Source organism: Ctenopharyngodon idella, chromosome 7 (genome assembly GCF_019924925.1).
Source record: "Ctenopharyngodon idella isolate HZGC_01 chromosome 7, HZGC01, whole genome shotgun sequence".
NCBI lineage: Eukaryota > Metazoa > Chordata > Actinopteri > Cypriniformes > Xenocyprididae > Ctenopharyngodon > Ctenopharyngodon idella.
The window spans coordinates 31,414,461-31,536,356 of record NC_067226.1 but is presented as its reverse complement, the minus strand read 5'-3'; the positions used below and the strand labels follow the sequence as shown (position 1 = coordinate 31,536,356).

Genomic DNA, 121,896 nt, shown 5'->3' with positions numbered 1-121,896 from the left:
TTTACTTAATATCCTAATGATTTTTGGTATAAAAGAAAAATTTATAATTTTGACCCAAACAATGTATTGTTGGCTATCGCTACAAATATACCCTTGCGACTTATGACTGGTTTTGTGATCCAGGGTTACAAATATTATTATTTTAACATTTTATATTACATGTTTGGTATTTATTTATACAATACGGATTAAACCAATGATGTCATATTATGACATTATTACATGAGTGTTTTCCTACCAGCAGAACACAGAGTCTTTTGTGAAACAAAATTACAGTGAGACTAAATTACAAGTGTTGCATCTTCCCAAAAGAGGCCTGACAATAAACTTGCTGTGTTTACTGTTTGAGACTAGGAATTGAAACATTCATTTTGAATATGATATGTTATTGTATGACTGTAATATAAATAAATACATAAATTACATTTTAAAATACATATTTATTTTTATTTGTATGGTTGTAATTTAAATAAATAAATAAATAAATTTTTTATATTAAATATTTATTTTTATTAATTGCAGACATATCCTATGTGACTATAATTGTAATAGAGAAGTAAATAAATATTTCACATGGCAAGAACATGTCTGTGTAGGCAGCTAAAGGTAATGAGACACAGCCAGCAGCAGTGTTTTTCTCCAGTCCCAAAAATCCTTTTGCGTGTGTGTGTGATCCAGTCCGGTTTTTCTCTCATACCTTCATCTAACGTAACGTTAGCCTACTATGCGTGTGAGTGCATGAGCGTGTGTGAGAGAGATCGAGCCTTGTTTACAGCGTCAATTCAACGGAGAGAGACTACAGGATCTACTACACATCCTTCACATCTCCTAAATGAACACGGGTCCGATCCTTCAGAAATCATCTGTGTCCTCCAAACTCCGCTTCTTGAAGGGAAAAATCAAGTCCTGAAATCTCAGACTGAAGATGGTGGGAGGCAGAGAGAGACCATTTTAAACCCTGGACGGATATTATTTGGCATCTTTCTGAGTTTCTCCACCGATTTTAGGCCTTTAAAAACGCTGGATGAGAAGTACAAGGCATCTTGCAGCTGATGAAGATCATACACACACTCGCCCAGACTGTTTTAGCCATAGGACCTAAGCGAGTTTCACTGAATAACTGCTAAAACCAGCCTGCGAGGAGACCTACAACGTGTTTTCCCCTTTTTTCCCACGACATGGAGCATGGAATTGCGGATTATCAAGCCGTCACGTGTTTTCCTCGGTTATTTTCACATATGTTTACGAGGAGAAGCTGTCAAAAATAATATTAAACACGTTTAAGGAGCCCGAGAATCAGTGCGCTTGAATCCCCCTCATGGTGAGGGCAGAGCGGACTGAATCTGCTGGATAATCTCGCTGGGGTGTCTGGAGGGTCATTTATCCCATCAAAACACCATGAAGATGGAAGAAATTGGTTTTGTTTGATTATTTCCAGCTCTTGTGTATCTATATTTTTGTTTTCACCCCCTCTCTAAGCTGGATAAACCAACTTTGATCATATTTTTGTACTGAGAAGACTTCAAGAGTCAAGCATCATCCACTTTGAAGGGTTGAGCTGCCTCCCCTATTTTGTAATATATAATTTTTTTTTTTTAAAACAAGTGTTTGCCTTGTTTTTGTACAGGAATGAGGTCTAGCAGACAGAGGCGATATTGGACCTTGTTTTGTGGTCTGGTGCTGGTCCTCTCCACACTCTGTCATGGAGAAAGTAAGTTATAGTAAATACATATGGATTAGAGCAACATATCATAACTGTTGCTTGTCTAAGAAAACCTTCACTTTCATTTTGCTTTCAAAGTGATTTCACATGTGTAATGATGTTTTTAAGCTTTCATTTGTGACGTATGGCTAGAAAACAGTTCCAAATTTTAGACCAACCTGTTACTTTTCACTTAATTGCATGTTTTCCCCCCCGCTTTAGTTGATTTAAATGATTCATAATTGAAAAGACATAGTAAAATGGGCATATTATGCATCACAGAAGTGTCACAGTGTTCTAAGTCAAAGAACACAACAAAGTCAACTTTGGTCATGCTACCACTGCAGTTATATCACTATATCTAATGTGCTAATATTGGAATCTAGTGTGGTCTAATTGTGTTTTACAAGTGCCATCATCTGCACATGTCGGTATAGATCTACTTTTAGCAGAAGTATGAAAGTCAGACTTGAGTTATCATGACCATTTTAGCAGCATGGGAGATTTTGGTGACCGTATCTGGTTTAAGCCATAAACCAACAGGTTCTTTAATAGACTAGAAGTTAGATGCAGTTGTTTTCCAGCTAACAAAAATATGTTCTGAATGTTCTCAGAATGCTCAAAACATTCCATTTTTTTTAAATGTTTTTGTTTATGTGAATGTTAGAGAAAACATTAAGGGAATTTTGTCTCTATTTCTTATTTTGCAAGTATAATGGGAACAGTCTAAAAAATGCTGGGTTAAAAACAAACCAAGTTGGGTTGAAAATGGACAAATCCAGCGATTGGGTTGTTTTGGCCCAGTGGTTGGGTTAAATGTTTGCCCAATGTGCTGGGCACTTTTATTTAACTCAACTATTGTTTAAAAATTACTATATGGTTGGCTTAAAATGAACCCAAAGTTGGAAATTAAAAATCAGACACATAATTACTAGAGGCAACAATAACAATCAAAAGGTGAACATTAATTAATAAGCAATTTAATTAATATTTATTGTTTAATTATTATTCATTAAACTTTTTAATAAATGTTCATGTATTAAACATGTTAATGTTAATTTCCAAAATACTTTGGGTTCATTTTAAGCAAGCAATACAGTAATTTTTAATCAATAGTTGAGTTAAATAAAACTACCCAGCCGATTGGGCAAACATTTAACCCAACCATTGGGTTTGTCCATCTTCAACCCAACTTGGGTTGTTTTTAACCCAGCATTTTTTTAGAGTAAACGTTACTTTTGAATGTGTTCCTAACCACCTAAGTAGTAACATTTCAAAAACAGTAGACTAACGTCCAACTAAAATGTTTCAGAGAAGGATGAATAAATAACATTTTTGTGCTAATGTTTTGATAACATTATTAACGACCAGATAAATTAACGCTACATGAAGAATGTTTGTTTATAACTCTGAGAGAGTCCCTGTTAGCCTTAACTTCCCTGTTAGTTCTTGAAACAATAATAATAATTCTGATTTCATATAAGCTATTCTCTGGAAATCAGATTCTAAAACTCAGTGCCTATTTTAAGTACTGAAGTTCTGTTTTTTATTGATTTAGTATTGTTTTGACCTTCTCATTGTCTCTTTGCAAGTGTTTGATCTTCCTTAACCGTTTTAATTTGGTTCATGTATAACTTGAGTAGTCTCGCAACTGTTTAATGTAGATTTGATAAATCACATATATTTCACCTCCTATTATCTGTTTCACTATGACACTGAGCGCCGCTGGCAAGATTGGCCACAGATTATCATTTGTTTTCTTTGGTGAACATAACTAACGGATAGTATTGATAAGTGTGGTTGGTTACTGTTCATGAGATTGCTATCAGGAAGGGGCTGGTCTCTGTTAGGTTAGGACACATTGAGACTCTGTGATGTGGTTGGCATTAAATTAAAGTGATTTTAGAAGAGAAAATACCATGACATGCTCGGTGCAAGGCGTGTTTGTTTACTTGTTAATGTTTGTCTCATGTTGTTGATGCCATGTGTGTAGGATTTGGAATATTAACCATTGCATGCAAACATGCTGGAAGAACTGAGTCATTTTTATTATTAGTTTGGACTTTGTTTTTCTAAGCAAAACTGTCTTGCGTTCTTTAGTGCTAAAACGGGGCCATACGTATGTGAAAAACATGCAAGATATTTCTGTCTCTTTAAAATCAATAAGTTCTTCTTACAGAAAAGCAATTTTTGCTTCCCTTAATGTTTGACCACCACAAAATTTCCATGTTTCCAAGTAAACTGCAAATAAGACCCCCTGATTCATCCGATTCATCAAGAGAGAGAGGAAAAAATCTGTGTTTTTAAAATAGAACATGTAAAAACACCCGCTCTAGCAAAACAGACCCGGTTCTGTTGATCGGAAGAGTGAGGAGTTTGTGAAGTCTGTGTAATTGGGTTTTACTGTTAACCCCAGCGGTTGCAGGGCAGCGAGGCAGAGGAGGTTCTCGGTGGAAATCCTAAGTATAACCTGTCTCTCTTGGCACAAGACTGTTAAAGATTCCCAGTGGGACATGAATGTGGCTCAGGTTAACTGGTTGACTTATCTCGAGATCAAACCATTGGCTTATTAGTTGATCTGCCTTTTTGGTTGGGTTAAAGCAGTTTTTGCGTCTGCTTGTCAGTTTGAAATTCATTTTGAATCAACATTTTAATAGTAGCAATTCTGTAATTTTATCAAACTGGATGGAATGTTGTAAAGTTCCAAACAAACAATAGAAGAATTCCACAGAATTCATCAAATAAGTTGCTGATAGTAACGTTTGTGTTGTTGTTTTGGTTCTAAAAATGATGTCACTTCTTGGAAGATAATGTCATGAAAGAACTTGCTTTTAGTCTTTTACAGAAGACTAAAAAGTGATATTGAGGAAAATGAAAATCTATGAATTTAAAACAATACCTCCAATATGCTTAGTTTAGAGAAAGATAAATATGACAAAACCAGTGTTGCCAAGTCTGCGGTTTTCCCACGGAATTGGGCTACTTTAACACTGTTGCCGCGGGTTGTTTTTCATGTATGCAGGTTGAAGCGACCCCAAATAACATGATATTTAGCCCCTGGAATGCGAATTTTACCATTGAAACCCCACCAAAAAGCGCGGATTTTACCCCCCAGAACACAATTTTCACGGGGGGACCCCCCTGAAACGCGATTGGGCTAGTTTTGAGTAGCAATTGGGTGGGTTTTATTGTGAACCTGGCAACCCTGCGAAGCACCTGTCGTGTAAGTGAATATTTAACATTCACCCCATGTTCAGTTTTTTGATTTTCTGATTTAGCTAATATGATTTATACTTTTAAAAGTTTAATCTTTCCCCCCAGTTTATTAAGACATATTTGATGGGAACATACAAAAGTAAACGGTAACACTTTACAATAAGATTAATTTGTTAACATTAGTTAATGTATTAACTAACATGAACAATGAGCAATACATTTGTTACAGTATTTATTAATCTTTAATGTTAGTTAATAAGAATCCAGCTGTTCATTGTTAGCTCATGTTAGTTCACAGTGCATTAACTAATGTTAACATATACAACATTTGATTTTAACGTATTCGTAGACTTTGAAATGAACGTAAACTGAGATTAATGAATGCTGTAGAAGTATTGTTCATTCTTAGTTCATGTTAACTAAAGTAGTTAAGTAGTGAAACCTTATTGTAAAGTGTTACCATGTAAACTATGCTATGCTTACAAACATTTGATGTCAAAATTGAAGCGATGAGCAGAGGAAACTATTAAAGTAAAGGACCTGCTGTTAGCAAAAATATGAGGCCGCCTTGCTTTTTGGTTTTGTGAACACATTCTGTTTTGTTGTAGAATCTGAAGTGTTAGGATTTACTAGCTTGGGTTAAAAGCTTTTTTTTTCTTGCTTCATTTCTAAACAATGACATCAGTTTGTGACCTGATTTCCAAATGCCTCCACTCTGCTACCTATGAGAGTTCGCTATGGTGGGCCGGAATTGGGTTATCAAATGTAAACATGAGATTTGGAGAGCCATCAAAGCAATAAAGATAGCACAGTTTACTCAGCAGTGTGAAAATGTTAGAGTCTGCGGACAGGCCGGGTGCTGTCTGTCTTCCAGGGCGGTAAAAGATGCTTGTTTTTGCCATGGTTTAATTCTGTTTTCTAGCATAATGGATATAATACAGCAATGCATACTTGTTAGAGTCAGAATTTAAGGATGACTATAAAAAGAAAGGACCTTCAAGAGGAAGAAGTGGGCCTTTTTACTCTGAGAATGTTATCTAAGATTTAAAGGGATATAATCTTTTAGGTAATGTTATCTCTTAAAGTTTCATTTAAGCTCTATAATTCAAGAGCTCTATAATTATCTTGTTGCATTTTCCAGGATTCATTTTTTAGCTCAGCTTAAATGTTTTAGCATCTTTCTTTGTGTTTAGCCTGTGGGCAAATCACGCCGTGGAAAATAAACAGCAATAATGGGTGGTAGTGAAAGCAGGGATTTCTTTCTCAGGATACCTGTCATAAAAACACAAAAATCTGCCATATGAAGGCTCGCTCATGGCTGTGTGTCAGTAGCAGAAGAAAACCCTCAGTTGGTTGAAGCTTCTCACACGTCTCGTTTCTTTGGCCTAAATCATTGGATTATTGGTAAAAAAAAAATAGGTAAATTCCCAAAATTTCATATCACAATCTTATAATAAACAATCATGATCCACGATCTGAATCACGATCTTCCCAATTTTGAAATGTACTATCGAGAATATCCAGACTGGAACAAGCCAGTGGACTTACTGTAACTTTTTGCACAATTTAAAACAGTATTACATTAAACAATAAGTTGTCAAAATAGTAACTAAACCCTGAGTTAAACTTTAAAACACTGTATGCATTATACATTGATTCTTATTAAAACTACTTAAGTTATTCAGTCAAAAGCAGTGAGTGATTTTGTCTTTGTCTTTTGTTTAACATTTAAAGGGTTAGTTCACTCAAAAATGAAAATTATCCCATGATAATGGGGATCAGTTTCTTTCGCAGTTTAATGGGCTTATAATAATTCTTTTTCAAATAAAATAAAGCATGTCCTGCAGTAGACTTCATTTTACGACAGTCACGTTACATGATTTGCCTGATTTGGGCTTTTAAGGAGGGGCGAAAGCACACCGCTTTAAAGGAAAGGAACGGCATGCGGCACAATGATCGTTTTATCTTGTTTATCACATTTTTATAATCGTTGCAAGCCAAAATTGAAACTAAAAGGTTTATCTCACAGCCCTACTGCAGTTGAATTGTTTTCCAAATGTTTCACCATGCATTAAAGACATGATAGACACATGATATAATTTGGCTAGTCAGCACAGCCATCTAGTGGGCAGTCATTGCTGTATTTTAACATTATTACGAGGATATAAACAATCACAATCTCTTGAAAAGTAGATTGTAAGCGTCTTCAAGATTGATCACGATATAAAATTCTCAGATTGCCCACTTCTACTTCAAAATATCTTCTTTTGTTTCACTGAAGATTGAAAGTCACGCAGGAAATTGACTATTGCACTGCAAATTATGTAACATTTTCATGAATCAAACTATTCATTCAAATATTCAAGGTCAGTTTTTGCTACCCGTGCATTGCTACCCGTGACTGTTGAATATTACAGTCTGCATTGATTATCATCTGAATATTTCTGTTTTCCTCTTTCCAGTCTGTGGTCCAGGCATTGACATTGGCAATGACATCAGTAACTTCAAGCGGCTGGAGAACTGTACAGTGGTTGAGGGATACCTGCAGATCCTCCTCATTGGAGGCAAAAACAATAACAACCAGGAGGTCTTCCGCACCCTCAGTTTCCCCAAACTGACCATGATTACGGATTACCTTCTCCTCTTCCGTGTATCCGGGCTGGACAGCCTCAGCACTCTCTTTCCTAATCTCGCCGTGATCCGGGGCCGTAACTTGTTCTACAACTACGCCCTGGTCATATTTGAGCTGACCAGCCTGAAGGACATCGGCCTCTACAACCTGCGGAACATCACGCGGGGTGCCATACGAATCGAGAAGAATCCCGAGCTCTGCTACTTGGATTCTGTGGACTGGTCTCTCATTATGGGTGCCGATTTGAACAATTACATTGCTGGAAATAAGCAGTCCAAGGAGTGTGGAGATGTTTGCCCGGGAATCATGGAGGACAACCCTCAGTGTATCAAGACGAACTTCAACGACAATGACAATTACAGATGCTGGACCTCCAACCATTGCCAGAAAGGTGAGTTACTGGGTGTCTTAGTCTTTACCTGTTTTGTTGGCTAATATTTTTTTTTTTTTTGCAATTGTTGAGATCTGATCCACTTTTTCAGACGGTGTAGTCAATATCTGATGTGTTGACTTTGGATGGTATAGTGATGAAATGTATTGTAGTTTGCGATATGATAAAAAAAGTGAGCAAAAATGAGTGAATTTTGTCCCTATCTAATTTTTTTTAGTTTAGTTTAAGTCGTATGTATGGCAAAAAAATCAGAAAAGTCTAAGCAAATCGAAAAAGGTTGTTAGAATTAGCTTTAAATGACTATGCTGTAAAACCAAATGTGTCATTGTTTGGGTAGCTAGCCTAGTTCTTCACGTTAACAATTTAACTTTCCTAGTGCAAATCTTTTTTTAAACTGTTGCTCGACTATGATAGTAGTCAACCTGGGGTATGTTTCCCATACAGCAACGTATCTCGCTGCTTAACTACTACCATAGATGCATCGATGGAGAAATTAACTAGCTAGTCACGACTGTTGATTTAACTTTATAGAACTATTTTCGCTAATTAATTGTTTCAAGATCAAATTAATGCCAGATTATAGCTGTAAATAACGAACATGACATTTGAGTACTACTTCACTATTTTTGTTGCCGTTGTTGCTGATTCCGATTTTTTTTTTGTTTTTTTTTTTTAAAGCAAATGAGCCGATTCCACAACCAGTTGCTGTTTTTTTCTCTCTCTCTTTAAGCAAATTTATTTGTTGTTTATTTGCTCTATGACAGGCCAAACTGGTCTTAAACAAAAAAATATCTGTAGCCATTTGAAATTAGAGGCACCACTGCATTTTAATTATGATCCAAACAAATATGCTACACACATGGAGTGTGAGCAGTTGCTTTTTTTATTTAAATTGGATTTAATTATAGGATTTAAAGTAAAAACAGAGTGGTCTGTCTTTAGATTTGTTGAAATTATGCTACATAAGACACAAAACAAAAACAGCAGACAGACTGAATGAAAATACAAATCCACTCTCTGACAGTAGGTGGTGCTTTTGGAACAGCAGTGATATAGCTTTTCTTTGGTTACCGCTGTACACAAACCAGCGCTGTACTTATAAATACTACTTTATATGTAGATACGAGGAAAAGAAAATGCCATCTAAATTTTTCTAAAGACAATCAGTTCCCTTCAGAGATACATTCATATAAACCCCCACCCCCAATTCAATATTTATATTTCTTTGAGCATCATGAACAGTGAGCTGTGTCTGGTACAGTATTTTCTCTGCTGGCGCGTCTGTGTTCTCCTTTTTGTGCCAGTCTTTAGCATGTTCCGTCTCTGGCCTGTGAACATCCTGTTTACAGACTTGGTAATATTTCACACAAATGACATTTTGGGAAATGATTGCAATGCAGTTTGTGTGTGTGCAAGTCCAGAACAGATCGCCCAAAATAAAACTAAAAAACGATTGCCAATCGTGTGTTTGGAGCAAAACCGGACGGTTCCGACCGGTGCATCTCCGGAAAAGAGGTCGCACCACAAGAATTATTTGCACTCACACAAATGCTCCCAAATATATTTAGAGGTTCAGGAGCATACGTGACCAAAATGATCACAATTTCGAGCCTTGACACTTGTTAACTTGCTTATTTTGCTCGAAAGCATGACCTGTTTAAGCACACGTCATACTAACCAGAAACTATGCTTCTAATCACAGATCGAGACTGTAGTTTCACACAGCTTTGCTATGCTGTTTGAATGTTCTTTGGAACTATGGTTTTGGGAAACGCCGATGTTGAACTAGGTTGGTAACAACAGAACTTGAGATCCTAGTTGGCTAACATTGCTTTTGGGAAACGCATCCCTGAAAGAGAAATTAAAAAGTGCCGTTTGTGCTAATGAACTTTATAGTGCCTCTTGTGGTAATGCTGAGAATGCAACTTTGAGATGCAGATGAATTCCTGCATTTCGCAATACCTTGATGTGTTGCATAGCTAGTGTTTATGTAAAGTATGTTTTTGTGCACCAATCAATCATAGAGTACATTCCTTTGACAGTTTTTGTCTGTCAGAGATATCCTTACGTTCTGTCATCACAAAGCTTGTCTGATTGTTATCAGTTAAGTAGAGCGGGCTCATCCAGCTTTCATGCTATGGGCTTCATATCTTGGCTGGTTTATGTATTACAGTGAAGAAGAAAGTGCAAGCTTGTTATAGGGCATATTTGTGTATGTTTGGTTCTTCCTTTACCTTACTTTAACAGTGAAAAACAATGAGTCTGGTCATTGCAGGGGGTTTCATATGTGCTAGACTTTGAAGATAATGGCCTCGTCTACAGGGAAGTTTGTATCCGGAAGCGTTCTTGAAATATCGAATTCCTGACAATGGTAGTGAACCGGGGGGAAAAAACAAGCAAATTCGTTGGAGAAATGTAACTTTTTTTTTCATCGAGATGAGAAAAACGAGGTGAAAGAAAGATCCAGAAAGCCAATATAAACGTGCAGAACGCATGCATGAAGAGGACTGGTTGTAGTCTTCCACTATTGTGGTGTTTTTGGACAGAAGGATGCTGCAGTGGCAGACAAAGCGCCTCTCTCTGAAGGCAAAATACTTTAGCAGTTCCTCCCTCTTTCCATATAATTACCTTGTTTTCCTTTAACACAGATGTTTCTTCAAGGGCTGGTAGTGGTTTCCAGTCAGTCTGCCTAGCCTTTTTTTCTTCCCAGCTCTTTAATTACCCAGTCAGGACTTGTTGTTCACCAGCCTTGTACTTTGCATTTCAGCTACATTTAGAGTAGATAGAGCTTATTGCAAATGTCTGCACACAGGAAAGAGCCCACATCAGATAGACTACTTAACAGTTCAAGTTGAGTTGAGATGCAAAATATTCAGCAGATATGGTACAGTTATCCACATGCTGCTGCGCAAAACTCTTTCGCTACGATGCTGGGGTGTTATGTGTGATGGCCAGGCATTATGCAGATGGTTTTTAGTGCATTGCTAAATTGTTGCTAGCGCGTTTTGGATAGTGGTTGTTGTTTACTGGCCATAACATAGGGACTGCTTTAAGTCTGTTTCTCGCACAATGACTTGAAGTATACTGTGAAAGTAAGTTACTTTGCAATTTTTACATAACATATTGTTTTTTTCTTCAGAAAAAGTATAAGACTTGTCAGAAAGAGATCCAGTAAAAGACGGCAATGCAAGGCTATGATTACTTAAAGGATTAGTTCACTTCAGAATTAAAATTTCCTTATAATTTACTTACCCCAATGTCATCCAAGATGTTTGTCTTTCTTTCTTCAGTCGAAAAGAAATTATGGTTTTTGAGGAAAACATTCCAGGATTTTCTTCATATAGTGGACTTCAGTGGATACCAACGGGTTGAAGGTCCAAATTGCAGTTTCAGTGCAGCTTCAAAGGGCTCTACACGATCCCAGACGAGGAATAAGGCAAAACGATTGGTCCTTTTCTTAAAAAAAAAAATAAATAAATTACTTTTTAACCATAAACGCTTGTCACACGTGACCTTTCCAACGTGACATACGTCATACGTATATACATTTTTTTTTTTTTTAATAGAAAATGACCGATCGTTTCACTAGATAAGACCCTTATTCCTCGTCTGGGATCGTGTAGAGCCCTTTGAAGCTGCACTGAAACTGCAATTTGGACTTTCAACCCGTTGATCCCCAGTGAAGTCCACTATATGGAGAAAAATCCTGAAAAATTTTCCTCAAAAACCATTTCTTTTTAACTGAAGAAAGAAAGAAGAACATCTTGGATGACATGGGAGTGAGTAAATTATCAGGAAATTTTAATTTTGATGTGGACTAATGCTTTAGCAGGAACTAGCAAACCCAAACATGACCTTTTCAGTACCTTGTTGGCTACAGTTTGATCATAACACTGACCTTGAAGCTGTAAATGTCACACGTATTGGGTATTTAGCGCAGTAAAAGATGCGTCAGTGCAATATGATGCCTTTTGATGGGGGTGTTTTCTTTTGCAGCACAAAATTTGCATCAGGCAAAAAGAGAAAAATTAAGCAAAAGTTGGGATGTTAAATTGAAATCTAAATTGGATCACACTGTGTTGTATGTTAGTGCATGTCATTTTCAGTGTTTGTGAAGAGCTTTGCTGTTGGCATCTTTGTTTAATTATTTTACAAGTTAGAAGTATCTTATGAGTCGTTTGTGGGAAATAAAATGTTCAGACTGGAACGGCAGCTCTGGAATGTGTCTTTTGCGTCCTTTGAAGATGCAAATAAGGAATTTCGGCCTTCTGGTTTGCCGTGATGTTCTTTGGGACGGCAGTAGAAGTGAGTTGGTTGTCTGCCGTGATGAAGTAGTGAGATTTTGGAGTGGTCTTTCACAGGTGACAGTTGAATGCTTTCTTTCATCTCTCTGCTGACCACCGTTGGGTGGAGACCAAGCGAAAATGTCACTGAAATGTCAAGCACTTTAGCCGAATAGATTACAATGTCTTATGACTCAGAACTGGAGATTTCTTCCTTGCTCTGAATACCACAAGGTATTAGGTAGTTTTTAATTTGCTGTGTAATTGGTTCTCCCTTTTTCTTTTTCATGCAAACATTCCAACCCATAAAGTGCTGACAAGAACAGCAATAAGCAAAAACAGGTTTGCTTATTAAATTGTTCCATAATCTGGCCTGTCTTCTTTGACATATCTTACATTTTCTTTTAAAATTCTGATGTACTGCCACAAAGTTAGGGTGGTTGCTAGGGAGTTGCTATGCAGTTGCAAAGGTGTTCTGGGATGTTGAGTTGAAGTTAATACATTTTTTTTGAGCCATTTTCATTATTTTCCAGCAAAACTGTTTTCATTAATACAGTATATAACTGTAGAATTTCAAGCGATTGTTTTAAGTACTAGAGCTGCACGACTCTGAATATATTGTGTATCAATCACAATTTTTTATATTTTATTTTTTTTGTTTTAAATAGAAATCACAATTCTGAACAGACAAGAGATAACTAAACAAAACATGTAATTTACTAGAGATTCTGACAAAATGTTAATTACTGCAGTATTTAAAATGTTTAATTTGAATGAATTTAAAAAAATGGGTTAAATGAATGATTCAATGACTCATAAATACTTCGTTTTTTGATTACTGAATGAATCAGCATTTATGAACAAATCTTTTGAATGAATGATTCAATGACATACATTAAGTCACTTGTTGCCACCTACTGGTGTAACAATGTAAATGATACAGTTGTCATTTGAAGCGTCAAGTTATTTTCAAACAGATTCACTCTATTATGATCATTACTGTAGACGTCAGAGTTTATATCCGAACTATAAACTTTTGTCGCAGTACTTCTGTGATAATCTGAATATTTGCAACACAGAAATAACGATATGTGTGGTTTCATAACTATACATGACAACTGCTCTCTCTGGGTCAGAACACAGATCTGAATGTTCGCTCAGATCGTACTTGTTAAAGGTTTAATAGAAATAGGCGTTGTCATTTAGGAATAAGATCGTGTGGGTGTGTGAATTAAGATCGCGATCTTTTAACAATTAATCGTGCAGCTCTATCTAAGGAATTATTTGCAGTAAATTAGCTATTTTAATAATATATATATATATATATATATATATATATATATATATATATATATATATATACTATATATCAAATTTGATATAAATTATGTAAAAATTAATGTAGAGTTGTTTTTGTGGTGGAATATATAAAATATGTATTTAGACATATCAGATGTGTTACTATAAATTATGTAAATTAAAATGTTTATATTATGTATGTTAAAATGTATAAAAACAGTTTTTCTGTTCAAATAAAGAAAATCGTTCATGTTCATAGCACAATTTTTGTGAGTATTGTGAAATTTTACAAAAATTGTTACACAACAGTTTAATACTGGTTAGTGTTTGAGATTACTACAAAACTCACTACAAAAACCTAAGTATTAGCAGCAGCAGTAATGCTGACCCTTGCCTTGGCAAGCACCACTTAAAAAAGTACATGTTTGTTATTGCTTTGTCAAATGGCCACTGTAAAGAACCGAAGGCGTAAACGTTTGTTTTGATTTTAAATGTAGACGTTTAACTACTACTACTACTACTACTACTGGCTGACTCAGTTGCGAGCACAGTCTCTGTTATCTAGCCGAAGAACGAGCCGCGGCGCCCTGCGGGAGGGAAAGCACTCATCACTTAATGAGCTGCCTCTGAGTGATCTCATCCGCTCCACACCACGGCCGGAAACATTCAGCCCCCAACAAACGCTTGGGGGACTCTCTCAAAACGGCCAACCGGAGAATGGGGGCCTTGTTTTAATTACCGTCCGTTTATCTTGCCACATATAAAGGCTGGGTTTCTGCCTGGCCAGGCAGCACAATAGTGTGACTTCCTCTTTGTGTTCTGCCTCTCCCACATACTTCATTAACCTCGGCGGACAGTATAACTCTTTCACCGGAGCATTGTGTCTCCGCCAGAGCGGCTCAATGCCGGAGTCACAGTCAAAGACACAGTCTGCCCTTCACAGTATCATGCTGAATGTCTTGGCCATCATCAAGGTTACATGTTTGTCAAACTTTATTGTGTGTTTAACAACAGTTTATTCTAGATAAGAATAGCATGTGCCAGTTGAGTGACGGTTGACTTCAGTAGAATAGCTGCATGCTAGTGTTCAGTTGACTTTTCTTGCCCCAGAATTAAAAGAATGTAAAATATTTTAGATAAATGTTATATATATATATATATATATATTAAAAAAAATATAATTAGGTCTGGGTTAATAATATTGATTTCTTGATTTTAATTGATTCTCATTTTGAAAAAACGATATTGATTCTTAAATCCCAAAAATCAATCGTTCACTCTATGCTGTTTTCTAGGGCCCTATGATTTCCACGATGCAGAAAACGCGGACGGAATCGCGGAATCCGCGGAGTCATAAAAACGGAATTTACTGTATAATACGGAATATCATGGAATTTGTCAAATTTCTGATGAATAAATACAAAGTAGGTCAGTACACTTTAGTCAGATCACAATATAGACTAGTGTCTGTGAATATTAAATTGCAAAAAGACTATTTCAATATGAATCCTGCATGTCTGTGAATGAATGGCGCAGATGTGCTGTTTCATTTACCACAAGCGCACACACACACACACACACACACACACACTGAAGCACGCGTGACGCTCGTGGTGTTTTCAGCCTCTGCCGCCTCACTGTATGAGGACATGAATGCATAAACTTCATCTCCAGAGCCGCTCTGAGAGTCACTTCATGAGCATTTTACCATTTCATTTGAGAAAAACTATCGTCATATCATAAACACAGAAACTCAAAGGTCTTCACGGCAACCTGTCAAAATAAAAGTTCAGTTTAACTTGAAGAAATAGTGACACAAAATATATTACTGTTGTACAGTAAAATTTAGCTATGTCTCAATGTAATAATACTCACACTAATAAAAACAATAATAATAAAAAAACTTTATTTTAAGAAATAATCACAATTTTTCGTTTTAATTTTAACAGTAAAATTCTGTTGTGCAGCAATTTGTTTGACAAAAAAGTTTAATGTCATATGATTAAAAGATAAATTAATGTTTTATGCCTTCATTTGATTGTCAAAAAAACACAATTTCTGAAAAAACAAAAACAAAACCTTTCATAGAAACGGTTAATTTTTTTTATATAACTTTTGTTTATTAATTCAATTAATTAGACATGCTTTTTGATGATTACAATTTAATTAAACTTCAATATTACATATTACTTATTATTTAATATTACTAAAATAATCAAACATTAAAATGGAATCCAGAAAACACAGAATTTGGTAAAAATAAAACAGAATTTGAGAAAAAAATAAACATATTTCATAGGGCCCTAAAATATAATTTTTGTTAAACTTTTAATAAATTGTTGTTAAATTGTATAAGTTTCATGATTTCAATTGATTGCTTTTCGATCACTAAAATTAAATTTATACATTTAAATGGAGTCTAAAAAAATGTAAATGCAGGAAAAAAACAGAATCCAGAAAAAATAAAAATGGAATTTGGGAAAAAATAAAACAGATTTCACTGGGCCCTAGTTTTCATTTGATGAATGAACAAAGCTTTATAGCGTGCCTCCAATAATCCATAGTAAGCTTTGTGCTTTATTACTTCTGATGTGAAACAAAGTTTCCGCTTTCAAATTTTGTCAATTTTACTACGAAATTCAAAAAATAAATAACGTTTTTGCGCTCTTCAGTGTGCCGCAACAGATCGCTGTAGCACCTCGGTCTAAGCAGAGTGGAGAATCATATCTAACATCATGTTAAAATGCAAACATAACTTGCATAGAATAGCCTTTATTATTTTATTTATTTATTTTTATTTTAATATTATTATTTTTTTTTTCCCCTTTTGATTTTGGGGTGAAATATGACCTAGACCCACCCGTGTAGCATTGTACAGGCTTCTATATTGAGTCCCGTTTGTGATGTAATTTATGTGATGATTATGATGTAAGTGCACACTTCATATAGGCCGACTCTCTTGGCTAGATTCTTGGAGCATTTGCGCAGGCATGCCGAAACATCCGTTATCAGGCTGTCTGCGTGTGGCGTCGCAGATGCAAACGGGAAGAGAGGAATCTGTCCCTTTAAGTGGGCATATAATTAGGCAGGAATTCCAGCTGGCTTAGTCACCGCTGTATGGGGAGGATAAAGGGGAAAACCATCGCTCTCAGCCGTTGCAGGGACCACTGGCTCGCTCTATCATTCTGCAAGAATGTGTGTGAAAATCGTGGGGGCAGGGGTGGGGTTGCTGTGGTGATAGCAGGGGTTGCTTTGCAAGGGCAGTCTGGGGTTGTGTGATTTTGGCACCGCTTGTTTAACCAGTAGGATTCCAGGCGTTTGCCCAAACACGTTAGGAATGATCTAACCTTTGGGCATAGGTGATGGCTTCAAGGAAGGCTTATCTTTCCTTTTGTCTGTTGCTAGCCTTTTGTTTAGGATAGCGGCTGGAAATGCTTAATAAAAGCCCATTGCTCAACTTTTGTGCTTTTGAAATGCTTTTAAAGACGACATGAAGCACACTTGCCGAAATGCAGCAGAATTCCAAGTTAAACAGAAAACCCAAGGACAGAACTTGATTTTTCTTTTTTTCTTTTTCCCTAAACCCAAGCAATTCAACTTTGGTGGTATCTCATCCCACACCATTTATGCTACAGACATGAATGATGCTGAGTATCGTAGAGACTATTTTTTGTTTTCGGCCGGTAAGAAACCACTTAGCAACCATCCAGAACTACCTAGCAACCAAACACAAGTTTTGGCATCTGAATTGAATGTGATGAGATAAAACAAATGTGTAAATGTTCACTACCGTTCAAAATTTTAGGATTGGTAAGATTTTTTTTTTAAATGTTTTTGAAGTCTCATATGCTTACTAATGATGTATTTATCTGATCAGAACAGTGATATTGTGAACTCTTATTACAATTTAAGGTAACTAGTATTTTCTATTTTAATATATATAGTAAAATGTAATTAATTCCTGTGATCAAAGCTGAATTTTCAGCATTATTACTCCAGTCTTCAGTGTCACATGATCCTTCAGGAATCATTCTAATATGCTGATTTGATGCTCAAGAAACATTTCTGATTATTATTATTATTATTATTATTATCAATGTTGAAAATGTTGCTGCTCAATATTTTTGTGGAAACCATGATTTCATTTTTCAGGATTCTTTGATGAATAGAAAGTTCAAAAGAACAGCATTTATTTGAAATAGAAATCTTCGTGTAACAAATATCTTTACTGTCACTTTTGATCAATTTAATGCATCTTTGCTGAACAAAACTATTAATTTCTTTTAAAAAAATTGTACTCTACACCAGACTTTTGATAGTTTATAAGGACAAGAAAAAAACATTTTCCTGTTGAGTTTGTCCTTAGAGGCTACAAAAAAACCAAACTTCCGTGTTGTTTTTAAGTTTAACGTTACAAGGCTTACTGGTTATGATAAGATGCAACCTTCTGATGTTTCTAGTGGCATTTGAATTTGTCTAAAATGAATGACCGCTTTGTTAAGAAAATTTCTGTGGATTAGATTAGCACATCCTCCCCACTATCTCTGTAGTTTGTTTTCAGACTTTTCATCCGGCTTGATGGTAGGACCAATCCAGTGAGACTCCTCCACCACATGAACAAGTGCAGGAAGAGGAGTAAACGGAGATCATTTGCATCAGTCTGTGTTCTTCCTCTTGTGCGACTGAAGCATATGAAGGGGAAATTAGGCCTTGCATGGAGAGAGTTTCCTGCAGATTTACAGGGGAGCGGTGATTCATCCCACACACTCAGTGTCTCATTCATAGAAACGCTAGCGTGACTTCCTTTTTTCATACGCTGGCTCGGTTGTAGATTACCCGCAGTCAGAGCATGATGCCAGCAACGGTGACAGTTTTTTTTTGTTTTTGTGTTTTTTGTCTCTGCCACATTTTGCGTCATTTTTTTTTTCCTCAAAACTACCCTGAAAGACACTGATTAGGTGAATCCTCCTCTCCTTGGGTGATTTTAGATGGAATGATGCTGCCGCTGATGTTGACGCGTGTCAAAATATTTGTGTTCTGTCAACTCGGTCCAACGTAGGGCTTATATTCTTGTCTTTAAGGGCTTCATCTTCACTTGTGACGCTGGTGTGTTTCCCTTCCCGTCCTGGAGCGGACGGTTGGATTTAATCCAGGGCCTCATTACGGTTGTCAGCGCTGTCCCTAATGGCCATAGGTAGCTGGGAGCGCCCTGTCGAGCTGTCTTCCTGTCTGTCTCTTCTGGAACGCCCGGCCTTGCTTGTCCGTTAGCTATAACGAATGATTTACAGTGTGTCACTCATTAAAGTTCACCAGATATTTCTGTACTGTAATTGTATGTAAGCCACTGAAAGAAACCAACTATGAATCTGAGTAACTTGTTTTTCACCATCTCTAATGGAGATTCATTAGACCATCTTAAAATAAAGTAATGAAGATTTGACAAACAGTAATTTTTACCACAGCTCTGGGGTTTTCTTAAGCACAACAAGTTGGAGTGTTTTTAAAAGACGGCTACAACATCAGTAGGGATTAGGGCTGCACAATTAATCGAAATTAAACCGAACGCGAGTTGGCAAAGGCTGCGTTTTTTTTATTTTTTTATTTTATTTTAATGCGCAGCTTGTCAGTGCAGCACGGCTCTGTGATCAGTAGTAACTGCTGCTCCATCTGAAAGCCAGAGGGCGCTCTTGCGCAGAAACTCCAAATATGCCCTGTAGAAGTACGATCCAGGAAATCACTATGGGCATCATACTATTGCTGTAGCTGAATAAACAGAAAATTGAAATGCTTTAAACATGATTAATAATCACAGGACTACGACAATATATGGTTTATCTTCTTTGGTTCATAATTCCTCAAGCCTTGTCCGGTATTTTCATGATGATAAAGTATATTTTTCAAGGCTTGAAATTGCGACCATTTTGGTCGCATATGCTCCTTTAATTTAATGTGTGCGTCCTCAAAATATATATGGGAGCATTTGTGCGAGTGCAAATAATCGTTGAGGTGCGACCTGTTTTAATTTCTCTACAAAATGTTCACTAATTACTATGTGCCTGCTGTGAGCTGATACAGTGACCGGTCCATCGTTCTATCACATAACCAATTAAACTTCATCTTTATGTTCTTAAGTTTAAAGCAGACTTTGGGCTGGTTAATTAGCCGTCAATCTCCCTTTCACTGTGCTCCGGTGTCACATGACCGAGAGCTAACTAGCGCGGAAAATGTAAAGAGCTGAAGAGAGAAGATGAAAATAACAGTTACAGCAGGGCTCCACATTAACACTTGAACGCTTAAAAAAAGTAGGGAGTCACCAAAACGCGAGAATGACTCTAATTTTGTTACATTTAGTGTAAGTGGTGGTCGAAATAATAATATATAATGTACTGACGGTAACAGGGTTGCGCAGCCTCTCGAGGAGAAATGGAAACAAATGAGCGCAGCACACAAACTTCCAGTCATGAGTATGAGATAACGCAGCTCTGTTTATCATATTAGATACATTTGAGAGTGTTGAAAATGATGTTATAACGTTACTCTGTGTGTTCACTTGGCAGCTGCTGTGAGACACTGTTGCACACTGCAGTAAGTAATCGATTTTAGAATATCATATTAATAAATGCTGGATGTGGTTTTTGGATATTTTACTGCAAAATTCTTACATATTGCACCTTTAAGATGGCACCTGCTGCCACCTACTGGCGGTTTAGTTTCATGTTTAAAAGTATTCAACATTTCTTATTTGTAAATTCATTTTTTAAACAATCTCATAACATTATTTAATGCAGTTGTAGTTTTTCAGTGTAAATTATTTAATTTAATTGGTAACAGCCCCAGAGTGTCTTATTATTCTAGAATTTATTGTTTAAATTTAGGAATTTCAAATGAAAGATGAAGTATACATTTAATAACATAAAAAAATCCCTTTGTAAAGGTAAAAAAAAAAAAAAAAAATGCACTCGGGGTAAATATCACAAATATGCAGGTTTAAATGTCAAAGCTGATAGAACACTGATCAGAATATTGCTTCAGAATAAATTATATTTACAAAACAAAAATCCATTTTTTTTTCCGGGCAAGTAAATGACAAGACTCGAGCCGTATATATATATATATAACACCAAACGTTCGTTTTGGCCTGATTTTGTTTGAAATGACGCCACACCAGTCCGTTTTTGTAGTATTTAGGGGCCTTAGGAATCTGCTCATAGAAAGTCATTTGTTTGGAATTTGGACTATGCTGCTGGTCATGCTTGTTTTGTTTTATATATATAATTATTCACTAGTAATAAAGCTAAAGGAGTCATTTGCTAGGAATGTATGTATTTAATTAACTAAAAAGAACTGGCTCATAAGAGTCAATTCTTTGGGATTTGGACTATGCCGTTCATACTGGTTTTAGTTTTCGTTATTTACAAACAAAGATTCGCATTAGCAGTCATTTGTTTGGGAATCAGGCTACACTGATCATGCTATATATATTGATTAATAAGGAACCAGCTCATAAGAGTCATTTGTTTGGAAATTGTACTATGGCAATCATGCTCTTTTTATTTTGTTATTTGTTCATTTATTCCCTAACAAACCTTCTCATGGAGTCATTTGTTTGACAATTGGGCTACATTGGTCGTGCTGTATGTTTTGATGCACTAAAGAACCAACCCATTAATCATTTGTTTTGGATTTGTACTTTGCCTATTGGAGCTCTCTTTATTTATCTGTTTGTTTTATTTATGAAGCTTCTTATAAGGAGTTATTTGTGGGGGAATTGGATTACACTGGTCATGCTGTATGTTTTTGATTCACTAAAAAAAAAAAAAAATATGTCTCATAAGAGTCAATTGTTCATGCAGAAAGTTGTTCTGTACTAATCGTTTTGGGATTTGAACCTCTAACTCCAAGTATGAGCAATACTAATAATGATAAACCATTAATTAACTATTCTTTCACCAAATATTATAGTTAATTAACATAATCATTGGTGTACATTTGGAGCATTATTATAGCATTCACTTGATGTTAAGTCAGGTTTTCATATATTATAAGGGCTCAAATGTGGCTGAAATTGGAAATATCAGTTATGCAAAATTAAGTGACAAATATAATTGCTATTCCATCACCATTTTCTTACTGCTTGACCACAGTCTCGGTTATGCATAGGCAAGCACAACCTGCCAATTAAGACATTATGACATTCCCCTTACTCGGGAAGTAGGTGAGAGGGTGGAGGGGCTGTTGTCAGCCAGGTAAGTGGCCTAATGCCTGAGCCGAGATAGTCCACAGGTGAAAGCGAGCACTCGCGGCACTAAGACGGATGTGTGAGCAGATATGGCTGCTGTCTTGCTCCAGTAATGTCAGAGATTAATAGAGGATAAGTATGAAGTGTTTTACGGCTTCATCATCAGATAATGTGGACTTAGTAAGGGTTATATATAGCTGAGTAGAACACACGGTGTACCTCAATGCCTATTAAAGACTGTTCCTTATGAAATGAACTGGCAAGGGCAAACAACACTTTGGAGCACATGTATTTATTTAATTAAATGACAGTCAATGGCTCTAAGCCATATTGCAATATGGATTTTAATTTAATATATTGTATATCCCTACTACTTTGTTGATCTTCTCCTTGCATTATTTTAGTACCTGAACATCAACCCTAAAGTCTAAATGTGCTGTATTAAGCTTAGCTAGTAGTAGGGCTGTCACGGTGAAAGAATTTCCCTTGCGGTGATTTTGAGTGGATCAATATCGCAATATGTGATATTGCTATATAAATAGGCCTACGTGTTATGATGTGGTCAGCAGGCGCAAAGACGAAGGAGATTCAAAAACAAAACAAGCTTTATTAATAATCCAAACGCTCTGAATGAACACGCAGGTGAATAACACAAACCACACAATGCATAAACGAGAACTGACAAAGAACAACTGAAACACAGGGCTATAAAAGCAGTAGAACAGAGGAATGTAAACTAGACACATGAAACTAATACGTCACTATAGAAACAAATGAGGACATAATCAGTAACTAATGAAACCGAAACTAAACAGGCCATTTATGGGAAATACCCTTAAACATTGAAATGATGCTACGACAAAGATATCGCTTTCCTCTTCAGACATGGAAAACTTATTTTTTTCCATGAATATATAACTTGACCTGAAGAAGGACAGACGCAGGTAATCAGTCAACCTTTTTCTCTCACTCTCTGTCTGTTTAGGCTTGTTTTGTGCAAATCTACAGAGCCTCTGCATAAATCACAGTGGTACACAAGAGTCTTAATTAAGTAGAAAGGAGCCAGTTGGTGTAAAAAAATTTTTTTTTTTTTTTTTAATTACGTTCTTAGCTGCTCTTATCATCATTAACTTGTTTTACACTGAATGTTAAATAAGTCAAGTCAAGTCAAGTCACCTTTATTTATATAGCGCTTTTAACAAATAAGAAGGGAATAGCCCTAGAAAAGGAAAAAAAAACAGTTATGGTGGTTGCTTGCAATCCTCTCCGGACTATTACAATATTGCAGTTATCGCGACAGCCCTAGCTAGTAGCATATTTAGTTTAGCTTGATGTCAGTTCAGGGTTGGTGGCCAGACAGGTCAGGGATTTTCAGAGAGGCCTAAAGATACCTCAGACATCGGTTCATTTGGATGACTCACACTACTATACTCAAAAGTAACTGGAGATGTGGAAGAACGTATCTTTTGCACCCATGGAGATGAGCAGCACCCTCGCTGACCTCCCGCTCAGTGTTGGTGTATATCCAGCTTAGAGTGTGTTTACACGTGTCTGTTTAATAGCTCACCACCACTCCGCTCACCCCAGCTAATGCGCTCACTCGACTGAGTTGTGGACACAGTTGATGGAAAGTTACCGAGTTCACTATTGTGCGCTAGTTGCCCTTTCATCCCTGCAACCTGTTTGAAAAGCTAGTCTTTTAACCTCTTGCCCTCAGGGCATCATTTAAACCAATGAAGACAAGAAGGTAATGTTTTATTCCACTCTTGAAGTGAACATGAAATCAACATCAAATGCTATTTACTTTTAACACACGTTCCTGGTGTTACTGAAGTCGATTCATCAGTACATGTTAATAAGTTCTGTATCAAAAATGACTTTTATAATGTTACAAAAGATTTCCATTTCAAATAAATGCTGTTCTTTTGAACTTTCTATTCATCAAAATATCCTGAAAAAGTATATATCACATTTTCCACAAAAATATTAAGCAGCACAACTGATTTCAATATTGACTATAATAGGAAATGTTTCTTGAGCTTCAAATCAGCATATTAGAATGACACTGAAGACTGGAGTAATGATGCTGAAAATTTAGCTGAAAAATAGCGTTGCATGATATATTTTTAGCATACTGCGCATCTGCGGTAGTCACATGGCAGAATGTGCGATGTAAAGTATTGGGATCGTAGTTGATCCATATGAACCTGGCTGCATGGTTCGGAATGCATGTGATTCTCAGATTAACTGCAAAGTTTAACCATCATAGGGTGAAAGTTTATCATTTGCACTTGTTTTAGGTCCTGTCAGTTTAAACATTCAAGTGGCTTTAAACCAAGAGAAGAGAGAAGTGCAAGAGAACTCAATTCAGAGCTCACACGCTGTTTTCTGTGCGCACACACACAGAGTAGCACGGACAGAAAGCGAACACTGAAATCTGTTCTCTTCCGCGTGTATTTTACATAGTCGAATCAGATTCAGATTGCCTATATTCGACTGATAGTTGCTTGAAAAACAGCAGTCCACTAGATAGCGCGCACAAACTCTTTCCGCGCTTAAGGCCGAAGGAGTAGCCTACTACTTTGCACGAGATGGAGCGGGACGCGGAAAATGAAGTAAGGCCTATACCCACGCCTTAAGACAACTTTTATTTTCTTTCACACATAGCACAGAGAAACAACTTTCTAATAAAGCGACCAAACTGCCTGTCAAGTGATAGATGAAACTGACAATGATTTTTATATTTTTTTAATCAAATGAAAGGCAATGTGGATGAACATTCACAGCCACGATGTACAGAACACCACTTAAAGATATAGAAGAAAATGAATAAAAACATTTTGGATCAATAAACCTTAAAATATATATATAAATAACTGCAGAAAGGCCACACTGCAGATAGGCATACATTTCACATGTCGGCAAATCAAATTAAATCGGCTAAATTGCCTGTGCGACCAAGCTTTAACTCTACAGCGCAACATAGATGCACCAAACTACAGTCAAATTAATTTACAGAATTGAATTAGAACAGAATATACCGTTCTAATAAATAAAAATAATTAAAAAAATGAAATAGTCATAATCAAGTTACAAGTGCAAAATGCCTAAGTGCAGGGGAACATGTATTCAAAACACAAGCCACAAACAGATAAATTAGATAACCCAGAGTGATCAATAAATAAATTAAAATTAAAGAAATTATTAAAATAACGAAAGTATAGCCAGAATTGTCAACTTAGTTTTTTTTTAACTGCAGTCTTTTTAGCTAAACATTCACAGCATCCAAAAATCAAATTAGAACCGGCTGAAATGTTTTGAAATCACTTGTACCCTACCTGATTGAGAGAAAAAAATCCAGTTTTCACACGATCTGCCCGTGTCCGTTTGAGTCTTTTCAAATAGCGCGCTAGTCATCTTGATAACGTTAGCCGGCAGAAGCGCGCCGCAGTGTTTGTTGTTGTTGAGCGGTAGGACATGAGCTGTTAGCACAACTTGTATCTTACATTTTTTGGATCATCTTTTACCATTTCAAAGTGCATCCAATTCTACACTTTAGATTTTCTTATCCTAGACATTGTTAAAGATTTAATCCCTGCCGCCAAGATGCTTCTCTGTTGGTCACGGATCATGGAAAGTGAAACTTATCTCTGTCACAGGGGTGGTTGGATTTATTCACGCACATTAAAAATATGTCTTAAAAGCTTCTTTCTTTTCATATTTTTATTTACAGCATTATCATAATAGGCTGTATATTAACCTATTGGGAGAGAACCGGTATGTCTATGTAAAATCAGATATTGAGCACCCCCATATCTCGTCTCATAACACCTCTGTGAAGATTCGACTGTGAGATTGGTAGTTGAATCAGGCTTGTCCTATCGAAGCATCGAATCATTGACTATTCAGGGTCACCCCTAGGACACATACATGCAAAATTGTCAGAATGCAGTCTTGACGAGTATCATTGTAAACACAGTTGCTTTACGCAAACGTAAACAATTGTAAAAGAAAATGGATGTGTATCATTATATTGGATCTGTGCATTCAGTCTTAAAGTGACAGCAGCCTAATATATCTGCTGCCGTCTATGTCATTAATGTTAATCAAACAACAAAACACAAAGAGAAAATCACTTTTGTAGATGTAACAAAGATTCATTATTATATTTAATTTATACAGTGAAGACTATGTAGTGTCAGTTTATGTTAAAACATAAAGCATGTTTATTTAATTTAAATTTTTTTCTATTATATTTTGACCATTTTGTATATTGTAATTTGTTTATTATTTTCTATGCATTTTCACTCCCCTACAAAATCACCTCAATCATTCTAAAATGATTAATTCTTTCCAAATAGAACTATTCAAGTCATCTGGTGAATTTTTTTTCATATCGCAGAAAAACAAAATATCGCGATGTCAGTTTTTCCGATGTTGTACTGTTCTAGCATAAAAGACTTCTTTCAAAAACATTTCAAAAAATCGTACCGACCTCAAACTTTTGAACAGTGATGAACGTTTTGAAATAGAATAGAATAGAATGAATTATTGCTTGACTTTCATGATTCTACGACATGTCATCATGAAATGCCACTATGGTCATTCTACGGGGACTAAACTAGAGTGCTTTTCTCAAGAGCACAATCAAGTCTTGCTTCTTGCTGGGATTGAACCTGCATCGTTGAATTCGGACCGTAATCTTCAGCGTTTACTAGCTCACAATAAAATCATTGCTTTTCTTTTGCCTTATGTTGTGATATTAGAACAGCATATTAGTCCATATAGGCCAGAGTCTACACTGTACATAATTAGTTGTTCATTTTAAGAAACACAGTGTTGTGTTGAACAAACATGAGCCACGTGCAGCTGTAGCTGAGTATATACGGCACATATGACCCTCCGTGCTCTCTCTTCCTCTAACTTCTTCCTCTCCAGCTCCCACAGCTGTTTCTGAGCAGGTGATGCAGGTGCTAAAGTTCCCAGGCTGCTCTCTGGAATGGAGAATTGCTGGTCGCTCTGACATGGCAAGATATCACGGAGGCTCGGCATAGCACCGCATACTGTGTGCAGCAATAAATCAGGACTTGCCACTGTTCTCGCTGTCCATTGTCTTGACCTTGCGAGAGACTAGATTTGTTTGCCCAAGGCGTTTGCATTTACATTTGCTTATTGAACACCGCAACCAGCGTCTGATTATTCATGTCTGGCCAAACAATCTTAGGCCTGTTGTTTATTGCTTGGCACCTGGTGTTCTTTATAGACATTTGGGATGGCCAGTAGGTGCTTGGATTGGTAAGTTAGTGAATATACAAAGAGAAAAGGTGAAAACGGGGACATTGTGTACTTTTTTGCACTTAAAGTCAACATGAAATTAAAATTGACTTTCTTATTACATTTTCTTTTTCTTGTTGCATTGATTTAATCAAAATGTAATAACTTATTCTGCCTCTAAACTGACTTTCATTTCAGTAGACATCACCAAACCTCTTATTTTTCAGCCCATTACCTTTTTTTTCTTGGTAAATATTGCTTGGGAAAAACATCATACTATGCAAGTCGAATGTTTACGAACGTGCTTTATGTTGACTTTAAAGTGTCTTAAGTGGTAGATTGTAAGTGTGAGGGTTAAATCTGTTTGGGGAGCTGGAAGTCTCCTCTTTCAGATGGTGAGGAGGTGGTATGTGAAACAGCCAGGACGGCATGATTAGCACTTGGCCGTTGAGTGACGAAACCGAACACAATGTTTTACTGGACTGCTCACCACAAAAGTAAACAAACTCGGGAACTTTAGGGTGGCCGTAACGCTGTGCCCACACCAGACAGATGACCGGTGAAATTTGCACGTAGATGTCCTCTTCCAGTAAACACATTTGAGTTTGCAGCTGTGGCTGGAGGAAAAAAAAAAGTTTGAGCAATGCAAACATCACAGAGCCAAGAGATGGTTCATCTTGTCACTGTTGTTGAACTTGCATGAAAATAAAAATTGAGCTATTAAAGATGGGAAAATTCTTTCCAATAGCTGAAGCACTGGGGAAAGAGGAGAACTGGTTCTGGTCTTTTTTTCGAACACATTCCTGGGAATCGCCAGAGATTCTGGTGTGGTATCAGTGGGTTTTTAGTACATCCAAGTAATTTCACAACAGAATATCTGAAACTTTCTATTACGCATCAGACCCCTGACTTTATGGCTCTGTTTAAAAGATATCTTCATATGGGCTTGTTTTATAAGCAGCTGAATCAGTGTTAAACAGCATTCACACCTGGAATGTGTCATTTAATTAGACGTTCTTTTCTTGAATCTGAATTTTTATTTGGATTGAGGTAGCATACAGGATGCAAAATTGCAACTTGAACTGCAAATTAAAAATAAATTGCAATACGAAGCAATTTTTGTGTAACTAATTTTGACTAGAACTACTAAATCTGACAAACTGAATGTTGGCTTGGCAAAAAAGGTTAAAATGCCTTGAAGTTTAAAGGTTTTATAGGTTTTATGGACAATTAGTTATATAGAGAGCGAGAGACTGAATGTTGGATGGATGGATGGATGGATGGCCGGATGGATGGATGGATGGTGGACGGACGGACGGACGGATGAACGAATGGATGGATGGACGGACGGATGGATAAATGGATGGATGGATGGATGGTCGGACGGATGGTCGGACGGATGGATGGATGGATGGTCGGATGGACGGACGGATGGATGGATGGACGGACGGATGGATGGATGGATGGATAGATGGACGGATGGATGGATGGATGGATAGATGTATGGATGGATGGATGTACGGTTGGATGGACGAATGTCTGATAGATGGTCATATGGATGGATGGATGAATGGACAGTCGGATGGTTGGTTGGTCGGATGGACGGAAGGAAGGATGGACGAATGGATGGATGGACGGTCGGTCGGTCAGTCGTTTGGTCGGATGGACGGACGGTCGGTCGTTTGGTCGGACGGACGGAAGGAAGGATGGACGGACGGATGGATGGACGGTCGGTCGGTCAGTCGGTCGGTCAGTCGTTTGGTCGGATGGACGGACGGAAGGAAGGATGGACGGATGGATGGATGGACGGTCGGTCGTTTGGTCGGACGGACGGAAGGAAGGAAGGATGGGCGGATGGATGGAAGGGCGGTCGTCGTTTGGTTGGACGGAAGGAAGGATAGACGGATGGATGGACGGACGGTCGGTTGTTTGGTCGGACGGATGGATGGATGGATGGATGGATGGATGGATGGATGGACGGACGGTCGTTTGGTTGGACGGATGGATGGATGGACGGACGGACGGTCGGTCAGTTTAATTGCGATTTAGATTGTGTCAACGCCACTTTAGTGCTTTTTCTATGCGACCATCTGATTTGTAGCTACAGTATAATGGCCTCTCTGCTTTTCATTTCCCTTTAATCAAAGCAATTACAGTAATTTCCAGTTCTCTACTGCTGTTATAATGCCTAGCACATTCAAAATGATCCACTATTTGTGTAATGTGTGACTTTGATAAAATGTGTTTTTAATGAAAACGAAGAATTTTCTTTGGCTCTTCACATTACACTGTCAGACTTCATATAATGGCAATCTGTTTAGTTTATTGTGAAAATGGCTGTGAATTCTCAAAGCTTTCGCCATATCGATTTTTCCTGATTGGACGTTAACAGAGGTATACTTATTGGATGGCCCATACGCCTTCTCCTTGGTTATCCATATCCACTTATTCCACTTTTATATCTGGCTTTGCTCTCACATGTTTGAGTGAAATGGTTTAGGGAGTGCTGGTGCTCTCACATCTCTCATTTACAGTGAATGTAAGAGGTCAGAGTGATCTCAGGACTTCAGGAATGCAGCATGTATAGTTGATGTCTTTTTTTTGTTTTCCCATATCCTCCCTTTTGAGATGGCGTGCATCATTGCATCTTAAATCAAAAAACAAAATGGCAGTATAATAAATAATGTATGGTAATAACTATTGTTTTAATGAGAACAATTTTAACAATAGAAAAGAAAAAAGAAAAAAATTGCGTAATCATTTGCATATTTTGAGTCACTGTATCACAGTAGGTAGCTTCAGATGGAAAAGTTTAAAATGCAGATTTTCCAATAACATACTGACTCATAAAAAACATTGACTAAGGAACTGCCATGCCCTCAATCCTTTTAGTAGGAGAAGTTTTGGATCAAGTTTATTATAAATAATGTTCCCGTATGTCATATCTCAAAACATAGAGTATTGGACGACAGCCCAAATCCTTTGTAAACAACATTTGTAGTGTATTTTGTTTGTGTTACGACAGTACAAAGTAATGTCTTTGTTTTGTGTGCATTCTGAACACAGTGTTCCCCACTGGGACCTCAATTGAGGAATTCCTAGAATTTGCTTGTGTTTGTGTAACTGGATCCATCAGGTGAGCGACAGATAATGGTGTTTAGTCAGTGAACCCATGTTGTATGTCCTTTATATTTAAAAAAAAAAAAATGCTTTGCAGAATCTTGTAGGAACATAAAGATATTAGTAAGTTTGTGGGGTTTTTTATTGATATATTGTGGCTCCGTTTTAACAGGCAAGAGTTTGTACTTGATGACCTTGCAGAGATGTTGTAATGGTCATTGGTTACGGTGTTTTTATGGCTATATGAGCCTATTAGCCTTGTGTTATAATCTCAGAAACTCGTACTGTGCCTCATGTTTTCCCTTAGAGGATTCTATACATAACTCCCACAGGAAGTACCTGACCATGGTACCCTGCTCTGGGCTGTTTTCCCGTGAGAATAATGGCCATTAAAAAGCGGCATGTTCTCTCAGTTTTTAGAGCCTCATATTTCTTTCCTGTCCAGCCATCTTGCACGTTTTGACCACTTTTGTGGTGCTAATCAAAAGTGAAGAGCATCTACTGTTGGATCCAACGATGTATGTTTGTTCCAATACATTGCAATGTGCCTTCCTCTCATTTTGAAGATAGTAAAGATGAACCCTTACCTCATATCCTGCACTGATGGTTTCTTCCTGTTCTCCTCCTGGATAATACCTTGCACAGCCCTTTAAGTGGGATTTATAGCTCTTGCCCATTCTGTAATTACCATCATGAAGCTCTCATGCTCTTTATTAAAACCCCTGTCTCAGGCTCGTGAAGCCTCAGGGAAACACTTAGGTTTAAGTGAGGATCCTTTTGAAGTACTTCAGGAGAACTGGGCTTATTTTCTGCTTTCTACTTACACCGGTGACTTACTGCTAACATCTGGGTTCGTATTGTGAGTCCTCAGGCTTTGATACCATCAACACGTCAAGGTGCTTTGGGTTGGCGCTGAATCTTAAAGATTTAGCCTGTATCGATGTAATTTTAATGATTGTGATTTTTACATTTATTTATTTTAAATAATTTTTCATTTGTGGTCGACTGAAATGGGTTTTCAATGGCCAATGCTCATATCTAGAGTGCAGGGAAGCCTGTTGCTGAAATTGTTGATATAAATAATTCAGCTTAATATATGAAATGTATTAATATGAAAAATTAAACGCAAAATTGCTTAAATTTAATGAAAGCCTATTTATTTTGTACTATTTTTTTTAAATTAATTTTAATTTTTTTAGTGATATACAATATATATCAGCACTAGGGGTGTAAGGACACATTGATCTAGATCGATATATCGATCTAATGTCTAACACCGTGTCCTAACCAGACGCGACGCGACGCGACAAGCGAGAAAAGGTATCTTTTCCATGTTAATCAGAGTTTTTGTCCTAACCAGCCGCTGTGTCTGCTTTGCTCTTGCCGAGAGAGCCAGCTCACACTCTCTTCTGATTGGCTGTGGTTTTTTGATTAATTTTATCGCTTCTCATTGTTGCATCGCGTCTAGTGTGGACAGTCAAATTGCTCGTGTCTGGTTAGGACACAGTGTAACGATATATGATGTGTCGATGCAATGCGTAAAAATTGAAACCTGTAGGCTATTTATACACTGTAAAAAAATCCCCGTAAAATTTACGGTAAAAAAACGGCAGCTGTGGTTGCCAGAACTTTACCGTAAAAAAATATGGTAGCAATGTTTTAGGTTTTATGGCACAGCACTGTCTATTTTACAGTTCAAAAGTGTATAATTTAAAGGTTTATATTGTAATAATTACGGTTCATAACTGTTTATTTTACACACTGAAAAAAAATCTGTTAAATTTACGGTAAAAAAAACGTATTTCATTAACTGATATAATGTTAATTTACCAACCTATTGAAGTGCTAATATCTGTTTTGTACTTTTGTAATACACTGACAAATACACTGACAACCATCAAAAACAGTGGTGATGAGAATCACATGATAAATCAAAGTTCATCACAAGCAGCTTTTCCACAAGCTGAGAAGGACAAAACTAATATACAGAAGGTGCAGTCATTCATACAAACACTAAACACCATCATGGTAACACACATGAAATTTTAAAAATCTAATAAACATTAATTTTACAACATTAGATGTAACATAAAAACCCTAATTTACATAACTGATTAGAAAAAACTAAGAAAAACTAAGAAGAAAAAGAATTATTTCAACGAAAATGCATCAAATGTGAAGTGTCACGCAGGGAATGTCAATTTAGGGTTTTTCACTGTAAATTATACAATGACTTCTTATTTTTCACTTCCAAAAACTGTAAATTTAATGGTATTTTACCGTAAAATTACATTAATGTACCGTTAGATCTATTACAAATATTCACCGTATATAGTACGGAAACTTTCTGTAAACCAATTAACTGTTTTTCAGTGTAGCATTTTTACAGTCTTTAACCATTAAAATCACGGTCATTTTTAAGGGGCACCTTTGTTTTAACACTCTTCACATTTTCACACAATGTCAGTCTATACATTATCGCCAACGCGTGCATTCTCGTTTAATCTACCTTTCAGAGCTTTTGAAAAAGATGGAAAAGTAGATGGAACTGTCACTGTCCGATCAGGCCAGTGCTGAATCTTCATGTAAGTTTATATAGCCGTGTTTAAAGCCTTTCAAAAAGCAGCGTGCACACATCTCAAACAACACACAAATAGGCCACTGAATTGAGTTGTCTTTTACTTGTTTTTGTGCTTCAGTAGATAAAGGTCTATGGTTTTGCATAAAAGGACTTCATCTTAATAGAGTTGATTGCTGTTTCTAAATCATGTTACTTTCTACTGGGTGTCTGTTAGATCACAACACTGGAGAATAGAGCGCTATGAATTGTTCTTCACACACACAGTAACTAAAATTTAAAACTGTTAAAAGAAAATGCTCAAACTGCTATATAGGGGCGCTGTGCATTGTGTGTTGTTTGAAGCGCATCATTCTGTACACAGGATAGGCATAAGTACCGGCCGATACATCAGTGCATCTCTAGTTTTAATGATTTTTATAGTTTATATTAGCCATAAGTAAATACAATAAACAAATAACATCTTGACAGATTCTATTGCAATGTTTTTGTTGCTGTAAAGGATGATTGATAAAGATACAACCACTAAAGAAGCATATACAAGTATAGCTTCCTAAATGAACCCTTGTCAAGCACCAAATGGGAGTAGAAATTGGCTTTGGTCGAGTAAATAAAACAAACTTTCTTGCAATGTAATACATGGTTTAAATTGGAATGTCAGAACGTCTGACCCTCACCAATTTCTTTATTTTATTGTTAAAAAAAGACCAGACAGTCGTATGATTCCGGCGTGTCTTTTTGTCCTTATAAAGATCGCAAAATCACATTCCTAACGCCTTACGACCTTCCTCTCCCTCTCTGTTCTTTGGATGCTCCTAATACAGACTTCTCTTTTAATGGGGTGTCTGCATTCACTCAGTGGCCTCATACAGGTATGAACTGTTTGTAGTCGGCCTGTGGAATTTGCTAGGAGTGTGTAGCCGTGGGTTTGCCAGATAGTGGGTGGAGAGAAGAGGTTATTTGGGTGCTTTGCTGTCTCCCTTCCATTCCTCTACCCATAAGCCCCTCACCTTGCTGCAGTGACAAACACTGTGGCCTAGTTTCTCAGCACACAGGCCGACCTGTGCGGCTTCAGCACGGAGTTCCCACAAAGACCCTGGAACTCGGCTCGTTTTCCGGCCTTTTGAAAAAGCTTTTTGTGTTGGTCCTGTTCTACCGGTCTTCTCGGTAGCCTTGCTTCTCCATCAAACACACACACACATACGCATACACGTACAAGCTCTATGTTGCCCGATGTCTGTGCCCCCTCACCATAATTAGCAGCTAAAATATTTATACTGCTGCATGAAAGCTCCCGTGTGTGAATTTGTGAGTATGCTCTGTGCACATAGCGAAACCCTCATAACACCTAAAAAACACAACTAAAAGACACGGGCAGTGTGCGCAAGTAACGACAACATTTTTGTAAACCCTAATCTTAAACGATGGGTTGAAATTGAAAATCAAGCAGTAATGTTTTGCCATGCATGCCATAATTTCTCTAGCAAACGTGTTTACGAATTTCCGACTTTCTTGGAGTTTTATTCTGATAACTGTAGTTCCGAGTGTTGTAGGCAATCACAGCGTGCTGATATACAGCCATATCGCACGGCTACGAGTGTGATGTTGCGTTTATACAACAGTTCGACGGCACAAGTGTGTAAATAAATAAGAACAACAATGGAGTGTCTTTAAGAACCTTCTTTTGTGAGGAACTACTTCCTTCTGCCACGTATTCAAATCTCAAGTTGACAGTTTAACAGTTAAGCCCAAGCCTCCGTTACTAATTCTAAAACGTCACTTTAGAACTAGTAACTAAGGAACGTTTAGTTGCTTCATTAAAACTCACTGTAATATGTAGAGTATTATGTAGAGCATTTATTACCTGCATCTAGCTGATATTCTTCAGGTCAATCTTATATTCATAATCACAAAATCAGTTTGAATGTCCACTGAGGAAAGTGATATCTTTGTCCTTTTAACATTTAAGACATTCCCATGACAGTGCTAGTCAATGCATTTGTCATTTGCGTCTCATAAGATGTTTAAAGTATTGCTTAAAGACCCTTTCAATATAAAAATCTTTGCGATAGACTGACTCACTCATAAAGACAGTCATCTCATGGCGTATTAATGTAACTTTCACTGAAGTCGAAATCACTAACGGATATTTTAACAATAGCCATTATAACAGTATAAGAAGTAAAATAGGAAATAAACACAAGCAAACAGTTAAGTCAAACGTACAAAAGCAGCGCTGTAGTTAGTACAGCATTTAATTTCAATAAAGTTATGAAACTTAATATAGCCCTTAAGACCAAAGATTGCCCGTTTGATATACCCAAAACGAATTATACCTCATGTTTAAACACTATCTACATAAGAGCCAGCGGCAAATTTCAGAAGGACTGGCCAAGATGAAGCTGTTCTCTGTGGGTACACAAACTCTGAATGGTCGCTGACGTCCTGGAGCTCGCATCTCCGAAAGTATCTAAACAAATTTTTTAAATACGCGCTATGTTTACATATAAATCGCATATCTGAGGTCTAAACAACTATATTCTCACCTAAAAATATATAGGCGAGAATACATGTATAAAATAATATTTTGATACAACACATTATTATTTTTATTATTTATTAAAAATGTATTTAGTTTTTCACACATATATTCATGTCATGTATATTTAAATTATACATTAAAATAAGAAATAGGAAATTATGAATCTAAATATAAAATTATGAATTTAAAACTTTTTTTTTTTTTTTTTGAAAATCTGGACCTCTTACATAGAAGTTTTAGTACATTTTATTATGTTAAATTTCTCATTTTAAATATGTAATTAAATATACATGCAAAACATTGTATTAAAAAATATGTGAGAAATAAATGATTTATGAAAGAAACTATTTTGCATATATTATTTATTAAAATATTACATTGATTTTTAATATAATATTATAACTTTTATACTAATATACATTTTTCCAAACATTTGTATATAATGTATATTTAAATATTATGAATGTTAAATTTAAAATACATTTTATTTAAATTTGAATGTAATATTTAAATTTAAGAAAATTAAAATTAAATCTAAAACATTTAAAATTAATTTTTTTTTTTGTTTGTTTAATGGGATAGTTCACCCAAAATCAAAACTATCATTTACTCACCCTCAAGTTGTTCCAAACCTGTATGAGTTTCTGTCTTCTGCTGAATACAAAAGAAGATATTTTGAAGAATGTCGGTATACAGAAAAACTTTGGAACAACTTGAGGGTGAGTAAATGATGACAGTTTTCATTTTTGGGTGAACTATCCCTTTAATAATCTGAACTACTGACCTGACCCCGGTCAAAAACATCCCATAAACTTACATGGACAAGCCCAAGAAACCACCCCAAACTGCCTAGCAACCATTCATAACACCTTCGCAATCACATAGCAACATCCTAGCAACTACCCCCTAGTGGTGCAAAAAGTGTCTTCTTTCCTAGATCTGAATAGGCTTTCTTGTTTTCGTATCCCACTGGCACATCTGTTCCTGCAGGCCTTATAAAATGTCGAACTGGCCTCTTTGGTACCTTTTTACACATTTTGTCTTCCCTGAAATGAGGTGTAACATAAGGCCCATGCTGTTATCAAAGCATCATTGTTGAATAAGGTGGAGAGGCCTGAAAAGAGTTTTAAAAGGATATGAGATTTAGGCACTCTAGGGTTTTATGACGCTGTGTTCCCAGAAAAGAACAACTGCGAAAACATGCTGCGTTTGCTTCCCCCTCCACTTTGTCCATAAATTCGACGTCGGCAGCTGTAGCCATTTTATGAATGAGGGGAAGATGTGTGAAAAGGAGAACTGAGCTGGATTGATGTCACTGCCGTCTTCTGTAGAGCTGATTTATCACTGAATCAAATTTTGCAATATCAACACTGTAATTGAAATGAATTGAATCAACATTGAACTAAACTGAGCTGAATATTGTCAGCTTCTTATAGATGAATTGAACTCGTTTCATAATTGATGAACTTCACACAGCTTTTGAACTGAATCAACACTCAACTGATTTGAGCTCATGTATTCTTGAATTTCTCTCTCTCTCTCTCTCTATCTATATATATATATATATATATATATTTACAGTGCTGGTCAAAAGTTTGGAAACATTACTATTTTTAATGTTTTTTAAAGAAGTCTTTATGAATTTTAAGAAGTCTTTATATACTTTAAAAAATAATTTATTCCTGTGATCAAAGCTGAATTTTCAGTATCATTACTCCAGTCTGCAGTGTCACATGATCCTTCAGAAATCATTCTAATATGATGATTTGATACTGTTATAATCAATGTTGGCAACGTTGGAAATATTGGAATTTTTGGAACGTGTGATACTTTTTTCAGGATTCATTGAAAAAAAAAAAAAAAAGTTAAAAAGATCACCATTTATTCAAAATAGAAATAGAAATATTTTCTAACAATCTAAGCCTTTACTATCATTTTACTATTATTTGTATCAATTGACCACATCCTTGCTGAATAAAAGTATTCATATCTTTCAAAAAAAAAAATTACTGACCTCAAACTTTTGAATGGTAGTGAATATTGTTACAAAAGATTTCTGTTATTAATGCTGAATGCTGCTCTTTTTAAACTTTTTATTCATCAAAGAATCCTGAAAAAACATTTCCTGTTTCCAACATTGATAATAAATCAGTATATTAGAATGATTTCTGAAGGATCATGTGACACTGAAGACTGGAGTAATGATGCTGAAAATTCAGCTTTGATCACAGGAATAAATTACATTTTAAAATACATTCAAATAGAAAATCATTATTTTAAATTGTAATAATATTTCACAATATTACTGTTTGGTTTTTTTTTTGTATTTTTGATCAAATAAATTTAGAGTTGATGTGCATAAAGACTTCTTTCAAAAACATTAAAAATAGTAATGTGTCCAAACTTTTGACCAGTGTACATATATATGAGGATGTGAAGTTAAAGCTCGTCAATGCATTTGATTTTTCTGCATGAGGTGGAGTCAAGACCGGTCACCTTTTTTTGTTTGTTTTCGCTATGGCAGTTTTAGTCTGGATCAGTGTTGCCATTCTCCAGCACAGTCAGCCTGTTATGACTTCACACCCTTTATCAAATCCTGGCGCCATTTGAGGATAAACACATCCTTGTTCAGTGTCTATTCATCAACGCTTTTTGGAGAAAAGAACTCAAAACATGTTTACATTATCCAGCGTGTTTATGCTTTCTCTTTGCTTTCTCATGGAGTTTTCAGGTTTTTTTTCTAGTGAAATTTGAGCTCCTGCCAAGCGGAAGAGAAATGCTTCCGATTTTGATCAATAAGGTTAATAAAAGCCACAGAAGTCAATAGTCTGCTGTGTTAACTGTGTTTTACATGCTGTAGCATGCAAACAAATAATGCACACTGTCAGATCTATGCTGCAGAGGTTTGTGGACGTGGTCTAGACTGTAGTTGACAGAAAATGGTCAGAAAAAGAGAAAATATCCATTGAGCGTCAGTTCTGTGGGTGAAAATGCCTTGTTGATACCAGAGGTCAGAGGTGAATGGCCAGACTGGTTCAGCTGATAGAAAGGCAACAGTAACTCAAATAACCACTTGTTACAACCGAGGTCTGCAGTAGGGATGTAAAATGAAAACGAAAAAATTTAAAATATTCATCAAATTTAAAATAATAATCCTCATCCGAGTGCAAAAACGGTGCATTCGAATTTTAGGTGTGCGTCAGGCAGTGGCACAGGAGATGGGTTGATGTCATTGTTGCGTTTTAATGTTTTGTAGTTGAACCCACTATATGTGGTGCTAGATGCAAAACATTGCAGAAATAGAGAAGCTCAATGCGGAGGAGATCTTGGTTACATCAAAACCATAACCAAGCCGTTCACACACACAGAACGCATTTTCTGCACTTTTTCATGATTGTTTATGAAATTTACATAAATATATTTGATTATAATTATATTTGATTTATAAACATTAGTTTAGTTAGTTTTTTTTACAGTCATTGCTTTGAATAAACAATTTAATGCAGTGCATTAATATTTTTGCTCATTGAGTCCTCTTGTGGCCTCAGCAGACAAGCCAAAAGCTTTTTTTCCTCTAACTGAAATTATGCCTTTTAAATTCAAATATGATTAGAATATTATTAATATTTATGTATAAAATAATAATTTCATTTTTCAGCCATTTTGACAGCCCTAGTATGCAGAAGAGCGTCTCTGAACGCACATGTCGAACCTTGAAGGGATAGTTCACTCAAAAATGAAAATTTAATTAATTCATTAATTAATTCACCCTCATTTAGTTCCACATCCGTAAGGCTTTCGTTCATCTTCAGAACACAAATTAAGATTTTTTTGATGAAATCCGAGAGCTTTCTGTCCATCCATAGAGATCCAACGCAACTACCACTTTCAAGCCCCAGAAAGGTAGGAAAGACATCATTAAAGTAAAACGTGCAACTCAAGTGGTTTAACCTCAATTTTTATTTTAAGAAAACGAGTGCTTTGTTTGTGCAAAAAAAACATAATTTACCACTTTATTTACAAAATAATATTACCCAAAGCGGGTTCACGCAACAATGTCAGCCCTCACGTGAACACAACATGCATGCGTTGTGATTACATTCGTGAATGCGTGTTGCAGATCAATAAAGTGGCAAATAATGTTGTTGTTGGGTTTTTTGGGGGGTTTTTTGCGCAAAAAAGCTCTCGTGTTGCTTCATAAAATTGAGGTTAAACCACTGGAGTCACATGGATTACTTTAATGATGTCTTTACTGCCTTTCTGGACCTTGAAAGTAGTAGTTGTGTTAAATCTCTATGGATGGACAGAAAGCTCTCAGATTTCATCAAAAATATCTTAATTTGTGTTCTGAAGATGAACGAAGGTCTTACGGATGTGCAACTAAATAAGGGTGAGTAATTAATGACAGAATTTAAATTTTTGGGTGAGCTAACCCTTTAAGGCAGATGGGCTACAGCAGGAGAAGACACACCGGCGCCACTCCTGTCAGCTAAGAACCGAAAGCTGAGGCTACAATTCATACGGTCTCAACAAAACTGTACAATAGAAAATTGAAAAAAAAAAAAAAAAAAACTTGACTATTTCAGACAGCTATCAGAAACCAGTGAGTTCTCTTTTGCTGCTTATTGCCCTTCAGTGGTTTAAAATCACTTGTTTTTAAACCACAATGCTTAAAAACGTGTGCAAATGATACGATTTTGTGACACCGCAGCACGTAACCCTCGATAGAGTCCAAAATCTCTACCGGTTGATACATTTCTACCGGTTTATCGTGTCTACCCGTCTATCACTCACCCCTAGTTTATGTAATGTATATATCTCATGAAATGTTTTCCACATTTTAGCAATTGCATTAAGAGAGTAACCTTGATTAAATTAAAGTAAATTACCTGCAAAAGCCCTATATTTGGCTGGCATCAACTTAGCATTTAGTGTAACAGGAAGTGCTCCGTCTGCTCACCCTGTTGCATCGGTCCCTGCGGTGACAGCATGTGCTTCTACTATAGTTTGCGTCGTGGATGCCACGTCAGTGTGTCCCACGTCAGTGTGTCCCACTGCTCCGATCTGTCCATGTGCCAAATATGTGATTATTAATGACAGCGGCGGGTGGTGACGCATGTCTTTTCAGACCTCTTTTGAGGGATGACGACATTCATTCCTAACACTCACCCCAGTGATCTGGTCTTCATTGAGTCATTTTGTGCAGTAGGGAGATTTTCAGATGAGCCATGCGCTATTGAACAGAGCTCTTGAGCATTCCCAGATAGGCCGGTTATAAGACTCATAATTTCCAGGTTATTCATGAGAATTTTTTCTGTTGAGCTTTATATTTCTAACTTAGTAAATGGTTTTTGTTTTCCAGCTGTTGCTGCTCAACACTTTGCACATCCTTTTCAGAAGATGTGGAAACTGCATATGTTGAACATTTGCATGTAGCAGAGGAAATAACTGGTCTTAAATATAAAGAGTTCTAATGCTATTTATTTTATTTTAATTTTAAATGAAAATTCTACAATATATGATTCAGTTTTTGCCCTGATAATGGGCTGAATGTTCCACCACAGTGGTATAATCAGGGTTATTATGTTTTATTTATATATATATATATATATATACACATACACACAACAGTTCTTTTTGGTTCTTGAATCTGATCAGTCAGATGTGTAATGGCTAATGTGTAATGGCTATTGTTAATATTATTTTTTTATAAATAATATGCCATTTTTTCCGTTAGCGATTGTGATTTCGACAGTAGCAAATCGAAAGGGACTGGTTGTAAACAAGTTGTTTTAGCGCTGTGGGAAATCCCTTTAACTTTTAAAAGGACAAAGACAAAGAAATTGCTTTCCTCAGCAGACATTCAAACTGATTTTTTATAATGGATATAATATTATGGACATTGACCCCAATACTCTCGTTTAGTAGACCTCTCTCTCATAATACCGTACATAATACAATAAGCTTCAGTAAAGCGACTGAACGTTCCTTTGTTACTAGTTCTAAAGCGTTTTACAATTAGTAACGAAGGCTTGGTCACAAACTGTAAAACTGTCAACTTGAGATTTGAATCTGTGGCGGAAGGAAGTAGTTTTGCACAAAAGAGGGTTTTTAAAGACACTCTGTTGTTGTTTCCGTTTATTTACCTCACTTGTGCTGTCAAACTGTTGAATAAACGCAATATCACACTCGTAGCCATGCGATATGGCTTTATATCAGCATGGCTGTGATTTGGCCATAGGTAATACTGGTTAAAAATGGTCTAATGTTATTGCTATTTAGTGACATTTTAATGATTATTTTTTTATGATATACCATGCATCACAAAACTAAAAATTAATTTACTTTAGAAACTTAATTTGTAGCTTTTTTTAAATTTCCCCAATTATGTTTATTTTTATTTTAGTAAAACTAAAATATTTTCATTTAGTTTACATTTTAATTTTCATTAATAAAACTGGATATAACAACCCATATTACTGATTATTCAGTCTTTCAGCTGAGTGAAGACATATGTCAATATTTTGTTTTGTTTTTTTCCCCCCCCCAGGTTTTATTTGAAGGACACTGGCCTAAATTTGGGCTGTTAATTTGTCTTGCACCTTGCATTAGTCAAAATTGTCTGGCTTTGAAAGGACAACCCCGACAGGGATGTATGAAGAATCAGAGTGACGTTTGTTGTCCTAAGCGATAGTTTAGTGTGGGTTTTGACTAAGCGCTTTGTAGAGGTCACTGAAGTATTGCACTGGCCTTTAGTTTTTACTCAAGTTCTTATCTTATCTACTGACTCTCACATTACTGTGTCATGTCTATTCTGCCAATTCCCTTCAGCGATAAAGAAACAGAGTCGTGTGAAAGAGACAGGTTCAGTCGGTGCCTGTTAAGCCTGCTTTATTATTTCTGCAGCAATGCCCTAGTGGAGCCACCTGCTGTCATGTCTGGCAATCTTTTTGTTAGCGGGGATCGTGGCAGACACAGGAGATAGACACAGATGTCATTGAAGCCTTGTGCTTGTCGCCAGACTTTCAGAAACTTTCAAGTTAAAGTCTTATACTTGAATGCTTTTTTTCTCTTTAACCTGATTACCCTATTATGTGAGTTTAGACATAAACAAAGCTCTGTGAAAATGTAGAGAAGTGACCTTTTCTTGCACCCATTTGTTTTGTGATAGTTTAACTCTGCGTTTTTTTGTTTTTTTTTTTCCCTCCCAGCCGTGCATGTTTAGCTCAGGTCATGTATTAATCATTAAAGGAATATTCTGGGTTCAATACAAGTTTAAGCTCATTCAACAGGATTTTTGCCATTTTTGATTACCAAAAAAAAAAAATAATATTGACTTTGTTTTCTTCCCAAAAAATAGGATCTGGTAAATGGAGGATGTATTAGGGTCATTGACAAATAAAGCTCCAAAAAAGGCGTTTTTTAAAAGTCTTTTCAAAATAATGTAATGCATATTTTTGTCAAATCATGAACAGTGTTTAAACAAGTTTCAGTTGTTAAATAACATTTCAAAGTGTTTAAATTTCATTTTTTGGCTTTTTATGTCAGGCGGTACAACCAAATAGTTGTATGTGTATACTGTAGTTCTACCACCTGACATGGAAAGTGTACCAACCTACCCATACTTGAAATGAGCAATTTTTACCAGTATTTGAGAGATCTACAAACCTTTTCACTCTGCCACAAGTATCAGTTGGTTTATCATGTTTACTGTTATTACCTTGTCAATTCATAATAAAAGAGACGTGTGCAGTTGTGCCACCCTGATATTTGAGAATATACAAATTGCTGGACAAAAGTTTTTCAATTCTCAAGCTTTAAAACTACTGATATTTATAAAATTTGTTTATATGAAAGGTTTCAAACCTAAAACGATGCCATAGTATTTAGTTTTTAATTTTAAATAGTTTTCTTAGTCTGTTCATTTGTTCGGACAGTTGCACCACCTGACATTTTGCAGGTTTAAGATAACAAAACATAAAATAATATGTAGAATTTAATTGTACTAAAAATGAATTCAAACTAAATATGTTTTATATAATAAAGTGATATATCATGAATTTATCAAATTATTTTACAAGGAAATAATGCACTTGGACACAAAAATATGCATGTCATGTCATTGAACCATTATTTGAGCTGTAAAATTCATATTTTTTACGGCCTTTTTTGAGGATTAAAAGCAGAAATGTGAAGATTAGAATTTTATAAAAACACTTACATAGACTTTTCTGTTAAAACTTATCTTATTTGAGCTATGAAATTGTTCTCATCATTTATACGTTCATTTTTGGAGGATTTCAAAGAAGAAATGTAAAGTGTAAAATTTTATAAAATATCTTAAAATCTGTTGAGCTGTAAAATTCATATTTGTACGTTTTTTTGGAAGTTACGTTGTGACTGCAACTAAATTGCAAAATTGGACAAAAGTAAAACCACTACTTTCCATACTGACATGGATATTGTTTACATCTTGTGGCTTCTATTGAAACTACTAGTAATACTGAAACCGTATATTGATGTTTACAAATTGACCTCACAGTAACCTATATTTTTGCTTTTTACTTTACAAAGAAAAGGAGAGAGAAGTGAAAATTAAAGGGCTGCCGATTAAGCTCGAACTGAAACCGGGAATGTACCTTTAACGTTTTCCCAAGACGTTTAGATTATTATTGATCAAGCTGATCTTCGAGCACGTTTATTAGCCATGTTTTGTTGCAGGAGTGTGCGAATCTGTCGGAAAATGGGACCATTAGTATAATGCAGCCAGTCGAAAGTGCTTGCACAGGTGAGTTCCCACAGTTAAGAGAGATGTAGTTATCAGATAGTAGAGGATGGTGTCTGTAATATGGGTAGGTGAAATATAGGAGGACACCTTAGATTTCTTCTGTTCTTTGTATTATACTGTTCACCTCTGGGAGAACGTCCAAAACTGATAGAGAACTCCTTCTATTCCCCTTTTGTCTCGGAAAGGTTAGTCATTTAAGAGCGGAACGCCTTCTCTTTTTTTCTGGCAGTGTAAGGTGTTCTGTTTTCCCTCAAGCATGTCTTTCAACAGAATCAACAAAGGCATGATGTTATAAAGCCTAGGTATGCATTTGAATGTGTTGCCGGTGGGCCCCAGGAGCTCCTAGATTTATTCAGTCCGACACATGAATGAAACGACAGTGGCTTTGTGCTCCCAGATGTCAGCTGATCCTTTGTAGTTGTATCCCAACAAGTTTTTGGTTATTTCCTTTCTTGGAAGTCAACGTGAAGAGCTCATTTGTTGATTAGATAAGCTTTGCGGTCTATAGGATTGCTGACGCTAGTATGCGCTTTTCTTTGTCTGTGACTGTAGGTGGGGATGGCTGTTCTAGGAAATGTGAACGCTGTCAAATTTTGCTTTGCCAGCATGCATTTTAGCATGAGGGTGAGAGCGGAAACTTAGAACGGGTATAGATTCCAGTTGTGGAACGTCAGCACGCCGCAGAAGCCTCGCAAACAACCAATCCCCCTGTGAGCGGCCGGAGACATGCTGAGGACGAAAACAAATCAATCCTCTGGGAAATTAAAGTGCCATGTTCACACCTGCTGAGTGTGTTAAGTATCAAACCTCAGACATCAGGGCATTTCTCCCTGACACAATTTGAGAGTCTGCACTGCTGCCTAGTCAAGTGCTAAGGAGGTTCATCTAAGAACTGTCTTTAGGTTGGGTATCGATGCAGAATTTTTTTTTTTTATTATTTTTTTTTTTATTTGATTCTGATTTACAAGCTGTTGATTCAGTTCAGATTTTGATTCAGATTCAAATCTAATGTGTTTGGGCATTTATTGTTATATTAATAACATTTCTAATTAAATAATATTTCAGTTATAATGGCTATTTTGCTTACAAAAGAAAAGCTAATAACCTGAATAAATAATAACCTGTATATATGTGTGTGTGTGTATGTATGTATGTATGTATGTATGTATAATATATATATATATATATATATATATATATATATATATATATATATATATAGAGCTATATTTATAGAGCTATATTTATAGAAATAACAACCATTTAATTCAGTTGGATAACAGTTGCTTTAATTGTAAACTATTGTAAACGTCTGCTCTGCTCATGCAGCATGAGCTGCAGAGTCACACACAGTACAGCAGGAATCAGAGTTCACTGATCACGTGATGAGTAAAGCCGCGCACACACTTAACGATTGTAAGGCCGATTATAAATGTAAATTGATACTTATGACTGATCGCGCTCAAACGCGTCCAGTCAGAGCCAGTTGCGTTCAGTCGGCGATTACAGTTGGTGTTCAAATTCCGTGTGTAAGTATTTAAATCTGCTTTAGTCGAAGGAAATAATCGCTGTGTGTTGAGCACAGTCTTAGAATGTTTTATCTAGTCGTTAAATGTGTGCCCGGCTTAAGGCGAGATGACTGACAAGACCATGGTGGAGGATTCGTCGCGCAACATAGCCTGTGCAACGGTGCGTGTCCACTGGCGCAGAGCGAGCGTTTTCAGTTCATTCCTATGGAAGCATCTGATAAATAGTTTAGAGCTTTATTTATCCCCTTGGGGCAATTAGTTTGTCTTGTCTTGTAGATAAGACAAACTAATTGCCAGAGTATGTGCGATCACAAATTCGAAAGCAAAAGTAAAACGCGAGCTCCATAATGCACGCAAATTAGGCTACATACAAAATGCTTGTATATTGTTGTCTTTCAATGCATATGATAATTCATACTCAGAAAGTAGAACTAAAATGACATTCATTACAAGATGATTAGTTAAAACATTTCAAAATGCACCTGCAGTCTATTTTTCCAGTCATGAATTTGGTCATTGAGGATTTCTTAAAAATACTGTGCAAAAATCTCATCTCGTTCTCATCAACCCAATCTTGTGTCTCGTTAATTAATTAATTATTTTGTATTTTGATGTTCATATCTTTGAGTTTATGCCTTTTACTGACATTTTGGTTTTATTTTTCAGTCAAAAACAACATAACACTAACGTTCAAGATGACAATTGTAGTACTGATCCGTTTAGTTTTTGCTGTAACAGCTGGGGCGATTTCGTTCTCGTCATTTACTCAAAGCATTACACACTCGTCAGCGTGCTGTTTTCTGCTCGAGTGCGTTCTATCCTATGTCTTGCTGTCTGGCTAAGTACAGTAAGCGCCTGTTCTGCACACCTTTGTCTGTGGGCTATGGCTTAACGTGGCCGTGCGGAGGCCCAGTGTCACACCGTTGCTCTCAAAACCTGGTGGAATAGAGTAAGCATTGTCTTGTCTACTGCATTCAACCCCCGTCGACCACCCCTCCCACAGCGGACAGCATTTCACTCCCTCATAATCTACCCGGCCAAGCTAATCCTCCTGGCCCGGAGCAGACTGCCTGACTCAGTGAGCGCACACCCTGTGAGGGCAGGAACAGGACACCTGTCTGGTACAGGGATCAATCCCTATGATTCAGACCTGCCTAAGCCTGCCGCTGTTTACCGGCTGCCGCTACATCCCTTATTGTTATTCCCGTCCTCCACACAGCTGTCACGTGTGGCACCTACTAAACTCCCATCGCTGGTGCTGAGCAAGCAAGCTAGTGAAGTGGGTCACTACCTGATTGTGATCAAGTGGAAATACAGAATAAGACTCTAATCTAGTACATCTGATTCCGACGGTGCTTCATCTGACCAAGTGGAAAGACTAGGATTTAGTGTGATAGGTTTAGCCCACTGGCATTGTTCATTAGGTTGGTCATTAGGTCATGAATCAGTATCCAGATTTATCATTGCAGTAGACTATTTATACCAGATACCTCAATCGCCTTTGAACTTCAGGGGCAGCCCTTCTGCTCGGCACCTGCTATAAACTATTATGAATCCGTATTATAATTTTTTTTTAATTTATTTTTATATATATATATATATATATATATATATATATATATATATATATATATATAATGAATGTGTTGAAAATCCATTTATGCCTACAAATTTAAATTAACCAAGTAGGTATGCACAGATATTAAAAATTCTGCTGATAAGTTTATGTTTCATGGTCTATGATAACCGGTAAATTGCTGATGTTAAATACTATACTATTTAGGCAAATCAATAAATATTTTTTAAAAATATATATTTGTATTTATTTTCTTTTTTAAGCTTGTTTAATTTTTTATTTTCCTATTTTTTAAATAATTATTAATATTGTTATTATTTAAAAACATAGTTTTGTTTATTATATATACTGTTTTTCACTGTAATCAAGCTGAAAAGCTATAAAAATATAGAAATGAAAAATCCTTGACAGTTTCTGACAATAATGATAGATCTACAAAATGTGATTATTTGTTTATTATTATTGTTATTATTATTAAAAGTACTTGATTTATCTATTATACCTACTTAGTAAGTTTTTTTCACTGTAGTCCGTGATTTTTCTATTTAATTTAGCATGTTTTATTTTTATTGTAAAAATGTCCAATTTTTTCTTTTTTTTATTAATTGATTAATGTATTTTAATTTAGATGAAATGTTTGTAATGGATCAAAACAAAACTGTACTAAAATAACTGGTTTGACAATCAAACTGTCAGTTGACTACCTCCATTTTCAAATTTCTACACAATCAATTTCTTATTGGTCAAATGTGCCCATGGTTTAGGCTATAATAAGAATAGACTTACTTGAAATAGTGTGTCAGTTACTGAACGTTACATCCACATCTGCTAGTGTTTCAGGGAATGAGCAGCTCAATATAAGATGGATATAGATGAAGTTTATTTAGAGAGTAATCCCTGCGGACTGGAGTCTTTTCCACATCATCCGTTCCAACTTTTCTGTCAAACCCGTTTACGGTTTTTGTTTGGTGTTACTTGAAATAGATGCTAGAGAAATATTAGCACAAGGAGGTTAAACTCAGTAAGCCTAAATATGCTTTGTTGAATTGTTTAAATTAGTTATATGCAATGTGAAGCTGAAATTGATTGATATACCCTCTCAATACAGTTACAGTAAGAGATCAGGAGTGTCCCTGTTATAGGGTGTAGTCTGGCCTCTTTTGGTTTGTTCCTCCAGGGGCTTGACACCCTCCCGTCCCCCACCGTCTGGAGCAGTGCCTTGCTCTCTCACCTTTCACTGACGACACCACTAGATGGGATTTCATGTTTTTGTGTTGTGCCCCTTCCGAAGGGCCCACCGTCAACTGACCGTGTGTTTAATGACAAAACTAGCCTTACGGCAGAGCAACAATCTGTGCCCTTTTTCTATATATTTTTTCAATCTATTATATTATTATATTATATTATATTATATTATATTATATTATATTATATTAATATATAAAAAGCATCTTGCATAAGCCAATCATATTGTGAACTGAATGGCATTTGTAGGGCTGTCACGATTCCTTGATTAAATTCGAGTGTTTGATTTAAAAAAAAATTATTGATTGCAATTTATTCGTGTCGAGTAACCAGCAAAGTGGCACATTCCTAGGACGAGAATCCATGAACCGCATTATTAGACCGTTTTCTAAGGCTGCATGATGTATTAAAACTAGAGATGCACCGATATATCGGTCAATAATCGGTGTCAGCCGAGAAAAGCAATTATTTTCAAACAATTATTTAAAAATAGCTGATGATCAGGGTCGATGATAACCTGTCACTCAAAAGGGGGTGGGAAAGCATGTCAGACGGCAACTCATACTGTGTGTGAAGAAAATCTCTCATGTTGAAAGTTGTATTTAGGACAAGTTAACGTGACAATAACGCATTAACAGTTCAAAAATAGCAAAGTTAAAGCAGGCTCTATTTGACAAAATCACCCGTAGCTCAAGCCAGGATTGCCAGGTTTGCAGTTTTTCCCTGCATCAAACATTGTTTGTAGCTCTTCTCCCATCCAATAATCGCAAAGAGTTTTGTGCTTTGTTACTTGTGATAAGAAAGTCTCAGCTTTCAAATTATGTCCATTTTTATCATGAAATTCAAACAATAAATGCCGTTTTGACGCTCTTAAATGTGACGTGACAGATTGCTGTAGAGCCTCAGTTCAAGCAGCAGTGCGGAGCGCGAGTCTTTTCTTCCAATATATAGCTTTTAGTTATAGCATGAAAAAACACCAATGAACATCAAAAGGTACGTTTAAAGATACAATAAAACTTAACGAAATGTATCATGTCTCATGTAATTGCTTAATCAGTGTTTCAATCATGGAAAGATGTCAATAAAACAGCTTGTGAACAAAGTGTCACTTAACGTTGCATTTACCTCAGGAAAGTTAACCAGTGTTCACATTTCGTTAGTTAGCTATAAAAAAAACACTAGAGGGGAGCTTATTTATTGTTAATTATGTGTGCTTGAATAAATTTGTCATGAAGACAAGTGCTTATGAAAACTACCTAGTTGCATACAAACATTTCTGTTTTTATTTGTGTGTAATTATTATTTGTGAAAAAAAAAACAAAAAAAAACAGTTTGATATAATAGCTCTGTTGTAATTGTAACCTCTAATATTATAGTAATGTACCAAATGAGAGGGTTCCCTGTATAGTTTACAGCATTATTTGGGAGAGATTGTTTTTCCTTAATAAAATCAAACTATCGGCATCGGCAGATATAATTCTGAATAATCAGCTATTGGTATTGGCAGAGAAATTTAGTATCGGTGCATCTCTAATTAAAACCATTAAAAAAAGCTTTCTATAGCATAGTGCTATTGTGAATTCACAAAGGCTGTGATTCAATTAAATAAATATATGTCCTGCGGGTTTAATATATATGCCCTTTAATTATTTAAATGCATGTAGGTTATGTGCGTCTCAGAGCGGCTCCGTTCACAGTAAATGCTGCTTCACATGAACTGTTATCATTTACATGCGTGGAACGTCTCAAAATCTCTGCATGTCGTTTGGCCAATATTAAACAAGGATTTGATCTGCTGTAATGTGTGTTAAGTCATTTTAAAGGCTATTGTTTGCTTAGGTCTGTTTTTATTACCACACAAAATATCCAAATACTCGATTAATCGTCAAAATTTGACTCGATTACTAAAATATAATAGTTAGTGACAGCCCTAGGCTAGACACTTTACCAAATAACAGTGCTGGAAGTAACAGTGCTGGAAGCTAGAAGCTTGGTGAGTAAAAAAGCCTGCCACCGCAGGATGGCCTGTACTGCCAGCACCTTTGGCCTCCGTAGAGCATGAAGACAGGAGGAAGCAAAGCAGAGGTGACTGTACAAGCCAAGCCAGGTCTCTTGTGCCAGCTAGCCGGGAATATCCTGCACCATGCCATCCGAAACATCGCAGGACCTCAAACGCCCACGAGTGCAGCAAGCCCTGTATAACGAGGCAAAAAGACACCCACCAGCCTTTCCAGATTCAAACCGCAGACCTGTGACGGGAATACACTTTCAAAAGAGTTACTTATTTCTGTCATTCAGATGCTGTCCTTAATTTATGTCTACATCGCCGTTGGGCTGCGGCTCCGCTTTGAGGGCTGTTTTATTACGCGTGTAGCACTTTCTTTAGAGGATTTGAAAAGTTCACAATGTTTATGTTGTTTTTTTGCATGTAGCAAGGCGTTGGATCACAGGCGTTGAACCATCGACATTAGTCCCTCGTGTTGTCTGGATGATGACTCTGTTATTAGCACTAGTCGCTCTTTGTGAGTCAATCTTAGTGAAGAGAACAGGCTAAATACTATTCATGAAAAAAGACCCTCAGAGCAAGTCAAAAACAGCCACTCTTTTGCAAGACACATGGGGAAAATGGCCCCTGAACACTTCATGTATTTAGGTCTAAAAATCTGGAAATTGTTAGGCAATGTTATGGTAGACTGTTACCTAGCCAACTGTTGGATTTGTAATAACTGTTCAGCCCTCCATCTGCAAGCTGGGATTGAGTACAGTATATGTGAAGGTTTTGGGCTTATTAAAATGGTTTTTACGAGGCACGAGTCCTATTATGTGAGACCAGACAGGTATGAGGTACTCTAATATTGTCAGGTAAAACGGCTTTTACTAGTTTCGCCAGATTTGAGCAGGAGACTAATAAGGACGTTAGAGAAAATGTCAGTGTTAGTCACATCGGACAGTGTCTCCTATTAAAGTCTAATTGATTTTAGTTTGAGGTCATTCGTGTGTTTATTTGTTTATCCAGCGCAGACATAGTCTAGTCATTGGCAGTTTCAGCTGTCCCTTTTTATTGTTGTTCTGTTATAATGTCATCATATCATCCGCTCAATGCATTGACATCTTATTGGCATGTTTTTGATCAGTAAAAACCATTCACAACTTTGTTGATCTTGTAATTTCAGAGTTAAAGGGTTAGTTCACCCAAAAATGAAAATTACCCCATGATTTACTCACCCTCAAGCCATCCTAGGTGTATATGACTCTTCCAAGCATTATAATGGGAGTGAATGGTAACCAAGATTTTGAAGCCTAAAAAAGCACATCCATCCATCATAAAAGTAATCCATACAGCTCCAGGGGGTTAATAAAAGCCTTCTGAAGAGAAGCGAGGCGTTTTTGTAAGAAAAATACCCATATTTATAACTTCATAGGCTATAATCACTATCACTTTGGTAAATGTAATGCATTCTTGCTGAATTAAAAAAAACAAAACATTTTTTTATTGACCCCAAATTTTTCACTGGTAGTGTACATGTTTCACTTTTCATAGCATTTTAGACCCACATAGTGAAGCTGACCTTTGGTGAATGTGTGCTGATTCTACAATGTGAGACTGACTGAGTAAAACGGTAATGAATCTTGTTTTTATCACGCCCAAGCATATTGCGAGTGATGTTTGCCATCTTATATGATAGTGAAACTCTATCAGGTGTCACTCTGGGCTTGTATGCAGTGATGCACTGCCCAGCTGGAGCCCTTTTACAGCTCTGCATATAGTGGTTTATGAACATTATCATCTGAATTTGTTTCTACTATTGGAGAAACATGAGAAGGGTCACAATTTCTGGCTTAACAAATCAGTAACCACATTCATCCTTGGTGATAAAGATAGCAGGTGATGTGTGGTATCGGTTTCTGTAAGTTTTTTTTTTTTTTTTTGCATTGAATGGGTTTTAATAACCAGAATAATAATTATTCATGTATATGTGAATTACATATTACATTCAGAAATAATGTAAAATATCATTAAATGAAACAAAACGTTTACAAACACTGTAAACAAGTATTTTCTTTCCCTCAGTCCACAAATGTAAATTATAGTGATATTCATTATAAACAACATTTATTATAAATTACTTTATTTAAGTTGAAGCAAAAATGTCCCAGAAACATTGCCATCTTGCACTGACGTCATTTGGAGGTAGAGTCTGCGCAGTAGTGATCGTGAGGTGGAGCAAAGACTTTATATACAGAAAGACGGTGCACTCATATTACTATGGATGGGAGAAAGTGCAACTCGTAGTATGGTGGAATAAGTCCCACCTTCTAAATAAAAGAGCCAATCGCCAATTGCTGAAGTCATTGCATCACTACAGCTGCTGTTAGAAGCTCCAATTGCTTTAGAAAAAGTCATTGTTCTGAGATGCGCACTTATAACTGCACATGTGAAGGTCCAGCCTGAAAAATTCATTTTTTTAATGATTTGAGCATTTTGAAACAAAATTTGAGACAGTTGTCAGATTTTATTGGTGATTTTAAATATGAAAATTAATTGTAAGCAGCTTTGGAGAACTAGATGTTTCCCCATTCAAAGAGAAAAGAGCTGCCCGAGAAGCATTTCAAAGATGGCTGCCAAGTGAAATGACTTGCCTTAAAGGGTGTTTGGCTCAAAGTTTGGCTCACGTCACATTCGTTTACACAGAGAGGGTGGGGTTTATGACCTATATTGCAGCCAGACACCGGGGGATGATCGAAACGTTTTGGCTTCACATTTCTAGACGTGTGCGGCACACTTGCTAGCTACACATTTAAGCTGCATCCGAAATCACAAACTCTCTTGAGTAGGTACTTATTTTGAGTAATTACTTCACCAACCACTAAAAAAAGTACATTCTATATATAGAATGAGTGTGTAGTATAAATGTAATCCGGACATTCTACGTTCGCCACGCTGTCATTATTATGTGACCTACCAGAATCAGTTGCGTCGCTTGAATGCCATTCACAACATTTCAGTTGGATAATATTTAAAGCTTTGAAGTGCTGGAAAAAGCGTGAAGCACTTGAAAGTCTTTGGGGAAAAAAAGTGCTTAAATTTCACTCTCAAAAGGTTGTACGAACCCGGAGATGAATAATGTAAAAACATTCAACTATTTCTGCCACAATACCATGGTTACAGTTGGTGTTACTACATTAAATCCATGGTAAATGTTGGTGATTTGTGAATTGAAAAGCCTTCTATAATTTGTTTGTTCATGACACTGTTTCACCTGGTTTCCACGTCAGCTCTGTTTTATCTGATATGGTTTATAACAGAGAATTCTGCACTGAATGTGAATGCTTCTCACTGGATCTCCCAGAGCTGTGTAGTAACATTGTCGCATACTCAAGATCGGCCCACGAGTAAACCTGTTCTGAGCTCTCGCTGTTATTGCTCATAGCTGATAAACTGTCCGCCCAACTCAAACAAGAAGCGCAGTTTTGTTTGCCGTTTGACGTTTCTTATATGCAAAAGAAATTGCAAGCACTCACAGCACTGGCTGTGCTTTGCATTCGTTTCCGACTTTAGACTGACTCTGAGATATATCTCGATAGTTTTGAGTATAACTTGTGTTTTTGCTAAATCCTGCATTTCAAAGTCAGGCTAACTGCACATACACACATCAGTGATGTTGTCGAGGAAGGAACATAATTTCATCCTCCACAAATTTTCATCACTAGATGTGACCTTGAGGTATTAGATTAGATGTCTTTAAGACTTAATAATTGAGAAATATTCTTGAGAACTGGGAGCCATGCATTCCTATTGTTCTCCGTCCCACCGGGGGATGAAAAGAATATTTCAGGTTGGATGTTACACCTTATTCTTTGCACGTTATCTGCTGGTGTCCTCTTGCACACTCTCACTGATGGAGAACGAGAGGGAACACACTGTGCCAGCGCATGCAACCTGTTTTTCTCAGACATGCTGGTTTGTGGCAGCCAAGATCAGCAGTGATGAAAAGACCTCAGATGAACTTGGAGAGTTTCCTGAATTAATAAGGAAGAGGGGCTGAGGTGACGATGTTGACTAAAAATAAAAAAGCCTGAGGCATCCTTTCTGTGCCTCGACTGTCAGCGACATGATGGTGAATGCCGGGAAGAGCAACTCTCCGAGGGGTCTTCTGTGAGAGCTGGCCTAATCTAACAGGGCTTGGCGTTTCCCTTCCCCTCCCCACCACCACCACTGATATGGAGTAATTCAGGAATAGTTCAGCCAAAAATGACAATTCCTCATGTTGTTCTGAATGCCTTTTTTTGGTTTGTAAGACGCATAAAATATTAGGTTAAAGCTATTATGCAAAATTCACTTTTACATGGTGTTTGAACATAAATGTGTGTTGGCAGTGTGTGTAAACAAACACCCTATAATGTTAAAAATCCACAAACTCCTCACTTTTTTTTAATCCCCACAAATCATAAGTGTCTCAGAACATGCAGATTTTAACACATTCCTCAGGCCTCACCCACGACTGCTGACGGACTCTGTCCTATTAGCATAGACCCCGCCCTGAGTGAGCTGTACACAGTCCGCCATGTTTATCTCCTCGCCAGATCAATCAACAGCAGCGTTCAAGTAAGAAATGTATTCTTATTAAAGCTACTAAAGTCATTCAGTCAAAAACAGTGTGTTATTTTCTGTTTTTCTTTTGTTGTTTGGTTCATATTACCAGCAAATATAGCAGTAGGTACTGTATATTGCGCTGCTGTCACTTTCTAATATACACATGCGATTTCTTAACTTGCTGTTTACGTTCACAGATATAACTGACTGTGTTTATGTGGACTTTGTGTTTTTGACATAACCTTGTGTGTATCTGACAATTTAAGCGCAATAAGACATGAAAGAGAACTTAGTTTAATCCTCACATGATGCACTGTATGACAGCCAGCTTTCTGTGCACGTTCTTTGGATGTGTGCACTCAGAAAACCATATATCAGCAGTTTAGACTGATATGGCTTTAAAAAACATGCAGATCATAAACTTTCATGATGACGAAGAACTGCAATGTCATGTGAGCGTGACCGCAGTAGAGATTATGATCAAAAACAAACAGGTGTTTTGTATCTGAGGCACAAACTGTACAAGCTCCGCCCTCTTCTGGAAAGGGGGTGGGGAGCAGCAGCTCATTTGCATTTAAAGACACATGCATGAAAACTGCATGTTTTTCCTTCCACTCAAAAATGGGCATTTACAACATGCTATAATAAATGATCTGTGGGTATTTTAAGCTGAAACTTCACAGACGCATTCTGGGGACACCAGAGACTTATGTTACATCTTGTAAAAAGGGGCATAATAGTTCCCCTTTTAGTTATTCCTTAAAAATCAGTACATAATGTCTAAAATTTTGTTATCATCACACAAAGCTATTGTATGGCTTCAGACTCGGAATAAAGTGCAAAATTTTTTATGGTGCTTCTTTTTATTCTGCTAAACATTTTATGTGTGCCACTGATGAATAAAGTTCATACAGGTTTGCTTCGATGCAAGTGCCTACATGTTATGAAAATCTGAACAGGAATGCAACCAACAGTTATTTGGCCTATTTTGTTTTATTTTGGTTTAGTTTTGTGCCCTGTATTTTATTTCACAAATAAATTTTTTTTGCGCTTTCTGATTTGTTTTGAATTGTTCCAGAAACAGTTATTGGAATCTGTTTAGTTTAGTTATTCCTATACAGGTTTGGAACGACATGAGGGTGAGTAAATTATGACAGAATTTTCATTTTTTTCTGAACTAATGTCACACATAGAGTACTGATAGGAGTGAGCAAGTAAAACAAATGTTATGCTTTATGAATCAAAAGATTTGTGAAGAAATGCAGCTTGTGCATCTTTAGCATGATGGAACAAAACAATGTAGATTATGGTTTGGCCGGACAGGGTTAAACGGATGTCTGCGTTTCTGTGGTGAACGCAGTGTGGATGGCTTTAGCAGGGCTAGCCCAAAAAAGTTTTAATTACAATACTGTGGTTGCAATAAAAAGCTGTGAATCTTTGATCGGTTGTTATGTCAGCATTACTATTTGTTCTTGTGGAAATTACATGACAATGTCAATACGAAGTGCAAGCATTTAGTTGTGGTTTTGCTTTGACAAGTACCTAAATGTTATGTAAATTTATTTTTATTTATTTTTTATTTTTTATTTTTTTATTTTGACAAATACAACACATTTATTTATTTAATTTTTTACACTCTCTGATTTGTTTTGAAATGTTCTGAAAACATTTATTGGGATCTGCTTAGTCATATATTCCAATTTTCCTGTGAATATATACAAAAAGCCATGTGTTGTTGACATGGAAAACTGCACAGCTGGCTGGTCCCACAACTGCAAATCAACTTGACCAGCATGGTAGGAATCACTCCTGCTTGCTAAACGTCCCTGCAGCTGGATGCAAAGAAAATAACAATGCAAATCGGTTCTCAGATTCAGACTGAGTCAAATCCAGACCGAAATTAAACAATTTTAGGTCTGGATTTGACTCCTGACACACTTATGTGGTATTGTATAAGAAATTATATTGTAATTGTTAATATTTTAGCTAAATGCAACAGGCTTTTCTCTGCAAAGTCCCAGCCTAAAACACTTCACTTCAATTCATATTCCTCTTGCTATTAATAATCATAAAAACGGAGAGAAAAAATATGAGTCTAGCTTGTTTCCTGAGGGCCCAGGTGTTCATATTGGATCTGTTATTGTGTGAGGACAGACAGTAATCTGAGAGTTGATCAGCTCCCGGATGGAGAGAGAACATCCAAGATTTACTTAGCCAGGTGTTCATTGTCATTCACCTGCAGCACACGAGGGGTATGAAGAATCTACATGGTCCAAGAGTTTTATGCTCACAAGTGCATTGGACTACATTGGTTGTAGAGTTTCTTTCAAACACTCCCGTGTGAATCTGTGAAGTGAAGAGCATCACTGATGAATATTTACAATGTTTTTGAAGCGTTGATCATTGTAGCATATCACAGAGATATCCGATGAGCACGTCAACAAAATGGCCAATCAGAGGTGTTTACGAATCCGCTCAACAGTGCTCAAAGTGTCATATTTTTAAAATTTCACTTGCGAAGGAAGAGAAATGTAATGTAATGTTGGTAATGTTTTAACCATTAAAGGGTTAGTTCACCCAAAAATGAAATTTCGAAACACTTATCACATAAAGAAGCCTTGTTTACTGAAATCAGGTGACTTTGGCGCTCCGAACCACTGATTCAAAACAAAAGATTCGTAAAGCTTCATGAAGCAGTGTTTTGAAATCGTCCATCACTAGATATTGTTAAATAAAGTTGTGTTTTTTTTGGTGAAAAAAGTAACTCGTATCAAGTAACTCGAATTACATAATCAGATTACTTTTTCAATTTACAACAAAATATGTTACTTTTTCAAATAAACGTGAACATTACTCATCTCACTTGCATGAAAACAATCAGTAATCCTTAAAATGAATAAAAATAGTGAAATGCAATTTCACTCTGTATCCTATTCTTCTTTAATCCAGAATAGCAGCACAGCTGAAAGGTTTGTTTGAGCTGCGCCCTCTACTGTACAGGTGTAAATATGCATTTCCTTCAGCCTGAGGCTTCTTCATTTTACTTTTGGTGTGAAACGGCCTTAACATTTGCCAAAAATAGAACTTGTTTGTTGTTATTAAAAAAAAAAAAAAAAAACAAGCAAGCCCAGCCCAGGTGAGAGAAAGTAACGCAAAAGTAATGTAACGCATTACTTTTCATAGTAAGTAACTAAGTAATGCAATTAGTTACTTTTTTAGAGAGTAACGCAATATTGTAATGCATTACTTTTAAAAGTAACTTTCCCCAACGCTGCTGTTCAAATGTTTTGGGTCAATAAGATTTTTTTAAAGGAATAAATACTTTTATTCAGCATGTATGCATTAAATTGATCAAAAGTGACAGTAAAAACATGTTACAAATGATTTATATTTCAATTAAATGCTGTCCTTTGGAACATTCTATTCATCAAAGAATCCTGAAAAAAACAACAACATAAAATAATTCATAAAATATGATGCAGCGCAACTGTTTTCAACAGTGATAATAATCAGAAATGTTTCTTGAGCAGGAAATCGATGATTTCTGAAGGATCATGGTATTAATATTACAGTTTTTTTTGTACTTTTGTTCAAATAAATGCTCTCGGTGAGCATAACAGGTTTCTTTTAAAAACATGAAAATATCTTACCAACCCCAAACGCTTGGGGTTTTATAATGTTATATATTTAAGTTTATATATATATATATATATATAACTATATTTTCCTGTCACAATAGGAATTAATGTAATTTCACACTGTATTTATGTACAATGTTGTGGTTTTCTGGTAAAGAACTAGTTTAGCAACTAAAGGCTGTAGGCTCAAATATCAAAAAAGAGCATGAATTATCACATTGTGCCCTTGAGAAAACAACATCTGCTATATAAATTGAAGTGTAGATTATCTATCAGTAATGTGCATCAAAGTAGTGTTAACTATTCTATTTAAAGATGATTTCTGAGCCTAAACTTGTTGGTAAAGGACGTAGAAACGCCCTGACAAAGGCGCTCAGTCAAGGGTGTCTGGTTCTGGTTTGTTTTTTTCCGTGTTTAGACTAACTGAGATTCCAGCATGGTGGCCTTGTGAATACTCCACCGTAAGTGTCCTTAGCTGAAGATGGCATATCTCAGTCAGCCAAAATTAGCTGGGTTGTCTTCGTTCTGACCTGATGCTAGCTGAAATGGTGCTTTGCAGTAACTGGAAGTGAAACAGATAGTTTTCTGGATGTTTTTATGTTTTAACTAAAATGTAGGTGTCCTAAACTGAACGGCTGACTCGCTTGTCAAGAATTTGCTCTTTGAACGCTGTTTGCGATCAAGAATAACATCTCAGACACACATTAAGCCTCAGGCTAGTGTTTTTTTTGCATGCGTTATCATTTAACTCTTATTTACTAGTGTCCTCAAAGACAACTGTTGCATGTAAACTACAGCTTGAATGTGTTTTTGCATCCAGCTTTTATCCCTGTTCTCTCCTTGGCGTTGCTCGACCTCGCTGTAAGGTTATCTGAAGAGACCCTCCCTAAAAACCATCAGACCTTTGCCGCTGTGGAAAGGCCAACATTTATGAAAAATGAAAATAAATAGTCTTTCTTTGGCTTTTCTGAGATATGTGAGATGTCTATCCATGGTCATTTGGAAAGCGAGCTCCCTGCCTGTTCAAGACTGTAGTATGAGCGCGTAAGGAAAGATCAGGAAGGCTGAGTTTCTCTGTTCTAAATGTAGGCCATTCTTGTACTAAAGCTGGTGTTTTCCTTGCTGGTGCTCTGACCTGAATCAGTTTTTCCTCTCCCCTGTTACAATGCGCTCTTATTTAGAATGATAGCAGAGGACTCTGGTCGAATTATACATAGTCTCGGTCGGATGGAATATGCGGACTGGATTTGTTTGTAAAGTGGACCTGGAATGAACAATTAATGTGTCGCCTGTGCCATATGAGAATAGGGGAAAAGAGAGATGAGCACAGGAAAACTCACTGTTTATGTGTGACTGTGTGTTTTGCAAGATCACAAATACTTTTTTTCATGAAGTGTCAATTTTTTTCTATACTGAAATTGTTTTTATGGGGCATTTATTAACCTATATGTTGGATTTAGTTTAGTTTGTTTGGAAGGGTTTATTTAGACATTTATTAACATTATGGAATATTTTGTATGTATGTTAGTTGGTTAGTTAGGAAGGGTGGTAATATTTTTTTCCCTGTAATTATTTTTCATGAACATTTATTAACACATGCGATGGATTATTTTTTCTTACTATGTATGTATGTATGTATGGGTAACACTTTACAATAAGGTCTCAGTTGTTAACATTAGTTAATAACTAACATGAACTAACAATGAACATTACAGCACCATTAAGTTATTTGAACTTATTTCTTCTCTTTAACTCCAATTGTCATGACAAGTTTTGGATTTTGAACTCAAGCTTAAAATTTTTTAAAAATTAAACTTAAAGTAATCTGTTGTCTTAACTATTTGTGAGTTGAAACAAAGGTTATCTTCAAGTTGAGTTAACTTATGTTTAGTTGAGTTCACTCACATTTTAAGGCAGCAGGTGAACTTTCATTTCTAAGTTTAACCAGCTGGAAATGTTTTATATTAATGTTTATTTATTAATTTTTGTTAATGTAAGTTAATAAAAATCCAGCTGTTCATAGTTTGTTCATGTTAGTTCACAGTGCATAAACTAATGTTAACAAATACAACATTTGATTTTTAGTAAATGTTGAAATTAATTTTAACTATTGGATTAATTTATTATCTTATAAGATTAATAAATGCTGTAGAAGTATTGTTAACTCTCATTTCATGTTAACTAATGTTAACTAATGAAACCTTATTGTAAAGTGTTACTGTATTAGTTAGTTTTATTTCATTTTATAAATTTATTTTAGTTTATTTGGAAGGGTGGCAATATTACTGAAATTGTTTTTCAGGGATGTTTATTAGCACATATGCTGGATTACTTTATTATTTTCTTAATGTTTATTTATTCATTCCCCATGGAATTATTTTTCAGGGGCATCTATAAACATACATTTTGGATAATGTTTTTCTTACTATTTAGTTAGTTATTAGTTTATTTGAAAGGGATAATACAGAATGATTTAGTTACATGAAATTTCATGCAACCAGATGCTCTGTATATTGGCTTCTAGCAAGTAGCTAATTTGCAGCCTCGGTTAGAAAAAATAAGAACAATTTAAATGAGAATTCATTGAGAATTGACACTTTCCAACACTTTAATCAATTAGCATAATTAAAATTATTTCTCAAAATGAACAATGCTGCATATAAAATATACGGTTGTCACAACACTCATTTATTAATATAAAGTTTCCTTAACTTTTTTTTTTAATTGTGTATATAATGTGACTTTGGTAGCTTTGCCTCAAGTTAACGTTGGATAATACTGTAGTCTTTCTCAACATGCCAATGCGTTTAATGATGATTGGGTCATTTGTTTTGATAAAGTAGTTTTTTGGCAAATGGGAATGTATACATAAAAGAATACTTTGACTCTGGTGAAGTATGTGCTTGTACTTGTTTGTGAACTGTACAGCATCGTATCCTTGGGGCTGTTGGCAGCAACCTTTATCAGTCAAGCTTGAAAGACACTACGAAGGTTGAGAAGAAATAGACAGTAATGGAGAGAGGACGTGCGATCACACGACCCTGACTCAGAGCCTCAAACCGCTTGGGCTTAAGCCAGGCTTTTAACCTCACAGCCGGGTTATGAAATTAACAAACTTTATTTGAGCTTGCATTTGAGCATTATTTGAGACTTGACTTCCTGAATGTTGTAAAGTGGTTAAAATAAGTTGATGATCTGAAAGCAGAATGCAAAGCAGATAGATCTAATTTTACTCATCACTCTCTGTGTATCGCTTTTCTCATTAATCTCACAATTCACTGCAAAGAAGCAATTTTCTAAAAATTATTTAGACTATTTTCACATTTTCCAACCAAATTCTCAGTACTGTAATGCAAAAATATGTATTATTTCAAGTTGTATATTATATAATTGTATATTGTTTATTTTTACACTGTGATTGATAGTGTTTAATTAATTTAAAAATTTTTCGTCTGTTTTAATTTAAAGTCATTACCTGAACATAATGATTTCTGTATGAGAATGAGAAAAACATTAATAATTTTTTTTTTGGTCAAATATGACATTTCTTTGTGAGAATTACTCATAAGCAATAATATCTAACAAAAGTAAATGATATAAACCTTCTAATATTGCAGGAGACTATGGAACAGTTTCATCTCTAATGCTGTAAAATCAAACTTTATTGTCTGAGGATGTTTTTTTAATTTGATGGATTCATAAACACAAAGCTCTGTCATGAAACTCTAGATGACGCAGGCTAATAGGTCCTTAACTCAATCTACTTGCAATCACATTATTCTCTATAGAGCACAGCTAATTGGTTCCTGCTGTATCAGTAGCCAATGAGCTTGCATGCTCAACCTTCAAATACTTGGTTAGCATTTGCCTTAGCAATGCAGCCCTTTCAGAAACCCTCCACCTTCCCCAGCTCCACCTGTATAGATCTGCTACGGGTAATCCATATACGCTATATTGTACAGCAGCAGCATGTCTTACTTGCTCACATCAGTGTGCTGTGAATGTATTGGCAGTAGCAAGTCCCGTACTTGCTCTGCAGCAGCAGCAGCAATAGACAGCAGCAGCAGCAATAACATCCACCACCAGCAATATTAACCAGCAGCAGCAGCAGAAATAACAGCAGCAGCAGCAATAAACAGTAGTAGCAATAGCAGCAGCAGCAGCAGCAATAATAACCAGCAGCAGCAGCAACAATCAACAGCAGTAGCAGCAATAACAGCAGCAATAATAACCAACAGCAGCAGCAATGACAGCAGCAGCAATAATAACCAGCAGCAACAGTAGCCATAATAACCAGCAGCAGCAATAACAGCAGCAGCAGCAGCAATAACCAACAACAGCAGTAGCAGCAGCAATAAAAGCAGCAGCAACAATAACCAGCAGCAGCAGCAGCAATAACCAACAACAGCAGTAGCAGCAGCAATAAAAGCAGCAGCAACAATAACCAACAGCAGCAGCAGCAGCAACAGTAGCCATAATAACCAGCAGCAGCAGAAGCAGCAATAATAACCAACAGCAGCAGCAGCAATAATAACCAACAGCAGCAGCAACAATAACCAATGGCAGCAGCAGCAGCAGCAACAATAACCAACAACAGCAGCAGCAACAATAACCAACAGCAGCAGCAGCAATAATCAACAGCAGCAGCAGCAGCAGCAATAATCAACAGCAGCAGCAGAAGCAATAATCAACAGCAGCAGCAGCAATAACCAGTGGCAGCAGCAATAATAACCAGTAGCAGCAGCAATAACAGCAGCAACAGTAGCCATAATAACCAGCAGCAGCAGCAATAATAACCAACAGCAGCAGTATAGCAGATCTATTCCTTCAAGACCAAATATAATAATGTTGTCAAACCCATTACCTATGCCAAACACTCCAATAGTTGTCATGACAGAACCTATTTTCTACACAAATACATTAAAAGTTTTTAATTGAATGTAGTTTTCTTGTCCCAAACCCATAAATATTCATATCAACATTTTCCTTCCTGTGATTCCCTCCAGTTTGTCCGAAGTGGTGTGGACAGCGGGCGTGTACTGATTCGGGCGAGTGCTGCCACCCCCAGTGTCTGGGCAGCTGCACCGTGCCTGACAATGACAGGGCCTGTGCCGCCTGCCAGCACTACTATCACGAGGGCCGCTGCGTGGAGGACTGCCCGGCGGGCACGTTCAAGTTTGAGGGCTGGCGTTGCATCACCATGGACTTCTGCTCCAAGGTCCACCTGCCTGATTATGACCGTTTCGTGATCCACGGAGGAGAGTGTATGTCTGACTGTCCACCCGGCTTCACGCGCGATGGGAACCAGAGGTACGAAGGCTTGTAACATATTTTGAAAGCATGCATTTAATAAATGGTTATAATTTTGTGAAAATGGGTTAATTTAAAGCATGAATTTGAGTAAGCATTTTTTTTATTATTATTATTTTATTTTTATTATTTAATCTGGTAAGTGTATGTGCAAAGTTTGCGGTCCGTACATTTTTTTTTTATTATTTTATTTATTTTTTTAAGAAATTAATACTTTTATTCAGCAAGGATACATTAAATTGATCAAAAGTGACAGTAAAAACATTATGTTACCAAAGATTTCTTTTTCAAATAAGTGCTGTTCTTTTGAACTTTCTAGTCATTAAAGAATCCTGAAAAAAGGTATCACGGTTTCCACAAAAATATGAAGCAGCACAACTGTTTTCAACATTGATAATGATCAGAAATGTTTCTTGAGCTGCAAATCAGCATATTAGAATGATTTCTGAAGGATCATGTGACACTGAAGACTGAAAGTTCAGCTTTATCATCACAGGAATACATTACACTAAATTATATTAAAGTATAAAACATTTATTTTAAACTGTAATAATACAGTATTGACAGCTCTCTGAATACTTGACAAAATAAATACATTTTATTTCAGTAAACTAATTTGATAATACTTTCAGCTACCATTAAGACTAGTGTTAAAATCCATTATACAGAATTCATCCCCCACAATCGGTGCAGAAAAATCTGACAAAATTGTGCAGATCCTGTACACCGACAAAGCAGTCCCTACTGAAAAATGTTTCCTAGTTAAACTCATAAATCCCAGTTCTGATTAACTCGGAACAAACCAATCATGTTCTTTTGTCGGTCGGAAAGAGCGAAAAACTTCAGCTTTCACTGAACTGAAGGTCACATGATAAGGTGAAAGTGAGAAATTTGGTTATCTCTGTTGGTTTTGTGGTGACACTTTCTGATCATCCTTTTGTCCCTGTGTGTCTGACAGCATGTTCTGCACTGCCTGTGACGGCCTATGTGACAAGGTCTGTGATGAAAAGGTCATTGACTCAGTGGACGCGGCTCAGTCCCTCAAGGGCTGCACCGTTATCAAAGGCAACCTGCATATCAACATCCGCCGTGGCAGTGAGTACCTGCGGCACAGCAGCTTCTGTAAGACTGATGCAGTTAGCGTACTGCTCACTGACACTCTTTTCCATCTCTCTAGCTAACATAGCTTCGGAGTTGGAGAACTTCCTGGGACTCATCAAGACAGTGACGGGATACATTAAGATACGTTCATCACACACCCTGAGCTCTCTCTCCTTCCTCAAGAGCCTCAGAAACATCCATGGAGAGGAACTTTGGGACGAGTAAGATGGAAATTTTACTCTTTACTCTTTGTCTGTCCACACTTTGCCAATTTTCAATCCGCTTTGTATGTCGGTATCAGGGATGGGCAACTTTGATGATGACGAGGGCCAGCATTTTTCTCTTTTATAAGAAGGGGTCATATTACTAATCAAGACTCACACAATTTACACTGTTCTATTCAATTTTCTTTTTGAGGGAAATCAGAGTACAATTAGTGCAATGCGTTTTTAAAGATTGTATTAACTATAAAACTTGTGCCAGTTGAAATGGCAACTTTAATGTCAATTGACAAGCAAATGTAAACTTCTCAATTGCATTGCCTGTAAATTTGCAACAAACAAATTTACAATTTTGTCAATCCTATTTTTGCCTACAGAACATACTCAACCAACCGTCAAAGAACTTTTAAAAAGTGCTTCAGAAAATTGTTATTCCAAATGGTTAGTGGTTTACTGGTTATGTTATTAAACCTTTGACATTTTACAATGAAGCGGGAGTCAGGCATTGTTGATTATAAGGGTGTATGTATCTACGAAATTCCACACGGAATTAACATCAAACTTTTCCTTAAACCGAATGGGTCCCGTGCGTCATAGAAGAAATGTGTAATTTAATTCAATCCCTGTTTGTTTACTGTTATCCCATTTTCAAGACACATCAAAACATGCCTCTCTATGCAGTGTTGTTACGAAAGACTAAACTGAGCTCTGGGAACGCTTTTAGAGACAAATATAAACAAACAAGCCCTCCATCCACATATTTAACATTTATAAGTCTGCTCCTTTAACATTCCCTTTAACATGCATCATCAAACAAACGTCAGAACTGTAATATAGCTGTTTGATAAATACAGCAAATAGAGCATGTGTGTTATATCGACTTGACAGTGTCTTTAAACTAATAAATATAAGAGTATCAGAGTGTGTCAGATTAAAGCTTTCCGGTGTGCTGTAGGGTCAAGAGAAACACTTGCTTTCAATGCAGATGAAGTGCTTGCTTTTACTGAAGCTGTTAATCTTTTATGATCATTTATGTCAATTCTGGTGAATCATCAGCATATATATCCTGTGAAGTAATGGCCATAATGTCCTGCAGCTACATACACACCGAGTTCAGGTATTTATGGGAGCGACACTCGCACTGTACATCTGAATTCACTCCTCAGTTTCAGATAGTGATATCTGCATATTCTTTAAATCATAGTGTGGTGCAAAACCAGTCTAGCTGTTAATGAAAAGATGGAGGTATGTGTATTGACTAATAATTCACAATTTTTGACACCATTTTGTCTCTCGCCACTGAAGTTTCTTGCAATGGAAGAAGTTTCTTTGCTGAAGTGGTCAATGGATAAACTATATGTTACAGTTGAGAGAACACACACTGTTTCAAAGGACAGCTTTCACACAATCATGAAAAAGCTGAAAATATAACGGAATTTGGAAATTGTGATTTATAGTACTGGAAAAGCCATGAAATAATCTAAAACTTCTTTAGTAATTTTTTGGTAACACTTTATTTTAAGGTGACGTAATTACATGTTACTACATGTACTTACTATAGTAATAACAGTAAATTATGCATAATTACAAGTAACTAACCCTAAACCAAACCCTTACCATAACTCTATAGTAAGCACATGTAGGTAATTAATATTACTCAGTGCTGCTTATTTGAGTAAGTACAATGTAACTATGCCACCTTAAAATAAAGTGTAACCATTTTTTTTCAGGTTCTATAAAATGTAATATGTTTCTAGTGCTCAGCTCTAAAATGTTTCATAGGCTAGAAATAGTTTTACATAAGTACAATCTATATAAAATGAGGTTACACTTTATTTTAAGGTGTCCTTGTTACATTGTAATTATACATTTAAGTACTGAGTAATAATTATTACTAAATCCTAAGGTTAGGGTTTGGTTTAGGGTTAGTTGTGTGTAATTATGCCAATTTATAGTAATTACTATAGTAACTATAGTACTTGTAACATATGTAACAAGGGCACTGGGGAAAAAAAAGAAAAAGAGTTACCTAAAATGATTTTGTGTATTTTCTAAAATTTCTAATGATAATAGAAAAGGTGGAAATATCAGCGAATTTGGAAATTGTGATTTATAGGCCTGGAAAAGTTAAAATTATCTTTAAAAAATTCGATAGTAAAATTGATTTCATGGACTAGAAATGGCTTTGTGTAAGTACAATCTACCTAAAGTGATTGTTTTTTTTGTTTTTTGTTTTTTAATTCTTAAAGGCATAGTTCACCCCAAAATAAAAATCTGGTTTGAAACAACTTGAGTTAAATGATGACTTTTGAAATAAAAAACAAATTGTTTAATAGAGATTGAATTTACACAAAGCAATTTCTAGCCTATGAAACATTTTATAGCTGAGCAATAATTTAGAATGTCTTGGAAGATCATGGAAATTTCATGGAAATGCATTGGTAAAACAAAAAAGTTGTGGAAACTTAATTTAGCATCTCTCTTTTCAGATGATAATATTCCTCCAGTCACTAATATTTAGTTAAAAATAACTAAAGCCATTTTTCTTGTTATTGCTACATGATGATAAAAAGTGTAGCTATGATTGTCACTGTATGTCAGTTGAGTTTTGGACATGCACATTAGTCCTGCATTTTAAATGTCCTGCACTCCCTAAACTGTGCAGTGTGTAGGTAGCCTACTGTATATTATAATTTGTCTCTAGATGAAGCATGTTTGAATGTTTTATCTGTTTTTGTCACTTATTCTTTGTTATTGTTATGTTGTCTTCAGAACGTATGCCTTTGCTGCCTTGGATAACCAGCATCTCCAAATTCTGTGGGACTGGTCCCAGCACAATCTCACAATACATAAAGGAAAACTGTACTTCCGCCTGAATCCCAAACTCTGCATGTCCGAGATCCGCAAAATGTGGGTGAAAACAGGAATTAGGGAGAAGTTTTTGGAAGGAGATTTCCGCAACAATGGAGACCGTGCAAGCTGTAAATATTATTTGTTCTAATATCATTTTAAACTCTATATACATATTAATGTTTTATTTTTTTTAATGTGTAAATTCATTTTTTTTTTTTCTTAGGTGGGAGTAAAACCCTTAAGTTCATATCGAATAGCACGAGGAGTAATAGAATCGAGTTGACGTGGGAACTTTATCGACCACCCGATTCCAGAGACCTCGTCAGTTTTATTGTATACTACAAAGAAGCGTAAGTGTTGATATTTTGAGCAGCCTTTCTCAATACCGTTAAAATGTTTAAGCAGCTTTGTAAATAGCTGTTATGTTCTCTCTTAGGCCTTTCCAGAACCTTACAGAGTTTGATGGTCAGGACGGTTGCGGATCGGACAGCTGGAACATGGTTGACGTGGACTTACCGGAGGAACAAACCCAAAATCCGGGTGTTAAGCTGTTGATGCTGAAGCCCTGGACTCAGTATGCCATCTTTGTGAAAGCTGTAACTTTACTTGTGGAGGACAGGGACAGGGACAAGGACAGACAGCATCTTGGGGCGAAGAGTGAAGTGGTGTATATTCGGACTAAACCATCAGGTAATCAACTGGATTTAATTTGTCATTTTTTTCCACAGAAGGCATTTTATGTTAAAATATCAAAACATCCATGAAAAAGGATTTATTACCTGATTAATTAAGCTGCATAAAAAATTTAAAGAATCCATGGGATGACTTTGCGTGATCAGCATTCTTCTTAGTGTTGTTTCTCTTTTTGTAACAGCAAGTTTCTTTTAGGAATGGGTAAAAATGGGCAAATATATATTGGATATGTTTATTTTGTCTTGTTATATTGCCACATAATGTTACTTGTTTGCATTATCTCAAAGTTTTTTTTTTTTTTTTTTTAAATATGTTAATGGACTACTATAATGGAATTATATTCATTTGTTTGCTAAATGTTTTTTCTTCTTTTCCAGCACCCTCAATGCCTGTAGACATTCGTGCTTACTCTAATTCTTCATCAAAGCTGGTGGTGCGGTGGTCTCCACCTGTGGCCCCCAATGGAAACAACACCTACTACCTGCTCCGCTGGAAGCAGCAGGGCGAGGACCATGAGCTCTACCAGCACAACTACTGCTCCAAAGGTCCGGTCTAAATTACACCCTCAAACCAAGCACCATTTTCCCCAACAGCGATTCAAACTTTTAACCATGAAACTGATAAACATATTATTGAGAACATCTGAAGCATCTAGTGTCTGTGCATCTAAGGGAACTAGATCAAATTCTATTTGAAAACTCTTTAAAATGCATGAATCTTTGCCATAATACAATAATGTGCAGCATATTCAAACCATTCAGCTCTGTCTGTATATTATTAGTGCTGCTCTTGAAGTCTACTATTACTCATACTTTAGTTTAATTTGTTTTCTTTCTTGCTTTTCTGTGGCGCTTTCAGAATTTACATTTTGAGCATATTGAAATAATATCAGATCACTACAGAAAAAAATGTAACCATGTTTATGTTGTTTCCTGACAGAACTGAAGATCCCCATCAGAATTTCAGCCACGGGTTTGACAGAAACCGAAGACACCAAACCCACCAATCCTGAAACAGGGGGGCGGGACAAAATCCCCTGTTGTCCATGCCCTAAAACAGAGAAGGATCTGAAGCAAATCGAGGACGATATCTACTACCGCAAAGCCTTTGAGAATTTCCTTCATAATGCCATATTCACCCCCAGGTAAACCTAGGAGTTCGATCACAGATATAATTGTTACTTTCTTCATAAATAGCACTATAAATGTTTTTGAAAGACATCTCTCATGTTCACCGAAGCTGCATTTATGTGATCAAAAATATAGTAAAAACAATGATATTGTAAAAAAAAATTTTTTTACAATTTGAAACATCTGTTTTCATCGCACATCACTATTTTTATTTTATTTTATTGTCATTAAAAATATAAATGATGTACAAAAAGTAGAGAAAGAGAAATATAAGAATATCTAATTTTAAAAAAAATTATCTTTGTATTTTATTAGGGGTTCAAGCACGTAGTGCTAAAAACCCTATTGTAATTGTAAGGATTTTTATTATTTTTCTTCCGCCGTAAAACTGAACGTGCAGACCAAACCGTAAGGCCTAGAGACTTGGCCAGATGATAGTCCTCAATTTGGGAAGAGACTAACAATGTATGACCCTGATCGGCCAATAGGTGGACTCAAGTGCCTTATGTCGTTGGAATCCTTGGCTCAAGATGAACAAAACGTATATCTCAGGCGTGATTTTTTTCCCCAAACCAGTTCAGCGGAAGTCCCGCCCTGAAGCCGATTCTAAACATTTCATTGGCCATGTCAATCACAATAACGATTGCCTACACCCAACCCTGATCCCTAAACCTACCCGTCACTGTAACCTGAGCCAATGAAATTGGTTGCAGGGCAGGGATTTCCACTGAACCGTTTGGGAAAAAAAATCATGCATATCTCAGATTTCATTTGTGCCTGGAAAAATTTTCCGCCATTTTGAATTTTGTCCAAAACCTACTTTTGCTTACTAGTCCTAGGATTTTGCCCGATCGGAACCAAACCAGTGCAGAAATGTTCTCTGGAGACTGAATATCAAAAATTATCACAAAAAAGTTAAAATTTTGATTCACGCTCACTAAGGGGCGCCAAAACATATGAAGTGGGCGAAGCAACTTTTACTAAAATGGCTCTTGAATGAAATTAGATGTTTTCACCAAACTTGGTACATGTGTATGGGCTCAATCTTTGGTCACAGTAAAAAAAATTGTGGCGATTGGACACTTGGTGGTGTTAACTATGCAACCGTTAGTCCGATTGACTTAAATTGGAATGCATTGTCTTGGTCCAAGGAGCCATGATGGTCTATGAGGACGTTGGCGTATCTCAAAAAACATGGCCGCCATCGGCCAATGAAGTTTGAGCATCTATGAGACAAGGTTAACGGAGGCCGATCGGAACAAAACTCGGTATGGGCCATCGGCACGATGCCCTGAAGGAGCCTGAGAAGTTTCAAACCAACGCCACCTAGTGGTAAAACTACATTTTCAAATGCTTATAACTTGGTGTGGTTGACTTATTTTCACGGGAATTTAACTTATTTTGCTAGTGGGTCGTTTTTCATGCTCTCATATATATATATATATATATAAGTGTCTATAACTTCAAAACGAAATGAGATATTTTCACTAAGTTTGACACACATATGTATGGTCACACTCTGAGGACACCTAAAAAAAAAAAAAAAAAAATAAAAAAAAAAAGTGGTGGCGATCGGGCAATAGGTGGCGCTATAACTGTCCAAAAACCTTTAAAAAACATATTTTTTCTTAGTAAATTGCATGTACTGGCTGTAAATGATCATTTCCATCTAGGATCTAAGTGCTTACATTCTTGCTAAATAAAATATAATACCTTATTACGCATGTGCTTAAAGGCCTTAAACTGCTTAAACCCCGATAATCGCTGCACGCAGCTAAATTTTTTATAGTTATTTCAACAATTTCAAATCATTATTATTATTAAATTTTGTAATACACTTCAGCACTAGTTTTCATATGAGTTTTCATATTACTGATTATCAGCCAGAATTTCCAACTTTTGATCAATTTAATATGTCCTTCCTTAATAAAAGTATTCATTACAAAAAAATCTTACTTACCATAAAATACCACTTTTATGGTGCTTTTATTTTGCTATAAATGGTATTTTAACAAAAAAGGACTCTGTGAAGTCTCTTTTTGTATTTCACACGCTACTGTTTTGCATAAGGATTAACTATTACTTAAATTGGCAAGAACTTTAAAGTTAATGTCAGAGTTGAAGCCTCGAAGAACATGTGAGCTCATCCCCATCCAAGTTTTGATGCATCAGCCAGTACAAAACATCCATTAAACTTCATATTAAAACCTTTAATAGAAAATAAATCCATGTTAACCTTTTGTGATCTCAAAGATGAAGATTGAAAGGGGCTGTTGATGTCTCTGGATGTTAGCATTTGTAACGGCTCTTTGTTTCTCGTCTGAGAGGTTGTTTTGGAACATTTTCAGCGTTCCCTCAGTAATCGTTTCCCTCCAGCCCTGGTGTTGGTAATTGTGTGGTACGGGCTCTTGGGTCTGGATCCAAATAACACGGGAGACCATGCAAAGCAAATGTAAATGACTACATAAGCCTCGTTTTCTCTCTGATCTCAAAGGTGTAACACATTAAGTGTTCTGTGGTAAAATGAGGGCCGACATCTGTATCCTATTATCATCCATCATCGGGCAGGGTGGCGCATGTGTCCTGCCGAGCGTGCCAAAATCGCTCGCTGTATACCTGAGCAGACTCGTATAGAAATCAGTGTATCTGTGAATTCAAGTTTCGGGCGATTCAAGGACATCAAAATGCCATCGATTCTCCACCCTGGCCTGCATGATTCGGGGCTGGATTATCCTGCTCTGTCTGATCCGCTTTTTTCCTCTGCATGTTTGTCATTGCTTGGCTGTCGACGAAAGCAACGGTGCCAGAACTATGTCAGGCAGCTGAGAAGTATGTCTGTACCCAGGCCAGCACAACCTGTTTTTACTGAAAACCGAGATATTGAGGGAAGTGCCTCGAGTTCCCTCGAAGTTCAGGATTTGGAGAGAGCGAGAGGAAGGGGGAACGAGAAGGAGAGGAAATCATATCCATTCAGTTGCCATTCCCCCTCAAACCGCTCGGCTGCCAGGAAATGCACAGTAATTCCATCTGGAATACCAATGAAATAAAGGGAAGTTCCCCTCCAGCCGGAGAGCGCACAGATCAATGAATGCCGCTCTGCGCGGAGGGAGCTACAGAAAGAAGATTGAGAGAGAATGAAAGAGCTGTTTCAGGGCCATGTGGGAACAGAAGGACAGAGATTAAGAGGGAAAGTCACTGGTTTTGAGATGGGGAATGTTCAGAATGGCATACTAACTAGCATACTACTTGTACTATTTTTAGCGGTGCTTACTAAAAAGGCGTGTGGTCATATTAAGGGTTAGGGGTTTTATTTGATACCAATTATTTGAATAGTTTGGATTTGATATTGTTTTATTATTATTATTATTTTGCCTGAAACAATAAAAAAGTCTCCTTTTACTATATTTTTTTAGCTGATTTCTAACCACTTTTCACATAATATCCATTCCAAACTACAGTTTTGTTTTATTTTTTAAAGGAATTATTTTATTCATCAAGGATGCATTAAATTTATCAATAGTGACAGTATTTTTTGTAAAATTATAAAAATCTTTACTGTTTTCTAGTAAATGCTTTTCTTTTGAACTTTCTTGAGCAGCAAATCAGCATATTAGAATGATTTCTGAAGGATCATGTGACACTGATGACTGGATTTTCAAATAGAAAACTGTTATTTTAAATTCTAATGATATTTAACAATATTACTGTTTTTACTGTATGTTTGATCAGATAAATGCAGCCTTGGTGAGCAGAAAAGACTTCATTCAAAAATAAATAAATGAATAAAATTGTAGTGACACAAAAACATTTGAATGGTCCATATCAATTAAATGTTTTGTTAATTAAACATGGAAGGGAGTTGCATCATGTGACAACAGTGCTATTTTTATACGCATGATCACATACTGCTACTAATAACAGTTTGAGCGGCACATTTCAGCATGGACTGACTATGAACATTTACTGTACGCTACAATGCATGCTTTACTCCTTGGAAAGAGAATGTCGACTTTGCAAAAACTAAATGATTGCTGCTTTTGATGCAGAAACCTTGACTAACCTTATAAGTGAACCTCAGGGAAAAAATACAGTTAAAATAGTATGCCGTGTATGCACCTTATATGCTAATAGTTTGGAGTTGTTAATTTTAATATCTTTAAAAGAAGTCTTTTTTATGCTCACCAAGGCTGCATTTATTTGTTCAAAAATATAGTAGAAGCTGTAAAATTGTGAAATAGTATTACAATTTAAAGTAACTGTTTTTTTATTTGAATATATGTTAAAATGTAATTTACTCCTGTGATCAAAGCTGAATTTTCAGCATCATTACTCCAGTCTTCAGTGTCACATGATCCTTCAGAAATCATTCTAATATGCTGATTTGATGATTTCTTATCAATGTTGAAAACAGTTTAATATCTTTGTATTTCGTTCTGAACATAGCCAGCGATTAGACAAGACTGTGCTTGAGCCAGAATACCCAGTGTGCATCAGATACAGACAGAGATGTATAGCTTCATATCGCGTCTCAGTCAAACTCAACCCATCTGTGGTGGAAGGATGTGTGTTTCTAGCAGGCAGAGGAAAGACTTGCAGCTTGTAGGGAGTTGAGTGACAAACTGCTCCAGTGTGTGAGTGTTAGCAGGCCGAGGAATGGAGACCAGCTGTGTGTGTGTGTGTGTGTGTGTGTGTGTGTGTGTGTGTGTGTGTGTGTGTGTGGAAGGATTCAGGGGGGATGGATGGAGTCATTGCCAGATCATCTGAGGACAGAAAACGTGATTGCTTTGGCATGGACGAGAGTAACTCGCTCTCATGGGAGAACAGCCATGTGGTTGTTACCCCACACATTCATAATTGGGGTTAAAAATGGCCCCCCCAATACGGAGGAAAAAAAGCTTCCCTTTAAGTGATAATAAGCACAGAAAATGAACTTGATCTACTTGTAATCTGCTAATCAACCAATTTATGCAGCCATTGTTTTATTGTAGGTTCATTAACCATTTCCCAATATAGTTATAATCATATGTTGACCAGAAAAGGCATTTATAATGTAAGAAGAGATCCTGAAAAATTATTCAAACCATTATTAATTCTAAGTGTTCTAAGTATTCTAAATGGATTTTTATACCGTGTATTTTTGTGTTTTCTTTGCTCTGCTCTGTATAGTTTATCTGTGTTAGAAATTTATTTTTATACTATATAGGATATAGAAATTTAAGGTAGACAAATTATAATATTAATTAAATAAATGCATAAATAATATTGACTTGTTTGTCAGTTTGCAAAACAAAAAAACAAACACGTATACATACAGAGACTGTACATATAAATGCACTTATGGAAGTCTGAGGTGAAAGTTATTACACTGGGATTAATGTTAAAACATACAAGAAATGTTTAAGTTTTGTGTGGACATGTTACTAGAAGTTCTTCTACCTAAAAGACAGATTTGGACAACTTTACAGCTCAAATAGCACATTTTATTGTATATGAAATAATATAAAAAGTGTGTCAATTAAAAGCATTTTAGTCATTATAATAATTATTATAAATGTAGCTGCAAGCAGCAGTTATCAGGGTTCAAGTGCTTTAAGGCCTTTTAAAGTCAGCATGAAATCAAAATTGACCCTATTTACTTTGTTAGTGCACATTACTACTCTTGTGGTGAACAATTAATCCATGCAAGTTAATACACAGAAAAAAAATTGTTTGTCGTGGTAATCTTTAATCAAAATCTGAAAAGTTACTTCCGGTCTGGAATGGCATTCCTTCCCTGATGACGTCAGTTTGACGGCTTGGGTTGAAAACGCTTAAAGGGTTAGTTCGCCCAAAAATGAAAATTCTGTCATTTATTACTCATGCTCATGCCGTTCCAGACCCGTAAGACCTTCGTTAATCTTCGGAACGCAAATTGAGATATTTTTGTTTAAATCCAATGGCTCCGTGAGGCCTACATAGGGAGCAATGACATTTCCTCTCTCAGGATCCATAAAGGTACTAAAAACATACTTAAATCAGTTCATGTGAATACAGTGGTTCAATATTAATATTATAAAGCGACGAGAATATTTTTGGTGCACCAGAAAAAACAAAATAACGACTTATTTAGTGATGGCCAATTTCAAAACACTGCTTCAGGAAGCTTCGGAGCACAATGAATCAGCGTGTCGCCAAAGTCACGTGATTTCAGCAGTTTGGCGGTTTGACACGCCATCCAAATCATGATTCGACACGCTGATTCATTACGGTCCGAATCTTCCTGAAGCAGTGTTTTGAAATCAGCCATCACTAAATAAGTCGTTATTTAGTTTTTTCTGGCGCACCAAAAATATTCTCGTCGCTTTATAATATTAATATTGAACCACTGTACTCACATGAACTGATTTAAATATGTTTTTAGTACCATTATGGATCTTGAGAGAGGAAATGTCATTGCTCCCTATGTAGGCCTCACGGAGCCATCGGATTTAAACAAAAATATCTTAATTTGTGTTCCGAAGATCAACGAAGGTCTTACGGGTGTAAAACGAGGGTGAGTAATTAATGACAGAATTTTCATTTTTGGGTGAACTAACCCTTTAAACGACTCCCCTCCAACCGTTAGTCTGCTATGAGGAAGAGATGGAGAAGAGGAGCGCTAAGGTAAAACCCTGCCCTCTATTCAATATTCCGTTTCACTTGGAAGTACGTCACAACACTGGAGAAAAGTCGTTTGCAACTTCTGGTTCACGGGGACTTTAAGCACATGCGTTACATGTTTTATATTATATGTTTTATATGTTTTATTTAGCAAGCCTGTAACCACCTTGATCAGAGATGGAAAAGACCATTTACTGCAAAAACAGGCAATTTACAAAGGAAATATGTGTTTTATTTTTAACAGTTATTGAGGTTGAGCCAAAAACCTAGGACTAGTTTGCAAAAGTTTGTTTTTGAAATCTCCAATATTTAACGAACGATTCGGTGGACAGCGAAGTTGCTCAGAATGAGGAGTTCTACCATGTGGTATGAATGTCGTGGGCGTGTGTGAAAAATCGTGTGATATACAATCCTTTACACACGTGAAAAACACGAAGGCGCCCCCCCCAGTGGCCAATTTCTTTTGAATTTCTCACAGGCCTCTAGGACCGTGAGTCAAACAGGGCCAGCGAGTTTCGTTCCGATCGGCCTCTGTTAACCTTGTCTGGCAGCTGCCCGAAACTCATTGGCCGACGGCGGCTGTGTTTTACGAGATACGCGAATGTCCTTGTAGACAATCGCAGCACCTTGGACAAAGACATCTCATACCAGTTTAGTCAATCGGGCTGACTGTTGCATGGCAATAACTTTTATTATTTATTTATTTTTTATAGCACCACTAAGTGGCCAGTCAGCACGTCCTTTTTCACGGGACCACAGACCAAGCCCATACTTAGGTGTACCAAGTTTGGTCAAATTATCTCATTCCATTCAAGAGGGATAGCTGTTTTAGTAAATGTGCCCACACTCACTTCGCGGACGTGAATCGAAATTTAGACTCTTTTTCAATAATTATTGACAATCAGACACCAGATAATCTTTCTGTGCTGGTTTGTTTCCAATCAGGGACTAGTTAAAACCTAGGACTAGTTAACAAAAGTTGTTTTTTCAAAAAATCCAACATACCCGAAAATTTTACCAGGGCGACAATCAAATCCAAATCAATGTGCATTTTGTTCGTCTTAAGCCAGTGATTCCAATGATATAAAACACTTGAGCCTGCGATGAACGGTTTAGGAGCCATTATGTACTTTTGACAGCTGTAGCACCACCGTTAGGCCAATCGGGGCGAGTCTTGGTGATGTTGTAGATGGGGTGGGTACTACCATCCCTCAAAGTTTAAAGTCTCCACGACTTACGGTTTGGTCTGCCCGATCGCTTTTAGGGGAGAATGCTGATCCTTAGAAATTCTAACAATTACAATAGGGTTTGAAAAAAGAGCTTTAACTGAAACATTCATCTTCCATTGTAAGTAGATAACTGTAAAAGCAGTTTTACATCATAGGGCACGTCAAAAAGTAAAGAAAATAAATCAGTTTCTGCAACACCAGAAGTTGTTCAATGTTTGCTCCAATATATCTCATGTCTCTCGTTCAGACCTCCTGACAGGCGGCGGCGAGATCTGTTTGGCGTGGCCAATGCAACTTCCATCCACGCTCTGCTGCCGGGAAACTGGAACATGACGGAGGGAAACTACTCAGATGATCAGCCGCCTAGACGGGAATTTTCCTTTCTAGAGAGGAAGGTAAAGGAGCGAACTGCTGACATCGGTGGCCTGCAGCCCTTTACTGTGTACCGCATCGACGTGCACGCCTGCAATGAAGAGGTTCGGCACTGCAGCGCGGCCGCCTTTGTCTTTTCCCGCACCAAACCGGCAGGTAAGATCAGGACATGAACATGGAATCGGCGGTGAAGCACTATAAAATATCAATGTCAAACCTTTCGGTTTCTTCATTTTCTTGTAGAAAGAGCTGATGACATTCCTGGCCCAGTGACCTGGGAAGGTCTGGAGGATTCGGTGTTCCTGAAGTGGCCTGAACCGCATAAACCCAACGGCCTGATCCTGCTGTATGAGATTCAGTATCGTCTTGGGACAGAGGTGACTGTTGAATTTTAATCACCCAATCAGTGTCATATGTTTAAGCAAGCTTTTATAAAATCTTTGATTTATTGACTTAAAAATGTCAAGTGCTGTAACATTCAAGTCTTTCAAAAAGTATTTCAGTAATATTTTGAAACAAACTTTAGTACTTTTTTTTGTTTTGTTTTTTTTATAAAAATGTAAATTAAGTAGTTTGGCACATTATATATTATTATTTTTAAAATATATATTTAAGAAGTAAGAAGTTATACCAGTTGACATTGCTGGAGAAAAAAAATTAAATAAATAAAAATAAATAAATAAATAAATAAATATTAGTGCTGTGAATCAATTAAAAAAATTAACTCGATTAATCAAAAAAAAAATTCTGTGATTAATCACAATTAATCGCAATTAAAAACACTTAAGTTTTTATATGTTTTTAATATATTTTATAATGTAATAATTTCACAGTTAATCTCCGAATTAAAACAACATAAAGAAACAACATGAAGACAGTATATTTTAAATACTTGTTTAATGGCATCTTTTTATGAATGAAGGTCAGTATCAATAATACTAATACAGCTACTGATGTCTCGATGATATTGATTTTTTTCCCCCAATTTTAAACATGAATTATAGCCATTCAACATTCAAAAGCTTCAATAATATAACAGCTTTTAATTTAAGTAAACTTAGAACAATTCTCACATAAACCCATAATAAATGTCATATTTACCTGTGCCCTTCCAACCTGTCTAACAGATAGGAAAAATACAGAAATTGAATAAAGTTAAACAGTCTGCACTGCATAATTTATAGCATAAATGAAATATAGATTAATCATTATTAAACTACAAAAGTTCTTTAGTCAAGAGCAGTGAGTACTTTTCTCTGTTACCTTTGTTCTTTCATTATCTTCAATGACAGACAGAATTGGTTGCTGTCACTTTAAGAGCTGCCGCTGCTGCACAGGACGCGGATCTCACACTCGTCCCACTTTCTCACAGCTCTTTACTTTCGTTTAAGACTTTAATTCATTCAAGGCTGCTCGTTTTTTTTTTTTTCTTCCTGCATTTTTGCAGTAATTATTAACTAGTTTGTCAACTATTGATTTATGTGTTGTTCTGTTTTTGTGTTGTTGTTTTTTCCTTTTACAGCCTGAGAAGCATGAGTGTGTATCCCGCCAACACTACAGGGAGCACAAAGGGGTGAAACTGTCCAATTTGGGACCTGGGAACTATTCTGCCCGTGTGCGGGCTACGTCTCTTGCCGGAAACGGGTCGTGGACTGAACCCATAGCTTTCTACGTGCTTCAGGTCGAACGTAGGTTTACCATGATTTTCATCCCTTTCAATTCCAAAATTGAGAATTTCGAAATTTGTTGACACATTATTGAGTTTTGAAATGTTTTTTTTTTTTCTTGCACACTCAAGAATCAGGTTATGAGCACTTTCTGTACTTCATGATCATCCCGATCATCCTGATTATGGCCGCCTTCGGTGCAGTGGCTTTCATCTTTGTGAGCAAGAAACGGTACCAGTTTTAACATTCTACACTCACCATATTCTCATAATTACTTTTTTAACAACATTTCTTGATGAAATGCACCTATCTGAGACATTCCAGATGTTGTAATACAAAGTAATTATATTGAAATGTTTCCCAATTGTTCTCTATTAAATGTTGTAGTGCTGTTTTTGCTAAATAAGTGCTTTCTGGAATCTACAGAAACAGTGACAGGCTTGGAAAAGTCCTTTACGCATCCGTTAACCCTGAGTACTTCAGCGCAGCAGAGAGTGAGTATTCAGTCAACGGCAGGATCGACTCTACTTAAACATCGCCTTCGTAAATGTAGAGTATATTTGTGACTAACTTATTTATGCTTGCAGTGTATGTGCCGGATGAATGGGAAGTGGAGCGAGAGAAAATCACCATGTGCCGTGAGCTTGGACAAGGATCCTTTGGTATGGTGTACGAGGGCATCGCCAAAGGTGTTGTCAAAGATGAGCCGGAAACCAGGGTGGCCATCAAAACGGTCAACGAATCGGCTAGCTTGCATGAACGCATCGAGTTCCTTAATGAAGCCTCCGTGATGAAGGAGTTCAATTGTCACCATGTGGTTAGTCAAGGAACTCATGACAAATCACATCTTATGCTAGTAGTGATGTCAAAAGTTGGTACTGAAATGTTAAAAATGTGACAGCATTTTGAGCGCTGTTGAGCGGATTCTTAAACACCTCTGATTGGTCATTGTGTTCATACGCTCAACAGTTATGTCTGTGATTGGCTACAATGATCAACGCTTCAAAAACACGTTGTACATAGACATCTTTCACGCTTATCACCGAGTGCTTACACAGATACAACTTTCAAAACACTTTTAAACGCTCCTGTGTGTATCTGCGTAAGCGCTCGGTCACGTTTTTGAAGTATTGATCATTGTAGGCAATCACAGAAATATCTGTTGAGCGTGTGAACACATTAGCCAATCAGAGGTGTTTAAGTTAGTCAGAATCACACAACAGTGCTCAAAATACTAGGGGGAAATGCTGGTATCATCACATTTTTAACATTTCAGTACCGACTTGGTGCTGAAGTACCGGTACTTTTGACAACCTTAGCTCTGCATATTGGCAGTATTGGTGTAAAGTAGCCTTAAACCTGCTAAATAGAGGTGAGTCTCTGTGATGTCTTTTGTGATTGGTTTAGGTGCGTCTACTGGGCGTGGTCTCGCAGGGTCAGCCCACCCTGGTGATCATGGAGCTGATGACACGAGGGGATCTGAAGAGTTACCTGCGCTCGCTTCGATCCGCTGAGGTGAATACAGGCACACATGAGACATCTTCACATCGTTGCTCAAATATTTGGCTAATCAGACTGGTTTATTCTGAACTGTTATTCTAAATTCTAGCAAGTTAAAGACTGCCACCTGGAAGCGTAGTGGAATTATGATGCATAATTGAGCGATTTCCGTTAATCAGAATTAATCTTCTGCACATTCACTGCTAATTTCTTTGCCTAAATGGATCGCTCACTGCAGGGCTCTCCTGGAACGCAGCCTCTAGTCTATAAGCCCCTCCAATTCTATTCCAAAACCTAGTGTGCTGCATTGATGTGTACTACCACCAACATAGGCTGCATCCTAAATGATAAATGCAACCTCGAGAGTGACTGATATGAATCGTTCTTCACAGGCAGCAATTCCACATGCACTCCTGGGAAACTCATCTCCAAATTGATTTCAATCGTGTTTACCATTTGCATGTAGTCTCACGTAGCCAGACTCCATTGCATCTTTCAAGCACCCAATAGGACAACTGACCGACATGTTTAGCGGCGTGAAAATATAAAGTCGATGTCCCTATAATAACAGAACGGCATGCATCTAATAAATTATTCATTCAAGAACGTTGTGCAAGTTTACTGCAATAAAGGCGGCACGAGCTTCACATACTTATGAAAATCGAGTGTTTAGTTGATCCTGTTAAGCGCTCATTGTCACAGTTGTAAACACGACGGCTTTCCTTTTCCATGAGGGGGTTTGGCATCACGACAGCTTTCAAAATTGAATTTTTTGGCTTTTAGTATGAAAATGTTAGTTTTACTGTTATTTATAAGCTAGTGTGCTCCAAAACAATGACAAAATTCACATTTAGAAGATATAAGCATTCAAAACTTAGTCTCTCACTTCTGCCAATATGGATCAATGATTTTGATGACGTCACGCTGCACTTCAGCTTCTCGTCCGATTTTCTGTCCAATCAAATGCTCTCTAGAATTTGAAGTGTCCCGCCCCTCACATTATAAATAGATGCTGAATCTGGCTGAAATCGGTCATTTGTTCACACATTTACTATTTTCTACATGGTGAATGGCACATAGTGCATTATATAGGGGATAGGGAACAATTCAGACAGTGTAAATATGCTTACAATTGGGGCAAATGAAGTCTGGTTTCACATTAGTGTCACGCAAACCGCCTCAGCGCACACGGTCTGCTCCGGTCCGGAGACATGAGAGCACAGAGTGGATCATATCCAGACCACAAAACGTATCGGACCCGTTTGAATTCTGCACAGAATGCTGTATTTTAAAGCGATATGTAGGAGATTAGGAGGAGAAACGGTTAGAGATTAGGAGGAAACTGTGGCTTTCCTGAGCTCAACGGCTCTGGGCTGAGCTGTGATATAAATGAAATGTTATTGGCTATTTTAAAAAAGGGGAGGAGCTGATTGATTTGTCCTGCCTTGTCTTCCTGTTATAGTAGAAATTACGTCAACACATTAAATAATGCTGCGCGTTTAAAGGCACTACAGCGGGCCTTTAAAGAACGCGACACGCGTCGCCCAGAAATCCTGTCGAATTCAGATGACGACTTTGAAACTCCCAAAGTGTTTCGCATTTTTTATTGCTTATGCATGAGTTGTTTAGCCCACGGTACGTGGGAGTGACATCTGAGGCTGAGACTAATTTTCTTGATGCAAAGTTTCAGCATGAAACACATAAGACTCTCTGGGTTTTGGACATAGCCCCAGTGTCATTCTCCTCTTCCTCGTCCTTCCTCAGAACACCTCCAGCTTGCCTTTGCCACCATTGAAGAAGATGATTCAGATGGCAGGAGAGATCGCGGATGGCATGGCTTACCTCAATGCCAACAAGTTTGTTCACAGAGACTTGGCAGCAAGGAATTGCATGGTGGCTGAGGATTTTACCGTCAAAATTGGTGGTATGTGATGAAATGAGAAAAAAATGCATTTGCTTTTCTCAACAACTGTATGTGCAATATGAATTAAGTATTCATAAGTAGTACGACTATTTAAGACGCTTTAAAATAGGGACTAGTCGCCCAACTTTTATATTTTAGCTTTATTATGTTTTAGTAGCAGAATGAGTTTTGAGACATAGCGTCTCTGAGAGGGTTTAGCATATTTTAATTATCTTAAGTTATGGGCATTTCACAATAAATATTGATAATCACGTCAGATTTAACATCTTTTGACATTTTGCATTATTGTTCATTGTTACAAAACAAAATTAAATACTAAATCAAATAGATATAATCAATATTTAATAATTTTCATTATTTTAAATTTGTTATGAAATGGAAATCTATTTTTTAAATGCATGTCATTGATCTGACTGTAAATTTTTCGTCCATGCATTTTTTCAGTTCATTTTTTTTTACCTTGTAATTTTTAATCAGATATGATAGACTTACATTAAAACGCTAGCGGTAAATAATGGCAAACATTTCAAAATATTTATCCATCTTTCATACTTTCAATTATATTTCCATTACATCGTTATATTGCATTTTTATATACTGTATTATGCCTATATATTCACTTGTAGCATGCAAAATATTTATTTCAGCTTTTAGTATCTGCGAATTGCCAATTTTTGTTTTTGTTTTTTTTTATACTATAATAAGTAAATAACAAGTTGCTGAAAATGCAGTAAATGTTCTTCATTTTGTTTGGCTAAATCTCAAGTAAAACTATGAAACCTTAGTAATTTCACTTCATTTATCCTCAAACTGTAGATTTTGGCATGACCCGGGACATTTATGAGACGGATTACTACAGAAAAGGAGGTAAGGGACTGCTGCCTGTGCGCTGGATGTCTCCCGAGTCCCTCAAAGATGGAGTATTCACCACAATGTCTGATGTCTGGTAAGCTTTCATGTATTCTACAGAGAATCAGTGTGTGCATGTTTATATGATGTTCAAAACGCATAGAGAAATCAAATGAGATGACATATAGTGCGCAATATAGCATCAGTGCATCAGTCCAGTCACCGTAGCTATAGAACGACATCTGTGTTTGAAAAAAAGACCATTACAGTTCCTGCGCTAGCTTAACGAGAAATGAATACCACACTCGCACAGCTCAACACACATTTTCCATTACACAGTGCATACGTTAATGCGGTAGGCAATGAGGAGAAACATCTTTCCTTATATTTCAAATGAAGCTGGCAATCAAGCCTCATCAGCCCTCATATGAGCTAGAAACATTTCCCTCATATGCTAGTCTCATTTGAAAAACTTTCAAAGAAAACCTCGGGGAGTCTAGACCACGCTTTTCCGGAAACTGCAACAGCTGCGGCTGATATGAGCGGCATTCCAGAGCCTCAAGGAATCTTTAGCCGATTCGTCCTCCCGTGTCATGATAAGTAGCTGTTTGGACTCGCTGGGAGGTTCACTCTTAAATCTTTTGTTAAGGATCAGAATCAAGTACTCCCTGTTCAGGAAGAGGATTGAACTTAATTACAATGTTCTCAAGTTTCCTTCCAGGTGTTTGGAGAGTCTGCCCTAACAGTTCACCTTTCATGTCTGTCCAGGGTCACCGTCAGGCCTTGATAATAAGGAATGTCTGTCTGCTAAACTTTACACAAGGATCAGACATAGGAGTGGAGTAGTGTTTCGCCAGTAATTACAAATTTACCATTGTAAAAAAAATTCTGTGACAGTTGTTAAGATCAGAATTAGAATAAAATGGCCGTATTTTAAGGATTAGTTCACTTTCAAATGAAAATTACCCCAAGCTTTACTCACCCTCAAGCCATCCTAGGTGTATACGACTTTCTTGTTTCTAACAAACACAATCGGTAAATATCCTGACGCATCCGAGCTTTATAATGGCCGTTACCAAAACGAGTATGAGCTGAAGTGCTTCCATCCATCATAAACGTACTCCACACGGCTCCGGGGGGTTAATAAAGGTGTTCTAGCAGGTGTCCTGCTTTTGTGTAAAAATGTTTTTTTAAAAAAATCCATATTTATCAAGTTATGAAGTAAAAAATGTAGCTTGCTCCAGACCGCCTTCCGTATTCTTCAAAAAGCTTACGTTGTACGTCCTACGCCTTCCCTATTCAACTTACGGAACTGACGCAATGCCAGTTCCGTTTTTTTTTTCCCGTAAGTTGAATATGGAAGGCGGTGTGGCAGCTCACGCTATTGTGCTTTCACTTATGCCGCCTTTGCAGTGCGTAACTGATCCGTGGCTGTATGTCACAAACACAACATTTACTTATTTTTATTTTAAATCCAAAAGTTAAATCCATCTTTTTACTAAGCACTGTGAATGAAAGCCTGTATCACTGATAATGGTACTGATACTGATGTTTCTATTACATGGATTTTCTTTTCAATTTTAGCCAGTAATTGTAGCTATTCAACATTACAGTGTAATTGAAAGCTGTCAGTGCTATTTCGCATATGTGCTTTGTGTAAAAAGCAACAGCAGAATGCATAAACAAGCTCAGTGAAAAAGTAAATCCAATAAGGTGAACGGTGCGAGAGAAATGTGGATTACAAAGGTAAATTTTATTCAGTACTGTGAAGTATTGATGCAAATAGTTCAGTTCAATTAAAAATGTATCATTTTATTTGTGTTTTATGAGTTGCTGCCTAATGTAAAGCGTTTCTTATATTAAGGCAGTTGTAGACCACACTCATTCGGTTTTTGGAACAGAACCTATGATTAGTTTTTGCCAGCGTTTGTATCTAATTTAGATGTACAACACTTATCTGTAGAAAAATAATAAGAATAAGAGAACCAAAAGAAACATTACTTGAGTGAGGCACGACTGAAGGTATTTTTGTTATGTGCTTAATAGCTTTATTATCAACAGACCACCTTATATTTTATCATTTGTCTGAGCGGATGACTCGTTATAATGACAACTTGCTCACATTTGGAAGTTTTAGGTAATTAGAACACACATCACTTACTTTCTCAGTGAAAATATTGGTACTTCTTGAAAAAACATCTTCAGGGAACAGTTCTTTTATAAGTGAGCAGCTTTCAACTGACTTAGAAAATCAGCGCTTGGTGAAGGGACACTTTGGTCGCTATTAGGGATGCTAATGATTAATTGACAACCGATTAATTGTCGATAATAATTTAATCATCAAGTCATTTACACACAGTGGCGGATAGTATGGAAGCTTGTTTCCTCCACTAAATAAAAAAATAAAAAAGTTAATTTCGACTTTTTATCTCACAATTCTGACTTTTTTTACTCAGAACTGCATGACATAAACTCGCAATTGCGAGTTATAAAGTCAGAATTGCAAGATATAAACTCAAAATTCTGACTTTTTTCTAAGAATTGAGAGTTTATATCTAGTAATTCTGACTTTATAACACACAGTTACGGGTTTACATCTTTCAGTTCTGAGAAAGAAGTCAGAATTGTGAGATATGAACTCACAATTGAAAGAAAAAAGTCAGAATTATGAGATATAAACTTGCAATTGTGGGGAAAAAAGTCAGAATTCTGAGATAAAAAGTTGCAATTATCAGTTTATTTATTTTTTTTCATTTTGTGGTGGAAACAAGCTTCCATATGATAAGACACTCAAGACACATAAATTTTTATCAGAATCAACTGTCCATTAAACATATTTTGCTGGACTGTAATACTTGCACCCATTTAAGGAAATTGTTTTATTTTGTTGATACTTTTGAAAAGGTTTTTAACCAAGTAAATCCAAATTTAGTCTTAAGGTTTTTAGGGGGAAAAAATTGAATCTTAAACATCTTTAGTTTTATTTTGAATAACTAAACCTGGCTCTCGCCATGAAAAGAGACATAGAAGCTGGCATGGCATTAAAAAAGGAAAGAAAAAATAATAATAATAATAATTTAATTTATAAAACTTATTGATGGTTGTCATTAGAGTGTGTAGTTTTGAGGTTTGTGTGGCAAAACGCGTGAAACAAGCATGTCGTAGTTAGGTATTCTAAATGTATTAATGTCTTTAGGGCTGCCCCCTAATATTCGACTAATCTTAGTCGACCAAAATTTTTATTATTCAGTTAGTAGCAGAAAAAAAACTTGTGGCGAAGTCACACAGTCCGTGAGGGACAGATAGTTGACAGCGGGCCCTTGTGATAATTACAGTATGTCTGGCAGTTAATCCAAATGTTCGCCTATCATCCATTGACCTCAAATATGGCTTATCATTTGAAACATATTAGTAGTAGCAACTTCACATTGCCCCTCACTCTAACGTTAACCAAGATAAATGTGCGCTATTATTAGGCCCATATCCAAGTGTTTGTGCGGAATATGGAAGGTCAAGTAAAGCGGTAATACATCACTCTTTTATTTGTGTACACTTACAATAACAATAAAACTTTGTGCCTTTGTAAAATAAAGAAAACAAACAGGATGTGCTTTCTGCCCGAAAACACTCAAAACATTACCAATAAATTATTAAAATGTTTAGACAGTCTTCTTGCTGTTTTTTTCACGACACATTCATAATCATTACTTTTGCTGGTGCAATGTGGCAAGCTTTATGTGTGCGTTTGAGCGCTGATTAGGCTGTGTATTACCGGTATAGATTATATGATTATTATGATTTATATGGCTTATTAATATACACGTGAGATTAGTCAACTAATTGCTTAAATGATCGACTACTTGTCGACTAGAAAAATCTTTAGTCGAGGGCAGCCCTAAATGTTTTAAAGCTGGTGGATGGATTAGGTAGGCTAGCCGTTTATATAGAAACATAACCAAGGGTCGAAACAAAACCAAGGGTCCAAAAAAACCTCCAAACAAGTGATTTTACTGAATATAATAACTACTTACTTGTGTAAACAAACAGTACTTAGAATAAGTAACAAGTAATAAGATCCTGGTTGATGAAAGATGATCTTCCAGCGCTGTTTCAGCTGTGTTCTATGGCACGCTTCAGCTGTAAAACAGTGTCCGATTGGTCTCTACACATCATCCCTACCCACCATACCCGAGATCCAGTTTCCATTGGTTGAACTTTCAAATGACGTTGGAAAACACTATGTCATGATTGTGACGCGATCGGATCCTGGAAGTCCTATAGCTTTAGCGAAGCAGCATGTCAATGTCTCTCCGTGATCTACACATTGTCGTATGTTGTGTTTGGGCTCGCTCGAGACCACCTGCTCTAAATAAAGATGTGATCTACTATGATTTACTAATCTTTCACGAAATTACACACAAAAACATGGCGCAAAAGCATCGTGTGTATTCTGTTTACGTGTTCGTTGCTTTTTCATACAAATACTTGGTATAGTTTGGTCTCTAACAAATATGCTTGTATTCTGCTAGTCAACGATATATGACACAAGTCTATCTGTTAATGCATGATGATTTTACAGATCACATTATCATGTAAAGCAGTTTTTTTTTTCACGCTATGAAAATAGAGCAAATTTAGCAGGAAATTTTAAATCGCATATTAAGTGATCGTCATATTCCCTATATTCACTGTAAAGCCAAGCTTTACACCTTTTTTGTGTTGGTTAAGTAACTTGAAAACTTAGTGATGTTTAATCGATTAATTTATCGGTTTTTTTTTTTTTGTAATTTTTGTAAATTGACGTCCCTAGTCACTCTCAATGTAGATCTATTCCAACTGTTCTCGTCTGTTCTCATCTTGCAGGTCCTTTGGGGTGGTGTTGTGGGAAATAGCCACCCTGGCCGAGCAGCCCTATCAGGGCATGTCCAATGAGCAGGTACTGCGGTTCGTCATGGAGGGAGGACTGCTAGACAAACCAGACAACTGCCCTGATATGCTGTAAGTTACATCATTCACCTCGGTTGATCTTTTACTGACGTTATGCATTTATTTAACTTACTTCAATGTTTTGAAAAGCTTACTGCTGTTTTTCAAGCAGATAGCTACTAGAGGATGTCAAGCTCCAAAATGGATAAAAACATGAAAGTGATCCTCGTGCACTGTATTCCACGTCTGTTGAATCTATGTAATAGTTTTATGTGAGAAACAGACCAAAATTCAGTATCACTTTTTCTTTTTGTCCTAGATTGGTTTCATTGATGTCAAACCTGGTGCAACATCTTGATGTGACAGTTTTAAAATTGCTTAATATGAATTTTCATTTAAGTTTGGAAGGACATGGTGAATAAATGATGATGAATCTTCATTTTTGGGTGAACTATCCTTTTAAAAAGCAGAAAGTCTGACACCTACTGTATGATTCAGGTGGTAATGTCACAAAGCGTTAAACAAGAATTGACATACAAATCAGGATTAGCTTATAATTAATGGTATTTAACAAACAGTTTTTGACTTCGGCCATTATTTGTTTTGGATTTTAGAACTACCAAGTCTAATGCTCTTGCCGTGGGTGCCGTGCGCTAAATTTAAGTATAATTTGTTCATCTGTGAGAGCCTCCAAGCTCTGGGTTTTCTTTGGCACGGTTTGAGTTGGGTTGCGTCTGGCTTCAAGTCCGTGTTTTATCTGAAGTGTGAGAGCTGGCAGTGAAATACAAGCACTCAGAGCACTACAGGGATGCCACATTTTTAATAATATAACATTATATCAGGAATGTTGGTAGATAGGTGGGTGTGTATCTTGGGAAGAAATGGGTACAAAGAATGGAAAGTTAGTTTTGGAGGTCAGAGATAGCTTACATTTCCATTTGGCTTTACTTCTTGGCTATAAAAGTAATATCATTATTTTTTTGTCAGCTACAGCTTGTTTTTTCAATCTAATAAATGACAAATGAATCTGTTAAATTAGGGTGATATAGCTAAAATAAAATATCTTAATTTTTTTCAGCCTTTTATTATATATTTAAATTTATATTTTATATCTATATATATTTCTAAATATTTATTCATTTTAAAAAGATATATTTCAAATATTATAGATTCATATTATTTTATATATTAATATTATAATTTAAATATACTAATATTACTGTTATGTATAATATATTATGTAGATTTTAATATATTATTTTATGTATATATATTAATATATAATTAATATAGAAAATAATATATTAATTATATAATATATATATATATATATATATATATATATATATAATATTTATGAAAATAATATGTTGCATAGACTTTTTAGAATATGATTGATTTCTTTTTCTTTTTTTTTAAGAAATAAAATAAAAAGGAAACCTTACAAGCTGTGCTTATTGGTGAAACAAATGAACAATGATGTTTTGTTTCAAGAGAAATGGCAGTTTGCATTTTCTCAGTCCACTGTCCATTGACAGGAAGTTCACAATGGTTTGCATTGGCCTGTGCCTCATTTTCATCTCAAGGCCGTCTGGTTTAGAGTCTTTGTTGTGGTTGGCCAACGTTTGGCACCTTTTAACACTTTTTCAGAGAAGTGCCGGGAAGGATGAAGTGGTCTTTAAAGCGGAGGAGGGCATGTGGGAGGGTTTCAGGCTGGTACATGCTACTAACAGTGCCAATGGTCACCCAAGTTAAACGTCCAGTTATTCGATTAAAAGTGGAAATTATGTGCAGCTTAGCAATGGTGATGTGATATTTTTAATAAAATAGCCAAAGAAAGCAAAAGCCACTGCCTCCTACTAGGACAAAATTTGGTCTGTACTAAAATTTAAATTCTGTAACACTTTTTAACCTTTCATCAAAATAAAAGAACAGTATCTTAAAGTCTTTATGTATAATGCATTATAAAGGTATTTACAGTGTACGTTATAATGCATTATATCTTTTCATAAATAATTGTAACCAAAGTTAAAATGCATTATAGTATTTGCAGACTCCTTGTTACATCTGAATTTGGTTATGTGTTTTAATGCATTATACTTTCCAAAGGTGTGTTCAATGAATAGATAAGCATTATAATGTATTATTACGGTGGTTACAATTATTCATAAGGACCATACAGTGCATTATAAGGTGCATTACAGGGCATAATAATGAATGCATTAAAAATACTTTTCTAATGCATTATATATATAAAGGCTTTAAGTAAAGAAATTACTCCGCTTCTGAAATGACTTTCTTTTTCGGCATGACCTCATTTTTCATTTTTTGGTATGTCCACTTTTTACAATCAATTCCTGATGTATAAAATCAAGTCCTGCCTTACATTATGTATAGTTATTTCTAGTTGTTAATATCCTGTTTCACACAGAAGTGAAATTTTGAGTGTTACATTGAAAATTAGGGATGCACGATATATCGACCACCATATCGGTATCGGCCGATATATGTTCATTTTTAATGTTATCGTTATCGGCCCGATAAGAAAATTTGGCCGATATATTAAAGCCGATAAATAATGGATTATTTCCTTCAGCTGAGACACTTCAGATGCGCACTGTCCGCCATTATGGTTTTGAATTGCTTAAGTATACAGTTAAGTACAATGTACAACGCAAATCTTTCATATAGGCTACATAATATTATAATGAGAACACTATAATTGTGTGCTTGGGTCATCGCTTTTAATGGTGAGACTTTGATTTTGTAATCAGGCTCTCAAAAATTATATAAAAATTTGGAATTAGATTTATCGGTTAATATATCGGTTATCAGCTTTCAAATATAAAGAATTATCGGTTATCGGTTTTAGCCAAAATTTTCACATCGGGGCATCCCTAATAAAAATGTAACTGATATTTTACACATAACATGGCCAGCTATTTTGTTTCTGGCAATAAAAGTAGAAACTAGATCAGGATCACTTGGAATTCTGTACAACAAAAACAGACTGAATGATGCATTTCAGTGCTTTCATAAGATGTATCAGCACAGCAGTGTCTCCTAATATCAATGCTATTGCAAAACTGTTACCTTAAATTCTTACTATTTTTTTCATGTTATGTTGAATGAGTTGAATTCATTTTGATATTTTGTGGGGTCTGAGAAAAGTAAAAGATGGTGTAGCTGTCTGGATATTTTAAGTATTTTTGAAAAACTTTTACATGCCACAAGAAAGTCTGTGATGTACAACCAACATGCAGGAATACATTTTAAAGCTGTGTGATAATATAATATATAATTTTTATAAAAATTTAGGACTGTTGTAGTATCCAGGTCAGCAATTAAAAATAAATAAATATATAAAAGCTGAGGTTAGTCAGGTCAAATTCTGTAACCTTAAGAAAACTAAATGATTTTCATGATTCAAAAATGAATAACATTTGATATTTGAAATTAAACAAAGATTAAAGATCGAATATATATATATATATATATATATATAATATACACACAGTCAAACCAAGATTTATTCAGATACCTTGAACATTTTATTCATTAATACAGTTTATTCACTATAGTTTAAAAAATGGTAATAAAATATGACAAGATCTCAGAGTTAAACTGTGTCAGAAAAAAATAATCTTAATTATGTCAGATAACACTTAAGCAAAACATGGTCAGGTCAAAGTGTCTGAATTTTTGGTTCCAAATTTTTATCAATTTTACTGGTAGTCCACTGTATATATATATCAAAAATATCAAAAACATCTGAATAATTTTTGGTTTGGTTTGACTGTACGTGTGTAATTTTTGGTTTGACTGTACGTGTATATATATATATATATATATATATATATATATATATATATATATATATATATATATATATATATATATATATAAAATATATGAAGAAAAAAAACATATTTGGTAGTTACTGCAAGCTTCAGTTTAGTTCTTATAGCAATTTTAACACTGGAGGTGCTAAAATCAGACCAAACCTCCCCATCAATGGAAACTTCATTTAGTGCTGTGCAGGAAAAACAGGCTGGAGACTCCGAGGGCAGTGAGTCCAATCCCTCTGTCTCACAGCTGGAGAGCCAAAAGCCCCGATGTGTGTGTGTTTGTGTGTGTGAGATGGTGAAAATACCGCACTTGGATATGCTGGTGTGAATGTTTGTGTATGTGGTGCACGGGTATTTGTAACTGTCAGCTGATGTTTGCGCTAGCTGTGTGTGGGTGTGTAGCCGGCGCTGGTGTTTGTAAGACTAATGGTGTGTGTTACTCCACTGGTGTGTGAGCTGGCACAGGGATCCGAGTATTTATTTCAGCAGACTCCTCTGGTATTCTTAGCCTGTTTGTGTGTAATTAAAATGGTGAACTGGAATGCTCAAGTGTCAGCGAGATAGTAGTCTTATTTATTTATTTATTTATTTATTTTCTTCCGTAACTGTAGCAGTTCCCCCTCGCTGGCGCTCTCGGGCCTCCTTTACAGCTCTCTCCAGCTTTGCAGTGTGATTTCATCACAGTTCTGTGTTTGTTGTGTAGTAAAGAGGTCATAGCATTCACCATGAGCTCACTGCAGCTGTGTTTAGGACGTAACCGCTGATAGCATGCATGTTTATGTTACTGATTCGTCACACTGCCACCTGTTGTTCAGAGCTGCGCCAAGTAGGCGTGGGCGGTACAAACAAGATCTTATGAGTAATTTTATGACAATCATGTTAATAGTACAATATTCAGTAATTCTATATGTATGTAGTATATGTTACACTGTGGATGATCTCGGGTAATAATAGATTATGACAGAATTTTTACAACCCTGTCTGGGGCAACGCAACCATGCATATATATCAGTCTATAATATGTGTACAGTGCAACAGCAAAGAGCTTGATTACAGTTTAGACAAGTCAAGTTGTGATACAACATGGAGATGCCAAAAAAACCCTAAACCAACTGCCTTGACCTGACTACAGTACACGGATCCATTCAGAATTACTAAACACAGCAAAATACACGACACATCAAAACATTATCCTGAATGTGTGTGGAAACAACGCGAATGTACTGAAATATGTCTGTGCATTTATACAATGTGATCAGGTCATCGAGAGCGCAATCGTCAGAACATCACTGCAATCGTCTTTACCTTAATTACAATCCTCATCTATCAACTTTACTAGAGAGACACTGGTTTGCTTTATCCAGCCGAGAAATGTAGTTTGTGTATCATCTGGCTATACAGCAGTCGACAGCCCTAATATATACATTTTTTTATTTATATTTTTAAAATTAATTAATTTTATATATATATATATATATATATATATATATCATATCTTATAATCTTATCGTGAAAATAAGCATACACCATTTATCTTGTTTAACACGTCCATTTTGCCATCATTGCCTATATCCAGCAAAGTAAACCATCAGATTGAAGTGTGATTTTCACAAAACTGTATTTTTCAGCTTTTTTCAAGGTAAATTAAGATGTCTTTTCAAAAAAGGACTCATATAATTCATACATGTATTTACATACGTTTATGTATTAAGTAAATCGTCTTTACTTTGATTGCAATCCTCATCCATCAAAACTTTACTAGCAAGAAGCTGGTTTGCTTTATCCGGCCGAGAAACATAGTTTTCATATCATCTGGCCATACAGCGGTGGGATGTTTCGACATTCCATTCAGACAGGAACAGCGCGACAGCAACGTTGACAGCCCTAATATATATATATATACAGTACATTTAATATTTACATTAGTTAATTTTTAAAAGGGCCATCTCGATATATAATATATACATTTTTAAATGGAAATTGACTTTTTTAAACAACATAAACCAAAAGGTTAAATTATTGAGAATACTTTGAATACAGTTTAACAATAGCAATTTTTTTAACACATTTCCTAAAATCTCATATATATATATATATATATATATATATATATATATATTCCTTAAAAAATATATATATATTTTTTTTTCTTTTCTTTTTTTTTTGCTTGCTTCAACTTTTCATGTGCATACTGCTATCGTCTGATGCTGATAATCTTGAAATGGCCAAATATCAGCCGGTCATTTGGACTGGACACTAGGGCTGCACAATTAATCGAAAATAAACCACACACGATTTGGCAATTGCCGATATTTTCGCAGCTTGTCAGTGAAGTCAGGCTTAATGCTGCTCCACCCGAAAGCCTGAGGGTGCTCTCGTGTAGAAACTCCAAATATGCCCCATAGAAGTAAGATAATGCACGTCATTCCAGGAAATCCCTATGGGCATCAAACTATCGCTGTAGCTGAATAAACAGAAGATTCAAACGCTTTGATTGATTAAACATGACTAATAAACACACAACTACGACAATATATGGTTTATCTGAGTTCTTCAAGCCATCTTTAGTATTTTCATGATAATAAAGTATATTTATAATGCAATACTAATCGACATAGCCTTTATCACTGTATAAGAATACTATGAAATAATGCTGTGTGCCTTATTCTGTTTAAGAAGCCACATCGTCTCACAGAAGGATGTTTTCAAACACTCGACTGACATTATAAAGTGAGTTTGGAGTAAAAACATGTTATTAAATGTTGTCTTTTGTTGGACAAGAGGTTCATAAATGCTTCTCATGTTTGGAAAGATATTTGACGCATTGCTTTTTCAAATGCAGGTTTATAAGCGACTCAAACTCGCAGTGTTTTCAGATGGAGCAGCATTTAGTACTGATCACTGACAAGTTGCACATAAAAATATAATCGCAGCCTTTGCGATTTCATAATTGCACTAAGCGAAACAGTTTTAGTGTGATTTGGGGTTAATTGTGATTAATCGTGCAGCCCTACTGGACACACAACTATTTCTGATGTTTTCTTGCAGATCATGTTGCTCAGCTTCTCTTTGTTTGATCTTCCAGGTTCGAGTTGATGCGCATGTGCTGGCAGTACAACCCCAAAATGCGGCCGTCCTTCCTGGAGATCATCAGCAGCATCAAGGACGACCTGGAGGGGGGCTTCAAGGAGACGAGCTTCTTCTACAGCGAGGAGAACAAACCTCCCGACATGGAAGAGCTGGACATGGAGAACGTGGGAACCATGGAGAATGTTCCTCTAGAGCCGTCCTCCAGCCTACAGCCCCTGGCGCCCTCTTTGGCCTCCCCTCAACAGTGCGCACCTGCGCCCCAGGGCTCCGGCACTCCGGCCGGCCCGTCCTCACCGCCTTCCTCCCCCAGCTCTACGGACAAGCACCCGCTCCCCGCATCAGCGGCAAACGGGCCTTCCATGGTTCTTCGGAGCCCGTTTGACGAGACCCAGCCTTATGCTCACATGAACGGGGGCCGTAAGAATGAGCGTGCCTTGCCTCTGCCCCAGTCGTCGGCTTGCTGATCAACGGCCCGACCCCGTTTCCGGACACATGGACACGTCTCTGTCTGTCAAGCCACTGTGTGGTCTCCTGAGAAGAAATATTAAAATAAAGAGACAAGGAAAGTGAGAGTCCAGGCAATCAATTTTTTCAATCATACCTCAACGGACAAAGTTTGGATTTCTTTGTTTTTTGTGTATTTCGAATTGATTGACATGAACTCATTTGTTATTTCCGCAGACTGGATCACTGACTGAAAAACCATGACCTTCACTCTCGCACTCGATAGGCTGACTGTTTTTGTTACGTTTTGTTACTTTTCTAAACTTCCAAAACTGGTTTGAAGGTCTATCAGAGCCAGTAGAGGTACGGTGGCATTATTACGAAACGCTCGGCGTATCTCCAAGCGAATCCAACGGCGAAGCACTTGCTCTTGTCTTTGTTTCCAAAGACGTGCGTCTAGATTAGGCGTGTGACTTCCTGTTCCGCCCATCTTAGTAGTAAAACCCAACCTAGATACGGAGATCTTTGGCTTCCACTCTCTCCAAATCGTCTGGCTCTGCAACATAGTGAAGAAATTCTCCAATCTGCCAAATGTCTTATGTTGCCAAATTGTATACTGTTGTCTAATTCCCCAAAATATGCAAATACGACCACATATGTTGTTTTTTTTACACTGGTAATCCAAAGCATCTCTGACTTCAAAACACAATCAATAGAGAGATATTTCCCTGATTCCCACTTTTTCTGTCGTCTTGCTTTGGGTTAGATGCATTTCGGATGAAATAATGCAAACGTTGAAGAACAAATGCAGCAGATATTATAACTTTAAAAGGGAATTGGGTCAAAAAGAAGCTCAAAAGATTTAAAATTGTGGCATTTGAAATCTTCACAACAATTCTATCGCTTGGTCGTTCAGTCGTACTTAAGACCACAGAGCGCGTGCATCGTTTGTCGGTCACTTTTGTACCTTTTTTACAGTTCAGATTGATCATTTATATGTCTGTGCTGAAAAAAGCTGCTATTTTATTCTCATTTTTCTTTTGTGGTTGTAATATATATATATATATATATATATATATATATATATAATGTAAAGAGATTCTTCAGGTGTAATCCTTTGCCTTTCCACTACAGTCCATTTTATGATGCTTATAGTTCTGCAAAACCGTTGAGTTTTCCAATGTAAAGTTGTTTAATGCCTTCTTTTTTATTATACTCTGTCTCTTTAAAAGCAAAACCGGCAATTGAACACACTTCTGTATCAAACACACTTCTGTCTTCATGGCGGCACCTCGACGACATGACTCTATAATAACAGCTGAACACTGTGTTTCTCCTCACATTAATGCGCAACAAATACTCTCAGGTCAAACTCCTAAAGGTTTCGGTCTCAGACCCCGATGTTTTGTTGTCTCGCTATTCATTCCTCTGTAACCGACAAGATATGACTAAAAATTTGGCAAAGTTTGAATTCATTTCATTGCTTGAAGATAGACTCGTCTCATACTTTCGATTGATTGTTCAGCCTTATTTGTGACTGATCCTGCCGCCCTTTGTAAATGTAATGAACTCTGCATTTCCTTTCTTCCAAGCAGAGCCCGATAAATGACGATTATACAGATATGATTCAGCATATCTCTATGCAGAAGTTGTGTTTGTAATATAGATCACTTATATAAATTTAAGATACAGGTTTGACTACGAGCGCCAGTTTTGGGGATTTTTTTTTTTTTTTTTGGAAGGATTTTTCAAAGGAAAAACTGTCACCTTTTTTGTTTTCCCCCATCCTGACTTTTTATTTTCATTATTTATTTAGTTTCTTTTTTTCCTCTCTCTTGTTTTTGTGATGTTTATAATCACTGTAAACCCCCCTTGATTAAGTGTAACATTTTAGATATTTTTATGTTTTTTTTCATGACATTGGGACTTTTTTTTTTTTTTTTTTTTTTTTCCTTCAGACATTTATCTACCTCACTCTTTTTTTATGTACCTGTATATAAAGTACATCTGACCTTTTTTTCATGAAAAGGACAATATTACTGCTCTCTGTATCTGGGTAAAACCTCATAAATGCTACAAACCACAATCTCGGAGTGGAGAAAATTTACCGAATTACGGACATTTTGTATGACTAGCTGCTTTCTTTCCTATCGGATCTCGCTTAAATTTGTTTATTATTTATTTGTGAGATTAAAACAAGAAGAGGTCTGACAATTGACTCCAAATGTGCTGGAATGTTGTCGATGTTTAATTTATCCATCTTTTAACTTGAGGGCAAAAGTCAATAGATGGAATATTTCTGAGGATATAATTGTTCTGATCTCCTCTCCCTTTCATGTCTCTGAATCCCACTGTTGGCATCGTTATTATTTTACCTTTTTATTATACGTTCATTGGAGTACTCTACTTGTACCAAATGTTCATTGAAACTAAAACAGAGTTATGTACGTTCCTTCTGTAAAGTTTTTGCTGTAGTCGAGTGCATCAAATGTACATACGTTTTGTGCTGGCTTTGGAAAACTACATTTTTTTTTTTTTCATCAGGAAAAAGCCCTGAAAAAAGACCAACAGGATATCGGACAAAGCTTTTCCCCCCATTTCATATATCACTATTACTCATACAGATATTGGCCTGATTAAATATGAAATTTGTAAATCCAGATTCAAGATATTCTTGTAAATTTTCACTAAAAATTTCACTTTATAAGGGATATATATATATATATATATATATGTGTGTGTGTATGTTTAATATATATACATATATTTTATATGTATGTGTATATATATGTATACATACACACACATATATAACGTGTATATATTAAACAATAAATATATATACACACACACACGTACATATATATATGCATATATATAAATATGTATATATGTATATAAATATGTATATATATCAAGAACGATCATATAGCACTACTGATATCCTGCCCTCTAGTGTTGGTCATTTTTCTCTGCTTTTTTTCATAGTTCAGATCTTGTTAATCACAGATTGTCCGAGTCCGTAGAAGACGCCGTCCTAATGCTCTTCACTGATCATCTCAGACTACAGCCGTAACACCCAACTAATGGTTCATTTCTCAGTACAGACCTGTTGACTATATGGGCTAGATATTCTCAGGGCTGAAGGTTCTGAGTGGGCATCAGCGGGACAGGAAGTGACCTGCTCCTCTGCGCTCGCTCTACCCTGCTGCTGAAAACTGCTGCTCTCCATCATCTCACTGAAGCTCCATGAGGGTTCAGAGGAGAGCATTGGAGGTGTTCATGATCTGATGGCGCCATCTAGAACCTGAAGGAGGCTTGTGTTGTGTTACATGTTATTTCATTTCACTCCTGATGCTGGTTGGTCGTTCAGTGAACTGTTGACTAGATAAGTGTGTGTTAGTTATATAAAGGGGTTACAGATGCAGAATGGGAGGGGAGAATGGAGAAAGTTTTGTGGTCCAAGTCTGTTCAAACCTGGCTGTTCTGATTAAAAAAGGCACTTATTAACTTTATTCGTGTTGTTTTCTTTTTGTATAAATTTGATGAAAAATTAAATGTGTCCCAGGAATATGGATGGAGAAGATCGATATATTGTATTTATGGTGGCACATTGCTCAAAAATACTTATAATAAATCCAGATGAATAGCTTTGTGATGTTTGTGTCTGTTTTCACATTTTACAGTAGGTTTGAATGAATGATTATGAAACAGAACTCAATTCTGGCAAGGTAAATATTTTAATAAAATAACATTTTCATCTGCACTGGTTACAAGTCACATGTCAGGAAGGACTTGTAAGTGATGTCCCTTGAATAAGTCAAGCATTATTATAAATATATTAATCAATATTGGTTGTAGCTTTTAATAACAAAGTGTTGTCAATGATAAGCTATTTTGTATAATAGTGGACTCAAAGAAGCATCAAAAACATTCAAAAGCACAACAGTTGTCATTCATAAGGATAATAAAACTGTACTTCACAATAATATTACTTATTATTAGAGATGCACCGATATATCGGCCAAATAATTGGTATCGGCCAATAAAAGCACATTTCAACACTATCGGCCGATAGTTTAAAAACAGCCGATAGTCAGGGCCGATATATCCTGTCAATCAAAAGAGGGCAGGAAAATGCACTGCATTTGGGCTTTGTGTAAAGAAAATGCTAAGATTTGATGTTCAATATTAATAGTTATTATATGAATTAATAACATTCAGAAAGTTAAGAAATATTAATTTAATCTTCAGAATTTAGTTAATGTTAATATTAATTTGAGTAATGTGTTTGTTTATAACTGATACCAGTTACTCTGAAACAAGTTGATGAAATGGATTATTTGCATTTCTTTCAAAACATGATAATTAAAAATATGATGATTAATTATTAATTATAATGAAATTATCATTAATTTAAAAGAAGGTATAAACGGATATCGGTATTGGAGAAATTTAGTATCGGTACATCTCTACTTATTATTAATATAATATTAGTATTATTATAATGATAATTAGCTTTATGATTTCTGTTTTCGCTTATTATATGAATTTGGGTGAATAATGATTGAACCAAACTGTATTTGAGAATCAGATTCAGATGTGTGTTAAATAAATAAATGAATGTGTAATAGTGTGTGTGTTTGTGTGTTCCTCGTTTGTTGTCAAGTGTTCATTAGATGGATTGCCTGAGGGAAAAACTTCCTGTGTCTGGTCGTTCTGGTGCTCAGGGCTCTGTAGCGTCGACCAGATGGCAACAGTTCAAAGAGGGAGTGTGCTGGATGTGAGGGGTCCAGAGTGATTTTGCCAGCCCTTTTGCGCAGTCTGGATAAGCACAGATCTTGGAGATTGGGGAGGGTTGTACCAAGGATTCGCTCAGCAGTCCAGACTATCCGACATAGTCTTCTGAGGTCAGAATTGGTAGCTGAGCTGAACCAGACGGTAAGTGAAGTGCATAGTACGGATTCAATGATGGCAGAGTAAAGCTGTTTCAGCAGTTCCTGTGGCAGGTTGAACTTCTTCAGTTGGTGGAGGAAGTACAGCCTCTGTTGGGCCTTTTTCACAATGGAGTCAATGTGAATGTCCCACTTTAGGTCCTGAGATATGGTGTTGCCGAGGAACCTGAATGACTCCACTGTTTTTACAGTGCAGGGGGGTTTCTTCTGAAGTCCATGGATATTTTGACATTTCTCTTAAAAAAAAAAAAAAAAAAAAAAAAAAAAAATTAAAACTAACTTTATATATTATATTATATTATATTATATTATATTATATTATATTATATTATATTATATTATATTATATTATATTATATTAGTGCCGTGGATGTGTCTCTATCGACTGATGTAAGGAAAACTACATTACCCATGATGCTCTCTGTCTTGTATCCTGTGACGCGTTTGCTCTCAGACGGAAGTGCAGTTTGGTACACAAACAACTCCAGAGGTTTAAACAGAGAACGTTTCACATGTCATAGACAACAGGGATGTAATGTAAGTTGCAATTTATCAATGATAATATTTGCTGTGTTGTGTATTGAGTATGTCAGTGTTATAGTGCGCGCAGTCTAAGATCTGAGCAGCAGTTATGATTAGATTTCTGCAGAGACTAGTGTTATCAGACTGACTGACAGTATAGTACAGTACAGCATCATTATCTGAGCTCGTCTTGGTTCATACTGTATAATTATTATTATTGGTATTTGACATTACAAAATACTTTTATACTACTAGTAAACATCAGTTCATAAGTAACTTCATATTTTACTGTCTGTGTGGGTTTTTCTACTAGCATTTTTTCCCCTAGCAAATCCTGTACATTACCTTTAGTCCAATATAAAGATATTATTTATTGATTAATTGATTGATTGATTGACTATCTATCTATCTATCTATCTATCTTTTTACCCCTCAAGAATGGAAAAGTAGAAGTTGAAAGAGGGAGAAACTCTCTCAACCAAAGACGGTTCTCACAGCCATGGCCTCTGAACTCCGTGCAGCAATTTTTATAGCCAAACAAGAGCGACACAAAAATCTTTTCCTGAACTACAGAAACCTCAGCAATTTCCCTGTGGAGCTCCTCAAAGATGAAGGGATGCAGTTCCTGGAGCGTCTCTTCATGAAGAGAAACTCCCTCACAACACTTGTAAGATCTCATTCTGTTAGTCTTCAGTTTTGATTCAGCCCTGTGTTGAAATATTGTAAATATAGTTTGCCTATATTATCCTAATACTGTTTTCCTCCTGTCAGCCAGAAAATCTGGCTCAGAAGCTTCCCAACCTGATTGAATTGTGAGTATTTATCTTTATACATCTTTATTTATGTGAGTGTTTATATCTTTATATAGTATTTATCTATCTCATTATACCCTTCTGATTTTTGTTTATGTTGTTATAACAATGGACAGTTGGTGTTGTACAGCTGTAATATTACTGTTGTCCAGTAGAGGTCCCTGAGTCATAGTTATTATTTATTGGTGGGTAAGAAAACATCAAAATATGACTGGATGGGCAAAGTCTAAGTTTGGTAAAATTTAAATTATTTGAGTTAAATCTTTACTACATCTGATGAAAAACAAGATTATAATCTCACAACCTTTTTTTTCTTTAGATACCTGCACTCAAACAATATTGCAATAATTCCTCAAGGTAACTTAATTTTATGAATATATATATATATATATAATCAATATTTTGATATCAAGTACATTATGTATTGCATGATACATTATGTTGTTGTTCCAGCAATAGGCGACCTTGTGAAGCTGCAGTCGCTGGACCTGAGTGACAACGCTCTTCAAATCATCTGCCCAGAGATTGGTCAGCTGCGCTCATTACGACACCTGCGATTGGCCAACAATCAGCTGAAGTTTCTCCCGCAAGGTGAGTCCTGCACATTTATCAGCATTTCTCTAAAAAAACTGAGAATGATTGAGCTGCTGCTGCTGGTTATTGTTATTGTCAATTCCTCCATGCATAGAAAGATCTAATAATAATAATTATTTAGTTTTCGAGCTGAATTAAATTGAAAAGAATGCGAAAGAGGACTGTCAGCACAGTTACTAAGTAAACAGCCCCTGTCATGGACATTATTTGTAACATGAAACATCTTTTCTTGTGTAATTGAGCAGCTTTAACTGCATCAAATCATTTCTTCGCTCACCAGCTGAGTATGAGGAAACTGCATCACCAGAAGCTTTTAAACTTCAGTAGATATTGCAGTTATTAAACTTCATTTAATGAAGAGGTTTCTGCGCTCAGCATGACATTTAAATGGTTCTGAGGAGTAAAACTTCATAAAGAGTCTGTGGGGAAAATGACTAAGCTTTTTGACACTCTCTTTAAATGCTTTGCTTCAAAACACGCAGTTGTTTTTATTGCTCTTTTCCATTTTAACTGGGTAATGTTTCATCTGAAGCTCTATCATATGTCAGTTGTTCCAAATGAAGTGTTTTACAGTGAATTGTTACAACAGTTTCTAGCATATTTTATCTAGTGACAAGCATTGCACACATGTTGGAAAGAAGTGTGATTTTTGTATTTAATTGTAACACAATTATGGTTCCTTTTCAATATCACATAATGTATTTTTTCCCAGCAGAAGGCATAAAGACACTACCTAGGGTTATAATAGCCTGCTATTACCTGATTTATTTATTATAAATGAGTTATCCGTGCATATCTTTATTTTTTCAGTTCATGTGCCCTCATAATCTTTAATCAAAACAACTTCCCCTCCCTCTTGCAGCGACATCTCTTCTCTGATGATGTGTTTACTAGTGCGAGGGGCGGGGCAACCTGTCAATCACATGACATTAACCAATAGCGAATCACAACCATGCAACAATCCAATCAAATGTTTTTTTTTTTTCCTTTCCCATAAGCCATTTCACTTCGATGTATGTCACAGTAGGGAAGAAAAGACTATCGCAACTTCTGTTTCATGCCGATTTTAACAGAAATGTTTATTGGCTTGTGTTGGTAGAGCTGGGGGATCTCCGAGAGCTGGAGACTCTGGACGTGTCCATGAACCTCCTGAGGACTCTACCAGAGCGTCTGCACCAGTGTCTGTCCCTGCAGTGTCTGACGGCAGACCGCAACCTGCTACAATGCCTTCCCCGCCAGCTCTGTCTGCTGCCCGACCTCAATGAGCTCTCCATGGCCGCCAACTGCCTGACATCACTGCCGCTGGGTGAGCAGATATGATGGTGTCATCAAGACATTTACATGTATGCATAGGCAGACGATTTTATCCAAAGAAACAGTGCATTCAAGTTTCACTACCTTTCCAAAGTTTGGGGTCTTTTTTTTTTTTTAAAGAAATTAATACTTTGAAGAATACAAATTGATCAAAAGTGACAGTAAAACATGTTACAAAAGATTTCTATTTCAAATAAACACTGTTCTTTTAAAGGGAAAGTGAAAAATGAAAATTATGTCATTAATTACTCACCCTCATGTCGTTCCACACCCGTGAGACCTTCGTTCATCTTCAGAACACAAATTAAGATATTTTTGATAAAATCCGATGGCCTGCATTGCCACCAATAATGGTGCATTCACACCAGATGCGAATGAAGCGTTAAGCACGAGTGATTTACATGTTAAGTCAATGCAAAGACGCGATAGACATCCTGTGGCGCGATTCGCGCGAATTGAGCGTTTTGGGCGTTTGACGCGTGTAACGCATGATTCACGTGAATAGCGCGAGTTGAAAAATCTGAACTTTGGCGAATATTCGCGGCGCGTTAACCAATCAGGAGCTTGCTCTAGTAGTGACGTGATTACGACGTAGCGAGCGAAGGCAGAAATCCAAAACAACAATGGAGGACAAAATCATCATCGCTGTATGTGGATACCCGGAGCTGTACGACACATCTTCGTACTTTTATAGAAACAGGAATAAAAAGGAACCAATCTGGTAAGTTGTAAAAAACACTCTTTACTCAATTTGAGCTATATATATACATATTGAGACTACAAGCTAGCTAAAGCCGGCAAATTGAGCTTATTCGCTGTATTTTACAACTACTTTCCCGCGGATGAGCTGATGTGTTTATTCAGTGAAAGTGTGCAGATACGAGACTGGAGCTGTCTGGCAGAAGCCCCTCTCAAGATGCGAATTCGCGTCTGTTGTGAAGTGAATTTCACGCACGAATGAAGCGAGTAAACTCAAAATGTTCAAGCGTCCAACTACGTACGAATAGCGCGATTTATTTGCGCAAGTCGCGTCTGTTGTGAACGCCCCATAACACTCCCTTTTTCAATGCCCAGAAAGCTACTAAAAAGATATTTAAAACAGTTCATGTGACTACAGTGGTTCAACCGTAATATTATAAAGCGATGAGAAATAACAACTTTAAAAAATGAAATAACAACTTTTCAAAAATATCTAGTGATGGGCGATTTCAAAACAACACTTCGAAGCTTTACGAATCTTTTGTTTTGAATCAGCGGTTCAGAGCGCCAAAAATCACATGATTTCAGTAAACGAGGCTTCGTTACGTCATAAGTGTTTTGAAACTTCAATAGTTCACGTGACTCTGGCAGACTGATACGCTCTCCGAACCACTGATTCGAAACAAAAGATTCGTAAAGCTTCGAAGCTTCATGAAGCAGTGTTTTGAAATCGCCCATCACTAGATATTGTTGAATAAAGTCGTTTTTTTGGGGTTTTTTTGGCGCACAAAAAGTATTCTCGTCGCTTCATAATATTGAGGTTGAACCACTGTAGTCACATGAACTGTTTTAAATATGTTTTTAGTAGCTTTCTGGGCATTGAAAAGGGAGTGTTATTGCTGGCGATGTAGGCATCACTGAGCCATTGGATTTTATTGAAAATATCTTAATTTGTGTTCTGAAGATGAACGAAGGTCTTACGGGTGTGGAATGACATGAGGGTGAGTAATAAATGACAGAATTTTCATTTTTGGGTGAACTAACACTTTAAACATTCTATAAAACATTCAGCATTAATAATAAGAAATGTGTCTTGAGCAGCAAATCGGCATATTAGAATGATTTTTGAAGGATCATGTGACTGAAGTAATGGCTGCTATTTTATGACTATATTCCACGAGTTCCAGGTGAATTATTTGACGTTGTTGCCGATAAACTGATGTTTTATATTTCTGTCAGATCTGGGGCGCTCCATGGAGCTGCAGTTTGTCTTTGTGGACAACAACGCTCAACTGAAGGCTCTCCCATCGTATCTTTATAACAAAGTCATCGGCTGCAGTGGGTGAGTTTTTTTCTGTCATTGTAATATGTGATCAAAATCCCAACTTTTTGTTTTAAAAATTTCTATAAAGCAGGGCTGTCAGAGTCATAGTCACAGAAGCTTTATTGTCATTTCTGCTCTATACAGCGAAACGAAATGGCGTTCCTCTGGGACCATGGTGCTACATAAGACAGCACATGACAAGGACTACAAAAACAAGCTGTACATAATTTAAATTTACAGGCTAAAACAAAGAGTTAAATAAGAACTGTCAATTGATTTAAAAACGAATTAATTGCACCAATTTCTGTTATTAATCATGATTAATCACACCTAACATTTAAAATCTGTAATCATAGATGTTTGACATTTTCACATTTTTCTCATTTCATAATCAATGTACTGTACACATTTATTGAACTGAACTGAATCAACACTGATTTCAACTGAATAATGACTGTTTACTATTGTCTTTTTAAAACTCTGTTTGCATCACTGATCGTTATTTTCCCGTTTATCGCTGTAAAACTCCTTTGAAACAATCTGTATTGTATTAAGCGCTATATAAATAAAGGTGACTTGACTTAACGTGACATTAATTCTATAAATGAACGAGGAAACAACAAAAGAATTATCAAATTATCATCTGTTTTTTTTTATTGATAATTTATTACAAATTACAGAACATTCAATTTATTTCACGTTTATTTGTATAGCACTTTTCATATCGTTTCAAAGCAGCTTTACAGTAAATGCATGTTGCTACATTACAATTTAGAGTAATCTGTTATCAGTGGTGACTGTATCCAATTCAGAAATATACAGTTCTAAGATAATACAAATCATGCAGCTAGCTCACATATTGCAAGTTGTGATCATAATGATTACAATCAGGGCTTGACATTAACACCCGCCAAACGCGGGTGTATTTCAGTAGTGGCGTGTAACGCAGTCACTCCTGCTAGCCACTTTGACTGGTTGATTTTTATACATAATATATACATTTTTTTAATTGCAGTCTTTTAAAAAGGCATCTGAAATAATAAACTAAGTGCAATGTAGTGTCAAAAATACTGATTTTTCAAGACATCAATACTGAAATATCTGAAACGTTTCCAATAGTCATTTTCCGCATAATAGACACACAATACCAGCTGATCTTTCTCTCTCTCTCATCTCTCAGACAGCAAGTTGACACACAAACCCTCCTCCTCTCACTCACTTGTTTCATTTGCTCCGGATGAATATTGTTGGTGTTACAGGGCTTGAATTTCGCCATGGGATTGCATGTATTGCGCATAATTTTACTCATTCCCGCTGATTTTGTGCTCACACCCAAAGTGCGCCACATAAAGCCGCCTCTCAGTACTAAATTGAGTTCTTTTTCACTGCTTATTGCACTTAAACAGTCAAATACACACAAAATAATGTCAAAATGCTGGTCTTGGCGAATGTTCACGTAAACACAGTCAGTTATGTATGAAGTAAACGTAAACAGTTGAGAAAGAAAACGCATGTGTAACAGTATAATGGATCCGTGCATCAGGTCTTAAAGTGACAGCAGCCTAGTATACCTGCTGCCAAATTATGAGATAATTTTAAAAATATCGATATGGCAGTTTTTCCATATGGTAAAGATGCTAAAATTGTGGCCAGTGAAAATGTTGAGTGGCTAGTAACTTTGGAAAACCTCTAGCCACAGTGGCTGGTGAGCGAAAAAGTTAATGTCAAGCCCTGAATACAATATATAGAACATTTGTATATAGAAACTTTTTAATTTAAGTGAACCTTTACATAAACCCATTATAATAAATGTCAGGTTTAGCTGTGCCTTTTATATAGTATATTTGGTGGCGTTTCACTCTCTGTCAAAACTGTATAAGAGCTGTCAGTTTATTTTCCCCCACTTTAAAGTTTATTTAATTTCACAGAAATTAATGTGTTATTTTTCCCAGCCCAGATATAAAGACACAAAGAAACAAATAGATTCAGCACAACAGAATTAGATTTTTTTTGTTGTTGTTGTTGCCTCGTGCCTTTTTTTATGTATTTATTTGACATTATAGCTGGTTAAATCTGAAATAGATGATTTGGCACAATAATAGATCAGCATTGGATAAAGTGGAGCTCATTCCAGACCCTGTGAGCTACTGGACAAACGCTACAGCAGAAACTAGTGGAAAATGTGTGTAGAGTCTTTGGTCAGATTTTCCATCCATCTAAAAGTAAACAACATTGATTTTTTTCACACATGTAACTCTGCGAGCAGAGTTTACTTGCCTCACACAAACATCAAAACTCTTGAATATCTTTTAAAGCTTCGCTTTGGTAAATCTCACAAAAAGTTCTTCTATAAACTATAAACTTAAATCTGGCTTGTCCATTTTTAATACGCTTTGCTGCTTTTGCTGCACATTTTTCCAAGAAAGATTCTCCAGCTGAGCACCAACTCTGGCACAAGAATCAGCACCATTTCAGTAACAATGTCTGGGTGGGAAAATGTTTCTGACATTTTAAGTCAATTACGAAAGTATCACAGTTGCTATTTGGTGTGATTGATCCCTGGCTGTTTCAGACGGACACCTGCTGACATAAGGTTATTTATCTGTATGCGTGTACAGATGCGGTCTAGCTGCACAGATCTCTGACGTGAAGCAGCTCTGCTTGACGCTGGGAGATGTGACTGTTCCTCTGCCATCTGAAGTGAAGGCCATCGGCTCCGAGACAGACCGTGTGTTGCCTCTGGAAGAGCTGGCGTGCAGAGTCCTACATGCAGCCCACAACTCATGTTTGTCAACAGGTATATTAGGCTGCTGTCACTTTAAGACCTGATGCACGGATCCATTATACACATGCGTTTTCTTTCTCAACTGTTTACATTCACTTAATACATAACTGACTCTGTTTACTTGAATACTCACTAAGACCAGCATTTTGACATTATTTTGTGTGTATTTGACTGTTTAAGCGCAATAAGCCGTATAAAGAACTCAATTTAGTACTGAGAGGCGGCTTTATGTGGCACACTTTGGGTTTGAGCACAAAATCTGCGGCAATGAGTAAAATTATGCACAATAAGCGCAATCCCATGGCGAAATTCAAGCCCTGTAACACCAACAATATTCATCTGGAGCAAATGAAACGAGTGAGTAAGGGGAGGAGGGTTTGCAGCACTAATCAGAACATACTGCTGCCTCATAAGACGTAGTAATTCAGCGCCACAGCAACACATTGTCTTGTTGTAAGACATTCTCTGTATTTTAAAACCGTCCATGTTGCTGTTGTTTTTGTCTTTTGGTGTATGCCTACCAACACAATGTCACTGCCATAGAAACCAAAGCAGAAAAGAGCACACGGGACACACAAATTGGATCTGAACAGTTTCGATACACAGCGTGGACACGGTTCATCATTTAGATCAGATTCCAGTCAGATACACAAATAATTCGATTCCTTAAACTTTTTTGTTCTTGTGTTCTCCTGTCTTGTGTGCAGATGTGAAGTTCCTGACTTCATTCCTGTTGCCCAAGAGTCTGCTGGATGTGGTCCGGTGGCCTCTGGGTCACTGTCACCGCTGCAGTCAGCCCATGTTCACCATCGTCTACCCCAAACTGTTCCCGCTCAGAGAGACTGCACTCGCAGGGGTCCACAAGAGGTACTGTTGCAAACGTGTAGTAGCATCATATCACAAGTGTGTGTTTTGGGATTCCACTTTACATCGTGTCCTGACCAGACGTGATACAGGACGATGATTTGTCTGTCCGCACTTGACATCTAAAATCATAGTATGTGGGCAGAGTCTCTTCAAGTGCAATGCACTCGCAATTAAATGGATAAAGTCCATTATCAAATTCATAGATATTACACTATTTTAACATTATAAAAATTAGGGGTGTGACGGTACATCTATTTGTCCTGAACCGTCACGGTTCGGTGCACACAGTCACACGACGAATACAGTCAGTCACAGGCGATCCACACTTCAATCCAGAAGGCGCGCACGGTAATGCAACGCTGTTTGCTAACCACCACATCAGAAAGAAGCGAAGAAGAAGAACAACAGATGATCTACGCACAGATATGATTAAGTATAATCTCTCAACCAGTGTTTCAACCACAGAAAGACATCAATAAAACAGCTTGAGAATAATATCTCACGTAGCATTACATTTACCTCAGGCAAGTCATTTAGTGTCCACAGCATGTTAGTTCACTAGAGAAATCAACTCTAGAGGGAGAATATATGCACTATATTAGCTTATATATTCATGGTATTTACTTTATTTGTTAGTAATATCTTAATTATTTAATATATGTTTAATTACATTTGTCATGAAAACAAGTTATGACCCTAACCGTGCAAATGATTATATTTCAAAATGAACTGAAGTAGAAAAATAATTGAGAAAATAATTTTATAATTAGATTTAGAAGTTAATGCAAAACCTGCCTTGTGTGAAATTTACGTTTTTTTTTTTGTTTGTTTTTTGAGTTTTGATTATCATATCTTAAAAAAATAAATAGCAACTGAATTTAATAGTTTGGGCTCTGATGTTAATTGTAACCTTTAATATTATAGTAATGTGCAAGAAAGTGCTCCCTCTATATAGTTTACAGCATTAGCTGAGATAGTTTTTTTTTTTTATCCTTAAGAAAATGTTTATTATAATTGAATGTATTTAAAGGGAGAGACACAATTTGTTCAATAAACCACAGTTTAATTAAAAAGCAATGTTATGTTTAGTTTTACCCTCCTGCTGTACCGAACCCGTACCGAACCGTGACTTCAATACCGAGGTACGTACCGAACCTTCATGTTTGTTTACTATTACACCCCTAATGAAAATACATAGTGAGGGACTGAAAAAAACTTTTTCATAGAATACACTTGTTTGTTTTTACATTGAGTTCACAGTTTGAACGTCCTTGTATCCTTTAATTTATTTTCAATATCTGAGGTTAATTATCCATTGTTGCTTTCAGTATGGCTATAAAGAAAAGACATGCCGTTTTTGTGTGTGTCCCTTTAAATGCAAATGAGCTGCTGCTCCCGAGCACTCCAGAAGAGGGCGGAGCTTTACCAGCCCGCGCTTCGGTTGCTCAACAACAACAAAGCTGGAGAATCTCGCGCAGCCAAAATGATTGAATGTCAGTAACGGTGTTCAGCCTTACATTGTTCAAACCGGAGTCGACACTGATGGAGAGACTCAGGAAGAAGTTACAACTTTTAGAATGAAACTGGACGTTTCTGAATGGTTAGTGGATAAATTTATGTAGTTGCTGTGGAGTTGATTCAACTCATCGACCAGCATGCGCTGTCATGTTAATCTTTTGTGCAAATCCAGCGTTGAATTGACCCTCGTTTGTGAAGCAGTTCGGCGTAAAATGACGGCATGTCAACAACACTCTACTACAATAACTTCCTCTTCTCTAAAGCAGCCCAACATGGCCTCACCCCCTTTGTTGCATGTTCTCGGGGGTGGGGTTTATGTAAATTTTAGGGTGATGTCACCAACCCGGGAAGAAGTTCGTTGTAGTCCCTACCAGCCGTTTGTTGTAGTCCTTAAAAAGTGATTTCTGTAATAGAAAATATCTCCCTTTGCATTGAACTTTGAGCGTCATAACTTTGCAGATGTTGTTTATGCTCAAACAGCAACATTACACACTAACTAAAGTTAAAAAAGTCAAATCATAATCAACCACTCCTTTAACATTTAAACTAAAGTAGGCAATATTTAATAAACACTTTTTGTTATACTGGTTCTAAAAATGTATATATAGATGTGTTCGACTTAAAGCGGCGCTGCAGACAGTTCTGTATGCTTTTGAATCACTCTTACGGTACTTTGACGTTTTCTGAATGATAGATTGATTTCTGAAAGATCATGTGACACTGAAGACTGGAATAGTGATGCTGAAAATTCACAGAAATAAATTACATTTCAAAATATATTAGAATAGAAAAATTTCTTTAGAATGGAAACAAATTCTTTTAAATTGTAATAACATTTCACAACATTACAGTTTTTGCTGTGTTTTTCATCATATAAATGCAGCTTTGGTAAGCAATAAAACGTACCAACGGCCTTTAAATGCACATGCATTCTGGGATTGAGTATGCCATACATCTCAGCTCTTGCATTCAGAAAACGGTCTCTTCTCATTCTCTGACCCCTGTCACTTCCTCTATCTCCTCATCTTCCTGCTTGTTTGATTGGTTGAAATGATCTGTGCTTGCTCCGTTACCCGTCATGTTCCATCTGTAATGCAACGCTGTGGTTTTGGTATCAACATCCAGCAGCGTAACCCAATCAGCCTGCTCGAATGCTGCTCTCAGCTACTTCACGTGCATTAAGAGATCTAATCCACTCGCCAATTACCTCTTACCCTGAGTGTTCGGCTGTCGTTTGCAGACGAGCGGTGGTCGTGCACGTGTGCAAGCGAGAGAAAGAGAGGGAAGCTATTTGTTTAAGGGAATACTTTTCCATTTGCTTCTTTTTCACCTTTTATACTCTCCGTTTTCAACCGCAGGTCATCAGGTTAGTGTGTATTTTGTGAAAATATACCAGGAAACCCTCGCTGTTTGAATATCACTTCATCGACATGCTTATGAAAGCATGTTGTGGGAGTAAAATGGCCTCCCTTGTATGTGCACACATTAATCTGCATATTTTGAGAGCTCAGGAATGAAAGCTCATAAAAATACATCATCTCTTTCTCTGTGAGGTAGCTTCTCTTAAGCTAACCATACTAAAAATTTACAAAATGACCTTTGTGTTTTTGATACTGCATTATTTGGTTTTTGATAAGGTGAGCATCACTATTACTGTCTACTTAGTCTTAGGGGATTTGAAAAATCTCTAAACCTAGATGCTACATTTCTGAGTATGGCTTGTTGACTTTTGGAAGTTATCAGGCTTACAATTTTCGCCTGACAGACAATAAAATGGGTGCAAAAATTAGTGGTCAACCAATATTTCGCCAATATTTTTATTAGGTACACCTAATTAAGTGGCCAAATATCTAATCTGTCAATTGCATGGCAGCAACTCAATGCATTTAGGCATGTAGACATGGTCAAGATGATCTGCTAAAGTTCAAACTAAGCATCAGAATGGGGAAGAAAGGTGATTTAAGTGACTTAAAGGCACAATATGTCATTTTTCACCACTAGAGGCCTTGATTTTGCGAAATCATGGGAGATGTTGTCTTCTCGGGATAGGACACGGGCAGGAATCATGTTCATGGATAAGATTATTAACGGTTACTGTAGTATGAAGCAGAACAGGGCTGAGTGCTGTGCGAGCAGAAATGAGGCCGCTTGAGTGATTGCTAATGAGAGACGAGCGCGACACACGACTCAGAGCAGCAGAACTTTTATTATGCCGCAGTCACTGCTTCCGGTCAAGCGTATGTGGGGTAAAGCAGCGCTGTTTATCATATTAGATACATCTGTGTGTTGAAAGTTGTTATAATGCTACTCTGTGCATTCACTCGGTGGCTGCTATGAAACACTTGTTGCACACTGCAGTAAGCTAGATCGATATTAGGCATGGTAAAACATGGTACTTGCAATAAACCTAGAAAACAAGATTCAAACAATAAGACTTACTGTGTTGAGCTGTATAACAATGATTAGTTTTCTGTCGATGAATGTATCCAAACAGTTGCTCACCTGTCTAATAAAACTTATAATATGTTAAAGCATCTTTAGTGTTTCCTTGGTTTCTACAAAATAAAACCAGAAACTGAGGGTAATGCGGGTATGATGTCATTGATAGGTTACGCATGGACACGGTCCTTGTCCTGGTTAAAAGTGCTTATTTCTCAGGATTTAAACATTCTTGGAAACATTTTGGATAATGTAAGTATGCAAGTCAAATATATAACATTGTTCTTGTGGTTTTTGGATATTTTAATCCAAAAATCATACATATTGTGCCTTTAAATCTGAACGTGGCATGGTTGTTGGTGTGGGGCTGGTATTTCAGAAACTGCTGGGATTTTCACACACAACCATCTTTAGGGTTTACAGAGAATGGTCTGAAAAAGAGGAAATATCCAGTGAGCAGCAAAAATGCCTTGTTGATGCCAGAGGTCAGAAGAGAATGACCAGACTGGTTCAGCTGATAGAAAGGCAACAGTAACTCAAATAAGCACTCGTTACAACCGAGGTCTGCAGAAGAGCATCTCTGGACACACAACACGTCCAACCTTGAAGCAGACGAGCTACAGCAGCAGAAGACACACCGGAGCCACTCCTGTCAGTTAAGAACAGCAAACTGAGGCTACAATTCACACGGGACACAAATTGGACAACAGAAGATTGGAAAAATATTGCCTGGTCTGATGAGTCTCAATTTCTGCTGCAACATTCAGATGGTAGGGTCAGAAATTGGCATAAACAGCATGAAAGCATGGATCCATCCTGCCTTGTATCAACGGTTCAGGCTGGTGGTGGTGTAATGGTGTGGAGGATATTTTCTTGGCGCACTTTGGGCCTCTTAGTACCAATTGAGCATCGTTTAAATGCCATAGCCCACCTGAGTATTGTTGCTGACCATGTCCATCCCGTTATGACCACAGTGTACCATCTTCTGATGGCTTCTTCCAGCAGGATAACGCGCCATGTCACAAAGCCCAAATAATCTCAAACTGGCTTCTTGAACATGACAGTAAGTTCGCTAGAGTCATGGCCACTAGATCTCAATCCAATAGAGCACCTTTGGGATGGTGGAACGGGAGATTCACATCATGGATGTGCAGCTGACAAATCTGCAGCAACTGTGATGCTATCGTGTCAGTATGGACAAAAATCTCTGAAGAATGTTTCCAGCACCTTGTTGAATCTATGCTATAAAGAATGTTACGCCCCGTCTAGGGGAAAGGGTACAACATGAAAGACTCTGAGAAATGTAATGAAATTGAACAATGATAAATTTATTGACTTTAAATTTGGGACTTGTGATTCAGGAGCTGACTGGGCCAAAATAACAAACAAAAGTTCCTTGTTTTAAAACCTCTTTCCTAAACCCTAAGCCAAAAGAAAAGAAAAGACAATATACAAACCTAACTCCCTAACCAAAAACAAAGATCAAACAGATGGCATCAGACTCTCTACTTTCCCAAATAATCAGTATTTACAATATATACGACCAGGCAACCAAAATTTGAAAGGGCAATCCAAACTCAGCGTCAAAACAGGCAAATGGTCAAATATAACAAAGTTCCTCAAGTACAAACAATTTCAATTCAAACAAACAATCAAACAATACTCACAGTCTCTAGCACTCTTAACACATTCTTCTCTCTCTCACACACACACACACACACACACACACACAGAGATTCTGCACTATACAACCAACACTCTGCTTAAAACAAAAGATCTCTCTGTAGAGGAAGTGATGACATGCTTTTTAAAGTACTGTGCACCAATCAATAAAAAGCATCAATCAGCCTGCAGGAACCAATCAGGATGATGTTCCTAGACAGACACAGACACAGAGACACTCACAGAAAAGCAGAAATAGAACAAAACACAACCATAGGGTCGTAACAAGAATTAAGGCAGTTTTGAAGGCAAAAGTGTGTCCAACCCAGTACTAGCAAGTGTACCTAATAAAGTGGCCGGTTAGCATGTAAGATATCACCATAGGCCATTAAAAAACCTATATCGGTCGACCAAAATATCTCATAGATTTGCATTGAAGAAGGGACCTGAGCCATATCTAGACACCAGAATATCATCAGCTGGGTTTCCATCCAGTGTTTTGTAATTTTTAAGTGCATTTCTGAATCTGAACATTCAAAAAATTGTGTGTGGTCACGTTTTCATCACATTCCTACTTCAAATAATATACCTCAAATTATTGCATTATCTTTTATGCGAGGATTTGAAAGTCTTTTTGAAAGTTTGTGTACATATCAAGCGTTTTCATTTAGGTTTTAAGAACAAACTCAAAATTAGAACCTTTTTACGTTATAAGTGCATATTATTATACAGTAAGTAGATTTTCTCTGTTTTCTCACACAGAACCACAGTGAGTTTCATAGCGTACTGCTGCTCTAGCCAATGTCTGAGGACGTTTGACCTGCAGGGCTGAAGTCTTGCCCTCCATAACCTCACATCACTGCTCATGGTGCTTTCATCTTCACAAAGGATGTTGCAATAGACTTTCCACAGAACTGAGACCTTTCTGAGCTTCAAGCTCCATTTCAGAAACATTTGACAGCCCACCGTCCTGAAGATCTTCATGACTGAGTGTAACATTTTTTTAATAAAACCAGCAGTTGGTTAAACCTGATTACATTTCACAAATGAATGTAGAATGAGAAGAACTGAAACAATTGAACAATGGCCCGTTCAAACAATAAAGTATTGTTTGTGTCGGGATTATTAGGGTTTACTGTAACCAAAAAGGTTGAGGCTGTAACCAGAAGAGGGTTTCTTGAGAAACATAACAGTTACTCTGTGTTTTAAAGATTACCAACATTTATAAATTTAAAACTGGTGAGTTTTTAAGTGAGATTTTTCCATTTGAAGGGAAAAAATGTTTTCAGTGCTCTTGAAAATATTGCTGAAAATATTACTGAAAGGTCATGTTTCTTTAAAAAGGACTGTTTAAGTTACAAATTGTTTTAAACCGTGACCCAATACTTTCCTTTTTAAATATAAATGTGTGTAATTTTAATGAGGGTCATAGTCAAGTGTATGTGTGCTGAAGGTGACCAGGATTGTTACAAGTCTTTGTGAAGCTTTGACTACAAATGGTTATAAAGTGCCAATTGACTTTTATGAAAACATAAAATTGATTGTTCTCAATGAAGGCAGCTTCAAGGGACTGTACTTTTTTTTGTGCAAGATAATATTTTCAAAAGACAGAGACACGTGAATTGTGAGATTTGCTGACATTACACTACAGCTGTGCCATATACTGGAGCAAAACATCAACATTGTTCAGCTTTCAGATTTCTCTCTACATTTAATTAGACATGAGCATGACTTGATGTTACTGTTACAGTGTTCTCAAATAAAGCAGCCAGCTAGAACAGAAAAGACCCAGTGTTTTTATTTTCTCTTAAGAGTTTGTTCAGGTTTTTCACAATGTTGTAGTTGTGGTTGTTTCATGCTTATAACTGGATAATTGTGCTGTTGTTTGAATGTTTGGCAATAATAACAATGTTTAAAACTTCTCTTGTATGTTTTCTAATTTCAGATGTATGTTTAAATTGAATTTCATTCATATTGAGCACCATTTTGACTTCTGTGAATGTAACCGTCTCTGCACTGGTATCTGTTATCAACACTGTGCAGCACAGATGCAGCATAAATATATATATTCGTATGCCAGAGTCGGCCGCTCGGTTCAGATTGTTTATGTCTATTTTATGATTAAAGTTATGTTTGACGTCCTTCCCTGAAATTACATCTTTATGCTTGGGCATTTAAAGGGTACATAACACACACAGTTTCTACCAATCTCATGTTAATCTTGAGTACCTATAGAGTAGTAGTGCATCCTTAATATCTCCGAAGGGTCTTTAATTTTATCATATTTATAAAAGATAGATACGCTGTACCGAGTCTTTCCGAAAACAGCCGAGCTCCCGGAGGGAGCTAAAGAGTGACGAGCACGCGCAGCTTTTGTGTAACGATCGTCTGTATTTAACAAATGTACTTAACAAAAGTATTTAACACTCTTAAGTCGGGAAACGCGCCGGCACGTTTTGCAGGATTTTTTTTTCACATTGCAGCAAAACAGATTTAAAATACTCCGTCATTTTTTTGTCATAGAGACATACGTAATATATCAATTGAAACTATAGAATATCTTCTTTTATTTGTGTACACTCAGAGTAAAAACAAAATGATATGCTTTTTGCAAAATAAAGAAAACTAACATGATGCGTGATCTCTCGTCTCCCTCTGAACCAAGTCCAATCTGATAGTTCTCAGAAAATGAACTGTAACTTAGTGAATACTAATCACAAAAAAATTAGACTTATCTCTAAAGAAACGTTGGAATGTTAGGTTTTAAATCGTGTAAGTCAAATCGAAAACAAATATTCTCTGTTTATGTAATCTGTATGAAAACAGAGCCATGTCAGATGCCCGTGATTCAGCTCATTATCCGCTCCCACGGAGCGAGTGCTATTCAGACGCAAATTCTGAGGCAATACATGTATACATCGTCGCAATCGTGTATTTATTGTCTTCAAAAGTGTTTATCTGCATGTTATAGCCATGGTTAGCGATCTCTGGAAGCCTCTGTTAGTTCCTGGAATGTCACATGGCCTGTTCTTCTTTAGAGTAATTTGTGGACTAAAGGTGCACAGAGCGCCCTCCGGCTGCAAGTATGAATTGAAAACAGCAGTATCCAGCGCTCATAGTGATGACAATAAATATTGAATAAATATTACTCCTCTGTATAGAAAATTGACATAAACATATGAGAATCCATCAATATTTCTCCAAATATGCATGCTTTTAAGCTAAAAGCCTATATGAAATGCCATAGAGGTAACATGAATGTTCAGACGCTTTGCATCACAGAAATACATTATATTTTAAAGTATATAATAGAATACCATTATTTTAAATTGTAACAATATTTCAAAGGATTGGTGTTTTTTCTGTATGTTTGATATACACCATGATGAGCTTGAGACATGATCACAGAGGGTTTTTTCACATAGCCTACCTGACTGAAAGAGCTCATTATTATGCAGGTCATTAGCTCATTATGTGGATCTTTTGTCTTCTCAAGTGTGAATCACAGCATTATTCATAAAGATTCACGGCTCCACGCATACTGGGTTTCTTGACAAAAAGTGTCTTAGAAAATTTAAATCTCTGTATTGTTTTATATGAACGAGTAGGCAGGATAATTTTTACATCATTTTGAAGCAAAAATTCTATTCTGCAAACCCCAATACCCAGAAGTCTTGTGAACACAGATTTAATTTTTTTTTTTGGCCTTATTTCAGTGACTTAAGTTTTTAGTTTTTTCAATAACCACACATAAACGTTATTCCTTCAGAAACACAAACATGTACGTATATGTTGTTTACATATTATGGTAGCCAAATTCATGCTGAATACAGTGTAATGACACTTTTGCCATTAATATGTTTATGAACAACTGAAAAAAGCACAAATGTCAGGGCATGTCAACTTCTCCAGGGCCCCAAAACAGCCTCAGACTCCAGAGGGTTAAACACACACAATACACCATCGCATTATCCATGGATAACTTATGAATCACTATAATGAATATAGCGTATAGTGAATGATGAATAATGAATTTATGAATTCACTATGTTCGTATTGTTTACATTATATGCACTTAGGTGCCTATTGCCAATAAAACAGACATTTGAAGCAGTTTTACTCACCACCTGCGGTTCCGGGGTCATTATCGCTGTGACCTCTCCATCTTTCAGTTTCAAACGATCTGTAAAGAACTGGGCCTTGTTTATGAAACCATAAGTGCCGATCTTGAGGGGCTCGAGCAGCCACGGAAAAACACGAGATATTCTCCATTCATTTTAACCAATAAAAAATTGATTGCAACTTTCAGACATGACTTTATCCTTATTTTGATAGTTAATTTAAGGCGGTTTCTATGGTTGTTTTAATGACAAATATCGAGAGCGCATCAATGTAATGCGTGAGCACAAATCTCTCAGCTCAACTTAACACTGGGTTCTTTGGGAAGCAAGGTTATCTTTCCCTCACAACCAAAAACACACTTCTTTGGTGACATTGTTGATTTTGTGGTCTAAAAACAAAGTGACAAATTTTTCTCAAGCAAGGCCTGTGCAGTGCTGCCGACGACTTCTGTAAAGCTGAACGAAGCGCGTTGATGGGCGGCTCTTGCTCTTTCGCTCTGGAGAAGTGCCCGTACAAGGAATTCTGCCCTTTATTACATAATAAAGGGCCATGCTCGGAAAAAACTGTGAGAAATCTGAAGAGTATTTTTGGCACAGAAATACTCCATCATACGTTCAACACGTTTTTTGAAACATTTTTGAAACACATACACTCTTTAACAGTGTAAATAAGTCAGAATGCATGAAATAGCATTAGACCCCCCTTTAAATTCACATTATTTTATTTCATTCAAGTGCTGAATTACTACTCATACAGGTCACTTTATCTGATGAATTAAAATTGTGGGGTAACACAGCGCTGTTTTCAAAACAACCATACTAAAATACAGTCAAGTGTGTTGAAAGTTATGTTTAACGTTACTCTGAGCGTTCGCTCCGTGGCTGGCATGAGACACTTGCCACTTGTTTCACATAACAGTAAGATACATCAAGAATATCATATTAATAAACACTGGATGACTTGTGTTGCTAAATGCAATGCAATTAATTTTAAAACATATTGTATGGCAGAGAAAATGCTCTATTACTGTTACTACAAATAAAGCTCTTTCTAATTATGTTATGTTAGTCACTTGACAAAATAGCATTGTCTCTGAGGCATGTACAAACATGTTACTCGAGGTAAATCAAGAAAACTGGAGATTCAAGCAATAAGACTAAACGTGTTGAGCTATATAACAATGATTAGTTTTCTGATTAGAAGTATCCAAACAGTTGCTCACCTGTCTAATAAAACACATAATATATTAAAGCGTGTCCGGAAATCGAGGGTAACGTGGATATGTCGTCATTGACAGGCGACACAATGACACAGACCATTAAACTGGTTAAAATAGCAGATTTCTCTGAAACATTGTTGGAAACATCTGGGATTATGTAGCCTAAGTACACAAGTCAACAAAATATATAACATTGTTCTAGTGGGTTTTGGATGTTTTAATACAGGAATCTTACATATTGTGCCTTTAAGATAAGCAAATACCTGTTATATTACTTAGTAATTGTGAAAATTATCATTTAATACTAGTTGATTTTATTTATTCAATTCCATTTTTTGTCCTTCAGCCTGAAAAAAAGCTCCAATCCTGCATTGTCACTGACTTCACAGAGACTGTTAACATTCAAACCTCTGTCCCAGACATCTCATAAATCACTCTGGATGAAACATGCTTTGTAATATATTTTCCTGTCTCTGACACTATATATTCCCTGTGACAGGCCAACAGATGTCTCTCCTGCCTGCTGTTCATCTTCTCAATAAAATTTCAAATGACATTTAATCATCTACAGTTAAGTACATTCATAGTAGTGTACTGTAACGTTTCCTCAAACAGTTTTGC

The 121,896-nt window shown here is 36.5% G+C and overlaps 2 protein-coding genes across 7 annotated transcripts; both read left to right on the top strand.

Annotated features, from left to right (window-relative positions):
- The first annotated feature begins 658 nt into the window (after positions 1-658).
- On the top strand, positions 659-100,094 carry igf1rb (insulin-like growth factor 1b receptor). Its single transcript, XM_051900605.1, has 21 exons — positions 659-1,711; positions 7,381-7,941; positions 63,654-63,957; positions 64,916-65,052; positions 65,135-65,279; positions 68,052-68,260; positions 68,356-68,482; positions 68,569-68,822; positions 69,203-69,370; positions 69,765-69,969; positions 78,071-78,351; positions 78,439-78,572; positions 79,718-79,883; positions 79,994-80,093; positions 80,289-80,356; positions 80,450-80,679; positions 81,270-81,377; positions 83,127-83,286; positions 84,103-84,232; positions 88,999-89,133; positions 95,995-100,094. The coding sequence occupies exons 1-21, from the start codon at positions 1,630-1,632 to the stop codon at positions 96,461-96,463; spliced, it is 4,173 nt and encodes a 1,390-aa protein (XP_051756565.1). The 5' UTR covers positions 659-1,629; the 3' UTR covers positions 96,464-100,094.
- A 1,113-nt stretch (positions 100,095-101,207) lies between these two features.
- On the top strand, positions 101,208-118,075 carry lrrc28 (leucine rich repeat containing 28). Of its 6 annotated transcripts, none has more exons than XM_051900630.1 (12): positions 101,221-101,384; positions 101,853-101,930; positions 102,358-102,587; positions 102,692-102,732; positions 103,052-103,089; positions 103,186-103,323; positions 104,426-104,632; positions 106,579-106,681; positions 106,808-106,882; positions 109,282-109,460; positions 110,156-110,315; positions 116,697-118,075. In XM_051900630.1, exons 3-12 carry the CDS (start codon positions 102,420-102,422, stop codon positions 116,764-116,766), a joined length of 1,179 nt encoding a protein of 392 aa, XP_051756590.1. In that variant the 5' UTR covers positions 101,221-101,384; positions 101,853-101,930; positions 102,358-102,419; the 3' UTR covers positions 116,767-118,075. The 6 variants fall into 6 exon arrangements, with proteins under 6 accessions (XP_051756589.1, XP_051756590.1, XP_051756593.1 ...); XM_051900628.1 differs by having other exon boundaries at positions 101,223-101,384; positions 101,853-101,935; XM_051900629.1 differs by lacking the exon at positions 101,853-101,930 and having other exon boundaries at positions 101,208-101,384.
- Positions 118,076-121,896: the final 3,821 nt, after the last annotated feature.

Bases quoted from the DNA above. Each gene is read 5' to 3' on its own strand.
- igf1rb (XM_051900605.1), top strand. From the start codon at position 1,630: ATGAGGTCTAGCAGACAGAGGCGATATTGGACCTTGTTTTGTGGTCTG. The intron at 65,053-65,134 runs GTGAGTACCTGC...CCATCTCTCTAG, and splicing joins TATCAACATCCGCCGTGGCA to CTAACATAGCTTCGGAGTTG. The intron at 80,680-81,269 runs GTTAGTCAAGGA...TGATTGGTTTAG, and splicing joins AGTTCAATTGTCACCATGTG to GTGCGTCTACTGGGCGTGGT.
- lrrc28 (XM_051900629.1), top strand. From the start codon at position 102,420: ATGGCCTCTGAACTCCGTGCAGCAATTTTTATAGCCAAACAAGAGCGA. The intron at 106,883-109,281 runs GTACATAATTTA...ATGCGTGTACAG, and splicing joins AAGGACTACAAAAACAAGCT to ATGCGGTCTAGCTGCACAGA. The intron at 110,316-116,696 runs GTACTGTTGCAA...TTTCTCACACAG, and splicing joins CTCGCAGGGGTCCACAAGAG to AACCACAGTGAGTTTCATAG.